Source organism: Raphanus sativus, chromosome 6 (assembly GCF_000801105.2).
Source record: "Raphanus sativus cultivar WK10039 chromosome 6, ASM80110v3, whole genome shotgun sequence".
Classification (NCBI taxonomy): domain Eukaryota; kingdom Viridiplantae; phylum Streptophyta; class Magnoliopsida; order Brassicales; family Brassicaceae; genus Raphanus; species Raphanus sativus.
In genome coordinates, this window is record NC_079516.1 from 49,145,958 (window position 1) to 49,266,043 (window position 120,086).

A 120,086-nucleotide genomic window follows, 5' to 3' on the forward strand; every position below is an offset into this window, starting at 1 on the left:
TCTTTGTGGAAGGAGAGATACGTTTGGTAGAAACCGTGAACATTGTTTTGCTTGTTTTTTTGCATCCCTAACTTTTTCATCTTTCCAAAAGAACATAAGCAGTAGTGAACTACAAGAGCGATTTGAATAAAATTGATGATCATAAACATTACCTTGATAAGAAAAAAACACTTTAGCCTTAAGGTTAGCTGTCACTAAATAGACAAAAGTGTTTATCAAGGGGAAATGATCTAAACACCTCATTTTAATACCATATTTACTTACTTAAACCACATTTATCTTTATTTTTGAATAGGAAAAAGACAATTGTGTTTCTAATTAATCAAAAATAAATTTTATAAGACTATTTTTATCAAAAATAAATACACACATATACCCTTGATTAGAGTTAACTAATCTAAACTTAGGGTTTAGATTTGAGAGTTGTGATTTAGGATATTTAAAATAAGTAAATAAAAATTTAAAATTTTAAATAGTTTCAAAAGGAATTTTAATATTTTTTAAAATTGACTTTTTTATAAAAAGTTAGAATTCAAAAACATATAATTTTAAAACTATATTAAATTAAATTTATTTATTTAGCTTTTACAATCCAACTTAGGACTGGGCGTTCGGGTACCCATTCGGGTTTCGGTTCAGTCCATTCGGGTTTTGGGTTTACGGGATCAAAGATTTCAGCCCCATTCGGATATTTCTAAATTTTGGTTTGGGTTCGGTTCAGATCTTTGCGGGTTCGGTTCGAGTTCGGATAACCCATTTAAAATGTTTTCAAATTTTCAAAATTCATTATATACTTTAAATTTCAAAATCTATAAGAAAGATAATATATTACATATAAATTTTCATAACATATATGTCAAAATACCTTAATTTAACATATAAATTGGTTTTCTTTGAATATTTGGATAGAGAATCAATAGATATTTAACTATTTTGGTGTTTTCAGTATACTTTAACTATTTTAAACATTTACTTTTGACTATTTGCGAGTATTATGGAAAACTTAAAGGTATCTTATATATTTTTAAATTTTTTAATATACATTATATATAAAAATAATGTATATATTTAAGTATATAAATTTATTTCGGATACATTCGGGTACCCAAAATATTTTGGTTCGGATCGGGTTCGGTTTTGGTTCTTTAAATACCGGAATTTTGAACCCGTTCGGATATTTAATCAATTTCAGTTCGGTTTCGGTGCTACTTTTTCGGATCGGGTTCGGTTCGGTTTTTCGGGTTCGGATTTTTTGCCCAGCCCTAATCCAACTAATGACTTGAGATATTTATGAAATATCTCTACAACGAAGGTAAACAATGGTACAAAAATGAGATAAAATCAGAATTTTCCTTAGACAAAAAATAGATCATTAAAAGAATTATTTTAATAATTATGGTGATTGTTAGAAATTTTTTATCTTGTCATCTAAACACTAATTATCTTTTACTTAATTGTGTTTTTGTTTATTGTATTTTTCCGTCGACATTACGGCCCCCAGGTTTCTCAAGAAAAATACTTTTAATAAGAAGACAAAAAAATAATCTGAAGAAGAGCCTTTCGTGTTTTTCCCTTTTTCTTTTCCCGTAAATATAAAAGGACCCATTCTCATCTATCGTCTCTTCACATCTTATTAAAGCTTTAAAAAACAATACCTCTCTCTCTCTCTAGTCTCTACAAGCTCAATGCCTCAAGTGGATCTTGAAGCTTTTGTTTCTTCAGTATGCGCCGGTGGTTCCGACCGGAAGATCGCATGCGAGTCAACCTACGTCGACGACCCGGACGCCATCGCTTACTACAAAAACTCCTCCGCTAGTCCGACTGATTTTCCACCGGAGTCTTATTACATAACCAAAGATGCTCAGCTCGAGTGGCTCACCGACAACGCCTTCTTCGACCGCAAAGAATCACAGAGAGGAAGCTCAGCACATATCAACTCCAACCCCAACTCGAACCCCAGCTCTCAGCGGTTTCTACTCAGCTCCAAAGCGTCCATCATCGGTTTGCCGAAGCCGCAGAACACTTGTCTAAAAGAAGCGAAGCAGCGGAGAAACGGCGGAAAAAAGGAAAAGAATAACAGAGTCTTCTTGAAACGGGTCGGGTCGAGAATGAAGTCGGATCCTTCGCAGCTCGAGCCTTCTTCTCCTAAAGTCTCTTGCACCGGTAGGGTGAGGTCCAGACGAGAAAGAAGCCGACGCATGCGCCGTCAGAAATCGGTTCGACCGGAGAAGGCGAACCGGGTCAAGAAACCGGGGTTTATGGCGAGTTTCAGAGCCATCTTCAGGAGCAAAGGCGGCTGCAAAGATGGGACCCACACGACGCCGGTCATGGCACCACGTGACGACATCAGGAGCCGGCTTCCGGTGGAAGAGGTTGAACCGGTGGTTCCCGGTTTGGGTGGGATGAACCGGTTTGCTTCTGGAAGAAGAGGGGATTTGTTGGGTGGATATTGACAAAAAGTGTAATGTTTTAGTGATTGGTTGTCTTTGTCCTGGTTTTGGTGGGACCTGTTTTTTAGCGTTCTGGTTGTGTGTTTTTTTTGAAAAGTCGTTGGCGCTGACGTGGCGAGTGGTTAACGGTTTTGAGGAACACGGCACCCGCGTAGGCGGTGTGAATGCTACCCACCACACTGTGTGCTAATGTTCTGTTTTGTATATTGTTTATATGGAGGCTTTGTTTTGCATTCAGTCATTAAAGTAGATTTTCTTTTGTGTGTATTTATGCAAAAGTCTAGTATTTTTTATTTCAAAAGTGAATTTATCAGCGGTGAATCCCTAACTAGCAATTTTTAGCAATCCAGTGAAATAAAAATTCGTGAAAAAGAGTCAAATTAGCAATGTAGCAAAATCCTTTTTTCTCTTATAGTAGTTTGATTCGGATTGTAAATTTCAATGTTATTCGAACGAAGAAAGTCAAATTAGCAATGTAGCAATCCATGAAAACAAAATTCAACATCTATTGGCTTTTTTGACTCTTTCACAATAGATGAAGTTGAAAATTATTAATATTGGACAAATAAAACAAAGCAAAAGACAGAAAAATGAGGTTTTTAGGGGAGTGCTGAAGAGGGTTCTTGTTGCTGGTGATGCCAAGCAACAACATGTTTGTAAGGCAGATTACCACCAAAAATGTCCAAGGCACTTCCCACTGTTACATCCACACGTCCCTTCCCTGCTTCTTTAATCCTCTCCACATCACCCATCACTGTCACGCCTCCCGCATAAGTTACTGGAATCTGTCAAAAGTCAAAACCACATCTAAGATCCAATAATCCAAAAGCTAAAATATACATCAAACTTTGAATCAATACTCTTTGACTTTCTAGCACGTCAATGTGTGTGTGTTTACTCACCGGAGAATAGTTGCCAAGGAATGCAACAAGCTCTTCATCAATCCCTAGCCTTGAGAAGAACAAAAGTATTATGATCAGTTACACACTGACTCAACTCTAAAGACACTGATCAAAGCACAACGCTTACTTCTTTCCTTCAACATCAACACCATGCACCAGAAACTCATCTGCAAAACCTCCAAGAAACTCCAACGATTTCTCATCAAGCAAGACGTCGCTGAACTTCTGCCACCGATCAGTAACAATCGCATATCTTCCATCCTGTGCAGGAAAACAAAGATCGTTTCATAATAAGAACATCCAAAACATGTCAGCGAATCAATTACCTTCTTTCTGCAGCAGCTAAGGTCCAATATCAATCTTTCTTTCCCAACAATCTTCACAAGATCTTTCAGTCTCTCAAGATCAAGCTTCCCATTGTTAAACACATACTGAAAAAAAAAAACATCAATGATTACCACTAACACAATCCCCTAATGATAAACACGTTTAAAAAGAGCTAAATACCGAAGTGACAATAACATGACTTGCTCCCTCCTCTATATAACTCAAACAATTCTCAGAACTGATCCCACCTCCAACCTGCAAACCGCCTAGAATTCATCGTCTTGTAATTCATTCATTCACACACGACACATTCATTAGATTTTCAAACCAAACAGTAAGAAACAAAACCCACACCCCCAAAAGGCATTACCGGGATAAGCATGTAAAGCTCCAAGAGCTGCAGATTGGCTTAAAGGGTCTGCTCCGAGCATGATAACATGACCACCTGTGAGTCCATCTTCTTTGTACATGTTTGCATACTCTTCCGCAGATTTGTCTGATTCGAAGTTCGTCACGAGAACCGGACCGTCTTCTTTTAAGTCGCTTAGTGTGGATCCAACTATTTGTTTCACTTTCCCCTTCAAGAACAATGATATGATCTTACATAAAGCATTGAGTTTTATAAAAAAATAAAAGGATTCAGCTTTCAATACCTTGTGGATGTCGATGCAAGGTCGGAACTGAACAGCGGATATGACTTGTACCCTCGAGGGTCCTACAATACATAAATCAAAGATTCATTACAGAGATTTGGGAAGCTGTGTAAAAGAAGTGAAACTCTGGAACAGGTCGTACGTTTTGTCTTGATGGAAAACAGTGGTCCGGAGAGTTTGAGGCTCTGGTTTTTCTGGAAAGAAGAGATACCATGATTGGAGTACAAGTGAGAGCTCCAAGTTCTCATATTTGGAACAGATGAACAATCCAGGTAGTAGGTGAAGAAGAATATCTCTATGGCTTTTCTGGTTCTATTATTTAGGTAAATCAACCGAACCAAAAAATACTAAACCTAATTAAAATAGAAGGAACCGGGCCAAACCAAACTGAATAGTTATATGTAATTGTTTTTTTTCCATGCTTATATCTAAAATTGAACCGAAACCGATATCTCGTTTTTATAATTACAATTAGTAAAAGTATCTAAAACTATACTAAAAATAAACAATTCAAATCAACTGAAATTATAATATCAAAATAATTTGAATGATTCAATATTTTATTACATGAGTTATTCCATAATCTAATACAATTTTTTTATTCAGATTATGAAAAAACTGAATAATTAAAAATCGTATGTTACTTACTTACTTTTTTTGAGTATTAACATTTTTAGTTTTGTTATCCAAATTAAAAAAACTATCTGAACCGTTTTAAATGTATTTTTTTCTTGGTTTTAAGATGAATAATAAACATTTTATATTCAAACCACCCAAAATAATAGACCTAAATTGAACCGAACACCTTTAGTACCATACCCAACTTAGAAATTCCGGTTTAAATTCAGGTTTTATGACTTTATCAATAACTAGAGATGGTTTGATCAAAACTGGAAGCGAAAGGTTTCTCCGACAAACAAACACAGAGCGTGATGCGATGGAACAAGAAGAAGGTCATCAACCTCGTCTCCAACTCCACCAACCTCCCTTCCCCTCTAATCCCGCCGCCACCTGAGATCTACAGACTACCCAACCCTCCACCAAAACCTCCCAACAACAACACTCTCACTCTCTCTCCATCTCCACATCACTCCCGCTTCCTCACCTTCCTCGAAACCAACCTCCCCCACCACCAAACCCTAACCCCCCAATCCCTAACCCGATTCCTCCGCTCCACCCTCCGCCACCACCCTCTCTTCGCCCACCACGACTTCGCCGTCTTCAACTGGGCCTCCACCCTCGACGCCTTCCGCCACGACCACCACTCCTTCCTCTGGATGTCGTCCTCCCTCTCCTCCACGCACCGTTTCTCCGATCTCCGCCGTCTCCTCTCCTTCGTCGCCGCCAACCCCTGCCCATGCTCCGATGGGATCTTCTCTTGCCCGAAGCTCGAGCCTCTCTTCCGCTCCGCCCTCGATTCCTTCTGCAGAGCCGGGAAGATGGATCACGCTCTGTCAGGGTTCGAGACCATGAAGAGGCTAATCGACGGGAAGCCTAACGTTGGAGTTTACAACACCGTGTTGAATGGGTATGTGAAGAAGGGTCGTGGTGATATGGAGAAAGCTTTAGCGTTTTATAAGAGGATGGGGAAGGAGAGAGTGAAGCTTGATGTGTTTACGTTCAACATACTTATTAACGGTTATTGTAAGAGCGGTGAGTTTGAGATGGCGTTGGGTGTGTTTAGGGAGATGAAGGAGAGAGGTTGTGAGCCTAATGTGGTTAGTTTTAATACTATTATAAGAGGTTTTTTCGGGAAAGGGAAGGTTGAGGAAGGTGTTAGAATGGCTTACGAGATGATTGAGCTAGGTTGTGGACTCTCTCAAGCTACTTGCGAGATTCTTGTTGATGGGTTGTGTAGAGAAGGTTTGGTTGATGATGCTTCGGCGTTGGTGATGGATCTGACTGCGAAGAGGGTTTTACCTAAAGGGTTTGATTACGGTGGTTTGGTTGAGAGGCTTTGTAGAGAGAAGAAGGTGGATAGAGCGGTGGAGATTGTGGAGGAGGTGTGGAAGAGTGATGATGGTGGGACGACTCCGTGTTTGATTGCTTGTACTACGCTCGTGGAAGGGTTGAGGAGATCAGGGAGAGCGGAGAAAGCGGCGGAGTTTGTGGAGAAGATGATGATGATGAATGTAGGCGTGGTTCCTGATAGTGTGACGTTTAACTTGCTTATTCGGGATCTATGTGATTCTGGTCGTTCGATGGATGCAAACAGGTTGAGAGTGTTGGCGACGAGCAAAGGGTTTGAGGCCGATGAGACGACGTACCGTGTTTTGGTTTCGGGGTTCTCGAAAGAAGGGAGAAGGAAGGAAGGAGAGGTTTTGGTGAACGAGATGTTGGATAAAGACATGTTGCCTGATATCTTTACGTATAATAGATTGATGGATGGTTTGTCCACCGCTGGAAAATTTTCATAGGGGACAACGACCTATATTTCCCCTCATAACTACTATATATAGTATTATATCTCTAGTTCTACCAAACTATAACCTAGTGCTAAATTTCTCTAAATCTAAAGTTATAAATTTATTTGTCCACAAATTGAAAATTGTAAACTTATTTATCCATGAATCTAAAAGTCGTAAGCTTTCTTTGTTAGATCAATCCCATATTCAGATAATCTCGTCAATGATCTTCTCTGCTCCTTGAGACCTGTTTCTCTTCTTCATTCTTCGTCGGCGGCAATGAGCTTCAGTAGCTGCTCCGGCTACATGTGAGCATCACCCTCCGTGTATTTCTCAAAAACTTCTCTGACGTTATCGACCGAACCAGACTGTTCCTCTGAACTTCCTTTTGTAGACCAGACTCTGTTTAATAAAGAAGCTTCAAATTATATTGTATCTTGTGCAGAGCACATACATATATATACAGAGAGTTACATGAACTATTTAGAGAAACCATAGAGTGATTTAATGGATTGCAATCGTACTTGACTTTGATATAGATTCGCTTCACATATTTGAGTGTGTTCTTTATAAGTTGTGATTTTTTTTTTTGAACCACAAGTCTTGTGAATTCTATGAAGAAGTAGAATTTTTTTTTCTTTTTAAAACGTGAGTCGGGTGAAGAAGATGAAAAAAAAATGAGTCGGATCGTTTATGGGTCTGGTTTTATTTAAAATTAGATTTTATTTTGGTTTAACCGGTTAAAAATCATTTGATTAGCAATAAACCAACTAAACCATAGTTTATGTGGAACTATAGATTCATGAATCAATAGATTTGCAATTTTCGATTTATGGAGAAATAAATTTATAACTTTTGATTTGGAGAGATTTAACACTAGATCATAGTTTGGTGGAGATACAATGTTAAATGATAGTTACGAGGGGGCAATATGTTGTTCTCCCTTTTCAAAGACACAAGTGCGGTTAATCTAACCGTCTAACCAGTGACAGTCTCGCGTTTGTTCTTCGGCTACTTGTATTGTATTTGTAAACTAGATCAAAGTGATATATCGACATATAGCTTGTCGCTGTCACAATGTGGAGTTCTGATAGAAGTAAACTGCAAGACTGATTTTGAATATGCATTGATTGAGATATAATATTCCAGAGGAGATAAAACCAGAAAGAAAAAAAGATTGAAATGCAAAGAAACGGTCATCTTTCCAGAGAACATATATGAAAAGATTGTTGAATGGAGGATCTCAGAAAAGGCTTTCGAGAATTGGAATTGCTTGAGCATATAGTGTTTCGGTCAAGGAACAGTGGCTATCTCGCTGAAAACATCAATGTCTGAAGGTTTGTGAAGTTTACTCTTGGAGAACTAGAAGACAACCGAGGAGAAGATCAATTTTCAGACAAGGAAGTTCACTTTTGTTACGTTTGTAGAGAAAATCTTCAGTGTTCGCCTTTGATTTAGAGTTTTTAATCGAAAAAACTGTAGTTTTTCTTGTTCATGGAAAGATGAGATTAATTTGTGTTGTCTAGAAACATTTAAGTTTACACACTAAACTAGTAAATGATTCACTTTACTCTTATCTCATTCCTTATCTATACTAAGCAATGTCAGTTTTGAAAAAATCTTTGTCACTGGAGTCATTTTTATTTTTGCTGTGTCGTTTGCAGATGAATTTGGGTTGCCGATTATTTCATGGTTGACTTGACTGGTCATATGAATAAACATATAAGACCTAAAACATAATAAGATTACCACATGCAATATTTGTACATTTTGTGTTAGATTTAATATAATAGAACAATCTCATTGCATAGAAAGTTTTCAAACTAAAACAACATCAATATTATTTTTTTTGATCAAATAAAAAACAACATCAATATTATTATTTTTCTTTAAAATAAAACATTTTAAGACTGACACATACATGAACCATCAAGTTGCCCGCCAAGAATAAAGATGATGTGTTTAAGTGCAAAGAGAAAGCTAGTCTCCATCTTTCTCGGGCCATGTCTCAAAGGTAAAGTCTTGTTCTAGCACGTGTTCCACAATCCAGAGATGTCAACTCAGAGTAAACGTGGGAACAAACAACAATAAAATTATTGAAATGGTAATTGAGAACACAAGCAAGCTCTAAAGATGTTTTATAATAATACCTTTGGATTGAACAAGTATATGTTGGATCCAACACTGGTCATCTTGGAATGTCCGGAAAAGAATCTGCCATGGGTAATTTCATCAGCCAGAACCCTGAAGAAACAGTGGTCTTCTCAGGTTTCTTCCCCAAACTAAACCAAGTATGCCTAGGGTTAGTTGCCTCGTTGTCGCTTAAACAGAGCAAAACAATCGGCTCTTTTAGACCTTCTTCTGATCGCCTCTGGAAGAGAATTTCCGATCCAAGAACGGAATCAATACCATTTGAAGTCAAACCGGCGATCCGGTGGTGTTGAATCGGTAGTCTCGCCAGGCAATCAACCGCCACGTCGTCTCAGTCGTTATCGGGAAAAAGCATCGTCATCCTTTCTGCGCCGCGAAGAAGAAGAAGAAAATTATCAACAAAATGCTAACCAAAAACGAAAGGAGAGAAGAAAAAAAAAGCTTACTTTTTTTCATTCTGCACAGAGAATCAAGATTCAAGATGAGAGAGAGAGCGGAGAAATAGACGACGAACAGAGCCATAGCTTTTAAACCGACCGACCGAAAAATCAAACCGAAAGTTTCTTATCTAAGAACTTTTCGATTGGGTTTTTCGTAAAGCTAAGAACCATACATTATATAGGCATATACAATATATACATACACATATATGTCAATAATGTTGCTCTTAACTTCACCCTCCACTCGGATCTCTGACGACCTCTTTAACTTGTGCATTGTTGTTATTGTTTTTTTTTTTGCTTTAAACATTGTTGTTATTGTTATTAACGTTCATAGTCATGATGACTTATTGTTATTGCCACTCAAAAGTATCACTGTGATTTTAGGATACAAATAGTTTGAGACACTGGTAAAAGAAAGTATCAATTGAAATTGTACATGTACACTATAGTTTTTTTATATAATACTTTTTGAGATTATTCTTGTAATGTATATTTTTGTTAAAAATAATAGTGAAAATTTTATTAAGTTTAAAATACTGAAAAATGAAAATTAAATACGTAAATAAAAAGCTTCTAAGCTGACAAGTTCTGCAAAGTGATATCCGGGAAACTCTCCCACTGTATTACTCCTGTGGTTCTAGTTATTGCAGTAACCACTGCTGCACTTGTTCTGTTGTATCTGAGCGTGTTTGGTTATTTGAAGTAGAGGTGAGGGTTTCGTTTTCTCTTTTATATAAGTAGAGGGTTTGAGTGCTAACTAAGGAGTAATCACTGATTTTTTTGGACTAAGAGTAGTTGTCACATTCAAGTAATAACCAACCATTTAAAATTCCAACAGAAACAGTTGGATGGTAAAGTATCTAGTGGCAGAATACAGGTGTTATAATCTTATGACGTTAAAACAGAGAATCACTTTCTTGTTGACAAAGGAACAGAACTAAAGAAGATCAGATTATGCTCTTCCTACTAAGACGTAAAAGCATCTAAAAGTAAAAGATTTTTTATTATCTCAAGAGGACAAAACAAACCAAGCTCATCAGTTTTTCCTCTTTCTGTATCATGACAACTTCCTTCTTCATCTTCTATCGTTTGTATGTTCGTTCAGAGAGGGCAACTCGGGTTCCTCATTAATGTCCGTAATCTCCCGCTCACTTTGGGAACTTTAGGTTGTGCTCTCGTCTTCAAACTCTCAAAATACTGCAATCATCAAACGAACAATGATTGTACTGCTTCTCAGACACAAAAGTACATATTGGTTCCAAGAAATCCAAAAGCTATATATTACCTGTTGCTTCCTCTTCCTCTCCAACTCTCCCTGTTGAAACAAAAACAAAAAATAAATAAAGACTAATTGTTACCAAAAAAAAAAAGAATTGAGTCTTTCAAAGATTAATAATTACCAATGCATGTTTTAGCTGTGCGTTCTCTTCTTTCAACTGGTTCAGTTCTGCTTCTAACTCCACAGTATATGCCTTCACCAATAACAAACATTAGTCTTTTTTTCATGCTGCAATGAACATTCATAGACATCAAATGTATGATTACAATTAGTAACCTGCTTTCTTGCTCTGGACCTCGCAGCAGACTCGCGGTTCTTGATCATCCTCCTCTGCCTTCTCTCCACTACTTTCTCCACCGGACCATCCACTACTCTCTTCCTTCCCCTTAACCCTCCCATATCAACTCCATACTGACCTCCTATGTTATCCACTTGTCCATGTCCTATCCCGTCTGACGACACCGGGCTTAACGGTCCCACCATCCCCATTTGCTGTCCACCCGCTCCAAACCCCCCACCACCCCCATAGCAAACACCTGTCTGAACCGGTGGTGCCTGCTGATACCCTCCTCCTCCTCCTCCTGCCCTTTTACCGTAATCACCTACACCCACCGCGAAAGTAGGATCGCCACCTCCTGGAAACACACCGTAAAGCTGCTGCTGCTGGGTAGATGCGGGTATAACACTAGACGGAGTCGGGTTCAGAATAGGTTTAGGGTTAGTTGGATGTTCTCTAACCACACCAGCCTTCACCAAGAAATCCTCGAGCGTCATCTCCCCAAACGTTGGTTGCCTAGCCGCACTCTCACCGCCTCCGCCGCCGTTATTAGCATTGTTTTGACCATTGCTACTACTACCACCACGTCCGTTGCTCTCTCCACCACCACCACCACTACCACCACCTCTATGTATCTCAGACCAAACCTCTTCAACAGTCTTCCTACAAAGCGGAGATGGAAGTGTCAACGAGCCTTGTCGTGGAAGACTCGGCTGCTTCACTATCCCTGGTCTCTTATTAGCCGCTTGGTTACCTGAAGAACCACCACCACCACCACCACCACTAAAGACGCCGCTCTCACCTCCACCATTGTTGTTGTTGAAACCGTTATGACTCGGTGGAACGGGATGTGAAGCTGCTGCGGCCGTGGCTTGGTGATTGTTGTTGTTGTTATTCTCCTCAGCGTTCCAAATAGAAACGAGGAACTCGTCCATGTTCATGGATCCGAAGTTCTTGCCGTTCTCGCAGAGAGCGTGTTGGAACTCGTCGAGTGTCAATGAGTAGATGGATGATTGTCTTCCCAATGAAGAAAAGGGATGATTCTCTCCTCCTCCTCCTCCGGCTCCTCCATTATGTCTTGTCGATGACTCTACTTCTCGTTCAGATATCATCTCTGTTTCTCTGCTCACCATTTACCAACTGCAGATAAACAACATCAAAGAATTTTTCTCATATTACATAAAACGATATTCATATTATTACATAATCACCATACACCAATCTTGTTATGTTATACTAACGCTCAAAGAATTATATTTAAAATAAAAAATGCCTGGTAATTAAAGTATTTTTAGTTTTAAACGGGTAAATCTAGCAAAGTAGTGGGGGTTTATACAGATTCGAATCACTTCAATGTTACATAAAAAGGTTTTAATATTTTTTTAAAAAAACTATGCTTTTGAAATCGGTCCACTTGAAAATAAAGAAGAACGGTCAACATCATGACAGCGAGATGCGATTACTAAATTTAGCAATAAACAAACTAATAATTTCTCATTTCAATAAAGGTTCCCTTTCCCAAAGAGGATAATATTCCCCACCCCACTCGTTAACCGAACTTATCAAGAAGACAACACATATGTTTTGTTTCCCTGTTTATTTATCTAAAAACGTTGATACTAGTTTAAGGTTAATCTAATATAATCCTAAAATTAAAACAATTATTACAGAGTGTGACTGTGTGAGTTCCACTTTCTTTCATGTTTATCTACCTTATAAATAAAAACAATTAATTATTTATTCGCAGAGAAGAACCGTAAAGCAAACAAACACCTAAACATTAACAGCTATATATAATCTATTAAATCAAAGACAGTTAGCTAAAATTAATTAAATAATTACTCTATAAAACCAATTTTTAATCCAAGATATATTCCTCAAGATCTTTGACAGAAAAAAAAAGGAAAAATCCGCAAGATCTAGAGGATAAAAATAAGTATAAAACTGGAAGATAACCTGAAAAATTAAATCTGTCTCCCAAAAGCGGTGGCTCTGTGTTCCTCCACCACTGAGAAATTGCTTCTTCTTTTTTTTTGTTTCTTGAAGGTTCTTCTTCACATAGATTCAAAGACGTCAGAGTTTTTTTTACTGAGAAACTTGTGTTTTGGTGTTGTAAAGGGAAGAGAGAGAGAGATAAAATGCTTAGGGTGGCGGTAAAAGAGGTTAGATGATTTATTTATATTCACCGTGAGTTAAGGGTGGCGCGTGGGACCTACGAAGAGTGGCGTGAAGTTAAACATCTTTTGTCTAAAGTTATCTCTTAGACCAATGAGATTTCAGAGAGATGGAAACATAGAGAAGTCCAGGTCCAGGCCCAAGATCAGAGGCAAAGAATCGGTTCGGCTACGTCGACACGTACGATACACGTGTTGTCTTACTGTTTCTTGGAGTGTCGTCCTTTGGGCTTGACACGTGTGACTCTCTGCTACAAAATGTTTATTTACGTCAAAACTCTCTGGATTCTTTTGTCAGCATAGCACGTGAGGGAAATTGGATTACTAGTTAAGAAACTGATATAAAAGTATATATCGAACAACACGTAAGAGCTTAACCCAAAAAAAAGAAGTTTTCGTTTCGAACATCCGCTTGCAGTTGCACATGAATTCACTGTTCAGAAAAAAAGATAATATATTTTGAAAAAAGAAATCCGACCTGCCGGAATCGAACCAGCGACCTAAAGATTACAGCAACTACTACAGTCTTCCGCTCTACCAACTGAGCTAAGGTCGGACGCTGATAATAACGCCTCTTATATTACTTATATTATAGAATTCGTTCATTCTGGGCCATTGTCTTGCATATTAAACGTTAGTCTACATTCTAATCCAAGCCCTTAACAGTAAAAACAAAATTCAAGAAACAAGGTCCAATTAGTTTTGGGCTCACAGTATTAACTGTTATTTTACCTTTGCTTACCAAGAAGCCAAACATTCTCTAACTATAGCTTCGGCCTTGGGGTCTAACTGATACTACACTATCAAATATATTCACCTTGTTTTCTACGGTCACATTCCACGTTATATAGCGTAGGAAGAATATTGGTGTGACAAACAGTAAGTAGTATTCATCAATAAATCACACTAAAAAAAAAGTAAGAAGACCACCAACGAAGTATATTAGTAGTAATCAAAAGACCTACTAACAAATTTGAGATATTCATGAAATCTCTCTAGCCGTTTCAAAACAATTCATAGCAAATCATGTCACATAACCAAATCAGCTATCATTCTGAGAAAGAACATGAGTCTTTTTGTTTAGTTCTTGACTTCTTTCGTTGGTTAAGAGCGTCTTAACGATGTTATCAACCATACCAGGAAAAAGCGGGAACATATGCCCTGCTCCAGGAATCTCATGGTAACGAACCCATGGCAGCTTCTTAGCAACGTAACGTTGTAAAGTCACAGGGACAAGAGCGTCGTCATCTCCCTGCCACAAGTGAACCGATCCCTCGTTGTTAGGGAACAAGTTCTCCAGCTCCATTGGATCGAACTCCCATTTTCCAAACCCAACAATCATGTCACGGATCACCGTCTCGTGCGTTCCTTGCTGTCTTATTTCTGCCTGTAGAGATAACTTTGATTAGGTCAAGTTACGTGTATAAGAAGAAAGTGATGAAGAATGTTATATATTATATATTATTACACACCTCATGTGGTCTCCCTGCAGCACCAATCTTGAAGAGGATCTCTTTGTCAGATTTAGACAACAAACCGAGGTTTCTCGTCACAACACTCGACCCAAGGAACCACTTCTGAGAGTTCCACCAATGAGTGAGCCAAGGAGCGTAGTGTGCGACACGAACCGCCCACTGGTCGTTTCTCGGTTGTTTGTCATAAGCTTCCTTTGACATCTCTGATGGAAAGCTCTTCCACCAATAGTTCACCACTGGTGTTACAAGTGCTGCTCCAGCTAACCTAAAGAATCAAACACACACACACATCTCAAAATCATTCCTTTCAATAATTAAACAAATGTGTTGTTTACCTGTGAGGAATGTATTTAAGGCATGCCCATGTAGCTTGTCCACCCATAGAGTACCCTATCACATAGAACTTAGATCCTAGACTCAACTGATCAGCAAGCTCCTCTATATCCAAAGCCAAGCTTTTGGGAGTACGGTTTGGGTCAGCATCACTCTCTCCATAACCAGGTCTATCAAACGAAACCATATACACACCTAGTCCCTCCTTAATATCCTACAAAACAATTCATATGTTTTTCTTTTAAGTCTAGACTGATTGCAAGGACACAGAAACTAGTAGAAGATGTGTAGTACCGGTGATAATAGAGCTGCGAAGGCATTGTCGTGCCTGCAACTATCTGATCCATGAACAAAAACGATTTTACGGGCAGCTTCATCTCTAGGAACACCATGCTCCTTGTAAGCCAAGTGTCTTCCGTCTCTAAGCTTAATTCTTGGGGCTGTGATAGATGGACCACCGGGAGAGCCGCATAGCTTTGGAGTAGGAGGCTGGAGTGCTTGATAAGTGGAAGTAGCTATACATACAGAGAACACGACCAGCAGCTTGTAGAGAACACCTGCAGATCCAAGATTCAGACAAACATATATTGTTTCTCCTGTTATATTAAATGTATCTTCAAGGGCAAGAAAAAGAGTGAAGTCTTTTAATTATGACCAAAGTAATTAAACTCACTCATGTGCATTTATTAGCTAAGAGTATAAGTCACATTAAACAAATATTCTTGGAATATAAAACTAATATCTTTGTGTTAATTAATTGGCAAATGATGAAGTAAGAAACTAATCAATCAAATATCACAAAAAATGGGCAGGACCCACTGTAAATAAAAAAAGGCATCAAACGATTTTTCTTTGAAAACGTTTCATCAAACAAATCTTCATCGTTAGATTTACTAAAAACAGTTTCATTCTTCTTCATTCCTTTTGTATAAAAGGAACATTCATGTTTCCAGATAAAGTAAAGCTATCATTAAATGCATCGTGTTAAATCCAACAATCTTAATCATCATTTGATATCACTTGACCCTATTCTGGAACCTTTATCTGATAGAAAAAGAAATGGAAATCTAATGGAAGAAGGAGACATGGAACCTGAGGAGCGGGAGGTAGGGGAATCTGTCGATCCAGTAGCCATTGGCCAGATAGAGAGAAGCAGAGAGAAACAGAGGGGGAGAGAGAGAGAAGTAGCTGGAAAGTGAGAGAGAAGAGAGGTTTGGGTCTTTTAATAAACGCAAGTTTACTTTCAACTTTAGCAGATTTGGTCGTTTCTTGGTTGTTTGGTTAACCCACTGTAATAGGAATGAGATGTGAATCTGTTTAATCCACGTCATCCGTTGATTACTATTGCATGATTTTGGAGAGAAAAAAAAATTGTTACCATCATCCATACAATTAAACAAATTTTGTAGACAGTAAATAAGAATATAGTTTGGTACATATTCAGTATCAAATATGTCTATTTATGTTGAATGGGTGGTAATGTTCGTTTCATGGGTTTGTCTTACATGTGTAAACTCCAGTGACAAATTCTATAATAAAAAGATTGTACAATAATTAACTAATAAAATAATCAATCATATTTGATTGGTGTACCTAAGATATAAACATACAAGTAAACAATTTTGGTAACACAAATATAGGAGGAAAAAAAATGAGTGTTGGGGTATAGCTCTTGTGTTTGTTTATAATTGGTTCAAAAAGTTTAAAATATTAAAATTTAATTAAATAACTAAATTCCAATAAAATATTAATAGTATTAAACTTAGTAACTTAATTAACATACCTTACCAATGAATATGCTTTTCTACAATGAATTGTGTTAGGTGTACCTTCTCCATCACCATGAAATCTTTTATACTAACAATAACGATAAATAATTATTTAGTTTCGATAATAATAAATCATGAATTATAACAAAGACTACATTTTCATCAAGAATTGGCGTTGAACATTTGAAATTCAATGCATTCATATTTAAATTCAAAAGATTTACCTATCATCATGTGTGACGGTTTCAACATCGTTTATGGGAGGTATGTATACACTCGTTTCTTTACTTATTTGCTCGTCCTCTGCTTGTTTCCATGGGAGGTTGTGCTCGCCAGTGCTGTATACTCTGTTTCTTAAAAACCTTTTGCCACATATTTCGGCAAGTAAGCGGTTTGTGGCCATAAGTGTCTTTGGAGATAGAGCTATGATAATGTATCCTTTGAAAGATCTAATCTGTAGAACGCATGCATGTTTGTAGATCAAGATCGAACAGAAAACAAATCAAGAAGATGTGTACGCTGTAAAATGTTTAGAGGTTTCTTCTTTCTTGGCAAGAGGAAGGATTAAGGGATTCATGTGTTATTATGCTGATCCTCATGATGAGTTGTTGATTAGATTTGGACATATCCTCCACTACTTAAAGATTGTCTGATCATCAGCTCTCATGACTTACAAAAGAGAAGCTTTAAGATTAGAGATGGGGATCAAAGAATATATCAATATAAGTGAGAGAAAACTACAACACTTAGAATCTGATGTAATTAAGAACGAGAGGAAAACAGAAAAAAATAAGTTCTCTATTTTGGTTGTATACACACACCCTACACACTTTAGCGGATACGTGTTACAACAACATAACAGATTCCGCAGGAAGTCTTGAGACTATATCCGAGGTTACATCCGGAGGTAACAATGATAAACACAGCCTTCTTCTCTCCATCTTTTTGTCTTCCCTTCTTCTCGTTTCTCCTAGCTCAAAACCTAAGTTTTTTATGAGGCTTTCTCCTCTTTAGATTCTTATATATTCTATGAAGTTTTAGACTAAACCTTCTCCCTATGTTCAGTCAGACCAACCACAAGTTAAGATAAGATCTCCTGTTTTATTCTGATCTCTGCGCGGATGTTAAGCTGACCAATATGTAGCTTAATGCAATACTCTTAGGGAAGGTAAGAATAAATGCAGTTCAGGGATTTCCTTCTACTTCCTTACAGACACCTAATGGGAGAAAAGACCAATCCAGTCCAGAGGTATCCCTCAATACTTTTCATTCAACTAAGCCTTACTACCCTAAGAGTATCAAGCAGAAATGTATAATCAAAGAAGACAATCTACGAGAAAAGGGAACACATTGATAAACTCTGTAAATATAATCCACTTAAAAGATACAAACACTGAATCAAATTAACCATGTTTTCCCAGGAAAAAAAAAAAAGAGAGAAGCCTTTACACATCGCTCCACTATTCCCACCACCACAAAACCAAACAACTTTAGATTATGATGCCATTCGTTCTTACTAATCAGCAAAAAAAGAAAACTATCAAATGTTTCGTAAAATCATCAAAAGATCACAAGAAGAGAGAAGAGAGTATAGATCAAGAAACAAGCGTACGAGATCAACCCACGATGCTCCTCCCCACCATCAGCCAAAGACACAACCAACGCCGAGCAAGCCCTCGTCGACCACAGCACAAACACCCCCGCAACCACAAACCTAACCGCCCCAGCTCCCTGCGGCACGAACAACGACACAGCAGACAAAATCACCACCGGAAGCAAACAATACCCAACCAGACTCGTACACGTGTGCAGGTTCAAGTTCCCGTTCCTCCCCGCGAGCATGTTGAACACCGCGTATAGGAAGATGGACGACACCACGATCCACCCGAGTATCACCCCGAACTGGATCTTCCCGGCGAGGAGCTGGAATAGGCAGAGCGCGAGGTAGAGGAAGATCGGCCCCGATAGATCCGAGTCGTGGTGGACGGTCTGGTTGATCCGGAACGGGTTGAGGATGGATCTCGTCTTCTTCCAGATCTGATCGGGGTGGATGCCGAGCTCGTCGAGGAGAGGCTCCTCGTCCTCGAAGGAGGACGATCCTCCTCCTCCGAAGGACGCGGAGGAGTTTAAGGTCCCGGTGAACGGTCCCGCGGGGGCGGCGGAGGAAGCCGCGGCGGATCCGATGTCGAAGGACATGAAAGGGATCGCGGAGGAGGATGGGCGTGGAGGTTGGAATGGAGCGGCGGGGAAGCGGCGTTGCTGGACGTTGGGGTTGGATGTGGATCCGCCGGAGGGGAAGACCACGGGTGGAATCGCGAAGTCCTTCGTCATCTTCTTCGAGAGATCAGGAATGGATTTCGAAAATTAGGGCTCGGGTTTTTTTTTTTCTTCGTTAGAAGCGTATAGAGAGTTAACTTCGTATACAACAAAGAAGAAGGTGTCTGAGGGTGGTTTCGTCAATCTAGGAATAATTTACTTGTATGTTACGAGATATCGTGAGTTAAGCTTCTTCGGCATTGGCATGATGTCGTGTAACACCTGCTAGGAATTACTATAATATCCTCCTTATAAGTTTAGATTGTTTTATGTGAAGGCCCGATGAGTCTCATCGGCCCAGTTGACGAAGTTTGGGCTAAAGAAATATTCGTGTACGATTTTACAAAGAAGAAGGTGTCTCAGGGTAGTTTCGCCGATCTATGTAGCAGTTTACTCGTAGGAAATTACTATAGTGTCGTCTTTATAAGTTTTAAGTAGTTTTGGTAAAGGCCCAATGGGTGTCACCCGATCCGAACTTCATTGAATTTTTATTCTGTTTTTCTTTTCTTTTCCAAATAGAGAAGTAATGATTGTAGAAATTGAACAATGTACATGATGTTGCCTTCCTTGCAATTATGAGTGTCCAGGAGAGTTATACTTCATTAGTTGGTTCACTCAACTCTGAATTTTCATGAGCATCAATTATGTTTTTAAAATTTGTTTAGTGAACTTAATAATTGAATTTAAATTAGATCACAAATATATAAACGATTTTTAATAAACATGAGTTAACTCATAAAATTGGTCGTTTTATACTATATATGGACGACTTCTATTTTTCTTAAGCAAAACTTATAATTTCTATATTAATCATTTTTATCTTCTAAAATAAAAATGTAAAACCAATTTTTAAAAAATATATAAAAAACAAAATAATATTGATATCAATCTTTTTTTTGGTCTAAATGTTAAATTGATATCAATCTTTATGTCATATATCTTTAGAAATTAAATATAAAACAAGATATTCATAAGACTCTCATGTGGAATATATATTTTTATGATTTGAATAGATGAAGATTATGAAAATTTTGAAGATGAATCATCTCAAAACTTTTATGTTGAATAGATTTTTAGATCACTGATTTACCTTTGATTTAATTTATTATTAAGTGTTGGTTCTATTCAGTATTTTACTATTAACGTTTGAATTTTAAATATTTCAATTTTAAATATTTCAATTTTAAATTATATTATAAAATAAATTTATTCTATAGTTTATTTTAAAATTATTTTTATTTTTTATATTTGATTGTGAATTACCTCATTTATTTCATGATCTAGATTATTTGAATTTGAATCTACTTATTAAATCTCATATAATAATTGAGTCGAGATGAATTAACTCATTAGAAACTCAAACTCATATGTACTAACTTGTGTTGAGATGTTGAAGATAATGATCAAACGAGAATAGTTTTTTTGAAAGTTATATTCCTCTGTATCATAATAAGTTTTATTATAATTTTTTTTGTTACACAAAAATTAATTGCAAACTGCATAGATTTTATAAATAGTTTTATTTATCTCAAATACTGTTGGTAAAAAATATGTAATTAATAATAAAAATGTCAAAAATGACATTTATTCAGAAACGGAAAGAATACTATATCTGAAAGTTGACTTTCCAAGTCTGAGTTTATGATGGATGATGATGATTTACTTTGAGGACTATTTATGTATCATCGAGATTCGTAGCTGTCTCTCTCTCCCTCTCAGATTTTCTCACAAACACTTGATTTTTGTGTTATGGTGTACAAAAATATAATTATGGAAAAAAACTTTTTTGTCAACTAATTATGGAGAATTAAAAGAAGAAAATGACAGCGTGAGTACAAGTGTACAAGTTTAAAAAGGAAACTCGAAATATAGTCACGGCCAGTGAGTTTAGCCGCCAATAGAGAAACTTTAAGATCAACTCGAGCTACCGATCACGTGATTGAAAATGGTAGCAGTAACGAGTAAGTACCTATGTTTTAACTGAACCCTTTACTTGAGTATCTTCTTATATCGTTACTGTCAATATATACTTATCCTCATGTGAATTACAATATTAATACTTTCCTTATCAGTTACATATTACTTTGAAACCAACCTGGCTGAGGTTATAAATCTCACTTAGCTAACCTTATTATCAAGCCGTGATAAACAAAGGAAAATGTAGAAGAATAATAAAAATAATAAAGATACTGGTTGTTTAAGAGGAGCAGAAGGTAGTACAATGTAGTCCCAGAATCCACCAAATCCTAAAGAACCAAACCCCACATGAAAAGGGCAACTAATTAACATATAAATGGAAACAAAAGTGAAATATCCCTCTGAGAAGATAGGCAGAGAGACACAACACTTTTGTCCTTTTTGTAGTAAACAAAATAGAGAACCCACAAATTAAAATAAAATTAAACAACAAAAGAACTAGTTTATAACCTTAATAACACCACTAACCCTTTACTAATTTCTTACACTACACTGATAAAAAGAAGAAATACGAAAAGATGGATTCTTCTAATTGAGCAGGGTCATGATGATTTTTCAGTCTTAGCAAATCCAATTCTTGTCCTAAGAGTTTTGCTGCATCAAGACTGTCCAGAAGCAGAGCTTGAGGAAGAGATGTTGTTATTGCTTCCTTGGTTTGATCCACTAGAGTTCTTGGTTTTGGAGAGCTTCTGTTTGAGCTCAAAGAGAAGCTGTTGATTCTCCTGGTTCAGAATCTGAGCTTTCTTCCTCAACCTTTCATTCTCCTTTATTATAAAACAATTTTGCAAGTACAGCTTCGAGTTTAGCCTCTCCATTTCGATAAACCTTGCTCTGTCAAAACCAAAAAAAAAGAGTCTCAAGCAATGTAAAAAGAGAAAAGAAGATTTGAGTTATTAAAGCTATATGTTATGATTATACTTGAGGTTAAATCATTACATCACCACATGGGTTGTGCAGCTTCACACGTTTAATGTGGAATTACATTAAGCAAAAATCATGACTGCATTTTTTTTTTGGTGTAAATGTTAAAAGTCATGACTGCATTTATTTCGCTTTCAACAAAAATGTCAATTTTTTCTTGTAAATAAAAATAAATGCTCAAACAGAATTAATCAATACTCTTTTTGGTTTCCAGAGTAGAAAAAAAAAATAAAGCCACCACAACAATGAAAACAAAAATGGAGTAATGATGATGCAGTAAGTATAATGATGAAGTTTGAATACAAATCACATTTACAGAAGATATAAAAAACGACGAAAACTAAGCAGGTACAAGCAAAAACAGAGCCAAAATGATCTTTATTAAAAAAAGGGGAGTTTTGAAACAGATTTTTTTTTTGAAAAAGACAAACAAATAGGGTTTATTCGGCTGCCTTTGTCTCAAAGAAAAGGATACAAAGCTTTAAGTTTTTTCCATACATTTTAAGCTTTGTTATATAAAAATAAAGAACCAAGAAAATAGTTGGGGTGGTTATGTAAATGATATTCACGTTGCTTGTACGTGAGGGAAGTTGTATAGCTAGAGAGAGAGAGAGAGAGAGAGAGAGAGAGAGAGAGAGAGAGAGAGAGAGAGAGAGAGAGAGAGAGAGAGAGAGAGAGAGAGAGAGAGACAGAGGTTACCTTTAGGTAAAGAGTGTTCGAATGGGGTGAAGAGGAAGTGAAGTGTGTTTATATATTTGTAAAAGGAGAGAGATTTGTAAGAAAGGTAGAGAGGGACAAAGAGAACAAAACGAAGATAGAGTCTCTTATATAGAGCCACAAAAGCTAGTCTCCTGACACCACAATCATGCTTTGTGTTGTGTTTATGCTTACATGGCAGCCGAATTCGCAGCTCTCTATATTTTGTTTTTGTTTCTTTTCTAAATACTTTAATAATAACTTGTGAGGCAAAAGTGAGAAAAAGATTTGGGTTGCGTCATGTGAATGATGATCAAAATAAAGAAGAAAATTAGAGGAAAAAAGTACTTGGAGGAGGGTTTTACTTTCTTTCCTTCATTTGAATTTTCTCTATAGCGTAGGGCCTTTCTCGTCTTTTACTTGCTTCTTCACATTTTGGTTTGGTATTAGATAACCGTTATAACATGTTCATTTCTCACCCGCCAAGTAATCATTCACGTTTACAGTTTGTGATGTCATCATAGGCCAACAGAAACTTATAGATGTCATCACAATGTTTCAAACAAGTACTAGTATCTAGACCGGCTTGGTTTGATATATAGATAGGGTAATAATGTAATTACAGAATGGCTGAAACGAGTTATTGAGTGAAAATGATGATTATGATGATGAAGAGGGGGCGAGATAGGCCGTCGTCTCTTAAAGATTCGCAATGATGATTGGGGATTGGTTCGAACCATCATCATTCATGATTCAATTTTAATTTTTAGTTTGGACCATTTTCATTACTCTCTTTATTTCTTTCATTACACGGTTTGGTCAATGTTGGTTTAGTCAACACTAGTCATCATCAGCCATAATAACACATGTTAGAAGGTGTTCGTGTCCTGTTTTTCTTCACGACCCTTTTCCTCTTTCATCATCTTTTATTTAGATAAAGATCGATATAATTAAAAGGAAAAGAAAAAGAGAGAAATTATGAAGAATGAGGTTAAGAGAATCAATAAATCTGTTATATGTTTATGAGTGTGTCATAGTGTGAAAGTAAACATGGTTAGATAGATTACATTACAAGGTGGATTTGTTTAATCTTTTAATGGGCTCTTTCGTCACTTCATCGTTTAGCTTCACTAACCATCGTCCCTCGTGGACCTCGTTTGGTTGCACAATAATACGGATTATCGCAGTTTCACGTTTATAATTACGTTTTTTCCTTTAGCAAATCTTGTGATTTTCTTGGATTTCGTATTTAATTCACGGAATACATTCTGAAATCGTCGAAGGCATACTTTGTGAACATTGAATGATTAGTTGGTGTGGTGTTGTTGCGTTAAGATCATGTCCAATATATTCTACTATTTTTATTTCAAAAATAGAGAAATTTTATAATAGAAATAGAATTTTGCTCTAATGTATTTCTATAAAATATAAAATTTCAAATATATAGTAAAATATAGTAGTAAAACATAGTTGAATGTTTTTCTATAAATAGAAGAAAACAATTTTTTTCCTATAAATAGAAGAAAACAAAGTAATTTCTATTTTAAAAACAAAAATAGATATGAGTTGGAGTGAGTTAGCCTCTAAATATTATTATAGAGGTAAAATTAAAAATGAGTTGTTGTTGCGCTAAGAGTTCCAAATTGGCAATGGTTTAAAAGTTTCAAACACAAAAGTTAGAACCCATTAATTATCGTGTGTCTTGAAATGGAACTATAAATAAATAAAAATGGAACTGAAAATTAAATAGTGGTTGCACTTCTTGCTTACATCAAAGGCAATGATAATTAATAAGTAGGGAGGTGTGTATGAGTGTGAGTCATACATGTTATAGTTAGGAGAATTTGAAATGATATCTCTGCCCCCAAATGGGTTTGGTTCTCTTCATCACTAATAAATATTTAATTATTTTGCTAATTGAACAGACTGCCTTTCTTTAAAGTTTAAAATGTCTAAGCAAATATATAGTCTGCATTTAGCTCAACAATTACTTATGTTTTGGTAGTAGTGATATAAACTAGGACCTTTGAATTTTAGTTAAAAAAATTGTATTGGTTGGTTGTATATGCAGGACATCAAAACGTATGGTCTATAGTATGTTAAATCGTGTGAGTATGAAACTATATATTTCCCACTTTTAATCATTATAATTTGTCATCATTTCGTCCCTTTAGAGCTTTATTTCTTTTTATGTTTTGGGTCTCCATAAGGTATAAAGTGCGTCCATATTGCATTGCATGGAAACATTATCATAACATCTCCTAACTTTTAAAACTTACAACGAATAGTTAATAAAGATTTGGTGGGGTGGGAGCACTAATGATATACATGGGTATTGTAATATCTATATTTTTTTTTTGGTTTTCAAAAAAAAATTTATCCTTTATACTTACAATTTATTCATAACTCTATGCCATTGAAATAATTAAATAAACCTATTTTTAAGTATTTTTTATTTTTTTCAAAGTTAATAAAGTAATAATTATTCCTGATTCTATTTTTCCATGTCTTTTTCAAAATTAATAAAATATTTCCTAACTAAATTCATAATAAGATTAATATAAATATTTTAATTTACATATTTCATATCAATACTATAAAAAATAATGAACATCAATAAAATAGAGAAAATATTAATATAGCAATATAAGTTATATTTGTCTCACTCTCTCCCACAATCGACGTTGTTCTTTTTTGGACAAATTATTCTTCTTCACCAGTATAAATATATTATAAAATATATGCACTACTATAATTATTTATCAATTTATCATGTATATAAAATAATTTATAATACATTATCATTAAAAATTGATCCACAAAAAAAGAAAAAAATATTTGTGCAGATGCACATATCATATTCCAAAAATATATTATAAAAATGATAGTGATACAATTGAGAAGTTATAAGACAAAATAAAATTAATCAGTATAAATTATAAAATTATTATGTTTACAAATGTCAGATTAAATAATTATTTAACATGATTAAAATTTTAAAATATATATATTACCACTTAGAAAAAATAAATATTTATTTATATAAAATAAAAACAAACATCCGCACGGACATGGTTTAAATGTACACAAATTTAAACTGATTTATAATTTATTATCATTTATATCAAATTTATATTTTCAATTTATTTTCTTAAAATTTTAAATCTTAATTTTTATATGTTCTAAATATGATAGAAGTTTGATAATCATTTTATTTTTTTACAAATGTTATAACTGATGTATCATTTATAAATAGCATGTTAATTTATAATTGTCTATTTTGTATTTTTATATTAAAAATTTGTTCGTTATATATCTTAGACATGAATCTAATTATATAAATGTTAGATTTGTTTATATGATATCCAATATCGGTGATACATTTTACGCTAAACCCAAAAATATAAAATTAAGTAAAAATATAATATTTAAATACATGTTATATTTTCTCGCGGACCAAGATCTAATATTAATTAAGAGATAAAGTGTTTTTAATTGCAGCTGATACATAACACAGAAAAATACATATTATTCACACATTGTAATCCATTTATGCACTTTCTAATTTTTTTAAGAAAAAAATGCTAAACAGTTATATTTTCATGTAATGTTTACAAAACATTCCAACTTTCATCAGAGATATCAAACTCTGTCGATGAATAGTTTCTTCATTGTTTACAATGTGGTTGATTTCGGATAAACATTTCTTTAAATTTTTAAAAAGTGAAACAATTAGACACTCTATTTCTAAGTCCTATCACATAGTGGAACATGCCTCAATTTCATAAGGAATGTTGTTGTATTAATCAAAGTTTCAAAAAAATATGTTGTCGTATTCGTATTTGGTATGATTAAGATCATATTATGATAGAGCACCATTATGATTTATCTATTTAGTTGTTTGAGTAAAAACTTTGTTGTTCCGTTTTGTTTTTTGTTTTGTTTTTGGTTCCGTTTTCTTCATCAATGATGTCATTTTGTTTGAGTTCTTTTCAAGTAAAAAATGTAACCATGGAAAGATTGTTTAGACTATTTCCAATCCATGGTAGTATATTTTTCTAATATATATGAAGTATATTAATAGATGAGTTTTATTCGAATGTATGTATTTAGTTATTTATAATAGAGAAAAACTATATAAAGACATACATTGGATCAGAACTCATCTATAGTATAATTCATTTATTTTAGAAGAAAAATATAGATATGGGGTGAAAATGCTCATCTTCTAAATATCTTTTTGTATTTTATGAAACTTAACGGAATTAGCATCTATAAAAATAGCATAATAAGTCTAAACATGATAGTGGGTATAGGCTCAGCCGGATGCGGAGCTATCTTTGCGGTCTTCACCAACTTGGTTCATGGTTATGTGGATAGAAGATTCTCAGGTCTGCCTCTGAGTTTGGCCTGGTTCTGTCCGTTTAGTTGAAGATTGTTAGTCCTTCCCTTCAAGTTGTGATCATCGGTTCCGTGTTCACAGTTCCTTAGACTCGTCGAATGGTTAAATTTTTAGTATTCTCTTACATAAACTTAACTATGTTATATTAGGTTTCAATTTTTCTTTTAATTCTTAAGTTTTGGAAGGAGTATGTTCCTTTCCGTTTTATGGCTCCGAAGGGATTCCAAATCCTTGTCAGCTCTTGACTCCGGAAAGATGGGTTGTCTTTGCCGGCTTATGTACGTTACGATCGTGTTATTTGTAATCTAATAGATGACAAAAAAGTCTAAACATGATATAAGAGCAGTAACTCTGTCTTTCTTTAGTTATTCAGCACTTCAACCAATTTCAATTATTTATGAGATTTTTTTCCTATAATGATATTCACACGTAAATTTCTGTATGTTCTTGTTCTACAAATCTACATTTCTTGTAATTCGTACCCTGGTTTTTGCGCAAATATGTTAAAATTTTTAACTTGTTTTATTTTTAAAAACTCAAAATCGTACCTGTTTTTAGTCATACGTCTCTGTGAAGTAAGAATATCTTTAAAGCAGGGTTCTAAACATAATATCTAACAATGCATTTAATTATAAATATAAGAAAAAATAGAAAGAGAATGTTGAAAAGTTCTAAAACCACACGGTTTAAGAACTGGTACATAATATTTTGGACAACTGATATATTACCCGTATATTACTAGTGGTTCATATTTTCTATTTAAATATGTGATTTAGTTTTTTTACAAAATAGTAACACTTTATTTGTTAGATAACTTTTGTAATATCCAAACTGATAGACATGCTCTTATAAACTTCTTTGGTTTCAGTAGTTTCTAAAATATGACACCATCTAATGTCTTGCACATTTTCAGACATTGTGATCACTGCAAGTTTGAAACTAGCTAGGACACTAAAGTTGGTGTTAGTTAACAAATTATGTAATGTTTTCGCATGGCGTTTTGGAATTTTCCATGCAATAATTTATAATATATATGTAATGTAAAATAATTGTTAAGTAAAAAAGTTAATAACCTCAGTATGTAGTATTTTATTTTCTTTCCGATCAGTCATGTACGACGGAAGTCATCTACCTCAGATAAAACTTGAAATCGGAATATTACTCAATTTTGTGAAAAGAAAAATGGTAAGCCAACTCATAAGCCATTAAAGTTTTTAATTAATTAATTCTTATTTTTTTTTTAATTTTCCATGCATTCGCCTGCATTTTGGGGTTCCACTTTGTTTTGTTTTGTTTTTATCTACACAAATTGTCTGTTATAATCTCATAAAAGGCAAACAAAAGTTATATAAAGAGGAAGCACCGTGTTACCTTTGCTCTCTGGGTGTTACACTATCGTTCAAAATTGTATCTTTATGCACATGCGCTACTTTATAATAATTTACAAACCAATAGGTGTAAGTTGTAACCATTTTATCTTGCTTTCCATATTTTGTGGATTCATAAATATTACAACATTTGTCCCACGATGAATATTCTTTTCGTTTTAAACTCGCTTAGCGAACGTCATATCCAACTCAAAATGTATGGAACATTAACCTGAAACAAGTATAAAATGTTGATGTAAGATAACCAAAAGCGTATGGTCAAGTAATTTGTCTAAGTGGGTAAAAGTGTTCGCCATGGACATGGGCGGAAGAGTGTATTAGGAGCTATTAAAAAAAAAATAGAAGTGAAACTCAATAATACATTAAATAATGAATACCAGTAACTCAATAATACATTAAATAATGAATACCAGTTCAATGATATTCACTATAAATAGAAGTAGTCGCATATATATTCATAAGATGATAAAATCATTTTACTGGTAATTTTATTAATATGCAAATATGTGGTAATATTTTTCTTTGATGAGGTTTTTTTTTGACATCAAATAAAACAGACTCATATTTGATGAGGTTTATGCAACAACAAAAAAGAACTTTTCCTCATGCTCCTGTAAATTTTTTTTGTCTCGCAACTTTATGTAAGTTTAAGTTTAGAATCAAGTTTGATAATCGGCACACACCGTATTTCTTAAAAGTATTATAAACATCTTAAATGGTTATAAATATTCGATTTTTAGACCTTTATTTCATGCAAATGTTCACAATCCAACAAAACAAGACTAGAAAAGGTGGAATATCAAATATGACGGCACTAGAGATGTTATCAATGTAAACATGAAAATAAACCAAACGAGAAAACTTCCCTATGCTTAAATGTTTAAACAAACTTAAGAGATTGTTAACAATCATCAAAAAATTTGAGATTGATTTGCATTTAGCAAGAGAGCTGTCAGGTGGACGGTCTAGTTCAAGTCAGAGGATTTTTAGGTTTGGTCTAGCTAACTAGCACTCGGTCTAACTGAATCTCTGAATCATACCGGGTGTTTGAAGAAATAAAAAAGGTAAAGCTTGTACACAAAAGATAAAGAAAAGCAGAAAATATGATGACTTCCAGGAAAAAAAACTTCAAAATCTCTAGGCTCTAAAACTGAAAACTTCTTAAATTTGAGAACGATTGTAGTCCAGTTCTTAATTTATAAAAGCGAGTAGAACCTTCAACCTCATATAATCTGCTCGACTAAAATTTTAAATGTTGGAATGTAATAGTACATAGAGTTACTTCAGCAGTAATAAATTAAAGCCTAAGAGATGGGAGACAAAATGGGTCTTAGGTACTCACGAATTTGAAGTAGGAGTATAGCCAGTCTCATAATAAACTCTTCTTCTGTAACATCCAATGATGACCAAGCCCCTCTAATTATATATATAAAAAAAACTTTAACTCTATCTTTTTCTGCTTTTCCTTTTTTAGCTAGTGCAATTATCCAATTTTTTCTTTTCATATTTACTTTTTCAGCGTATCTTAAATACCAGTTACTGAAAATTAGTGCAAAGGGGGAAAAGAAAAAGATAATCTGACCTAATGATTTAAGGAAGTTATTGAGTCATGGACGAGAAAGTAAAAAGAGAAGTTATTAAGTTCATTAGAAAAGCCAACAAGGACAAGCTTATTCAATTGGACATTTAATATATATCAGTATAGAACACAATCAAACTGCAATGTTTATTGTTAACACTCAATTGTCCCAACAAACTAGATTTAAAGATGCATAATTTTTCGTATATAGTTTTTTTTCTTTCCAAAATAAGTAAATTACTTCACACACTCCGGAAATAAGTAATTTGAGGAAGATTATGTATACACATGTGGTCTTTAAATCATTCTAGAATTTTTTAGAAACAGCAATCTCCTACTATGCCAATTAATCGAAAATAGATAAATCTCCAAAAATTGTTTTAAATATCTAATCAAGTTTTCTAATTTGCATATATCATTGTTACCAGTGAAAGCCTACATGTGTCGAACTATAAGGAAGAGAAATAGAAAGTTTACCCAAGTCCAGCTAAATTTATTTGCTTAAATGGTTTGGTTAAATAGTAACAGTTTGAACAACTCTATACATGTGGCAAATCATGCCCCCCCCCCCCCCCCCATGGATCATGCATTTATATACACAAAGAATATTTACTGTATATAGTTTGGATGCAATAAATGATCCAACAATTAATTTCTTACTTACAGGTTAAGAATAAAAAGTGGTAGGAAGTACTCATGAGTACTACTCCCAACTTCACCATGATGATGATCAGCATCATCCACCATTTCTGCCTGTAGATACAATTATGCAAAGTGAGCCCAACTTGTTACAACCATCTCATTGAATCCTTACTCTACCCTCTTCACATGTTCCCCCTCTACCTCTCAACTTTTCATCATAATAAAAAGTATGAAAAACATATTAGATACTAGCGTGATTACAATTTCTATAAAATAATTTTTCTGTCATATGACATTTAGTATTTAGCTAGACAATGATGTAAAATTTTACACTAACATTTTTTCAATGGAAACTTCTTTTATCCTGTTCAGTGAAGTTTATCAAAAGCAATAGCAAAAAAATTGATAGATTACATAGTATAAAAAACAAAACAAACTCTTGAAAACACATCTTAAATATTTGAAATATGATCTGAAAATTCAAAAGTTATCAATAATGAACCCACACCAATTTAAGGTTAAGTTTTAACGAAAACATTGATATTATGATGATCTTGTTCCACAATTTTTAACAATATCAAAATGCTCTCATACATCACCAGTGGACTTTAGTCACGTTAGTTGTCTACACAGCAAAAGTTCTCTAAATAAATATAGATATTTTCTTTCTTTAAATTTGTTCTGAAAGAGGTCACTAACATTTACATTCATCAAATTTATCTAGATTTGATAAATCTTTTGGTTACAAAACTTATATTGATATGTTTTTTTTCTCAGGTATAAATAGACCAGGACCAATCAATAAAACTATTTACAGTTTAGGTGTTTCATGGTTGTGTGTCTGTGTCTGTTGAAGAAGAGTGTTTTAGCAAATCACAGTAGATATTTGGTGGGGAGATGTCAAGTCTCTCCCTCGTGTGGAGATGTAATATGAACGACTTTTATCGATTTTTTTATGATCGCTCGGTTACTTGTTTGTTATGATCATTGGCTATGATTATTCTTACGTGACCCACCCACCTGTTTCCCTATCTCAACTTCCGTCTCATGGTCATTGCATTTACGCTTTCAATTTGGCTACGCTATTGGCTCACCTTTTTTTTTGTTCATATGAAAAAAAATAGTAGTTATAAGGTGTAAACTTATATAATTAAAGGCAAACAATCAAGTCCATACACAACTCTTAAATCATCTCAACTACAACATCCGGCTATCATATCTGAGCATTAGGTTTTATGATTCAGATCGGGTTATTAGTGTTTTGAGTTATTCGAATTGGGATGTTTTGGACTATTTAGAAATTGATATTTTTGGATCCTATCAGTTTGGATTCCAGTCCATTTTCATTTTATTATGAAATTAAAAACGTAACTTACATATAATTCAGATTTTGATTCGGGATAAAACCTAAAAAACTAACAACCTAACTTAAACAGAAAAAAACACAAAATACTCATTTTATGATAATTTCTAAAATATTTATTTTATAATAATTTTTATGGATTATATATGGGTTTTTAATGATTTGATTTAAACCCCAACTAATTATAGATTGGATGAAAAACTTCCAATTAAAATTTTAAACCGCTGATGACGTTAATCCTCAATTAACAAAATCGTTTTTCTAGACCGAGATTCGTTAAATTAAAATGTGATGTTTCTCATATCACAAAAACGACATGAAATACTTACAATTAATATATATATTAGTGATTTAAACCTCTAATTATTTTTAGATCGAATGAAAAATCTCCAACTTAAATTTTTTTATTAAACCCTTTAACTATTAAATATCGTTAATGACTTTAACCCTTCATAAACAAAATCGTTTTTTAAAAGAACCCTTTCATTTAATCATATATAGAACACGATATGAGAGTTTAAAAACATAAAAATTCAGTTCGATTTTGGTCTTTGGGTTTAAAAAAAAATAAAAACCGTTCGTTTTTGTAAATTTCAGTTTTCGGATTTTGAGTTTCAAATTCACTAACAATCCCAACCTAAAAACATCGGCCGAAGGAATTCATTATTTTCATGTCGTCTTACTGTGTTTTTACAAGGAATATAAACCAAAGAGAAGCGCTCAAAGCTGCATCAGTTGCAGGATTTTGGAAGATCAGGATGCTATCGGACTCTAGTATCTTTGTGGCTGCCCTGCGTTCAGGGACGGTTTTGAATGAGATAGCGGGACTAATCCACGAGATCAGTCACCTCATTTCTCTCTTCTCAACCTTATCTTTTGTTGTAATACCTAGATCAGCCAACTTGATAGCTGATCGCTTGGCCAAGAATGCTCTCTCTTCTTTATTGTCTCAAGATTCTGTTTGAACCGCTCAGTTTAATCAAATGAAAACCGTTGACCAAAAAAAAAAAAAACCAAAGAGAAAAGAAAAAGATAGATAGTTTCCATTTATCATCGTTTACTTCTTTACCAAATTTTAGCAATTGTACAGTTCAAATACAGATGTTGAATTCAGAATCAGGTTAGAACCAGAACACATGATGAATGTGATGAGTGACATTTCAAATGAAATATTTCCACATTCTTTTATGGTTTCATCAGCATGCCTTTGATGTATTCCAGTACTCCATCTACATCTACCGTCCACGCCACTGATACTGGTGAGTATCCCACCCATGGATTGCTCCCATTCCATCTGCAAATCCAATCAAGACCAACATTTAGAGGAAAGTCCTACAAATTTTAAGAGAGTAAGTTTTATAATTAGTAAAACCTCTTGAGGCCTTGATCCATGAGAGTGTGGCCAACGCATATTCCTTGAGTCTCGACCCTAACAACACCTTTCTTATATGTGAATAGATCAGGCCGTACTACAGCCACAAAGCTGACCGGGTCATGGAGGTACACTCCTGAAAACCAACAACAATAAATCTTTTTGAAAATCAAAAACTTGCAAGTTTCATAAGCATATGTTTTGATCATAGTTTCTTGCTTTTTTTTTTTACCATAAACACCATCAGATTTGACATGCCAATCTCTGTAGAACTTGCACATGTCGCTTAACAGTTTGGCGTGTTTCCCCTTGGACTCACGCAGCGCTAAGAGGTCATCATCTGAAACACATACACTTGCTTTTAGGGAATGTATTTTTTCGGCTCAACCAAAACTTTCACTAACCAATTGTGAAAACAAAGATTTTAACCTCAAACCCTACATATACAACTACTGAGATCTAGTATCACCTAGGAACACTTGGAAAAATCCTACGCTACCTAATCGAAACGACATTGTATTTTTCACCACAACGAGAACGAGTTAAAAGGAGACAAGAGGAAGAGAAAAGTTAATTCACCAGATAGTTTAAGTTGGGTTGTGATGTTAATCCCAACAACAGTGATATCAGCTCCACAAGTGAACACCACATCAGCTGCTTCTGGGTCATTATATATCTGTAAACAGAGTCACATATTTATAATTCTTTTCATTAGCAGAAGATTCAAGAAGAGGTTGAGGGGATGTTTCTTACATTAGCTTCAGCTGCAGGATTAACATTGCCTAAAGAAAAGAAAGCTCCACCAAGTATAACAATCTTCTTCACTTTTCTCGCAAATGAATTATCCCGTTTGATGGCCTAATTAAACACAAAGCGGATAAAAGAAACAGTCATGGTCAGAAACACAGAGCGGGATTATAAGATTTTTGAAAGAATAGAGAGTGTTATGAGTCTTCTTACTAATGCTAAGTTGGTTAGAGGTCCAAGAGCGAGAACGGTGACTTCACCAGGATATTGAGAGACTTTCTCAACAAGAAACTCAGCTGCACTCTTGTCACACTTCTTTCTACAAGGAGAAGGAACAGAGACGTCTCCAAGCCCGTTTTTACCGTGCACGAAGTCAGCAACACGTGGAATCCCACCCTGAGAAACAATGAACACAACAGAGCCAGAGTTAGGCTTCCATACTCAGTGAGAGAAGAAGAGAAAGATTGTATGTAACCAACCTTTAAGGGCTCTGAACTTCCTTCAGCTACGGGAACATCAGGGAAGCCAGCAATCTCACACTGTTCTTTTGCATAACCGTTTTCAAGAGATCACAGACACATTCCAAAGAAAAAAGAGAACATTTATATACAGAGCAGTAATCGTTTGTTGTTACGTACGAGGAGTAAGGCGTTGCGAGTAGCATCTTGTGTCTGAACATTACCAAACACTGTAGTCAATCCTAATATATCTAGCTCAGGTGTTTGAAACGCCATCATTATCGCCATGCTATCATCTAAACCAAACAACACATCATACAACTAATGTTACAACCACCAAGTAAGTAAACATCTTCTAGTTTTTAAAGCAAACATCAAGTTTAAAGATCATAACTTTGCAAACATGGACTTCAGATAAACGGAATTAAGACCTCTCGCGCCAAAGGGTGTTGGTTGATCAAAGTCAAACCCTTTTCATACTACAAGCATCATTCAAACTAATTATATCCATTGACTAAAAATCTCACCGATGCCAGGGTCTGTATCGATGATGAGCTTCTCTCGCTTAGAAGAGAGACCCGAAACGTCACCGTTTGAGACCCCACCGTTGCAAATCTCCATAGTAGAATCCATGATTTCTCAGCAAAGTAAAATGGATGTTAAAAAACGCAGTGAAACGATCTTTCTCGTGGTAAAGAGTTTCGTATATTATACGTAAAGGGGGTGAGAGAGCTTTCACGAGAAAGATACCTCAAAAAGGCATAAACTTTTGGGTCAGCTCTGTAATGTCAAACAGCTCAGAAGATATATGGAGAGAGAGAGAGAGAGAGACGTCCAGCTAAGCTTTTCTTATTTTATTTTTGATTCTCTCCCTATTTTAGTGGTGACAGAAAAATTACTTTTGGATTTTAAATCTTATTTTAAGGTTTAACCACGTTTTATTTTATTTTTAACCTACCACACTCTAATTTATAATTATCTTCCAAGATCAAAAACCCTTTTCAAAATCTTATGTGTATCGTTCCAGTTTTCATAGGTTGTTGTCCCTGAAATAACCAATGCTGTTCTAGTTTTTTTTAAAATTTAAATAAAAAATAACCAGTTTTCGATTTTTTTTAGTAAGGAAATTATAAAGATATATATTTTTATTAGTAACAAGGGTTCGTTTCTTGAATAAAATGTGGGGATTTAGAACTTGGTAGGTGAAAAGAAAACGTTTATTGATTAGAAGGAATCAAAATCATAAAAATAAGTTTGAATGTGAAATTATTGGTGTTTGGAACTTGGAAGGAAGTGACCTTTTTCGTCACATGCCAACTAAGCCAATTATATGTCACCAACGAAGACGCATTTGACTACAGTCCAAAACGCAGTTTGTTCAATGTTCATGCATTACCATATTTCGTTAAGTAAAAGCCCAACATATGCTGGGCCTATAACATGACTCTCAAACTTGCAATAGTTTTTGTTTTGGTTTTAAAATTAAGTTTCATGATCTTGTGAAAAATAGCGTGAGCTAATTCATGGTTTATTGAAAATCAATTCAAAATTATGCAAGTAGATTAGTGTATATGCATATCTTCCAGGGGTATTCATTTTTCTTTTACAGATTTTTTTCACTTGTCACAACTTACATTATAGACACACCACAAATATTTGTTAGATTTAATAACTTGTTTGTTAATGGAAAAAATAAGAGAATGTAGTTTACTATAAAGAAAATTCAATGGTTTCTTGCCGGCAAAAGAGATCAATAATGAGAAAAAGCATAAATCAATAAAAAATTCGAAAGTAAAGTGGGAACATGGGATAGACGAGAGAATCTTGGCGGCCGAAAATGGGGTTCTATGCCAATTGTTTAGCCCAACCAACCTTGGCCACTATCTCTATTATTATTTTACCCATTTTATTATCATTTATACATATAAATAAACAACGTTCCTATCATTTGATGCGTTGAACCAGAAATTTTCATATAATCAAACATTTTTTCACGGAAATTTTCATATAATCAAACATTTTTCTCTTAACCGGAGTTCAACACAAACCCCCCTATTCAGCTGTCAAAATAGCATTGCTTTGTATGAGACTGAAGGCTTGCCAGAAAAATGGTTCAAATTTTTTTTTTTTTTTTTTGATATCTCTGGTGTCTGGGCAGCCACTTTCCCAAATATCCCCCGAAGGGGTCCAGCGCCCCAGCAGTAAGGATGGTTCAAATTTACCTTTACATGTTTTTTCTATATTGAAACTCAGATTTACATATAATGTTTTTTTATTATCCAGAGATATTAATTTGAGTTGATGAAGTCTAACTAATTTCCCACGAGGTAATAACAACGAATAACCCGATCTTGGTTTTCAAATGAGACATAAAACTCGCCTAGCCAAATAAATGACAACTTAATTTTGAGAAAGATTCAAACCTATAACCAACGAGATTTTTGACCAGAAAAAAAAAACAACCAACGAGTTTACGTTTTACCCAAAATTTTGTTTGTACCAACAAACTAACCACCGTTTGGTTACCTTTATAATAAATAATTCGTCATTAAGTCTACATGCAGGGAATCATGAATCATCGAATCCTTGAACTCGTAACTTGCAAGATCCTTGTCCAACTATGGGTTGGACAAAACCCACGCACGTTTCTAAGCCTTCAGCCATGCATGCGAAACGATCGAAACCCAGTTACCTATATGAATTTTTAGCTTTGTATCCTCTGACTAACGCAAAACATAGGTCAACATATAATGATCAAAGTTAATTATTTGAAAGGCCGCGACAAATCATCTACTTACCAGAGAACTTGTCAGTAAAGTTGTGTATGCACTTTTAGTAAAAATGCATGCTCATCGGTTCAACATGAAAGACCTACAAAAAAATGAAGACAAGATATATCATTGGAAGCTTTTAAAATATAAGTATTCCAACAGAGTAAATCATATTCAATAAGCTTTTTCTAAGATACGCTTAGGCGTCAGGATCCATTTTGACTTGGACTTGGGCATCGCAAGATTCTCACTATGCACCATACCAATGTTTTAGGTGATACTAACCATGATGCGTCGATTGTTTTAGGTGATACTAACCAATGTTTTAGGTGATACTAACCATGATGCGTCAATTGTTTAAAAAAGGAACCCATGGATGCAAACCAAAAATCACTCACCAACAACAATTATGCTAGAGATTCTTGTAGGCTTGTAGCAGCATATATTATGTTGTTGTCTAACAATGTTGAAAGAAAAACACACATGAAGACTTAGATTATTAAAATTGATGATTGAGCTAGTGATAAAGATTCTAGTCACGATGACAAAGATATGGATAAAATGCCAGTTGCTATCACTGTTATAATAATAACTCCATGAATTGAAAATAAACAAAAACAAAGATCATACTACAGTTTTCGGAAATTTTATTGTTTGTATGCTCCCATATGGAGACGTTGGAGGGTATGTGTATATCCGAATATAATATAAAGTGTGACGAAAAGGAGAGATAGATAGAGCGGATAAGATAGAGACAAGTGTGAACTAGTGGACGGAGAGGTAGGAAGCCAATTTGGCACCTCTTCCAACCTGTATTGTCACTTATGATCACATACACATATTGATATTACACATTTCATCATATAAAAATATTTGACATATATATTTATATTTTGTCTGGATATCAACTCATTTTCATTTCTTGCTAAAATTTTCAAAAATGTTATAGTTAACCAAAAAAAAATGCCTCGAAGAATAAAATCTTCGCTCATTCATCCGATCTCCTGCAACTCTAGAAATTTGTAATAGTCTTTTCTCAAGAAATTTAGAATTTTAATTAATAGACCCAATTGAAAGAAAATGTCTCACTTTTGAGGTTGGTTGCAGACTCCTAGTTTTTTTCTTTACCAACACGATTTCAATAAATGTCGTCACCACCACCACCACTAAACAAAATGTGGAGTAATAAACATATTTAAAAATATTTCAAGGCAGTGATTTATTAAATTTGTGTGCCATCATCATCTTCATCATTTCGGCGTTGTTTTCTCTCTATAGTAATGTGTAGTATTGATCTATAAATCATTCTCTTTCTCTCTACCCGTTTCACCCCTTATAGGAAAAAAAAACCAGTGAATCATCATCATCATCTTCTTCTTCCTTCTCCAAAAACAGGTTAACAAACTAACTAACTTCTCTCTCCATTTTTTTTATAATCTCTTCTTTGTTGTTGCCGAGAAAACGCAGGAGAAAAAATAATTCTTGAATTAACAATTAATTCACAACATCTTTGATTGTCTGTTTTTTTTCCTCAGATTTTCCGACCAAACTTGATCTGTTTTGTCTAAAGCTTAATTAATAATAAATTAATGGCGGAAGAACATCGATGCCAAACACCGGAAGGCCACCGTCTCTGCGTTAACAACTGCGGTTTCCTCGGCAGCTCAGCCACCATGAATCTCTGCTCCAATTGCTACGGCGATCTCTGCCTCAACCAACAGCAAGCCTCCGCCAAACCAACCGTCGAATCCTCTCTCCCCGCCGCATCTCCTCCGTCTTCGTCGTCGGAGATCACCGAATCCTCCTCACCCTCGTCTCCGACTGCGGAGAAACAAATCAAGCTGATCCCGACGACGGAGCAGAAGCAGGAGCCGCCGCAACGGCCTAACCGGTGCACAGTGTGCAGGAAACGGGTCGGGTTGACCGGATTCATGTGCCGGTGCATGACGACTTTCTGCGGGACCCACAGGTATCCGGAGGTTCACGGGTGCACGTTCGATTTCAAATCGGCGGGGCGCGAAGAGATCGCAAAGGCTAATCCTTTGGTCATAGCCGCGAAGCTCCAGAAGATATGATCTCAGCCGTTGGTTTTGCGTTGACCTTCCTTCTTCTCTCTCCCGCGTTTACCGAGACAAGGGGTGTATCTCAGCCGTTTGTTATGTCGAAAACATAAACTTTGTTGTTGCGGAAACGTGTTACGTGATTAAAGGTTGAGATGGTTGTTACAATACTCACCTTTCATATTATTTTCCTTTTCTTCCGAAAGAATTTAAGTTTAAAAAAAAAAAATTTGTGTGGCTTCTTGCTTGTGGAAAAAAAAGATTTTCTTTTGGGGGAAAAATATAATAAAGTTGTGTCTCTTGTTTTTTTTTCAATTTTATTTTTGTTTGGGAAAGTTTTATATACTGACGGCAGAAAGATGGTTTGGTTGTCAAATTATAAAAGAAAAGAAAAAGACAGTTTCATCACCATTGGACCGGTTAGCTTTCGATAAGACATCTTAAGTCAATACATAACGTCTAATTGTTTGTCTATGATAAGATGAGAGAGTTTCGTTGTCAAATTATAAGAGAAAAGAAAAAGACAGTTTCATCACCATCGGACCGGATAGCTTTTGATCGGTCTACCTTATCGGCCGAAGCACGTGTCGATCACCAGAGGAAAACCCAAATTTTAAATTTTACCTCTAATAGCTAGTAGAATTTGAACCTGGATCCATATTGAAATCGAAGTTTCCTCAAAACCACTAGGCCGAGCCTCGCTTGGTTTTGTTGTTTGTTAATGACTCTCACATTCTCTTCAATCTTCACAGTATATATAAAACTTGGTTTTGTTGTTTGTTAATAATTCCCACATTCTTTTCAGTCTTCACAGTATAGATTTGTTCGTTTCTGGAATGCGCTGTGTCAACAACGACGATCAGAAAATGCAAAGGAATTTTAATAACAGCTCAGCAACCAATAAAATTAGAGAATTAGAAGATGAAACAATTGTACGCTAGCAACACGTAATGCGTGAGTGGGAATTTGCAGCGGCGATAGAAATATGGAAAAGACGAGCAATTGCAGTCACCGGCGATAACTATCAACAAACCGTTAAAAAGTTTTTCGCCTCTTTGTTAATTATTGGTTGCTGACGCTGATGCCGCATCAGAGAAACGAACAAACCTTATATATAAAACCATGCAAGCATAACAAACACATCAGTGGAAATAACACAATCCTCAATATTTTTATTTACGCGTTATGTTAGAACAAATACTTTCGTGACATACCTCGTCAAACTTGAAAGGAAGAGGTCGCTCGTGAATCTCTTTCCTGCGGTTGCTCGCTTTTGTACATCCTCTTAATCTTCATAATTTTCCTCTAGTTGTTTGTTCCATGGTTTTGTAATCTGAAACTCATTTTAACAATGGTTTTTGTAATTAGAGACGATTAGATAGAGGAACAAAACCAAAAGGGTATAATTTGAAAATCAAAACTAAAGGGGCAGATTACAAAAATACCAAAAAGTATCGGTGCGGGTTATTAAATAATAGAAAAAACATAACCAGGACAGTAAACTAAAAGGACAAAAGACTTCAAAGTCTTCTGCTTTCTTTTGTTCGATTCTTTGATTCTTTGCTGGCTTCTTCACTTTTGTTCTTTTCACGCTCTTTTTTCCCCCTAAATTCGATTGCGTTGCTGCTTTTGATCATCACTTCCTCACCCTCAAAACTCGTCTCTCCGATGAGATCTCCACCGAAACCGATGCCGTCGATGTCACCGTCTTCTATCTCAACGGTGAAATCTCCACCTCCGGCAGATACTTCAATGGCCATAGTGACTTACGATAACTCCACAACTCACTACTCTTCTTCCTCCCCTTCCCCTCCACATGCTCTCAGCGAATCAGATGAAGAAGAGAGACGTAGTAGCAGGAGAAGCAAGAACTCTTCTGTAAAGGAAGAGCCTTTCGCTTCTCTGTCTCGTCAAACTCCGTCTCCGATCGTCGTGGTTCACAACAACCCGTCTGCGAAAGAGTTCGTTCCTCCTCCCGTTGCGGCGACGACGAGGAAGAGTGCTCGTGTTGGTTCCGGGAGAAGAAGCGGCGGTCAACGATCTGGAGCTGTGTTGGCGATTCTGAAGAGGTCCAAGAGGGAAGAGGTTGTAAAGTATTCGGCTTTAGGGTTTAGGTTAAGCGAGGTCGTTTTGGCTTTGATCTCGTTCTCGGTTATGGCTGCTGATAAGACTAAAGGGTGGAGTGGCGATTCTTTTGATCGTTACAAGGAGTACAGGTATGCTCGTGTTTTCTTGAATTGAGTCACATGGGAAGAAGTGAGTCTTATGCTTTTTGGTTTGAACTTGATGTCACTGACAGGTTTTGTCTGTCGGTGAACGTGGTTGCTTTTGTATATTCTGCTTATCAAGCATGTGACTTGGCATACCATCTTGTCAGAGAGAAGCACTTTATCAACCACCACCTTCGACCTCTCTTTGAGTTCATCTTAGATCAGGCGAGTCTCTTCATTAACTTGCACCCTGTCTCCTATGTAGTTCAGAATCATGTTGCTATTCACATCTTAGTTATGAAATAAGACAAAAAAGATTGTGTCCTGAGGAAGTATAGTTGCTTTTTGTTTTTTTTGGCTATTTCAGGTACTTGCGTATATGCTTATATCAGCATCAACAGCCGCAGTGACTCGTGTTGATGACTGGGTTTCAAACTGGGGAAAAGACGATTTCACAGAGATGGCGAGTGCTTCCATTGCTATGTCTTTCTTGGCCTTCCTTGCCTTTGCTTGTAGTTCCCTTATATCAGGTTATAACCTCTTCAACCACGACTCTCTTTGATCCTCGGCACTTTTTTTTTTGTATAGTTAAGATCCAAGAACACACACACTCCATGTGTCAAAATATATATTTGAGAAATAAAAAGATCAATACATCTTTTTTAGCATTGTAGTACACTATTTATGAATTTTTGTAGACATAAAATTATTTGAGGTTAATAAGAGAGGCCTTTTTGATTTTGTTGTTAAAAACATTACAAAACCTGAAAACAAAATAATATTAAACTGGAGCTATAACTCAAAAACAGATTTCAATTCTTGAGCCGTATGGTTGTTAATAAGCTCGGTCAAAGGCAGAATGAGAGTGTAACAGAGTACTCACGATTTCAAATCGGATGGTAGCTTGACTTTAGATCGAACTCTAGGTATAGCGTAGTGTTTGCATCGTCTGACTTGTACTCTAAAATACATTTATTGAGCTACCAATGATTTTGTTTGTTCAAACCATCTTTTGAAAAGGGTTGTGGCTTTAGGATGTGACCGGTTTTGTGTTAACCAGTGGTGATCCTGTGTTGTATGTTTCTGAAATGAGTCTTGAGGATCATTTAGTTCTTATACCAAAATAATAAACAAGTGCAGTGTGCGTATTTGACTAAGAGAGAGAGAGAGAGAGAATATGAACATACTATGAAACCAATCAAAGAGTAGAAAGAAGTTTCTTTACAGACTTATTACAGTATAATCGTGTGATTGGGTTAGAGAAAGTGTGTCTCCCGACATAACTGTCCTATAATGAAACCAAAAGTGAAAAAGTGACCCAGAGTGTAAATCTCTCTTACAGTATAGAGTGTCTTTTCTGTTTCCTCGTCTTCAACTTTGACCAGGTTTGGGCTTTGCTGTTATAATAAGCTCATGCTTCTGGTCATGGGCCTCAGCTCAGACCACAGCCTTTATGTAAACCGAATCGATTCGTCAGAAAAAAAGGAATGCAAAGCTTCATATTTTCCTCAATTGCTCATAGATAGATAGGCTCACCACAAAGATTACAAAGATAAAAACAACAAACACCCATCAAATCAAGAAGGCACATATCAGGCACTCGTCTAATTTCTGACAGTTTTGTTCCCCAATAATTGTTAGATTTGTCATTTATAAAACTTTTTTTTTAGGAAAAAGAACAAAAATCCAATGTGTGTGGTGCGCATAAAATCTACCGTTCATGATCTTGTTATGTATGGAATATAGGGAGATGGATACAAGAAAGAAAACCGCAAACAAGTTCCTTTAAATCTAGTATCTTTTAATTAAAAAAACAAAATAATTTGTCAAATTATGTTATGTTTTTAAAATAAATAAAAAGATTAAATAAATAAAAATAACAATAGTTCTAAAAAATATTATTTTTTAAAAATATTTATTTATAAAATTTAGAGTTTAGTGTTTAAGATTTATAGTTTAGAATTTATCCAAATGTTTATTGTTTTTCCAAGGGTTAGAGTTTACCCAAAGGTTTAGGGTTTAGGATTAGAGTTTAGGATTTAGTGTTTTGTTGACAACATGTTGAGTGTTTTTCTAAGGGTTTAGGGTTTACCCAAGAGTTTAGGGTTTAGGATTAGAATTTAGGGTTTAGTATTAGAGTTTAGAGTTTAGGGGACAACATTAATTTTTTTAATTCGTTTTATATATTATTTTTATTTATTTTTAAATTTTATTTTGAAAAGATAATATAATTTGACAAGTTATTTGTTTCCTTAATTAAAAGATACTAAATCTAAAATGACAATTTTCTATTGGTTGGTTTAGATTCACTCTAGGGAATGAACCCAAGAATAACTCTTTTAACATCGAGATCCAAGTGTGGATCAGACACAATATTGACACGATGTAAAAGAGCCTATAGCAAATACTTAACAACAATAACTAATAGTGTCTAACATTCTTAAGAAATGTTACTATTATGAAGAATGATTATTCCTTTCAATTCTTTCACATTTTTTATCTTAAAGAAAAATAGAACAAATTTGTTCTTTATTGAATTTGATAAGAAACAATCATTCATCATTAATTCTATAATTTTATTTCTTTCCAATTTGTTTATATTCATTTCAAATTTCATCGGTTTGGTTGTTTAATCAATCTTTAAAATTCAAAGTAGTAAATAATTTTTTTGTCAAAAAGAGTGGTAAAGAAACTTTTATTTAAAAAAAAAAAATTTAGTGACTCAACATTTCAAAATTAATTTGATTACGGGTTATCTATGTGGTATTTGGGAGTATCTTTGATTCATTTATATAATAGCAATTTTATGTTTATAGAGAAAGAGAAATATCACTGTAAAATCATGAGTTAATTTCCATTTTTATTAGATTTTTCCTATTTTTTTTTAAAATAACAAATGGATATAACGTAAAATAGGGAAAATTAACTTCCTTTTAGGATATCTGGTCGGCAATAACAAAACAAAAATGCTAACAATAATTATGGAAAAGAGAGTTTGATGTGAAATGTAATAAAGACAAGTAAGAAAAAAAATAAAAAAAGACGTAATTTTCAGCGTAGTAACATGAGACCCGCAAACACATATGCTTTAGGGACCCACTCACGCCTTTCAACTTTATCATCACACAAACAAACATTTTCTTCACTGAACGCTAAACACCAAAAACAAATAAACAAAGACATTTTTTACACTCTCTCTGTGCTCTGTGGGAATCTCTTCAGTCTCAAGCCATTAGGGTTCTTTTAGTGGGAGTCTCCATGAGTCTCTGGAACCTACTCTGCCTCCTAATGTTCTCTTCTTGGGTACTCCTTTCTTCTCTTCAACTATCTTTTATTTCTGGACAAATGAGCTTGTGCAGTGTATATAGTATGAGCTTTGAGCTTTTTCATTTGTTGTTATAATCAGTTTGGATTTGATGTGAACAACTTTTAAGTCTCTTCCCATCCTATCTTTTGAAGTTGAATCTTCATTTCAGTAACTGTTATTAGTATTCTGTTTTAGCTTCATGAGATCTGGGATTGAAACTGCTAGATTTGGTTTAATATTATTTTATTTAGTTTTCTTGATTCTTCATCTGTCTTTGTTTTGGTTTATTGACTTTGTACTTTGATTGGTCCATCTCCATAAATAAAAATGTCTTCTTTCTGTTTATTAAAGTATGGGTCAAAGTAGCTACCTTTACTTCTGTAGGGTTCATTATTTGAGTCTATAACCATGATGATGACTTTACCTGTTGATTCCCCTTTACTTTGATCATTGCATTTCTCTGTTACATATTCTCTTTTTAAAACTCATTTAACATTGCTCTTTGTCCAATTACTTCTTATTCGACTCCAATGATTGTGATTATTGCAGGATGTTGCAGTACTCTGGTGCTAAGAATGAACCAATGAAGCTGAGTCTCTCAAGGTCTTTCAGAACAGATTCTTTACATGACCTCTATAGCACTTGGTTTGGTGTCTGAACTCTGGAATGAGAAGCTCCACTGGTTTCAAGCTGTGTTGATAAAACTAAGACATTGCTAAATGGGATCGTTTGAGGGTTCTTGTGAAATCGTTGAGGAGAAGGATGTGGTGAGGCTGCCCAAACATTCTAGCAGACACTGTAAGCCAGCATTGGGACCAAGCAAAGACATGGAGCGTCCTCCTCCACTAAAGCAAGGTACTATGGAGTATGACATTGATCAGCTTTTCCAGTCTATAACTATAAAACCATCACCGGGAAGAGGCATGGGCTCTTCTTCTTTCCATCATCTTGAGACTAGCGCTAGCGCTGGTACCAGCAGGAGCACAAGCCCTTCGAAGAAGAGTGCTATGAAAAAGCCATTTCCCATGGGAGGAACCCCTAGATCACCAAGAGTTGGTCCTTCTGATTCAGTTTCACTGAAGCAGGCTCTGAGAGATCTTTGCATCTCAAAGGCATCAGAAATGGCTGCTCAGAAACGGTTGTCAAAGTCTGCAGCTGCGTCTCCGAGGGTTTCTGAAGCAGACAGGATAAAGAGTCTTTACAGACAAGTTTTGAGTGAATCTGCTGGCAGGTCTGGGCTTCCTGTGGACAAGGGTAAGAGCTTGGTTGAAGTTTCTTTGACTCCTGTAGACGATATACCCAGCTCTTCACAGAGTGTGTCTCAGCGGTTTGGTGTCCTTGAGACAAACCCTTCTAAATCAGGGTTGCAGTCAATGAGAGAGACTGTGTTGCTGTATAAATGTAACAACTCTGGATCTTCTCTCAGTTTTGGTAGTGGAGATTTTGAGATAGAGATAGATGAATGCGCCACATCTCCTCCTCCTCATGTGGTCATTGAAGATGGTGTGGTAGAAATAGACAAACATGTTACCTCTCTGCCTTCATGTTCTGGCAGCAAAGTTGTTGCTGAAGAGGAGCTAAACAAGAGCATCGTCTCATCAGCTATAGTGCAAAGTGAGACAAAAGCTGTGGACTCAGGGATAGAAGGAAAGCTGGACAACGCACCTAGTTCAGGAACAGAGAACATCAAACTGGTAAACAAGGTAAGAAGAAACATCCCACGTCCCAAACCGCGGCCGAAAAGGAAGATTTTGGTTAAGAAGAAGCTAAGAGTCGCTGTAGCTTCTGCTATAAAAATGGTCGAGGAAGCTGATGCTTCCTTAGAGCCTAGTGCAAGCCAAACTCTGTGCCAGAAATGCCATTGTTCGTTAAAGAGCATCACCTCTGAAAACCATCTGCCAACAAACGGTATTGAAGCAAATCAGGAATCAGTTGCAAGCTCTCATCTCATTAGCATTGTGAAGAGTAGTGATAAAGAGACCAGCAAGGAATCCTCCAATTCTTGTGAGGTTGTTGATAGCAGAGAAGCTGACATTGTCATGAAACAAGACGCCACTCAAACCAGTTGCAGTGGAAAAGGTGATGGAAGTGAACACAAAAGAGAGAATCCAACTTCCAGCGATAAGATAATATTCTCTTTGAGCTCAAAGGACAGCAGCATAGGAAACTACAGCAGTAGCACAAGCATGAGCGAGGAGAGCAATCTGAGCAGGTTTAGCTGCGGCAACAAACCTCACATGTCTATGGACGTGAGATGGGAAGCGATTAAGCACGTCAAGTTGCAGTGTGGCTCTTTAGGACTCCGACATTTCAACCTTTTGAAAAAACTTGGCTGTGGAGATATAGGAACAGTTTATCTCGCTGAGCTGGTCGATACGAATTGCTTGTTTGCCATAAAGGTCATGGACAACGAGTTCTTGGCTCGGAGGAAAAAGACACCGAGGGCTCAGGCGGAACGTGCGATCCTCAAAATGTTGGACCATCCTTTTCTGCCTACATTGTATGCACAGTTCACTTCAGATAACTTATCATGTCTGGTGATGGAGTATTGTCCCGGTGGTGATCTTCATGTCCTGAGGCAGAAACAGCTCAGTAGATGCTTCTCCGAACCTGCAGCTAGGTAAGATCACTTCTCACATTGTTATGATATCTCTGATAAGCAGAACAATGATGATTTGTTTTTGTTCACAGGTTCTATGTAGCAGAAATCCTCCTTGCGCTAGAGTACTTACACATGCTTGGAGTTATATACCGTGATTTGAAACCAGAGAACATTCTAGTCCGAGAAGATGGTCACATCATGCTTACAGATTTTGACCTCTCGCTCAGATGTGAGGTGAACCCAACTCTTCTCAAAACAACTTCTCTTGCCGGGAAAGATCCTGCGAGGATGTCTGGTCCATACAACGCATCCAACTGCATACAACCTCTATGCATCGAACCATCGTGCCGTGTCCCATGTTTCAGCCCAAGGCTCTCATCAAAACCAAGAAAACAGAGGTCTGATCTTTTGACACAACAGTTCAGATCATTGCCTCAGCTTGTGGCTGAACCAACCGAAGCAAGATCAAACTCTTTTGTAGGAACGCACGAGTACTTGGCTCCTGAGATCATAAAAGGAGAAGGGCATGGTGCTGCGGTTGACTGGTGGACGTTCGGGGTCCTTCTCTATGAGCTTTTATACGGGAAGACACCGTTCAAAGGCTATGACAATGAGGAGACGTTGTCCAACGTTGTGTATCAGAACCTCAAGTTTCCTGATAGCCCTCTCGTGAGCTTCCAGGCAAAGGATTTGATCAGAAGGTTGGTGATGAAGGATCCAGAGAGCCGTCTCGGGTCAGAGAAAGGAGCTGCAGAGATCAAGAGGCATCCTTTCTTTGAAGGATTGAACTGGGCTCTCATCCGCTGCGCCATTCCCCCTGAGCTGCCTGATGTATATGAGAACGGTGCAGCGGAAGCAACTTCTCCTAAAGGGAATAGTAATGGGTATCTTGAATGTAAAGCCATGGGAGATCATCTTGAGTTCGAGTTCTTTTAGGGGATAGAGAAAAGACAATACGGGTCTATGCAGACAGAAACTCTGTGGTTTTAAGTTATCAATAGTACCGTTGTTGTTGTAGTAAAATCCATTTCTAAGTCTAAGAGGTAAATTTTGCCTCTTTGTTCCTTACTTTCCGATTGGCTTCAAGGCAAATCAATCTATTTCAAAGGCCAAACAAGATTAGAAAAAAAGAGATATGAATTAAGTAGAGATAATGGAAATCTTACACATGGGTATATTTTTTTGACCTTGACTAAAAAAAAAGTTGTACATATCTTGTTGTCTATATAAGAGGTATGATTCTCTTGAGACATTTTAGCTTTGTTGTTTGGAATGGTAATGCTGATAGCAATCATGGTGATCTTCTTGGCAGCTACTTGATGAGCTTATAAGGGGTTTTGTCTTCTCCTTGTGAGTTTCATGGTAAAGCTCCTCAAATCAGATTAGAAGGGTTTTGTATTCTTCCAGCAACTTGGGAATGTCATCCATCCGCAACTGAGAATAGCAAAATGTAAACTTCATATGTCAGAGAGCATGTGCGGAAAGCCTGATGTTTGATTGATTGGTGTCAAATGTTCAAGAGAGCTAATAGCATGAGAAAAGTATGTAGTATTACCTCGGAAGAACTTTTGATGTGATAAAACGTAAAGGTCTTCTTTCCGGGGAAGCCAAAATCTGCAGATGTTAAGCTGTTCTGTGCTCTGAGACACACCCGCCAAAACAACGAAAACAAACATATGTCAAGGAAAGGAAGCAGGTGTGAGAGTTCGTAACATGTAATAGTTTTCAGAGGGATACAAAACAATGCATTGACATGACAATTAACTTTTATGTGAGGATTTCACAACATTAAGAAATGGATCAGTTTTGGCAATTCTAGGATTAACGAGTCTCAAGGGCTTCAAGACAAAAAAATGGTAATCCATATTATTAACTCTATGTGAATCCTAAGCTTATCTAAGTTATTTCAATGTCATGTGATGATTCCAAGCGCAATAAAGGAAGAACCATTTTGATAAACAAGAGCTGAGTTTGAAAGACTTGGCATGGATGAGAACTCACGTGTATTTTCTGGTCACCAGTCGCTGATAATCTCGAAGCAAAGAATCAAGCTCTTTTAATTGCAAAGTCTCTGGAGTGGACTCTTTCCAATGTTGACGAAGTGCTTCAGCTGCCATCTATTCATTGAGAAGCATTATCAGTACAAGAATAACACATTCACACATCCTGAAATAGACAAGAGGAAAAATTCACCTGAACCATGGAGGATCGATTATCAACTACTTCTCCCTCAATCAATCTGGTTCCTAACTCAACGAACTCTTGATCTTCTGACTCCTCGAGGATTTGAAGGCGTAACCCTGATGAAACAGAGATTCCCATTTTCTTTTGCAAGTCAGCGATAGTGGATCCCTCTTTTCCCCTTTCCTGATGTGACCAGACTCTTGGTGTTAAAACAAGTTGAAAAGCTAATTTAACTGCATTGGCGAGAAGCAAAGAAGATCATAAGCAGGAACTCCAGATACCGTATCCAAATCTCTCTCTGACTCTTTAGTCTCAGGAGGATTTTTAAGTTGAGGTACAGAAGACCTCTTGGCTATCGGATCATCTGAGAAAAGAGAAAAAGAGATAGGGTGACCATGAGGTAGTGATGGAAGTGTAGAAGATTTTAGTTAGATCCCTATCAGCTTGCTAAATAGTTCACCAAATTTAATCAGATGCGGTAGAACTTCACAACTTTCAATACGAACTTGATAAAGAAAATAGAGGTAGCTAGAAATTGAAGTGTCTCTAATTGCCTACAATCTGAGTACCAACAGCAAGATTAGTTCGTCTGAAGACTTTCCAACGATAAGTAACTGATGATGCGTGTACAGAGAATGATAGCTAAGTTGGAGTAAGACAGCAGTACAAATAAGAGTAAGATACCTTCAGGAACCAGCCACCAAAGATCACCAAAGGTTGATTTTCCATCAAAACCACCAATTAAAAGATGACGAGCTCCAATACTAGTCATGGTATGGTAAGCTCGAGGAGGAGGAGGCTCATCATTGCTTATTGGTAAGCGCTTCCACTGAGCAGTTACTAGAATGTGAAAATAGAAAATTCAGTAACGACGCCCTAGAAAACAATGCTCAGACAAAAAATGATAAATTGCATCACAGTATATCATCTCACTAGATTGTTCTATTGTAAATTACTGAGGTGGATTTTTTGGATTTGGAGTGATTCTTTAGCAGAAGAGAAGAATCTACCTCTGTCCAAAATTATAGTGTCATTATAATAGACATCATAACGACTCAGCCATCCACCAGTTCCATGTCCCCCAAATAACAGAAGCTTCATACAGAAAATTAATGATGCGAGTGATGTATTTCACGCGAAGATATCCCTACACAAAAGAGCAAACAGGTGCTGAAAAAGACATACATAATGTCCTCCGGATGTGACAGTGTGACCACATCGAGAGGATGGTGCTTGGCCAGGAAGCTTGAGTTGTGTCCATCCAGGTGTTTCACGCTCTTTCTTGCACAACAAATAAAACCCCACAATAAGATCAGCAAACAGAACATAAGAAAGAAAGACATCTGAAGAGAATACTCCTCCACATAATTCAATGTAATTTCTCAAGAAATGTAAGTAAGGATGAACCTTCATCTATTAGACCCTTCAAAGCCCACAGATCACCCATGATAGGGCCACCACCACCTGTCAAAGATAACCATGTCACACACCATAGTCTCAGTTTAGTTGTTATCAGCTCAAGCAAAACAAAGATTTTGGTTCTGGTATACCTCTGCCACCAAAAACAAGTAAACGTTTCTCAACCATGGTGGCTGTATGACCACATCTAGGAGGTGGCAACGACCCCGAAACCGTCAGCTCCATCCATTCGAGGGACACTAATGGATACCAAGAAAGTTGACAATAATCAGAAACTTAGAAAAGTTCATTATAAAACTGACGTAGAGGAGAGATATAAGGTTTTACTTGTATCCATAACATATACATCTGACAGCCATTTTTTACCGTCCCAGCCGCCACACCTACCAATAATCATAGGTTAAGCCAATGCATGCAACAAGCTGGTGAACGTCTAAATTATGAAACTCACAAGACAATTTTCTGGTTGCCAATAGCAGCGGCAGCAGAAAAATCACGAGGCGTAGGCAAGTCGCCAAAGCTGGTTAGCTCAGACCACTGCCATATATCTGCAGAAAAATTGATAGCAGCGTCAATCAAAGAAGTGCCAAAGCAGAGAATAAAAAAAACTCCGAGGCACACTTACCTGTATCTAGAACCCAGAAGTCACCCAACCTGAAATAGATTTATTTATAGAAATATAAGCTATTCCGGTGAAAATAGAATGTAAAAACACTTATAACTAGAAAAATATAAGGTAGTGCGCACCTCTTGCCACCAGAACGTCCACCAAAGATGAACATATGACAATCAATAGTGATGGCAACATGAAAGGCGCGAGGTGTAGGACCAACTTTTCCTTCAGAAACGCTGCCAGTACATTCTGGCTCAAACCAGAGTTTGTTTTCTAGTCGACAGGACAAAAGAAGAAGCAATCATAAGACGGCCAATTATCACATGATTAAAAAAAGCTGGAAGAAACTAATCTCACGGATACTTAAAACAAGGGCCAAGCGAAGTAAGAAAGAGAGTAGTATCCTATATTGAATCTAATGAATCTCATGGTGAAGTTTTCAGTTTTCTCTAGTCTTTTGCAAAAAGTAACTATCTTTGATGAAGCATCAGCCTAACTGAGCTTAGCAGACAATAAACTACCAGAAACACTAGTCTTTCATTACAAGCGAAGCAAGACAGTAACTCAACAGAAGAAAAAAAAAAATCTTGTTTTAATCAATAATCCTAAGCTGAAGTAATGATTGGTGATTGATTACCAATGTCATAAACGATTATGTCGTTGAGGAACTTCTTGTCGACGAGACCGCCGAACACCACGACCATGGATTTTCCGACATTGACAGCCGTATGTCCACTGAGTGATGAAGAATAAAATCATGAAGCTGAAATTAAAATGCGAAAATTGAATCGAGAAGAAGTAATTAATTTTACCTCCTAGGCTGTGGAGGAGTTCCGGTGAAATCGGAAGAGGAAGCTCGAACCCAGTGATGCATACTTACGGTCGCGATTGATGTCTGAAAACGCACGGATCACCTGCGTTTTTGGATTCGCTTCAAGTAGTACACTTCTTCTCCTCTTAATTAGAGTCAAAACAAAATTTTGCAGAGATCGAAAGGAGGACTCTTTTGTTTGGTCTGATATTATAATCCAGACCGAGTTCATTATAAACCGGTTTGGTAGTCAAAGACTAATCTAACCGGTTTATCCCGTTATTTTAAAAATTGGAAAACTCAGGTTCGGTCCGGTATGGGCTCTATCATTAAGTTACTGTGTTTGATTGTATATTTATGTTTAGTTTCAAGTGGGTGCTGTGTGTATCAGTTTTCAATCAAAAGTGCTGATCGCTTAAGTAGTGAAAATTGGATATGTAATAGCCAACCAGGTCCGACTATACTAATCAACGGAGACATCAAATAAGTTATCGTTAAAGTTCAACATACAAAATATATTTTGGGACCTAGGCGAAGCTTAGACATTAGTAAGTTATTGATTTATTTTATATATTTTATACATTTATATAGCTTATTTTAAATTTTTAAGTTTAATTATAAACTTATTGTGATGAATTATCAAAATTAGATATACAAAGCATAAGAAACTAGACAAATTTGTAGATTTGAAATATATTATTGACTAATTTAACATATTTAGATAAATTTAGATCGATTTAAACCGTATTTAACCAATTTAGAGCAGTTTAAACCAATTTGAATAGTACAAATCAGTATAAATCGGATTTTAAAAAAATTGTTTCGGATAGGACCGAATTACAGCCTAGATGGGGGGGGGGGGGTAGGCGCCGTAGGCGCCGCCTAAACCGATTTTTAGAACCTTAATTGTAAATTTCAGAATCCTTGAGATGACTGCTTCCACAAGCTGCTGTCTGAGTCCAAAACCCAAAATGAATCTAGCTTTTTTATTATTTTTACTTATCATCATATCAAGTGCATTACCGCCATGTGCTACGAGTCTGGATCTGGTAGTAGTATGAGCATTAATAGTAAACGTGGAAGTAGTAAGGACTTTGATAAACTTAATAACATTCTCAACATTCTCTTCTTCGGCTTTTTATAAACATAATTCTCTCATAATGTCATGCATTTGACAATACTCCCATCTGCAAGTCAAATCATTTTTTTACTGCAATAACTATATTTCTCCCTACTAGCTCGTTTATGTATTCTTTTCCAATTTTCCTAGTGGTAGCTTCATCGCAACTTGACGTTATTCCTCATGCTTTCCAGAGATAATACAATCTCGTCACTTGTATCTTGTAATCTTCAAGGTAATGAGCTAGGTAGCGGAAGCAATGCTTTAACTGTATTGGCAAATCTTCATAGCTCATAGACAATACTCGGTAAACCGAATCTTGATTGTTGTCGTCTATGCGAACTATCTGATTTTGAATATTGTCATCTATTCTTTTCCATTCTTCAACCATGTTTTTATTAGTTTGAAATAATATGTGGCTAATCTAAACAAGAATTTTGATAAAAAATCCGTAAGAGATTTATGCTTTTTGGCTTAAGGATTCATGTGATTCAACATTAGCGATTTTAAATTAAAATTAAAATTGTTTTACTGGCTCTGTAAAATTCTCACTAAACTAAAATTAAAACTAAAACTACAATATGTGAATTTACAAATATATTTTATGTTATGTGTTGTAATCGGATTTAAGTACTTATGAAGTTGTGGTCTGTTTGCCCAAAAAAAAATGAAGTTGTGGTCTTTAATTGATTTAAATTTCTCAAAACTTGTATATTGTAAGTTTGAACTTTGTAGTAGGTTTACTTAGTGGTCTATAGTGAACCCTTTGATAATCCAAATTAATATGGATGTTAATAGAATTGATCTTTAACGAACTCAACACGGTCAATATTTGTGCACAAAAAGTGGTCAACTAGACATGGATAAATGGACCTAAGTCACCCTAAATAACAATTTTAATAAAAACAAATGTACTTGTTATCTCTTTTATTATATCCTATTTTTCATTTTTCCATACATCATCCATGACAGATAAATATTTAGATGTTTCTAACAAGTGAAAAATTTTAGCCTCAGGTGTACTCAAGTCTCCGGAATCTCCAGAATCTGCATGTCCTTCTATCAAATCTCCGGAATCCGCATGTCCTTCTTCCTCGGTCTCTCTGGAATCTCTTCTCTAATTCCTCATCCCAAAGATTGGTAAAAATTACTAACCAACTTACATAATCATCAAGTGTGTTTTAGATCTTACTTTTTGTTATGATCAAAAGTGTTTTAGAGCTACCTAACTTTTATGTTTTGTGTTTCTTATGTCATATGGTGGAGATGATATTACTAGGCAAGTGGCTGGACATTGTATGGAAGCATTCGATAGTGCAGAACACTGGTCTCGTAGACACGGGTTTAAAAATGTTGCTCAAAGATGGATCCAGGTTCGAATATGACTTCTTACCAGTTGTAGCTGCGGTCCACATCGCGTGGATACTGTTGTTTGTATCAAGCTCCTCAATTTCCAGAAGAAGGTGAAGAACCTGCGATTTAGATAGAGTTGAAAATCTTTATAGAATTGTGTTGAAGGTTGTTGTTGTATTCATGTAAATTTTCCAATCTATGACCGTTTTATTATTTTGTTATCATTTGGCAAGTAACAATAAATATATAACACCAACAATAAATATATAACACCAACAATAAACATCTTGGTATATGCTAATATTCTCTAGTGATTCTCATGGGATATTTGTGAAACGTTTTGGACTCATCCCCTAACAACTGAAGAGAAAACTTTTTTTCAGTTACGAGTCTGAATCTGACAAGTGACAACACAAAGTTATTTACAAAATCTTTATCTTCTCTTCTTTTATTTTTTGGATCTCTAATATTATTTATTTCCTGAATATTATTTATGGTAAAAAGATGCAATTATTGAGAAACTGAGTGAGAGCTACTTTCTTTTTGTGGATACATATGAAGAAGACGGACGAGAAACGCTTGATGGGGGACCCACTGAAATATCTGACATCACTACACGTGGCGAGCTACGCTCCGTCCCTAATGAACTCCGTGCGATATTTATTTTATTTTATTTTTAATTAATTAATTAATATATATTTCCTTATTTAGATTTTATTTCCTTTTAAGCTTTTCTCTTGGCTTCCTCTCACACTCTCTCTTCTCCCAAGAGTTCTGTGCAATGGTTTACACGATTTCAGGCGTACGTCTCCCTCACCTCGCATCCATCAAGAAGAAGTCGTCTCTCCCGAGTTTCAACGACGATCGGAGAACCAACGCCGTCACCTTCTCTCTGAGGAAAGACACTCGTTCCTCCTCTGGTACTCCATCCATTCTCTTCTTTCCTTATGGCACACCTTTGGTGATTTTCATGGAGTCAAATGTGTGGATTTTCGTGTTTTTTTTTGTTCTGTGATTTGGTGCGTGATTACATGAGATTAGCTTCCTTTTTTTTTTAAAAAAAAAATTGAATTTGATTCTGCTAATGTGTCTTTGTAGGGAAGATCTTTGGTCGGAAGCCATCCTATGATTCTGAATCTTCTTCCCTAGCTACAACTGCGTCTGACAAAGTAGAACCTCAGGAAACTGTCTCTGAACTAACTCAGGTTTGTTGCTTTTGTCTGTCTACTTGGTTTTGTAACTATGTACTTGTGTGGTTTATGTGTACTTGTGTTATCCTTCTTGTTTTTTTTTTTTTGTAATAAACCATTCATGATCGCGTGAAGATTCTGATTTTACTGTGGGTGATGACATTTTAGTAAGAGAACATTTCTCCTGGATCTGATGTTACTGTCTTTGGTCCTGGTTCTCCTGGATCATTAAATATCATCAATCAATCCTGTGTGGTTCAGACTGCTAGTTATTGTGTATGATATCACATATGAATCTATATGTATTCAACCAAAAAACGAACTTGGAGGAACTTTCCTGCTCCATTACGTATTCATCTGTTACATTATTCAAGAATCTCTCTTCAAAATGTGTGTTGACTCTTGGATGATATTCTTCTTCAGTGCTTCACTTACATAGTTTCTTGCATTTACATGCTCATGATAGATCATCTCTTCCCTTTTATTATTAGGTACATGACGATGTAGCACAGCAAGTTGAGACAAAGGGAGAAGAACGAACTTCTGCACTTTCAACGTCTGGAGGCCAGAGTAATAAAGCAGATATTGCAAGTATGTCAGAGTCTCTCGACCAAGAAGTTTTACAGAGGAAGAGGATCCCACCTCCTGGAGATGGGAAGAAAATATATGAGATTGATCCTATGTTGAAGAGTTATGATGGTCATCTTGATTATCGGTAATCATTCTATTATATACGTTTACTTGTTTTCAAAGGGTAAAAGTCTCTCTCATTGTTTTCTTCATCAAACTATTAAACTCTGGATTTGGTTTTCATGGACGGGACATGGTTTCATGTCATTTCTTGATATTGTTCCTTCTCCTAGCTTAAAATCTTGTGTGTTCTATTCTTTGGTATATATTCTAATTACACAGTGTGCCATCTCCAGATATGGACAGTACAGAAAACTGCGTGATCAAATCGACAAGAATGAAGGTGGACTAGAGGCATTTTCTCGCGGTTATGAAATATTTGGTTTCACTCGAAGGTAGTCATCGATTTAATATATTCAAGTGCCGTTTCAATAGCTTTAATAAATTATATTGTTACGGTTTCAGCCCTTCAGTCACGGTAGAAGTTTAGTAAATACTCTACAGATAGTTGGTATTGCAGTTGCTAATTATTATTCACTCCTTTGCTAGCGCCACTGGTATCACTTACCGGGAATGGGCACCAGGAGCTAAGGTCTGTTTTTTTATCTCTATTCTCAACCTAGTAGAATTGGTTTCTTTTTGTTCTGTCATTAGAGTTTAAGAATTTGTTTCTTTTTGTTCTGTCATTAGAGTTTAAGAATTTTTCCTAACAAGTTGGTTGGCTGATTTTTCCTTCCCAGGCAGCATCACTGATTGGAGATTTTAATAATTGGAATTCTAAAGCTGATGTCATGATTCGGGTATGCTGTTACTCTCTGTTACGGAATTTTTTTTTTTTGTAACTTCCATTTAAGCTGATAGTTAAGCTAGTAAATAAATTTTACTACAAAGTACAAAATTTACTTTGCTCTGTTATCATTCTGTCCCTTTATGGAATGTTGATCTAAGACAATCTTTTCACTGAAATTTTGAGCAGAACGAGTATGGTGTGTGGGAAATATTTCTGCCGAATAATGCTGATGGCTCACCAGCAATTCCCCATGGCTCCCGCGTGAAGGTAAAATGATAATAGTTTTCAAGTCAATGCTCAGATGTATAACACTTTTGACCATTACAACTTACTGCTGCTGCACATTTATTTGTGGAAATCCACATCCGTTTCCTCATTTATTTGCAGTTGTTAGAAAATATAGAAAGAAACATGTTATTTACAACAGACAACTCCAACAGCTTATAATTTAATTTAAGTTTTAGAGATGATTTGTAGTGCATTTCCAATGATCTCATGCGATATATTATTACTGGAAGAGAATTAATACTGTGCTACATGTATCCTTTTGGAATAGCAGACAAAGTTTTCACCTTTATAACTCTTTCTTATAACTTCTGTTTTATATTATGCGTTGGTAGATTCGCATGGATACCCCATCTGGAATTAAAGACTCAATTCCAGCTTGGATCAAGTACTCTGTTCAGGCACCAGGGGAGATCCCATACGATGGAGTATACTATGACCCTGCTGAGGAGGTACAAACCAGTACTCATTTTACCTGGTTTCCAGCACTAACGATGTCTTTATGTGGTTTGATATATTTCTCGTTTCTTTCTGGTCCTGTGATTTCGCTAAGCCCTAAAGAGTACTCCATTGTTTCAGGACAAATATGTATTCAAACATCCTCGTCCAAGGAAGCCCACATCACTGCGTATATATGAATCACATGTTGGAATGAGTAGTACGGTCCGTTCTTTTCCTCTTTTCTTGGAATGATAATCACTACAATAAGTAGTATAATATTTGAGAGTTCTTTTTCGTTTCAGTTCAGTTCAATTTTGACAATATGGTAATAAGCAATGTAATTCTTTTTATCTGCAGGAACCAATGATAAACACATATGCCAACTTTAGAGATGATGTACTTCCCCGTATAAAAAAGCTAGGCTATAATGCAGTTCAGATAATGGCCATTCAAGAGCATTCCTACTATGCCAGCTTTGGGTATCTTCCTTTATATTTATTTGCCTAACATCCAACGCATTCCTGTCCTGTTACCTTTTTGTTCAGCTGATGAATGAGAATGTGACTTCGCTACGTGCAATGCAGGTATCATGTGACAAACTTTTTCGCTCCTAGCAGCCGCTTTGGAACACCTGATGACCTTAAATCTTTGATAGACAAAGCTCATGAACTGGGTTTGGTTGTTCTGATGGATATTGTGCACAGGTATTGGCCTCCCTTTAACACTTTCCAGAATCACATCTTACATCAGATAGTTAGTGGAATTAATTTAAAATGAACTTTTTCATGGATAATCACCATTGTCTTAAATTAAACCAGCCATGCATCAAAAAACACACTGGATGGTCTGAACATGTTTGATGGCACTGATGGTCAGTATTTCCACTCTGGAGAGCGTGGTTACCATTGGATGTGGGATTCTCGTCTTTTCAATTACGGAAGCTGGGAGGTATATCCCTCTCTAGATTGATACTGAAATATTGATATGAATTATTTTTTTCAGTGTTACCACCATGTTGGTAGATACGTCTGTCTCTGTATTAATTTATTTTCCTTGTCAATTTAAGGTGCTTCGGTATCTTCTGTCCAACGCGAGATGGTGGCTGGAAGAATACAAGTTCGACGGGTTCAGATTTGATGGCGTGACTTCCATGATGTACACTCATCATGGACTACAGGTGATACTCTTGCATGGGACTAACTTTTTGTTAGGCCAATATGTAATAGTAAATATCCTTTACATCAGTGTGGTACTAATATACTGATGCCAAATGTATGGCTTTCTGGAAGCTAACGACATTCTTGTTTGTGATAGGTGGAATTTACTGGGAATTACAATGAGTACTTTGGATATTCTACTGATGTTGACGCTGTGGTCTATCTAATGCTGGTGAACGATATGATTCATGGGCTATACCCTGAGGCTATTGTTGTCGGAGAAGATGTAAGTCTTACGCACCTACGTTTAGTGTGAAAAGTAAATTATCACCTCTCTTGCGTTCTCTGAATTTGGTTTCGTTACAGGTTAGCGGGATGCCAGCTTTTTGCATTCCTGTCCAAGACGGTGGTGTGGGTTTTGACTACCGTCTGCACATGGCAGTGGCTGATAAATGGATTGAGCTTCTCAAGTATGTCCTCATGAAGACTTTCAATAAGAATAAATCAAACTGAACTGACTCCGTGTGTTGTGATATTCTGTAGGAAGAGAGACGAGGACTGGCAGGTTGGTGATATAGTTTTCACGCTTACCAACAGAAGGTGGGGCGAAAAGTGCGTCGTATATGCGGAAAGTCATGATCAAGCCCTTGTTGGAGACAAAACTATTGCTTTCTGGCTGATGGACAAGGTACTAATAAGACTCGGCAAACAATCATAACTAACATCTTACTGTCTCGGAACTCTTCAAGGCATGTTGTATTTAGCTAGATCTTTTTCTTTTGCATGAATCTGTAGGACATGTATGATTTCATGGCGGTGGACAAACAGGCCACTCCACGTGTAGACCGCGGGATAGCCTTACACAAAATGATACGCCTCATCACGATGGGACTAGGTGGAGAAGGATACCTCAATTTCATGGGAAACGAATTTGGACACCCTGAATGGATCGACTTCCCAAGGACTGACCAGCACCTTCCTGACGGCAGAGTCATCCCCGGGAACAACGCTAGTTATGATAAATGCCGGCGTAGGTTCGATCTTGGAGATGCAGAGTATCTTAGGTACCACGGACTACAAGAGTTTGATAGAGCAATGCAACATCTCGAGGAGAAGTATGGTTTCATGACTTCAGAGCATCAGTACATATCCCGCAAGGATGAAGGAGACAGAGTCATTGTATTTGAGAGAGGTAACTTGGTCTTTGTCTTCAACTTTCACTGGACCAACAGCTACTCTGACTACCGTATCGGTTGCTCTGTTCCGGGGAAGTACAAGATCGTTTTGGACTCGGATGATTCTTTGTTCGGTGGCTTCAGTCGCCTAGATGACTCCGCTGAGTTCTTCACCTCCGTAAGCCCATCAACTAAACAAGATTGTTTTTTTTTCAATAAAAAAGAAACTGACAGTTCGCTATGCAGGATGGAAAGTACGACGACAGGCCTTGCTCCCTCATGGTGTACGCACCGTGCAGAACTGCTGTAGTTTATGCTGCAGTAGATGGTAACGAAGATTCTTCTCTGGTACCCATAGGCCTTGTTCCAGAGGATGTTTAGGAGCAAGAGAAGAACGTCTTGAGTTGCCTACTGTAAGCTTCTTTGTACTACGAAGATTTACTTCTTATCTCCTCCTTTAGTTTCAATTGCAGCATTGTAATAACTTTTAAAAGTAGTTTATATATACTTGGTGATATGAACACTTGCTTAGTTCCGAAAAGATAAATATTTGTTGAGGAAAATCTGCAGAGAACTGTAACAGATACAGAGAACCGCTTTAAGAAAAAGGAAGATGACAACAAAAGCCTTCTCTGTTCATAAAGCGAATATTTGAATTTAAAAAAAAAACAGTAGAAAATACTGCAATGTTATGTTGGTTATTACACTGTTCTCCAGAGCTGATGGAGAACACTGGTTGGGGAAGATGATGATGAAGATCTCAAGGCTTCGGCCAATGGTCCGCCCATGTTGTGGTGGTTGGGAAGTGACCCTCCACCGCTCCACCAGCTCATGTTTTGCTGGTCCCTCCTATTGTTGTTACTCCTAGCTTCCTCCTCTTCGTTGCCTGTAGACAGCTTTAGAGAGACGTCCGAGGAAGAGTTTACGGGCATGGAGATGGAGAGACATGTGGTTGAGTTCATGGGGCTTGAACTACTGTCGGCTTCAGAACGAGGCCAGTCGTCAAAGAAGTGCCTCAAAGTGTGTCCTCCGTCTGAGCTGTTGTTGCCAAATCCATTATGGGACTCGTATGGCCTCTTATGGTTGTTGCTTCCTTGCTTCAGCTCTGAACTGTTAACAGAAATCACATCTCATAATTTGAGTCACTGTAGGTGAAAGCAATTAACCCCATATAGAAAAACATAGTACAAAACAAAATCTAGTCAAAAGTGATTCCACAACTAGCTTAACAACAACACAGTTTGTAACTTACAGGATTAGGCTTTGAAGCACCTTTTTAATGCATGTATTAACAATTGATATTAGAATATTATTATATCATGTGATGTGTGTGGATGGGGGAGGTGGGTGCAGAAGAATCTAAAAGCTTTAACTCCTCTGCAAGATATGAGACATTTATGGGTCAGCTTTCACTAAGGTCCTACCATTTCACCCATTCTGTATCTAATTCTCTCTCTCTTCTATTTTCTCTGTTTGAAAAGTCTCACACCTTAGTGAGCTTAAAGAAAAGATTCTATCAAATCCATGTTACCATTATCTCTCTCAATAGTAGATAGTTTTTCTTCACAAAGAAAATAAACAAATAACCCTGAAAATGATAAGGATGTGTCTCTCAATTTCAAACATTACCCCTCTCTGCACAACATTGCTTAGCATACAAACCACACCAAGTTGTATAACGTGCATCATCATTAGTTTCATAGTTGTCAAATATAAGAATTGCTATAAGGTGAACATTCAATTGAAGATTTTGGATAAACGTTGCCTCATTATATCGTTCAAAAACAAATGTCTCAAGTCATAACCAAAATCTTATTGGCTTAAAACTAAAGAAAGAAAAGGTCAACGTGTTTACTGCTTTGACCAACAAGACCAACAGACAAAGAAAAACACAGTGTCTTTTCATTACCTTTGACTAAGGTTGAGAAGTTGAGATGAAGAACTGGAAGAAGAGCCAGAGAAGAAGAAACAAGAAGATTCTCCTTGACCCACTTCCTCACCACCACCGCCAAAAGCAAACAAAGATGCTTTTGCAGCGGGTGCGGAAGCGGGAGCAATGGAAGTGGTGGTGGTGGTGGTGGTGGCATTGACGGTAGGAGTTTCCACAGGCTTTCTTGAACGGTTGCGGCCACGGTGCATGTGGCGCTCGCAGTACTTGTGGCCAGGAAAGACGTCCCTTGAACACCTCCACTTCTTACCATCCGTTCTCCTGCATCTCCCTGGCTCAGGATCCATCGCCCCCTTTCCCATATACCCTATGTTTTTTTCCAGTTTATATCACAGTTCAGCATCAAGAACAGAGATCCTATCAACTATCATGATGTTAAGATCTCCAATAAAGGCAGTTGAGTATTTTAAACTAGATTAGACAAAAGCATTGAACCCATAATCACATACTTCTTCAAGATTTGCAAAAAACAAGTAATACTAAATCCAAACTCTGGATCTTGGGAACACAACTTCAACAACAAGCACAGAGCACATGCATCCCCATTTATAAAATAGATTAAACTTTTTCTTCAAAACAAAGAGAAGTTATTATTTAACAATAAAAAAAAGCATATTCTCTTGATGAAATGAAACCAAGAAAGGGGAGAGAGAGAGAGAGAGAGAGAGACTCACAAGCAGGCTGGTAGTGAGGGAGGTGGTGAAGAGGGTGGTGAAGAAAGTAGGAAGGAGGTAGATGGAGAAGACTTTTCTTGATCGGTAAAAGGAGTTCTTGTGGAATAGCAGCTCCAGCCATCATGTACCTGTAGATCAGTGCCTGTAGTTCAAGCTCTTGCCACTGTGCCCAGCTAAAGAAGCTCCCTATCTCTACACCCACACACAAAAACAAAGACAAAATCAACAACACACATATATATATATATGCTGAGTGAACAGTCCATCTCTGAGTTTCAGAAAGACTCACTGGGGAACCTGGAAGAAGAATCATGAGACAGAGAGGATAGTTTAGAAGAGGTAGGCTCAGAGGAAAAGAGTGGGAGAGCAGTAGAAGTTGCAGTATGGGATTGAATCTGATCAAAGACATGTTTTGGTATCTTAGCTGCAGAAGGTTGGTCTTCTGACTCTGTCTGCTGCTGCTGCTGGCTTCTCCATTGTTTCAGTTGCAAATCCATTGGAGAGAGAGAGAACCTTTTTGTTTTGTTTTCAGGGTCTTGTTTTTATAACAATGGGTGGGAACAAGAGCATGTTCGGGTTGTGAAGAGCAAAAGAAGAAAAGAACAACTTTTTGCCCTCTTAGAAAATAGCTTTGTTTTTTTTTGCAGTCAGAGAAAGAGAGAGAGAGATAAGGCAGAGAAGGGGAAAGAGTTGAGACAAGACAGAAGGAAACTGTACAGTAAAAACTTTAGTATAAATTGGGTTCATAAATCTTTCATTAGTCTCAAGATTATTAAAAAGCATGGTTTTTGTATTAATATCAATAATATACTACTAATAAAAAGTCAGGAAACCCAGAAAGAACACTCTCTGCAAGATGAAGATGGATAGATAATAACCTGGAGTTTTTCTGTCTTAGCTGCATTGGAAATGTCACTTGCATATTATCTCCATTTAATAATTAATTAGCTCTTCCTTTTAATTAGTTTATTCAGAAAACATAAAGCCTGCTGCTGCGAGAAGATTAGTGACAAAATAATAGAGTCCTTATTATTTAGAAATCTGATACAGAGAAGTGATACGTTTAGAAGATTTATTTAATGAGTGAGCGTTACGTCCTGATATAGTTTGCATTTGGTGACAAAGCGAACACTAGTTTAAATTTGAGTTAGTAAAGTTCGTTAAATTCTTATTTAATCATACGGTAACTGAAATGTACTTTCCACTCTCTCTCCTTTCTCTGTGTTTGACCTTCGAATTGTGTACTGTCGTCCATATCTTCTATTCTATCTACGGACTACGCTCTAGACTGTAACATTATTTCAGTGGAATTGGTTGACACAGTTAGTGGAGTCTGCTGAAAATTCTAAAACACACACAATTTTATACTCCCTCCGTTTCATAATACTTGATGTTTTAGAAGGATAATTTTGTTTCAAATTAGTTGAAGTTTTGAAATTTTAAGGTTACTTTAATTTTATTGGAAACTGTTCAACCAATTAGATTTCACATTCTTTTTTATTATTAGTTAATTGATTTTAAAATTATATCTTTAAAATATTTTTTATTAAAAAATACAATTTTCTTAATCTTTGTGCACTACGGTAAAACATCAACTATTATAAAACGGAAGGAGTAAAAAATAATTGCTTGATGGGTGGAGCTAAACTATTGACCAATGGGTTATAAACAAAGTTGTCGAGAACCTATAACAATCTCTTTTATCGGAATGGAGATCACAAAAACAATCACATAATTATTGATAAAGTTAACAAAGTAGTGTCTTACATACAAACCATCATATATCAATGAGCTAAATGGCCTAAGTATGGTCCAATAAGAATTGGCTGAAAAAAAAAATTGAACTTAGTAGAAAAATGTAGCTTGTGAAATAAATTAGGAGTATTCGTGTTTGAATCTTAGGGATGATTTAAACGATCTAGTGTATGCGTCTATACAAAGATGTTGATACTACGAAATGGCTAGCAAAACTGCAAAACGTACGAATGTGACCTTCAAGTCCTACAAATACTTGGTGAAAGATTTGTTTCTTTAGGCCATCTTTCCATGTCACATAACATGGCCATTCCGTAGTCCCAACATTGCCAAAAAAATTATGTGGCCATGGTAGTTTTCAGAACCAAATTAACAATTTTGTTGCGGATCCAAGCATGATCTCCATATTGTAAAGCTATCTATTTGTACGTAACAGGCTGAAATTATATATCGGGCAACCAAATTACTTGTTAAAGTTGATATACTTTGCTTCCACTGTCTATAGATAAACTGATAAACATCAATAGGATTGTTTCACACTACGCCATGTCCCATGTGATCTTGAAGATACCACATTTCCTATAAGATAGCATTGAGTTCGGAGTGAAAAGATAAAGCAAAATAGAAACCCTCATTTGTTTTGTAACCGTTGGCTCCCATTTGAGTTTTGTCATCAGAGTTACTCTTTTATGCAGGCCAAAAAATAAAGCTGCTCTTTATGCAGTCGCCATTTTTGGAACCAAAACCAACATCCTTAGTTTAAAGGTTTTGCAGATGTTTTGGTTCGATATTTTTTATCAACGGTTTGACTTTGTTTTCTGTACATTTTGTATTCATTTTTATCAACGGTTCAACTCAACGAAGAAGATTCACAACTCAATGGCGTGAAGAGAGAAAGAGAAGTAATAATGAGTAAAGAGAGGCAGTGGGCTGTGTCAGAAGTGGTAAAAGCATAAAAGTGAGTAGTAACAAGTGGGTGGTGAGGGTTATTTTGATATGTGTGTGACTCATCTTTGATTTGACTACTCATAGTACTTCTCTTTTTTTCACTTTTACCCCTCATTTCTCTATTCTTTACATTACTAGCCTCGTAATCTCTTAATAACAATACACAGTACACTCACAGCAGATAAATAAGTATATTTTCCCACTAATTTTCATATTAAAACCGAGCGTCAAATTTTTTTTGCTTGAATTCGGGAACGTAGATGTTCGCTGGTGTTCGTTTTCTAATCTTTTATATCCTCTTCGTTGGCGTTTGTTACATGTTCTCGTTCTTACGATTTATCTGTTAAACCAGTTAATAACAATATGGCAAACCGATAATTTAATGAGTCATTGAGGTAAAAATACAGGAAATGAAAGATATTTGGGTTTCAAAGCGGGGAAGTTTATATTTGGGTACGGTATCAAACCTGTGGTGGGGAATGTACCAGTTTGTCCCCTATGACGAATATACAAAAAATCTGCTTGTGTCAGCGAAGTAATTTGAAAAGGATGTTTTGTCTTCATTTGAACCACTTGCTCATAAAGAGGAAGAACTCGACCTTAGCGCGTGCACTACAGATATTTATTCATAAATGTCTATTTTTAATATAACCGAAAAGAAATTATATTCTAGATAAAAGGTTCATGTCGACGACAAGAGCTCTGAGTTGTGATGTCATGTGGTTGTCATGTCGGGAATTTATTCCGAGGAAACGTTTCGGTGAACCTCAACAGCTTTCGGTTTGTGCGATGGATGCTCTCGACGGAGGACCACCGATGATGAAGGCGGATGTTGCGCTTGCATCCGTTCTGTGGTTGCTCGGATTCCGTCGATTCGAGCAAAGGGATGCGGTGGGTTTCAGTTGGGCCGTAGGCCCAGTTTTGTTTTGATTGTATTATGTGTATTACGGTTGTCCTGTGGCTGAGTTTGTTGGGTTTGGGCATTTCGAATATGTTGGTTATTAATATTAAATAATTGTTCTCCGAATTTGACTATGTCCTTGTTATAAAAACAGAATTGTAATGATTCGGTCACCTATTATGAAATGATTCCGGTTAAATCTCTGGTTTCTTGTTAGTGGTAATGAATTTAAAATACCAAATGACCAACATAAGATTATCATTAAGTTCACAATATGAAATACCAAATGACCAACATAAGATTATGATTAAGTTCATCAAGGTGGACGACTTCACTTGATAGTTATTTAAAAGACAAGAACTAACAACAGAAGCTTAAAGTACGATACGGAGAATCTCTATTTTTTACGAAATAAACAACCAACGCAGTAGCTAAGGCTAAGCCACCACCGGAATAAACAACTACATTACGGAATATCGTTTGTGTCTGTTTTATATGACCTGTAACACGATCTTCAATGGCCTTCAAACTTTCATTGATCGAACCCGAGGACCGAACCACCTCTAATGCAGCAATCTGGGCATTGGCTTGACGGAGAGCAGCACTTAAAGCTTTGAATCCTGTCCCTCGCCTCCAAAAGACTCTTCTTCTGCCAACGACAGGCTCTCTCCTTGTCGTGCCAAACCACAAAACCATGATCTTCGCACTTGTAATATCTCCTTCCGGGGTTGTCATCACTCCACGAAATCACTAGGTCGGTCGGCTGAGAGCAGTGACACGGAGGAGCGTCAACGATTGGAATAGAACCAATAGATGGCAACGAATTTTGACTTACAGCCATTGTTGTTTACTGATAAGAAATAAAATATGATCCAAGTGAGGAAGAAGATAGTATTAACTATTTTATAATAATATAGGAAGCTTCTCGTTCTCAACACGTTACCAAATTGTGGGCCAAATGTTTTAAATTAATACATTAAATAATTATGTGGACCGAAAACTTACAGCAAAGCTTCAAGAAGAGGAAAACGAAACTGGAATACAAGGAATTAGATTTTACATTCAAATCGAACCAGATCCTTTACCATGTTGCAGTAACCGAACGAAAAAGATAAGGTTGCAAGATCTTAATTAATATTTTACTATAATCGAAACTGTCAGAGATATTTTCCTTCTGGGGAGACAAAACTAATCATGAATAGTGACCCCTAGTAGTAGCTAGACGGCTTTGCATTAAATGAACTATCTGTCCAAAATTCGGTATACGTGTATGTATTCATCCCCCTTTGGCTATAAATGGAGACTCCCAGCATCAAAGATTTGGTCAGAAAGCAACATATCATTTCAGTTTCTTCTGTAAACATCCGGTTTGTCTTCCCTACAGCAGCTTTAAGGGTAAGTCACCGGTCCTCATCTAGGGTTTGATTTTAAATATTAATAACTGTTTGAACCATATAAACGTTTTTTGTATTGTTCATCGACTGAATCTATTTATTTTTTCCAGATGGGAACGTTAGTAATAATTGCTCAAGGCGTTTGGGAGAAATCACCAGCCGGCGTGTGGATGTTTGTGGAGAACCTTGCAACCGAACGGGAGACTGTTTTAATCAACCCCAAAGACCGTCTCGAAGGTTTGGTGGAGATGATTAGAATCAGACTCGATCTTGGAGTTCTCACTCCAGTGGTGTTGACATACCAGCTCCCTGAGTGGATGCTCGATCCAGAAGGACCAAGGACTCCACCGATGACTCTGGCGACCAATAACGACGTCGAGACGATGTTGAGCGTGACGGAGTATATGACCGACAAAGTGATGTACGTGACTAGTGGACCTGAGCTAGTTGCTAAATATCAGTTTCTCTGTCGCACTCCTTTCAAAATTGGAGGCAGAAGCTTCCTAGGAGAGGGAGTGACTGAAGAACAACATCATCAAGCTATCAAAGGTTACTCTCAAATAGTTAGATTAATTGATATTACGTTTAAAAATGGTATTCTTAGTAAATAAAACGGTTAATGATTTTTGGTTCTATATTTTTGTGGTTGCAGATCTTGTTGGAGGGCACCCGATTATCTGTAGCAAGAGCATGTTGGAGATAATGTTCAACGAGCCTCAGCTTCTCATTGTTTACCGGGTTGCTCTTGAAATAGAGTTGGTTTATGCTCCGACTCCTCAACAAAGAGATGAATTTCCCCGCTTTACCGTGGATGATGCAATAACAATCTTGGAAGGTGAAAATCCGTATAACAATGGAGAAAACATCAATGTTCAGAGCGAAGAAGGTAACTTTAGAAAAACAGAAATGTTTTATATTTGAAAAATTAGGGCATGGTGTATTAGGGCATAGTGTATTATACCAACCTTATGTTTAACATGTCCATCATCTGTGTCAACAAAAGAAAAGTAAACTTGTATATTTGGAAGAGATTATACGGTTAAAGAAGTGTGGGAATGTATAATTAAAAAAATAATATTTTCATACACTATAGTCCTATTATTATATATATATATATATATATATATATATACATATTACCCAAGTCCTCTTATGGAAGCATTTTTGAGATAAACATAACGGATTGTATTGGGTCTGACTGATAGTTCTACAAGGCGAACCAATGGATATGGAGCAGCTTCAGCGTGAGTTTCCTAACATCCGAGCTCCAACCACAGGATCACATGGAGAACCACTGGATGTCCAACCGCTTAGGACCCTCGGGCCGTATGAACCGTTACGGGAAGATGAGAGTGCTGAGGAGCAGGCATACTGGAATGGAGTATTTGAAGCTGAACGTATCCATCAAGTCAATGTCTCGCAAGCTCCCCGTCACACTAACGGTGCCTTAGGTCTTCCCATTGGACCTAACCAGAGGGTCACAGCTCCTCCAACGCCAAATACGGTTCTGGTTGGTGATGAGGAATATGCATCTTACACCGGGTCGTCCGACGGTTTAAACGACGGTCAGAATAACAATGGCATAGTGACTGGAAATGCGAACACAGAGGACCTGATCAACATCACTGATGGAGTGGCAGAAGGTTGTAGAACTCCTAAGTATCCAAGTTATTAAAAATTATTTTTCCAAAAATTCCAAATTAGTATCATCATTTGAGTAGTTGGCTTGGATGTTGTAGGAGCAGAGCCCGCGCCAGTGGAGAATGGGAGCACAGCTACTCGTCGGAGCAACAACGGACCAAACCTTGACCTCACGCTTGGCATTGGGATCAATAACAACCATGGGAGTGATGAAATAATCGATATCAAGGACTCTGATTCTGAGGCTGATGGGGAAAGCGGTGGGTTTGGGTCTGATCCTTTCTTTTAAAATGCTTTTAAAATAATGGTGCTTCTCTGGTTTATGTAAAATATCAGTACTCTTTTTAACGGCTATGTCGGGGTGTAGTTTTTGGGTTTGTTCAACCTGGAACGATGCAATAACTTATGTGTGAAATGGTTTGTAATGTAACATATATGAATGTGAAATAGGTTTCCTAAACTCTCGGTTTCGTTAAACTAATACCAAAAATAAAACCAAATTTGTAGGAGTTAAAAACAACGATGTGGATGAACTTTACGAAGGAATGGTGTTTAGAAATAGAGCACACTTCAAACATCACATCGCACTTTATGCTTTGCACAAGAAATTCAGGTTGAGAAACACCCGTTCTTCACCACAAGGAATCGTCATGAGATGCATAAGTGGAACGTGTTTGTGGAGGGTCTACGCAACGAAAATTAAAAACGTTGACAAATATGAAATACGAAAAATGTTTCTAGACCATACATGTTCCGTTGACGACCGTATTGGTAATAAACAATCATCTAACAATTTTATATCACGAATTTTTATTTCATAACAACAAGTTTTAAAATCATTATATATTTATATGCATTGGCAAGAACCGATAATTCCATAAACAAATCTCAGAGATTGAAACTGTTTTTCCAAATTTAGGATATGAACGACAAGCTACACATGGTCTAATTGGAGAGGTTATGAGGTGCAGATATGGTGGAAACGGAGGGGCTCCAAAGCCTAATGAAATCATGCAGGTTATGCTTGGTGAGCATGATGTCAAAATATCTTACTGGAAAGCATGGCGATCACGTGAAATTGCACTCGACAACAGTCAAGGATCTTCTTCTGGATCGTATAATTTGATCCCAAATTACCTAAACCAACTGGTTGTAGCGAACCCGGGTACCATTTCGCATTTGGAAACCAATTTCCAAACAGGAATTGGTCATAGGTTCAAGTACCTTTTTTTGGCTCTGGGGCTTCTGTGAGGGGGTTCGAGCAAATGCGGAATGTTATTATAGTGGATGGAACACATTTGCGTGGTAAATATGGTGGTTGTTTGTTGACGGCGTCGGCTCAAGATGGTAATTATCAAGTTTACCCTCTTGCAATAGGTGTGGTTGATAGTGAAAATGACAAAGCATATGAGTGGTTCTTCAAGATGCTGCTGCAATTCATCCCAAACGAAGAAGGTGTTGTATTTGTTTCAGATAGACACTCGTCTATTTACTATGCCATCTCCCAGGTAATATATTTATACTATATTATTATGCAACTTTGTTTTCTTTTTTATTTGGAATGTTAATACAGAAATATAATCATATATCGGTGTTGTCTTTGTTATTATTAAGTTAATCTGTATTTTCACGAACTTTAACCATATACTTTCGATACCAATCTTAATGAAATTTTTTGTTTGTGAAGGTGTATCCTGAATCGAGGCATTGTGCCTGCATATTACACTTGAAGCGAAACATACGTACTTTTTTCAAAAACAAGCATCTCTCTTACCTTGTAGGTAAAGCAGCTCGGGCGTATCGTCTTCCTGAATTCTATGGGGTGTTCAACGAAATAAAAATGATGAACGCGTCTTGTGCCGAATACCTTATAGGTATAGGGTTTGAACACTGGGCGCGAGTGCATTTTAAGGGGAATCGTTACAACATCATGACAAGCAACATTGCTGAAAGTTGGAACGCTGTTCTTCGCGAAGCAAGAGATTATCCTATATTGCCTTTGCTTGAATTTATTAGATCAAAACTAATGAATTGGTTTTCAGAGAGGAGGAGTGGAAACGAGGACGAAAATAACCTTTTCAGCCGCCGGGTGCGTGAGATATTAGACTTTAATTTTCAACAAAGCGGAGGTATGATAGCAAGCAAGATCAATAGGGTGGAATACGAAGTCAAAGACAAAGATGGAGGATCATTCCACGTCAACCTAAGGAACAAAAGTTGCAGTTGTAATGTATTCCAATCCCTCATGATACCGTGTTCACATGCTATTTGTGCATGTACAAAAGGAAAAGTAAGGGTCGAAACACTTGTGTCCCAAGTTTACAGTGTACAATGTCTAGCAGCTGCTTACAAAGAAGAAATATTCCCGGTTAGCAAAATGAGTAGCGAACCATTTGAAGAAAGCGAAAGTGTTGCCTTCGAAGTCCTCCCACCGGTAACTAGGCGTCCACCTGGCAGACCCCGTAAGAGCCGAATATTATCAGCTGGAGAAATAAGGGTATGTAAAAATTTGAAAACTATAATCCTGATTATGAATAGACCGCTAACAATTGTTTTTTAGATGAAAGCTCCAAGGAAAAAGCATTTTGCAGCCGTTGTAAGGGAAGTGGACATAACCGAGCAACATGCAAGGTTCCTATATAAAAACCTAATAATGTGAATGCAACTTGGCATAACTCGGATGATGAAGGTGTTTGGAAAGCAAGGATGACTGGTCGAAGACATATATTAAAAAAAAAAAAAATGTAAAATATAATGTAAAACCGGATTGAGGCGGGATTGTAATATGCCCGAGATATAGTATAAATAAGAATGTCAAGTTGGAAATAAAATTATTGTTAACCGTCATTTGTTTTGGTTGTGGTTGTATAGTATAGAAGCATTAGTATATTTAACAAATCTTGAGCTAAGTTGGTACAATGTCGGGTTTTACTGGATATTAAAAATCAGATGTTTAGATATACTATAGGAGCGTGTAGCAAGAATTGTAAATTATTAAAAGGTTAATATTAATAATGTTATTGATTAACATAACCAACCCCTTCTAATATATGCAAAGTGTTTTATTCGGTTCTTTAATACCGGTTCGAGCTGACATATTTGGAGGAAGATTGAATGTAACATTTAATAGATGATTATTCATAACCAGCTGACAAAAAGTTCAACGGTGTATATTAACGATGTTCGCATTAAACCAAAGCTGAAGGAGAATAAAAAATAAATAAAAGAGGTATATTATTATAAATATTTCTTTGTGGAGCGACTCTTGCAAAAAGGTAACATCTTTCTCCCGTAAAGCCATCTCGACGAAGAGGACGAAGAGAAGATCGGGCGGATCGTCGGAATAATCAGGTAAATCCACGGCGTATCTGCTTTATTGTTATCTATACGGTAGATGTGATTACTTTATCTTCTCAATTTTGGGTTCGGTCGATTAGAAACCCTAAATTCAATCGAATTGAAACCCAAAATTAAATCGATTTCTATATAAGCGAGTTAGGGTGTGAAATTGAATTTTGATAATGTCTGTGGTTCTCGTTTCAATTGATTCTCGTTCCTGTTGTTCTCTCTTTCAGGCTAAACAATGGCCGACCAAACTCTTCACTCTCCTACGAACCCACATTTTTTTCAACCTCTCCTTCCAGGATTCGAGACTCACCTCGTACTCTTTTCACTATTTAGCTGTTCCTTTTAAAATATTGTCTTTACTGTTGCTGCATCTCACTTGCAGAACCTTCCTCTAGCTTTCTTCGTGAAACATGTCCAAGGAAGTTACGACCACATCAAGACTGCAAAACTGAGAACAGATGCGTCGGATAATACCGTGTTAGTGAAGATAGACGGCATGAAACTGACAGAAGGTTGGAAAGACTTTGCAGTGGCGCAGGACCTGCGGATCGGTGACATCTTGATTTTCAGACATGAAGGAGATATGGTGTTTCATGTCACACCTTTCGGACCAAGTTGCTGTGACATTCAATATACTGCACCATCATCTGGAGACATCAATAATGATGGTCATGATCACACAACGTACAACACGGGTACAGCTTGTTGTATTTCGTTACCATCTAATGAAACATAACCTTAATATTCTATTTTTCACCTCAAAAATTGTTTCTTACTTTTCAGGAGGAACAGGATCAATTTCTTCTTTGACATTCGACTATTGTTTTCTTGCGGAAGTCACTGCTTCTAACAAAAAAGAAGACAAACTTGTGAGTCAATTTATATGGTGAAATTAATTGTTTGCTTTCTACAATTAATCTCTTCTGTTATCGACTATTGTTTTATTTGCAGTCTCTGCCGGTGCAAGCAACGAATTGTACTGCTTTGAACCAACAATGCCAAGAGACGATACTAGTGAACAAAGATGGTAAATCATGGAAGGTCAGTTTGCGATTTAGCCAATCTGGCGGTAACTATTACATCACAAGAGGGTGGAGAAAGTTCACTGTCGATAACAGATGCGAGATAGGGGAAGTTATTATCTTTAATGTCGTTGGAGATGGGAAAACTACTCCATTGCTGTGTGTATGTCCGGAAAGAAAAGCGGACTCAGAATTTCTGGGCAAAGACAAACACTTGAGGAGAAAGAGTGGTGAGTATTATCCATTGACAAGCTTGAGTTGGTTCTTCTATCTTTAACTAGATTGGTTCAGGTTTAACTTCGTTGCTTGGTCTTCTTAAGCAGGTGACATTGCTTCTACCTCACGGATAAATTAGCAGAATGATCATGGATGTGGTTACGTAGATATCTACATGCTGCCTCATTTTCACTACTTTTGTTCTCTTTATCCTTTCACTCTCCTCCTGTGTTTAATAATGGTCTACTCTCAAGGTTGTTTATCTTTCTCTGCTTTTGTTCTCTATCTCCTTTCACTCTCCTTGTGTGTTTAATAACGGTCTACTCTCAAACTTGTTTACTTGTTTCTCTGTCTGGTGGATTATGTGTTTATGTTAAATTGAATCTTTGGTTTTAAGTTGTTACAACAAGATTTTAAACAGGCACAACTTTGACATGCACATTAACTTGACAAAGCAATGTAAAATTAGACGTATAACCGGTTTAAGGGGAGAAAGTATTACGCCCCATATATAGTAGAAAGTATAATAACGGTTATACTTTAATTTTTAGGATTTTAATACCGGTTAAACCGGTATCCGGAACTATTTGAAATTTTGGCAATTTAATACCGGTTATCGTTGAAAATGTCGGACTAAGATTCACGGTTACCCTTATGAGATGGTTACCCTTATGAGAGGTTTATTTGTTGTTGATGTTTTAAAATATCCCAATAGTGATGACGGTTAAAGTAACTGAGGTTGGACCAAGAGTTAGATTACAAGAGTCTTATTTCTGTTAAACATATTACAAGCATGCAACATAGAAGGAATTGATATCATACATCAACTTGTAATTATCTTACACCTCAAAGATTCTCATTAAGCTCGAAAGCCATGATAGCAGCAGCTTTGCCTTCTTCCGCAAGAATGTTGGAATTGATGTTCTTGCAAGCTTCGATACCGTGGACAGCATGAGTACCCATTAATAGCACAGACATCAATCCGCTTGCAAAAGGATGATCTGTCTGACTGAGGCCTTTTGGTCGCTCAAATTGTAAACGTTGTGATTCATCCCCATGAAGGGCATGTCCAGCCAGTCTAAGAAGATACGGTAGCATTAGGAAGTGAGAGTGTAGATTTTTTTCCATCATCGAATCAGAGAAAAGGGAGGTGTTGGAGTCAAGAACAGTAATTTTCCGATTGAGGGGATCGACGCATAAACCCACCCAGTGTTTCCTGGAAACATTTATTGGGAAGTAATACCTTCTACTCTGGACATTAGATACATTCTCCTCTTCGAATTCTTCAACCAATCCCCTGGGAAAAACAAAGGATATTTTTTTCCGGCTCTTACAGAAACTTGGATAACTCCTACCAACTCCAGCAGTATATCTACTGTCAAGATATACAGCCCTCTCAGAGAAATCAGGATGAAAATTTTGTTGAATACTAAATTCGAGCAAACGAATAAGTATGTCAACAACCTGAAAACAATATGTACAAATTTATCAAATTTATTGTTATACAAGTTTACATTGACATACAATGTTAGGTGTAAAGTCGGTGTAAGGATGTTTACCTTTGAGGTTAGATGCCTCTTTCTCTCCGCAATTAACAGGATGTCTTTAGCTGAAACCGATACTCCGCCTACCTTTATCAGACTGGCATAACTAGGAGTAAGACTATAAGGAAAACTGGAAAACATTTTCCACACACTGTATATAAAGTAACCACCAACATATATAACACAAAACTCACACGTCTCGTTTTACTTGTTTGACAAGCCTCCCATAGTGCCTATCAATCTCTGTTCTGTCATCAAATGCAAAAATAAACTTCTGTGATTTTCTCACACGTGACACGATCTCACGACCACACTCATAATCGTCAACCAGGGCTTGGGGGACACACTTTTGTCTCTTGCTTTTCCGAGACTGTTGTGGATCCTCAGTGTTGTCAACGACATTAACTGTATTACCAGCAGCCACTTCCAACGGTTCTTCCTGAGTTAGGCCTAGAGAGAACGAAGGTACTTCCATGTTGGTTATAGGAAATCTATTTTCAACCTCCTGACATGATTGAAAATAATATCGACAATGTTCAAATACATAACACTGTAAAAAGTTGTGTTCCTAATTTTTAAAAACAAAAAGAGTATTCATACCAATGGCTGATTAAGATCTAAAGACCTACGATGATTCTCGCTGTGAGCTGAGAGTGCAAAACTGTTATGAACATTATCCACAGCAGCAGGATGATCTATACGTTCATGGTTCTTTGTGGGACTAGGATTCTCCCCCTACAACCAAATTCAAAGCATAATAATCAAACCCCTCTCACATTAATCCACAACAACTCCTTAAAACAATCTAATTATTACTTACCAGACTTAAACGTGGGGATGCTGGAGGAGTAGAATAGGCACTAAGATTATCAAGAATGTTACGAATAATTTCCCCATTTACATCTATCAGAGGACTTACATTAGATCCCCGCATATTTCCTTTATCCATAGCAGCAGTATTTCTCCCCTTCTCAGGTATCGTAGAGGGCCCACCTTCATTGTCTTTTGTCAACTGACCAACCAAACATCTTACTGAATGCAGAATTTCGTCTTTAAATTTCGCAAGAACCCCCTCAACTAATCCAACTATAGACCCCTCAACTGAATCAACCCGCTTACAAGCTCTTAAGATAGTCCCCTCCATTGCTACAAACTCTGGTCTAACATTTTCGATCACTAGCGAGGCAATGTAACTTGGATCGTTTGACATATTAAGAGGAGGTTGTATCTTCGGTTTCTTTAACTTAGAGGACAAATTTTCAGACTCTCTCATCCGATCGACATCTACCTTAGTTACCCCACCAACAAACATAGATTTGGTGAACACAAAGTTGTTATTGATGAGAACTACCATCTCGTCAACCTTCTCATCATCTTCTTCATCTGACCAAACCAACTGCGACTCGTCTATTGGTCTCAGGGGGTCCTCATCATTGATGCTTCTGACAAGAACCTGCATCCCATAAGTTTTCCATCATTATTTTTGGGCTGACGGTCACAATACTATGAAACATACGCTATATGTCAACACACACAACAATCCGATTTACACATCGTAGTAATTACAAGTAAGATTTGTAGAGATTAACTTACATCACTTCGTTTATCAATGTTTCTGGCATGAGCCGGACTCAGAGTCTTTCTCCTTGGTTTAGCACTTTTGTCGTCGACATCATCTTCGCTATCGCCTTCAGATGACGAACATGATTCCTGAATAACTTCATTGAGACATGGGACCGCCTCAACCATTACCAGCTGTAAGGCCAGAGCAAAACCTTTCACAGCAATGGTGTTCTGAGACAAAGCTATCTCATCGCGCTCTTTAATACTTGTCATCAGCATGTCGAAGGCTAATCTTCCCCACGGATAAGAAAAAAAATCTTCTAGATCTTCAATAGCTTCAACGTGTTCTCTACATATTTTCATCTTCACATTTGTTGGGAGAAGCACAGAGGACAAAATCGCCAGGCAAGCGTATTTGATTCGTACAATCCTATCTTCAACTGTATGCTTCCTCAACATCCTTATGACGGATGCAACCGTCGCTACATCCATTTTTCCGAACAACGACGGCCAGTAAGGTTTTTCCGCAATAGTTGCTTTGAGCTTCATCTTCGATTTCAGAGGATATTTCCCACATGGAAGTCCTGTAACGATTGCAAATTCTCGGAGTGAGAAACGAATTGGTTTGCCGGCAAATCGGAACCAAGCCTCGTGTTTTTTTTTGGTCTTCAGCTGTCTAGATAGTATGTATCTAGCAAATCTCCCAGAGAAAACCGGTTTATTAACAATTTCTAGAATTTTTCCAAAGGCGGAGCCACGTATGATTTCAACTTCGTCTTCATCCAACGCCTTATAGATGCGGTTGATGGCTCCGGATGAAAGATACGTCAGCACACGCACACCAACTGGTTCTTCCCCCACTGCAAACATCATCTCTGGTATAGATCCGACAGGTCGTTCTTCAGGTGAATCAGGCCGGTCGACTAGACGGACAGAAACCATCTTCCCTTTTCTTACAATCGTACAATGATTGATGTTTGATATGTTTTTTTTTGTTTGGTGTGATGTATCCTCTTCTTCCTTTACCATATATAACCAGAAGAGAGAGAAACTAGCTAGCCGATAATGACAAAGGCCAATTTATGTTGAATTAAATTCCCCTTTTTACCGACACTTACAGATCAGATGCGTGAAGTACATTTCCTTGAAGCTGAGACTGACAATGTTATGCTTTTACAATTGCTTCAATACTTACAGCATAGTAGACTACGTCATCCATAAAAGTGTGTACACGGTAGCTATAGGGTTATTTTCGGTTATACAGCAAGGGTAAACAGTTTCAATATTGAACTTTACGAAATACCTAAATATACTTTACATCATGTACAATGGATGCAATTACTCTAATTTAATTGTATAATACAAATCGTGGCATAGCAAGTGGGTGGAAGAGTAGCTTTTCTCTTTTTCACGTTCGGCAAGAGACGTTTGTTTATGTCATGCTTTTTTGTTTGTGAATCTTCTTCTATTAATTTCAGAATATTTTTTTATCAAAATTGATTTCAGAAATTGATGCTCGCTTTTTAAATTAAAATTGACGAAACGAGTAGTATAGTACAATTAACAAAAAAAAAAGTAGTATAGTACAATCAAATCTGAAACGAAATCGTAATATATAAATTTGGGAGGAACAAGGACAGAGAGAATTAGAAGCGAGAGGCAAAGGAGGATTGGAGGAAGGCGAGAGTGTTCACATGTCCAAGTGAAGACAAATTCGTTTTTCTGACAGAATCGGTCCTGACTCCAGACACTAGTTTTTTTATATAACCTCATAGTGTCCGAATAGAACAGCGGGACAAGTGCGGTTCTCTCGCCACATGTAGTTCTCCCGCACTGCATTCACCATTCAGCATTTTCTGTTTGTAAAAGCAGTTCAAACGGAAGATCTGCATGCAATTCAATATTTTTGTCTTTTTATGGAAAAAGTAGGAGATCTACATGCAGATCTCATCCGCTAACATTTGGTGATGTTGAACTGCTTTTTTTTTGTTTGGTCAATAAATAATTTTGTTATAACACATAACTTTAAAATATATTTATCTAGTCTTATGAATATAATATTTTTACTTTGTTTTATTTACAACTTTAACAATACAAAATTATTATTCTCTACTTATTATTTTTTGTCATATAATTTTTATTTTTTAAAATAATCATTTTAATATAATACATATTTCAATATATTATGTATATCTATAGTAATATAGTTTAAATATGTATATTAATGTAAGAGATGTGTATTTTGTATTACGCAAATATATAGTAATATAATTTAAATATGTATATTTATGAAGAGAGATGTATATTTTATTTATATATTTAGTTATGATATGTATTATGAAAATATATAGTAATATAATTGAAATATGAATAATAATAGAAGAGATATATCATTAAATTTTTGTTTTAAAATTGTGACATTATGGATTTAGTGCAATAATTTTTGTTATTTATGTACTATATATATATTATATACTTTGATATATTTTATTATAATTTTTTAAACATTTAATCTACTTTATTTGGATTTTTTCATTTAAAACTATAATAACTGTTTGTTCTGATTGTTCCATATTTTTTTCATTTAAAACTATAATAACTGTTTGTTCTGATTGTTCCGTATTTCTCATGTATATTCTGTAACTCTTCTGTTTGATCCGCTTAATTTGCACTTCTTCTACTTGATCTGCTTGATCTGCACTTCTCCTACTTGATCTGTTTGATCTGCACTGCTTGAACTGCTTTTACTATTCGAAGCCATAGTTTTTAATCTGTTTTTTTATTGTTGTATGAGAAAGAAACGTGTATTATGGCTATATTACAAAACAGAAGGGTTCAGATTCAGTCCACATAGGTCCTACTTTTTTTTCTTTGGACCTAAATCTTAATTTTGTTGTAGTAAAGGCAAGTCACGCCGGTACGCGAGGGCCTCACGTGATTCCACGTGTTTTATTATGCACTCTTTTTTTTTTTTTTTTGTTATCATCGCTCTTATCGTTCTCCATTTCTTTGCTTTTATTGTAGTTTGGTAAATCATTGAATTTTCCTTTTAGTCCAAAAATTACCTAATATTTATTTTTATTTTGTAAAATTTTGATTCTTTCTCACGTGTATTTTGAAAGATGATAGCGAAAGACGAATCTAGACGCCTACGAAACATATTTCTACGGGTCCAGTTATGCTTTGATACCATACACATTCACGTGATTGCAAATATTTATTTAGGCGTAACACAGACGCTTACTAAAACTCTACATAAGCACATGCCTAGATATGTAAATCTAACTATCTACATAAATTTTTTAACTACGCAAAAAAGGCTACTACTAAACTCGGGAGCAACATGCGTATTTATCAGGAAAGAGAGAAAATAATACAAAAGAAACATAGAGGAAAAAGGAAAGAACAAATCTTTCTGGTGAGAAAACACACACATGACACGGGAAAATGAGCATTTAAATCATCAACTATTTAAAATCAGCAAGTTTAATCCCGAAACTATCACTTGCATGATTTTATTCCTCAACTAATAGTTGACTTGGCAAATTAGTGACCGAAAAAGTCAACCGTAAAGTCATAAACGATTCTCGTTAGTTTTATATCAATTATTTCCGCCAATGAATTTGAAAACCTCGAACTATCCAAATTCAAATCTTTAACTTTGAGTGAAGACGATTTCTCGTGACGGAAAGACGGTTTCCGATGATGTTTGTTTCCGTGATTGCACCGGATTTTTTTCTTTTATTCACCGGAAACCGCTTTCCGTCACCAGAAATCGTTTTCGCTCAATGTTAAAGATTTGAATTTGGAGATTTCTAATTTTTTAAATTTAATGCTGGAGATAATTAATATAAAATTAACGAGAATCGTTTATAATTACACAGTTGACTTTTTCGGTCACTAATTTGCCAAGTCAACTATTAGTTGGGGAATAAAATCATGCAAGTGATAGTTCGGGATTAAACTTGTCAATTTCAAATAGTCGAGGATTTAAATGCCCATTTTCTCCACATGACACAGCACATTAACACACAGCCTCTATAATTGAGAAGCGAGAGAAGAGAGAGAAGAGAGAGAAAGTAGATCGGGTTTCTTTTTTGGCCGACGACGGTGGCTCCGTCAGTCATGTTGTCGGCCGGGATCTCTTGAGTTTCGTTTCTCGGTTGTGACCTCAGTTCAGGTATCTTTTGTCTCTGGCGGTGCATCTTCTTCTCGGTGGCCGTTCGGCTCAAGTTTCCGCCGTGGCTCCTGTTACGATAAAGGAGGACGGTCGGCTAAAACTTTTGCGTCGCTTTTTCCTTCGGCTGACGGCGGCTCTGTCTTTTTATTTTCGGTTTTTTGTGCGGTTTCTCGATCTGCACTCTAGACTCGTACGGTTTGTTTCCGACGGGGATAGAGGCGCATATGGAAAGAGTTTAAGGGGCGAGTGGTGATCTGTAGTCGGTAGAATAGTGAAGCTCTCCGACGGTGAGTGAAGTTGGTTTCACGCGAAGTTTTATTCTCGGTGTCGGCGTTGTTTAGTGGTGGAGGAGATCTCGCAGGAGCGATTGAATCTCTCCGATCTAGAAAACACCTGAGTCAAGACGTTTGCAGGGAAGAAGAGATGGAGTGGTTGGCCTCCGGAGATCTCTGGCGGTTCGGTCAGGGGATCGGAGGTGAGTTTCTTGCGGCAGCAGCACTTTTGCTTCTAAGGTTTTATCTGCTTGGGCCTTTGGGCCGTGCTATGTGTTGACCCGTTTGGTTTGTGGGCATCAACCTTTTTGTAACTCTGTTGGGTTAGACCCATTCTTTTAATAATATTTAGACGGAAAAAAAAAAAAAGACACAGCACATTAACACAAGGTATCTAAGGGTATGACTGCACGTGTCAACATGCAAAGATAAAAACATGCGATCTTTTAGTAGTTTCATATTTTATGTTTTATAGAAAAACTAGGGGTGTTCAATCCGGATATCGGTTCGGTTTCGGTTCGGTTTTTTCGGTTTTTCGGTATTTCGGTTAGTAAAATACAACTACCATTCTAAATCCATATTTACTTCGGTTCGGTTCGGTTTATATACTGTCGGTTTTCGGTTTATTCGGTTTTATACCAAAAAACATAATTCTTTATTTTGTGATCATATTATATGAATTTTAAAGTCATGTTGTCAACACATTCATTTATTAAAAAATATTATATGTTTAAATAAAAGAACAAAAAAATAAAAAACGCTTATACCATCTAATAAAATAATCAAATTTAGAATTAAAATCAAAGCTTAGAATTTTGAATAAAAGTAAAAAGCTAAAAACAAACAGAAGCAAGAACCACTAAAGAATTGTTTTCTATTCTTCCATATTTAGCGTTCATCAAATTCATGTTTCTTCGATTGAACACGAATCTCTGTTCATTTATAGATTAAAAAAAATTGTGAAAAATTTCTACTAATTGTTGTCCATCAAATTTATAATCTTTATTTCAATTTATTTAATGCTAAAATAAAGCAAAAAGATCAAAAAGAAAACTAAAAAAATAAGAAGCATCGGTTGCAATGAATTGTATTTAATTATACTTCAAATGTTTTACAAATCATGACTTCTTTATTAGTATAAAAATATGGTAATAGTTATTAGCAAACAAATTAACTTATGATTTTCATACGTTGTTATAAAATATATACATATTTACATGTTTCTATTTTTGATCGGTTTTATTCGGTTTATTCGGTTTTATCGGTTATATACCAAACCATATCCAAATCCTACGGTTTTTAGAAAATTACATCCATTCGATTTGTATGGTATATACCAAATCCAAACCACATTGTCTATTTCGGTTCGGTTCGGTTCGGTACGGTTCGGTTTTACCATATTGAACAGCCCTGAAAAACTCAAAAAAATACAATACAAAGACTACTTTGCCTTCATCACATGTCAATCTCTGTTTTAAAACCGTCTAGTAAATTTCCTCAAAACGACCACGAAGATATTAATGAGAGTATAATTTATGCATGGTTGATTGATTCTAAAAATCAATAGATTTGTTTTTTTTTTTTTTTTGGGCAACGGAATCAATAGATTTGTTAAGTTGTTTAAAAAGTTGTAAAGATTTTTTTTTATATTTAAAAAGTTTATCAAAATTTATTAGTATAGTGATAGCGATCTCGAGATTATATATTTGAAGTTTTTTTATGAGTAAAATTGTCTAGAATTCAAAATCTAATAACTCTAGATTTAATAGAATTATATAATCATTAAAATCAAACTTTTTGAATAACAATAGAATTTGTAAGTTATTAAATAATCATAAAACTAATAATACTAGATTTTAGTAAAAATGTTAGAATCTAGTAACTAATAACATTAACTTAACAATTTTAACAATCACTAGAAATTCACATCCCACTGACACTTTCCAAATTTTACTAAAAAAAAAAAAGTTTTCTTGAAGGTTAAAAATTGAAATGACCATGTGTATTTTGTTACATTAGTTTTTTCTTCTTTTGTTTTACTAAAGAAATTAACATGTTATTTGTAAGACCACACAAAATTCTGGTCGAGATTTTTTTCTGTGCACAAAGTTCTGATTGAGATTGAAATCAGTTTAAATAGATAATACAGAGAACTAAAACATAATAGTTTTTTCTTTTGAAAACTCTTTTAGGTAAGAATAAAAAAAATTATTGACTGAATTAACAACCAAACTGTAACTAACCGTAAAACGATAAATAAGTTTCTAAGACCATCATTATCGACGTCCTAAATGCCGTATCTTAGTAATAATAACTCAAAATTTAAATCAAAATTAGGTAAAAACGAAGGACGTATCTTAATTAAGAAGTTTTCAAGCAAGTCCTTAAGGGCACGTGTCATCATGGAGGGAAGCATCTCGCCGCTTTGCGTACGCTCTTCGTCGACTCTGTGTTACTTCTCAAATAACGTTTCGCTAAATTCTCACCGTTCACTAGGATTTATATTTGTGATTCTCTCCGGCGACGAACTGTGTATCCCTGCGAACGGGAAACAGACGGTTGTTTCTTTCTCCGACGAGAGGCGCTCTCCGTACGCCGACGCTTACCGCGGAAGAAGTGAAAGATGTCCCGATGCCAAAGATTGATAAGAGCTGCCGATTGAGCAGTCCCCGCGCCGCCCGCGAACTCGCTCTGTATGTTTCTCTTATTTCTATTTGGTTCTGATAACGTACTCCTTTCGTTGATTTGAATAGAATCGGAACTGTTTGATTCATTTTTGCTTTACTAGAATTGGAACTGTTTGATTTATTTTTGCTGCAATAAAGTCAATAGGAATTTTATTGTAATTTTATGTTGGTTTTTTGTCAATACTAAATCTTGAGAGCGTCATTATTTGGATCTTGTGACATGACTCCAGGACCAGCCTGTGATGATTGGTTTGTACAGAGCCTGGATATGAGTTTGACAAGGCTTCTTTGTTGGAATACAACCACATGAGCTTTGGGGGACCTCCGGTTAAAACAGAGACTAGTGATGAGGAAGATGAGCTTGTGCGCCATGATGAAAACGAATCAAAGATTGGTAGGTTTTGTTCTACTTTACTTATATAGCAAACAAGACTCTTGTTTGGGTTGGCTCATGGGAATTTCCATCTTTTTAACATGTAATTCTGTCACTGTTTCTGCAGAAGCAGAAGTGCTTTCAGCTCCCCCTAAGCTGGTGTACAGCAAACTTGTTTTAAGGTAAATATATTATATGTATCAATAAATTCTGGATATCTTATTCCCATTATGTGTTTTTCCAAAAGGTTTGCAAAGAAACTCTTGGCTGCAGTGGGTGATAAATGGGATAGTCATGTCGTCACATCGAGAAAATTTCCCCTCCGGATTGGGAGGTATAAATTGAACACTTGGAACTGTTACTCTGGTCAAGTATTGGATAGTTGAAAACTATCATTTTCTTCCATTGTCCTTTTGTTGTGATAGCTTTCGTTATTGCTAGCTGTTTGCTTGTGCTTTTGAATTAGCTTGAGCATCTAAAAGCTGGTTCTCATTTCGTTTGTGTGATTGTAGAGTACACCAGCCGGAAGAGTACTAGAGTTTTCGATTCTTCATTTAGCAATGTCTGAATGGAACAGAAGCTTGAGGCCAGTTAAGCCATTCGAAATAAGGATCATCAAGACATTAAGGTAGGCAAAGACCATGGTCTATAGGCACAAGCTCAGCAGCTTCAACTCCATTGTAACAACAACTCTCATCTTGGTCATGTATCTTCTTCACTAAAAGTTATTTCAAAAAAAATAATAATAATCACCAAAACTCTCATCTTGGTCATGTTACTAGTTATCTTCTTCACTAAAACTCTCATCTTGGTCATGTTACTAGTTATTTCAGAATAAAAAAAAATTAACCTAAGGACCAACAATAAGTCCCACCAATAATCATCATTTTCATTAAAAGTCCTTAACAATGTCCTAATCTAAAAATAACAATAAAAAACTCTAAGGACCACCAAATATGTCCCATTGATAATGATGCTCTAAGGTTCAAGCAAAATATAAAACATCTCCCACAATGTTTCTCATTTCCCAAAGCACTACACAATATTTGGGTCTATCAACTCTGACATATCCTCATCAACATGCACACCAAAAAGTGATCTAGAAAATAAATTATTTTTAATGTGTGGAGTTTTATATAATTTTGAACTGTAAAATAAAACTTTGGAAACTGTTTTAATATCTACAGGAAAAATTAAGCAAGAAAAAAGTACATATCTGAAAAACATTTATTTTGGATTTAAACGTTTATGAATGTTGCTTGAAAAAGAAAATTACATTGCATATGAGATCCTAGGTTGGTGATGGCAGCATATTTGGGTATATATTGTTAATCAATAAGTCACTTAGTCTTTTTTTTTTCATAACGAGTTCTATGATATATATTGCATAATGAGTTGTGGGAAAGCTATCATATTATCAGGCGATCAGCTATGGCTTTTAAGATTTTGATATCCTGTCATTATAATGTTTGGATTTTGTCAAATATCAAATTCATGGAGTTAGTAGAAGATAAATTTAGGTAGAGTTGATTAATTTTAAAAATCAATAAATTTATAACATTTATTTTGGATTTAAACTTTTATGAATGTTGCTTGAAAAAGAAAATTACATTGCATATGAGATCCTAGGTTGGTGATGGCAGCATATTTGGGTATATATTGTTAATCAATAAGTCACTTGGTCTTTTTTTTTTCATAACGAGTTCTATGATATATATTGCATAATGAGTTGTGGGAAAGCTATCATATTATCAGGCGATCAGCTATGGCTTTTAAGATTTTGATATCCTGTCATTATAATGTTTGGATTTTGTCAAATATCAAATTCATGGAGTTAGTAGAATATAAATTTAGGTAGAGTTGATTAATTTTAAAAATCAATAAATTTATTAAATTTATAAAAGAATTAATGAGTTTTTCATATTTAAAAAATTTATCAGAATATTATACTGCAGTGATTTTGAGAATCATGAATATAAATGCAGTATTTTGACAGTTTTGTTTGATGAGTTATTAATGTTAATAAATGTGAGTTCTAATAACAATAGATTTTGATAGAATTATAAAAACACTAAAACTCAAATTTTTTAATAATAATGGATTATATATGTCATCAGAGTATATCAAAACAATAACACTTTTATAAGAATATTAGAATTAATTAGCTATTTAGCTAATAACTTTAAAATGTATCTTCCACTAACACCTCCACATTGTCAAACATTTGATGGACTTTTATTTATCCCGTTTAGGAGTTTTCTACCTGACACTAACGCAACAAAAAAATTATTACGAAGCCCAACCCAATCCACTCGTCCATTATGTTTAGATCATAAGTCCAACCAATACTTTTCTCTCTGGCCCAAAATAAAACCTTTGTTAGGGCCCAATAAAAGTTTATAGAACTATCAAATATCAATGTATTTTCTTTTTGTGCACAATCAGATATCAATGTATAATAGCAATACACTGGAGTAAACAACCACTAAAGTTAGTGCACGTGATTTCGGCGAAATTACTTTTACTTGTACTCTTCATTTCGTTTTCGGTCGCATTTTGATTTCTAGAAATATTTTAGGTGTCTTTAATCAGGGTTATTATGATAAGGCCACTTACACTCAAGTCGAAAGGCACTTATTATCTCTTAGGATTTTGAACGAGTCTCATGAGCTTTATGCTTTGCCTATCTCTATATCAGGGACAATTTGGCTCTCTTCCATACTAACTTTCACACTGATCTTTTCCGACGTCACGTGGACCATCTCCGCTATTATTTAAAGAACAAAATATAAAGTCATATCATGAGACTGTAGGAACTTGAAATAAAATCAGTGTCGCTATTTATGCATTTTCTTGGTAAGAACAAAAAGCTTACAAGTCTCTATACTTTTGTTCATATGATTTTGTTCAATAAGCTTGTACAAGTCATGATTGAAATGTAGACCAAAGCTAAAGTTTAAATATGGATATGTCATATGTGTAGTCTCTTCGAGTTCGAAAGCATTGATCGGAATCTATTAGTAAAATGTTATATCTGATTTTAGTAGTTGATGAAAAGGTCCTTGTCTACCTCTCGTATGCTTTTATTTTAATAATAACAAGTAATTTTATTCCCCTCAGTTGATGTTATTGTCAAGATAAAGATCTCAGTTGATAGTACATAGTGTAAAAAAATACAAGTTTCCGTAACAAGTGATTTTATTTTAATAATAACAAGTAATTATATTCCCCTCAGTTGATGTTATCGTCAAGATAAAGATTTCAGTTTATTTTACGAACTGTAAAAAATACAAGTTTCCGCAACAGGTGATTTTATTCTAGTCGGTTGATGGCGTTGCGTTTTGTGTGCTAAAATTCTGGAGACTGGAGAGTGGCAATATACACATGTGATGTTTGTTTAGCAAAACCAATATTTTTTTACTGAACTGAATTGATTTTACTATCCTAACATGTAACTCGATGTTCATTTGTGAAACATGTACGTATCTCGCTGTTCAGTATAGAATACTATAAAGATGAGTTTACACATAACACATGTATTTTAAATATACGGTCTCCTTACCTAATTTCTTTGTGTTTAATCATTTACCAATTTGGAGTATCACCTAAAACTTTTAGTTTGCTGAAAACTTGGTTAACTCTACTTATGTTTATTTTTCCGTCACAAGAAGTAAAAGAAGCGTGAATCCAATGTCATGAGACAATAATGCTAAAACAATGAAATAAGACAAGTGAATTATTCGTTGTAACGACCGTTTCTTCTGCATTACTTGGTGGGCATGCATATTGAATTAAATATTTAGAATACTTCGTACTTTTGCTTTTTTCTTTTTCATATTTTCATTTTTGTCTTGTGGTATTCGTTATGCTATGTATATATGTAAACAAGACAATAAAAATCAAAACAAGATCGGCGTGCAATGCAGGTTTGTGCTTTTGTTTGATTTAGGACATATAAGTGAGCGCAACAGTATATAAACTCATATTTGTCATGTTTGTGGACACAAACTCCGTTCCTGTTTTTTTTTTCTTAACAATTTATACAAATCATAAATCACAATTTTTTTCTTTGAAAGACTTGAGACGTTTTACATATACAACCAAATACATATGTGTTCTATGTAGACCATGGACCCAAACGACAGTAGAAAGCTGAAAAGTTAGTTCATTATTGTACTGATATGGTACAAAACTCATTTATTTTATGAGTTAATTAGTTATATATATACACAGAAGAGCAAAATTAGGTGAGCGTTCAAAAGAAACCGAAATTAGGCTTTAAGCTTTATGATTCTCGCAATCTTTGGTATAATTCGAAACTTTAACGGCTTTAAATTTATTAAAAATGGAAGAATAATTTTGTTTATATCGAACTGTTAATAGGCCACGTACAAGTCATGTCAACCGGCGACTTAGTCCTAGGATTCTAAACGAACCCCCTGATCTATGTTTTTGGCTGCCTCAAATCCATTTTAAAATTACTCCAGAAATGGAGTAATCTATTTTTTATTTGTTCATAATTTTTTTTGTTAATACAATAGCATATTTAGAAAATAATATGGAATGTCTTTTCTCTAATTACCAATATCATCTCCAAAAAACATTTTATTTTGAAGTTTTCAAAACTTTATATTTAAAGTTTAATTGTCTTTTTCTCCAAAAGCAAAACTTTAAACATAATTTTAAAACTATTTGTATTTAATAATATTGTCCTTATATATTTCATAATTAATTTAAATTCATAAAATTAAATAACTATCATATATATATATATATATAAAATATTACAACAATATTAATTAATAAAATTTTACATTAAAATATAAATAGAAATAAAATAACATAATTAATAGTAAACTTCAAGTAAAATACCATATTATTCCATAAGATTATTTGTGTAATGCATATATGTCAATTAATGCATTTCAAAATAAAAAATAACTTTTTATTAATTTGTAGATTACAAGCTAAAAGTTGTTGAAAGTGAGTGATCTTAATAGTAATACTTATAAATACATTAGATCTGAACAATAAAGTAAAAAGGAAAATAAAATATTACTTTCTTTTTTGCAACTGAAAATAAAATATTGCTAAAAGACTGAATTTAAATCTTATTTTGAACTTGTATCTAATTTTATGTGTAAATATTTCAAATCTTATTTTGAAGTTGTATCTAATTTTATGCGTAAAACTTAAATTTATAAAAAGTTAATTTTTTATGAAATATAAAATTTTAAGGATTAAATGATAAACAAGAAAGAATTTAAGAATTATAAATGAGATGTGTAATTGAGAGATCAAAATGCCAAAAAATGAAACTTCAAATTTTATTTTTAATTCGTAGATTACAAGCTAAAAATTGTTGAAATTGGATGATCTTAATACTTGTAAATACATTAGATCTGAACAAGAAAGTAAAAGAGAAAAAAAAACATTGATAAAATACTTAATTTCTATTGATGATATTATTACTCGTAAATACTTTCAATTTGAAAAAGAAATAATTGTACGAAAAACATCAAAAATAACAACAAAAGCCATTTTCGGTTACACCAAAAAAATCTGGACAATATTTTAGATATATTGGAGGTTCCGGCCTGATTATTAGTGTTGTTGTTGTATTTAATTTCTTGTAATAGTTATGTCTTCATATAATTTTTAAATCTAGTTTTAAAATATTTGAGTTATGTTTTAAAGTTGTATTTAATTTTATGTGTAAAACTTAAATTTATAAAAAAACCATTTTATGAAATATAAAATTTTAAGGATTAAAACGATAAACAAAAAATAATTTAAGAACTATAAATGCGATGTGTAATTGTAATGACCAAAATGTAAACAAAAATATAAAATACAAAATTTGAAACTTTGAGTAGTGAAACTTCAAATATAGAGTTTCACTGTTAAAGCTTTAAATTTGGAGTTTTGAAGTTCCGTTTCGTAGAGTAAGAATTTCGTATTTGAATTTTTATAGTGTTTTTTGAGATGCTCTAATGGAATTTTGATTATATATTACTCATTTTATTCCACAAAGAGTGTCATTTGAAAGTTTTTCATGTATGTTAAAAATAACTTTAAAATTATATTTTACTCTTTATTCATACACTAATTTTTTTTCTTTCTCTAATTGATACACTAATACAATATGATTAAAACTGAAACTTTATTTAAAATTATATATTAAAAATACGAAACAACATTTTTGAAACATACGTAAAATTCTAAAATGACATTTTTATGAAATAAAGATAATATTTTTACTACATCGAGCATATAAACTTCGGTTTTATTTTTGTATAACAAAATAAATCAAATTGTTTAACAGCATTTAGTTTGAACCGCTCAATTGAGTGGAACATGCTAATGCAACGAAGAAGAGAGCATGGGGATCAGGGATGCATGCTAAGAAATACAATTTGCAATGGTCCTAGCCTCTTGGTAAAACAAATGCTGAGGAACACTGGATAAGGTTCAGTTAATTTGAATTGAGTGACAGTGTTCACTTATTTTAAAACTCATCAAAAATTGTAGTCACGGTATTGATGGGTATTTCTCGTTTTATATACATTAAAGACAAGCGTTGTTGAAAATAATATTAAGTACCACATTCCATTATTTCCCTACATCTTTCAATTGTTCGTAAAGAGCATAAACTGTACTAGTGTTTGGAGTTCTATGATAGTTTATACATAAGTAATGCTTTGGGAATTCATTTAAATTTTTCTAAGCATTACAAATACTCCATTTGTTTCGTAATAATTGTCGTTCTATCTTTCTTTGTTACACATAAAATATCATTTTACAATTACAATACAAATTATATTTATTTTCATCTGAAAATTAGTTGAAAACTGCATAAATTTTCTAAATAATTTTATTTATCTCAAATATTATTGGTTAGAGAGGTATAACTAATAACAAATTACATATATTTTCGTAACTTTCTTAAGCTGTGTGAAAAAATATCAAAATGACACTTATTTAGAAACAAAGAGAATATGTAATAACCAATTTGAATAATTATTAAGAAAATAAATATAGATTTTATTATATTTCCTTTAAAATACAACAATTAGAAAAGTATACCAGAAGTACTTGTACAGTGGTTATCAACAGTTGCCAACAAAAGCTGGTTTCCAAATAATTTCAAAATAAAGTTAATTTATCCGAATATGCCATATATTATAAAGTCAGTGTGCATTTATTTTTTCCACTTACACGTATTGATAACGACCGTCATATTATTTTATTTTGTGTATATAAAAGGAATGGTACTCTCGAATTGCGCTAATGCAAACATATAATAAAAGTATCATGCCCTTTGTAATGTTCTTTGTTTTGGGTCTAGTTTGTAATGTTATTTTGTTGCCCACAATGTCACTTGGTTCTTTCGAAGTTTCGATGAAACCAACCAGCGTAGGTTGGGCTACTTGAGAGATAAAATAATCCAGTAAGGTCTCGGTTTGGACTCCCGTTGACCACTTTATCGCCTAAATCTTGCGTGCCCGAGTGTAAGGTCACCGAGAGGTTAGGTCTGGTTCATGAACTGACCTGGGTTTAATCTTTTATTTCTCAAAAAAAAAAAGTTTTGATGAAACCCACACCCCCAAATAATTTTCGTGTTTGCGTGTAACGTTGATGATACTTTCTTTTTTTTTTTAAACGGTGATGATACTTCGATCACGATTATGAAATTCTCCGTGTATAATGTTTTCTAAAAACCAAAAAAAAAACTTTAATCGACGTTCCATTTCTTTTCTTATCAGCAGGCGCCCTGCATTACTCCATGTATATAAATAAACAGTTGTTTGGTGCATTAATAATACATACTTGAGCATGTAAGAAGAATGTCTTCGTGTTATTATTCTAAGTGTTTAAGCTTTTTTTCAGTGTTTAAGTTCATAAGTAAAATAAAATGTAAACGTTTTGACGCACTTTTCCTTCAATAACTCGTTAATTGTGACCCCCGTATTCATGAATGAATAATATCTCGAAGATGCGAGGAGAAATAATTCGTTTAGTATCCAAAGACACTAACATAGCTAGAGTACTTAAGGATGTCAATTAGCCTAACCATTTTCAAATGGTTTGTTCAAACGAGCAATTCCTTTTTCTGCACTGTAAGATTAAATATTATCGTGTAGCGGATAATCCTTTACTTTTTTTTTTGAATAATAATCTTTTCTACCTTTTCATGCCGTCTGCTTATAAAAGTCTATTTACAACGTTATACAATAGAATGAGCAAATACCAATAAAATAATCATTAGCTGACGCCTTTTTTTTTATCAACGCTGAGGCCTTTATTAAGACATACATAGTGATTTACGTTGGGTTTTGTTTGCAATTTTTGCTGCATAGTATGAATAAATAATGTAGTCTATAGTAAACCTGCAATGAAATACGTATATACGGTTTTCAAATTTCAATTATTATGTACAGATCTTTTGTTACAATATTTAAACAGGTACATACATAAATAAAATCCGTCGGTATATTCATAAATTGACATTTCATGGTACGACTGAGGAAATATATTAATTTATTGGTCGATACCAAAGTTTTGTCATAATAACAAAATTAGTTAAAAGACAAAATCGACATACGGTGTCGTTTTACGTTCCACGCGTTCAGCAAAACCTTTCTGTCTGCTGCATGCTCAGGTGATAAAAGCGTCGTAGATTTGGCTTATTAACAAATAATTAAACAGAATAATCCGCTGTAACTTTAACTAATACCACAGCTTTGTATTTCCTCTTCGTGTTTTATATTTCAAGTCGATTAGGTTAGTATTTAAATCTCTAGGCATGGTGCCATCCGAGAACAAACAGTGTCGTCCCTACAAGGTGCTCTCGCCTTAGTTATTACAGTATATTAGTACCAAATTGCAATTAATTGTTTTTATATACGCTGTGATAATTAGTGGACTTCGCTTTTTATGAAAGAAATCATTCATATTGAGACAACAAAAAGAATAAAATAAGCCATTAAACACACAGATTTGACAATTATTAGAAATAGGTATGAGTGGATGAACAGTAAACCAATTATAAAACATATGATCCCCAACTTCTCTTCAAATCAATTTTCAATATTCAAGCCAAAACTAAACTGTAGTGCCACATGAAATTACAGGTCGAACCATAGTGAAAATATCACCTGTATACTATATAAATATACAGACCTAAAGTCCACAGATGCTGAGAATTTAATTAAAGGGAGTACCCAGCTGTAAAGCCTACAACTTTTCTATCTCATTTATGGTGCGAACCTTTATTTGTCAATATGAGTACTTCTTTTTTTTTAGCAAAAAAAAGAAGTACTCATATTTTTTTTTTTCATTTGTATTTCAATTTTCAAGATACAATAATACGATGTGTATGTGCATATTATTTTGTGTTTATGTATTGGCAAATTTTCACGTGTGGACAATATATGAGTAGTGAGTACGTAGGACAAATTAGTCGTTGGATTAGTAGTTACTTTTGTTTCGTGTTTGTTAGGGTGAAGATAATATAAACATTTATGATCTTAATCATAGATATACTACGACAAAGATATGAACATGTTCATTACTCGAAAATTATATAAAGACGAAATAGAATATGTTTTTTTTGTGACCAATATCCGATCTATAAATTAGTTAATAATTTTTATCTTTGCTAAAATATTTATTATTTAATAGTTGTGATAAAATTGATTTGTCTTAGTCTATACTTTGTATGATTAATTTTCTTGATTTCAGCATAGTCAGATACTACTTTCCGGATGAGTGTAAGTTAATATTCTGACCACTGATATACGAGATTTCTTGAGATAAATAATCAACGATAGATTTCGTGATATGCCCGGTAACGTTAAATGTGGAACATGGGGTGTCTTTCCTTTTGAATTATCTATCACTAAATCAGATATATTCAGATCTACTTTATTAAAACAGAAGTACACATATAAAAATACTCTTAGTTTTCAGTGTATTTACACTTTCATGCTATTGACATTAATTAATACTTCATATTTTAATGTTGTTTTTTCCACTTTGATTAATGTGTTTCCAAAATTAAATTTGAATTAAATACACAATTAAATAATATTTTCTATTTTAATGATTTGTCTTTTCCACTTACATTAATCTGTTTTCTAAAATTAAATTTGAATTAAATACACTTCATTAACTTCTCAATTAAATCAATGTCAAGTTAAAAAAATACATTTTTATTGGACAAACAATTCATGGAAATTATAATATCAACTATTCATTTAACAAATCTGAACGAAAAAATATTACCAAATTTGAAACGAAATTAGATAATATCAAAAAGGATTTACCATTTGGTATCTAGAAAACCATAACCAAACCTTATTTGAACAAAATATTTCAGATATTCGAATGTATTTAAATCATATTTATCTACTTCAATATTTTAGTTATTTTTCGAGTTAATATCCAAGATATAAGCTATTTTAAGTTGTTTAAAATATTTGAAATATAAAAAAATAATCAAAAGTAAACATCTAAATTAGATAAACAATAATCAAAACACAAAAAATACTTAAAATATATATTTATTCTTCATCCAAATATTCAAGTTAAACCTATTTTAATTTTTAATTTAGGTACTTTAGCTTACATTACTCAAATTTACATGTTATATTTTTTTAGATTTAAGGATATTTAAAGATATATAAATTTTGAAAATTTAAAAATAATTTAAACGGGTTATCAAGCCCGCAAAGTTCCAAATCCAACCGGAACCAACGTTTATAAATACCCGAAAAGAGCTAGAATCTTTAAACTCGAAAATCTCAAACCCGAATAGATTTTAACCGAATTCGAATGGATATCCAGATACTCATCCCTAGCTTAGTCAATATAAAACGATCAAATATTATAAATATACTATTTAGTATAAATAAACAAAAACTAAAACTGAAAATTAATACCCGTGCGGTCGCACGGGCCGGGTCGAGATCTAGTTAGGAATTAAGTCAAGTGCATATGAGATTGTTATCACTAAAACCATATCTTATTGCTTTCAAATCCAGTTAACATCAGTCCAGTTATATAATTAAACACAGTTTATCTTTAATAATACGAAAATTAAACACTCAACTTGTATTTTTTTTGTTTCAAGCTAAAGGTGGGTAGTTCGATAGCATAGAAAATGTAAATAGATACTGTACTATCAACATCTGGTTCATGTTTAGTGTTTTCTTACGATATGTCACATATTTTTTAAAAATTAGTCATAAATCTCATGAAATACATATAAACAAACTTTTTATAGTGAAGAAAAATTAATCATTATTAGTTTCAGTCTTCAAATCATCAGAAAATTAGCATCTGCGAGAAGTGGTTGTGTGTTTTAAAGATAAGATTACCCATTACAAATTGTGATTTTTCTTTCTTGGAGTATTTACTAGCACGTATACAAAGTTAGCTTCTAAATGAGCAATAAACTGGCAAATATAAACTAACTACGGTATAGAATGACTCGCATACCGATATAAGAACTTCAAGTCTTCAAGCAAGCTAGACACAATGGAAAAAACAAGTGCAAACCAGCATCCCAGTTTTCATCTTCCTACAACAGGTGGACCGAACGTACATGAATCATGACAATGAAATCTGACCCTTACATGATGAGAAATTGATTGTGCTTGCATTACTCGAGTGCATTTACAATCCAGGTGATTGAAATTACTTACTGCTCAGTCAAATTTCTCTGGCTGATAAAAAAAAATTGATTAATATCAGGATCCTACATCATTAATCCACAAATAGACTATTTGAATTTTTACACGTAAACTCTATTTTTTTTTCAGGAGCATTTAAAGGCCCACACCTGAAAATAATATGTCAACTAAATTTTCTTTAAACCAACAAAATCACCTTTGAACAAAAACACATGTACAATATATTACATTTCAATATGAAAAAAAGAAAGAATATAAAGACACCAAAACTTTAATTTTATTTTTCTTTTTCAAGATGCTAGGAAATAGCCAAATCCAAGCATTGACTCTTTATCCAATGTCTTACCCTTTGTCTATAACTGTTCCTCATCTTTCACTCTCTTCACCAAACCTCTCTCTCTTCTTATAAGAAAGAGCACACAAAGTTTAGAGTGGTAGTTTTGTCTCCATGGCTGGTGGTGAGAAGAAGAAACACTTACTACATGAGCTTCTTGAAGATGACCAAGAACCTTTTCATCTCAACCACTACATCTCCGACCTTAGGTCTCAGATGGGCTGCTCCACTTTGCGTGTCAAGAAACGAAAGTCTGAAAACGCCACCGTTCTACCTCCTGGTTTGTTCTCGTGCGAGCGTTCTTGTTTCTTCGCGACTCATAACAACTCTCCTCCCGATCCTAGAAAGTCTCCTCTCTTTGAACTCCGTTCTCCGGCGAACAAGAAGAGTCGTGACCGTGGAGTTTTCCTTCATATACCTGCAAGAACCGCCGCAATCCTGCTGGAAGCGGCTGCGAGGATTCAGAAGCAGCAGTCCGAGAAGGCTGACAAGACTAACAACAGAGCTCGGAACAGAGGATACGCGTTTGGTATGTTGGGGTCTGTTTTGAAGCGGTTAACTAACCGTAAAGCGAAACCGTGTCTGGACAACGCTGATGGAAACGCGGTTTTGTCTGAACGCGGGTCGGAACAGACGAGCAGTAGTAGCCGGCGAGAGCGGTTGGTGGAGATTGATGATAAGTGCTTTTGTGAGAGCCCTTTTCATTTCGTCCTCCATACAACTCCTTCTACTTCCGGTCACCAGACTCCCCACTTCACGTCGACGGCTACTTCTCCGGCGCGACGCAGTTCAGAGGTTTGTCTTAATATCTCAGTTAATTATTTTTCAAGGAAATGCTTAAAATTTAATATAAATTTTGGAAAGTATTACTCTTCAGAAAGATAATAATTTAAGTTTGTTCACACATATTAAAAACACACATTAAATTTCTATAATAAATATACTATTTTCTGTGATAATAAATTTCCAATATTTTCTTAATTTTGTTGAAAATTGTTAGCCATATAAAATCTAAGAACCTAATAAAAGTAACTAATTAGTAAAATACAATTAAATTAAAATAAAAAATCTAACTAAATTATAAATCAAAAATCCTAAACCATAACACTTTAAAGGTGAATTATAAGCAAAACGGCTTATTTCCTTAGTTTTAAATATTATCAACTTTTGTTTTTGATTCTTTTCGAAATTATTCCTAAATAAATTCACTGCCAATTATACAAGTCATAAATTATCATACAGTAAAAAAGATAGTAAAAAACATTCCATGGGAAAACATCTGATTAGAGCAGTGACACATGACCTGCTGAAAATTGCCTGTCTGAAATTGACTGAGTCATGCAAGTTCTTCAGGAGTGCGGTTAAATATGTTTTTAGTTTAGAATGACGAATATGCCCCTATCCTCGACTGAACACATGTCATAGAGCCTCGGTTTGGTGAGGGTGATTATGTCATATTTTATTTCCCCACTATGACGATTATTGCATCTCACTAGATATTCAACTTCAAAGATTTCAAACCAAAAAGACATTTTCTTCCTTTTAATTCAGTAGGTCAAGTCTTAAATTTAATGTAAACCAAATCTTGTGCTAGACTTAGAAAATGTCAGTATCAAGGTTTGTCAAAAAGGTGAGATCTTTTTAGGGAAAGAAAAATCAAATGTAAAATCTACCCACCTTGTGAGTGTACTCTAAAGAAAATGCACAGTAAAAAGTTATATAAGTGATAGAAGAATAATGAATGTAGATATTGATAGAAGAATGATGAATGTAGATATAGATAGTTTAAAAAACCCACCTTCATAGATATAAATTTGAATATCTAAAATTAGTTGTGATTCAAGGCCAAAAATAGTAAAAGACAAAAAATGGTGAAACCAAAAGTTTATTAAATGAGGTGTAACAGGACGAAGATAGCGATGAGACAGAGAGCTTAGAGAAAGTGAGAGAACAAGAAGAAGAAGATAAAGCAGAGGAAGACAAGGAACAATGTAGCCCTGTTTCTGTACTTGACCCTCTTGAGGAAGAGGAGGACGACGAGGACCACCACCAACGTGAGCCTGACCATCCGAATCACCACTCGTGCAGCTTTGAAGTTGTACAACGTGAGTTATCAATCTCATGGACCAAAGTAGTTGGAAACATAGCTTAGGATTGGTCCCCAAAAGGGTTTTAAATTAATGGCTGCATGTGTGTTGGACTAAACAGGGGCGAAAAGGCGACTACTCAAGAAGCTACGTAGATTCGAGAAGTTAGCAGGGCTGGATCCGGTAGACCTGGAAGGGAAGATGTCAGGAGAAGAAGAAGAGGATGAGGAGAGCGAGGAAGATGATAACGTAAGGGTTTATGATTCAGATGAAGAATATGAGGATGTGAATGGAAGCGTGGAAGAGGAGAGGAGCAAGAAGAATGAGGAGAGGCAGAAGACATGGGGGATGATGAATGCATGTAGAGTAGGAATGGGTGCGGAGGAAGATGTGGACGTGGTGGTGCAGAAAGATATGAGAGGAGAGGCCGGAGAATGGACAAAACACAGTGGAGAAATGGAGGAGGCCGTGTCTGATCTTGAGCTTTCTATCTTCTTCTTCTTGATTGATGAACTTTCCCATGAACTTGTCTCTTCTCCTGTATGAACAACTAATGAATTTTAATAGAGTAGGTTTCTAGATATATTTGACTTGATAAGCCAAACTAACCTCCATAACATTAATAGTAAAATTACATAATTTCTTATTACTTAGAAAATGTCACAAACGTTAATATTCAATCGGAAAAGCCCTCGGACCGACCATCCTTTTTAGGGCCATATGCATGTTTTTTTATCTGATGTTTAAATGTTGTGTAATTCATATCTTGTAAATACAGAAAAAGTTGGACTGACTTGAAATTCACGTGTCACTGAACACCAATTTGTAGTGTATGTCTCTATTAATATTGTCAACATGTTGGTATATGGATTCAAACGCATGATCCGATTTCTTTGTGTGCATGAGTTGTTGAAAAAACACTCTAAGTTTGAACGTAAATACTGTTTAATTGTCCCAAACAAACCGGATCATGCTTATTCAACTTTCATGCCTTAATAAAATACTCACATTGAAGGATCAAGAAATGGATCCACGTCTAAATAGCGTGTTCCTCACGAATGAATCAAGTTTAAACTTGATACAAGTATACACATCTTATTTCCATAAGCCACATGAATATGAACGCAACATAGTACATCAATATATATTACAGCATAAATACTTTTCTAATAACCAATGTTTCCTGTACTAAAATGACCATTTTCTTAACTCAAAACCAATTAAAAATAAATTAGTAAAGTTGACTGATCGACGCTTTATATACACACTGTTGAACTTATTTATTTTCAGATGTGAGATTCATAATCGGATAGAACCATACTGGACGAAATATTTTGAAGCTTTTTCGGACTTGGACATGGATGACTTGATTGAAACCTGTGACACCAACCAATACTTTCTAGCATTTTTGTATACCTTCTAGATTGATCACCTGAGTATAATATATGGAAAACCTTATTTTCTTTGGAGCTATAGAACTAATAACTCAAAGTAAAATAAGTAGAATCGCTGCTAGTTTCTTCAAAGAAACTTCCGAGCAGCGAAAGATCATATGATTGGACCAAGTCATGAAACATAACTGCTAATTAATCCTTCATTGAAAAATACACATCAAATTTTAAAATACTTGAAATAATGATGGACCAGCCTCAATTATGTGACAACCAACTGGACCACAAAAATAAAAATACCAATCACACAAAGACTCTTCTAGTTCCAAAACTGTCCCTTCAACACCTTTTTAATACATCATTTTCACTAATTCCACACCAACAAAAATGGTGGACACGGCGGAGCAACCGCCTAATGTCTCCGCACACGACGGAGGAGAAAGCCTCCTGAAGATCCGCATTGAAAGTATGCATAAGAAGCTAAAGGAGCCACCGAGGTTACTCAGCTCGGCCGCTGGAAAGCCAACTTGCTCCATCTTCCGAGTACCTCAAAGCATGATTGATTGCAACGGCAAATGCTATGAGCCACGAGTGGTCTCGGTGGGACCGTACCACCGAGGCAAAACACACCTCCAAATGATGGAAGAACACAAATGGCATTACCTAGATGCTCTTCTCACTCGAACCCACCAAACAAAATCCTTAACCCTAGAGGATTACATGAAGAGCGTCAAGAGCGTTGAGGAAGAGGCAAGAGAGTGTTACTCCGAGAGAATACACATGGAGTCAGATGAGTTCAACGAGATGATGGTTCTTGATGGTTGTTTCATTCTTGAGCTGTTTCGTAAAGTTAGTCAACTTGTTCCTTTCCAAGAAGACGATCCACTCGTGGCCATGGCTTGGGTTCTTCCTTTTTTCTACAGAGACTTTCTACGTATTGAGAATCAAATACCTTTCTTCGTTCTTGAAACTTTGTTCCATCTCACAAGAGGAGATGATGAGAAAGAGACCAACGCTTCTTTACCGTCTCTAGCGTTTGCGTTTTTCAACAACACCATGCATAGAACACACCAAGATCTCGCGAGGTTCAAAGACCTAAGAGCTAAACACCTCCTTGACCTAGTCCGATCAAGCCTCCTCCCGGAGAGTGAGATTCACGCGAGATCAATAACCAATCCAGGGAAGAAGAAGATACCGTCAAACATCATCCACAGCATCTCTAAGCTCCGGAGAGCTGGCATCAAGATCAAAGAGCTTAAAGGCGCAGAGAGCTTCATCGTTGTGAGATTCAGACACGGAGCGATCGAGATGCCTAGCATCACCGTCGACGACTTCATGAGCAGTTTCTTACAGAACTGCGTGGCGTACGAGCAATGCCACGTGGCGTGCTCAAAGCATTTCACGACGTACGCTACGTTACTAGACTGTTTGATGAACACTTACAAAGACGTTGAGTATCTATGCGACCAAAACATAATAGAGAATTATTTCGGGACAGAAGCAGAGGTCGCTGGATTCGTGAATAGTCTAGGCAGAGACGTTGCGTTCGACATGGCGGAGTGTTATCTCAACGACTTGTTTAAAGATGTGAATGAGTATTACAAGAGTAGTTGGCACGTGGAATGGGCTAGTTTCAAGTACACTTACTTTAGTTCTCCTTGGTCTTTTGTCTCTGCTCTTGCTGCTGTTGTTCTTTTGATATTGTCTGTTATTCAGACGATCTACACTATTTTCCAAGCTTATCAAAGATAAATATAAGTTCATTTATTGCAATTCAACTATTCTGTTGGTGTATGATTGAATGGCACATGATACAGTTTTTTATGATTGAATGGCACATGATACAGTTTATGATAATGTTTTTGTAGTGTTATATTAGTGGAACTAGTTACTAGTGTATTATTAAGTACAATAATTTGTTTGTTGGAAAGCATATCATGCATCATGGTGTTCGAGTAATTGTCTGGAGATGGATGAAATAATATTTTTCCTGGAACATCGAATTAAGTTAATGTTGCTAATGTTAAGAGTGAGTTACTGGCAAGTGGCAACTATTCTGAAATTAATTAAACAGAAGGGTTTTATTTTAAAACAATACGAGATTGTTTGACAGCATGACCGTCGGAAATGGTCAATTCAATAGAAAATGTCAAGAGTTCTCTTGGCTCTGTGGATCAACTCATTCCACGTGACAGCTCATGATCAAAGTCTTATAGTAAAACCGATGGACCTTTGGTATATTACCTAATTAACATAACACCTATATCTTTAATTTAGTGAAAATGAAAACTCTGTGGTCCATATACTAGAGGACTTTTAACCACATGAAATACGATTTCAGACAATATATCGTGATCATGTGTTACAGATAACTATATTTAGTGTGAAGATGAATTTACTAATGTAGATATATAATGTATTAAAGTAAAAAATCTTTCATTAGATGATTAATAGATTTGTCAGCTATATATTAAGTTTATAAGCCCTTATCTTTTTTTTAAAAAGAAAAAGAATGTATAATCCATAATTAAGATTTTCTAAGAAAATATATATGGCATATGATATTATTTTTGTTTCTTTCAAAAAATATATAAACACTAGGGTAACCCCGCCCTACGGGCGGGCGAATAAATAAATTAATAATGTAAATTTACTTTAACATGTTTTATTTAATTAAGTAAAATTGTATTAACTTTCATAATATTTCAAAACAATTTTAAATTTATTTTACTATTAAATTTAGAGATTATATACTTATCTAATTATTATATAATTTCAAAATATTTCAATGTTTACTTTGGTCTATGTATTAAAATTACAGTCAATTGGGTTTAGTGGAGTTATATGTTTACTTAATGAAATAAACTGTTTTTATTTTAAAAGAGATTTTTCATTAAAAAAACTAATGCTTTTACCATTTGTGTAATTTTATTCTGAACTTTTAAACAGTTTTTTATGGAAACGCTAAATAATTCTATTTGAACTGGGTTTAGTGGAGATTTTTATAGGGGTCGGTCTGTCCTACGAACGGAAAACTATAGAAAAAACTATTTTATATGAATTTATTTTAGTTTTGTGAAGCATTTTTAAAAAAAAATTGTAAATTGAAAATGAAATTATAAAACAAACAAAAATGATTAGAATTTGGAGATCATGTTATTATTTTTAATATTTTTTGTGGATTGAATTAAAATGACAGTAACCTTCGTTATTATATCAAGGAACAATCTAATATAATAGGATTAGTTATGCCCTTCATGTGAATAAAATTTTGCAATGATCATGCAAGAGAAATATGTTACGAAAACCTTATACATATTATCTAAACAAAACAACGTGTTGCTAGTGTGAGTAGCTTGGTCTATGTTTGTTTTAATTAAAATGTGACAGTTTTCTCTTAATGAAAATTGTACTTCAACCTTCCTGCCACTCTTTAAACTGAAAACAGTCTGTAGTCCTTAACAGGTTTTGTTCAAACTACATGAAGAAAGAAAAATACAGTAGAGTAGTGGACGTTGCTATATTTGCACAGAACTTGGAATCAAAATGTCGTAGGTAACAACATTCCCCTAATTCCAATTTTTCTTCTAGTGTCCATCCTCTCATGTATGTGGTTTCTCATTTCTATCTTTATAAAGTCAAAGCATCATTAACATATGGTTTGCATATTAAAAGTGAAAACATCGTTGACATATGGATCTTCTGCCACTTTTCATTATTTATAGAAGTTTGTTATTGCTCTTGTTTCTCCTCTTCGTTTTCCACTTGTCCCAATTGTAGAGCTCATAATCATCTATACCTATTTTTAACTCTGCTTTTGCACTATCAAATCCATAATGCCATATTGTTTTCTACTCTCTCAACTACTATCAGACCGCCTGCAACCTCCATCGTTTTCTTTCTATCTCGTCGTCGGCATCTGAAGAGTTTCTGATTTAGCTTTACTTAGCTTAGGACTTCTCGACATGTTTCTCAAGTTTGTTACCCTTCATTTCAAATAATCATTTATATCTTCACCATTTTCACACCAACCTTTCAGACTATCCTTTTTTATCTGTGTATTAACTTCTATCGTCTTGATTTTTGGAACTCTTCCCCGGAAGCTTGCTTACTCATTATCCATCCTATTTCTGAATATCCAACCCCAGAATACCTTCGATATAATTTCTAAGCATGTATGATACATAAGAAGGAAACACACAATACTACTGATGTTATAAGTAAGAAGCAACAGAGAGAAGACTTAATATTCAAACTTTTATCAGTTAAGATCTCATGAGATTACAGAACTGAAGATCATTTTTATAACTTAGTATACAAAGGCTGATACAGCTTCTGATATTTAGCTTCTGAGCTGTCTTTTCCAGCTCTCCTTGAACAACTTTGCTTCAACTTCATCAGGTTGGTTCTGCAATGCAAAATGAAAAAGGAATAAGATCATATATTCACCACTAAATATCTTTAAATACTATATCCAGAACCCGCAAGGCATAAAACGATTAGTGAAGGACAATATTAAAAATAACAGTCTCTAACAGCTATGGATAGGCAACATGAAACATAAAGTAAAGAACAGTCCCTGACAGCTATGGATAGGCAACATGAAACATAAAGTTAATATTGATCCAAGGTTTTAGAACCCTATTACTTGGCCGGCATCTCCTTAGAATCATGGCACCAATCCAAATTCGTTTTTGAATCAAAATATATAGATATATAATAGCTTTTATTATCAAAGAAGCTTAATATAAAGATCAATGGGAAGGAAAGACCACAACGCTAAAATTATGTTGCAAACAGAAGAAGGGATATCAAATAGGAGTCTGATTCAAATTAGGGATGTGTAAATAAATCAAAGATGCTACCTTCGGTCCATTTAATTTCCTAAGAATAAATAGTTAGCTGTAGGAGGGAAGCCTCCGTATCTAAACAGCCTCAACAAACCCGAGTACTGTCCATGAATATCACCTGAGAAAAAACATTACAGATCCGTGTGAATTTAAGAGACCAATGAAACACATCACCATATCTGTTCTTTGTAAAAAAAGGACCAAAGAAAAGCAATCCTATGTTACATCACGATACTCAGCTAATCCTTGCAAAACAATAGTCTAAGATCCTTAATTCAAGTGATCTTTATGACTCCTTTAACTTCTCTCTGTTTTGAGATGAATCTGATGCAATCAGATGATTGATTAAACATATCTTACTCCACATATCCACCCAAAAAAACCTTTTTTGTTCTTTCTTGTCTATAACTTCACCAAACATACAATCACATTCTGCTAGAACCAATTCACGTTTCACAAAACCTACTCAAAACCGATAAAAATAAAAACTCTTTCTTTGGAGGAGCTGATCTAAGAAAAAATACTTACAAACTTAGAGCCATGAAAGCAATCATGTCGAACTAAGATTCCGAAACAAAACACAGATAAAAGATCAAAAGAAAAAGAGATTGATTACCGTAGATCTTGATGGGAGCTTCGAGCTCAAGGAGTTTCAAGATCAATTTTGTTGTATGAATCAATGCGCCGTTACGGAGAGGAGAACGTAAAGCCGATCAACAATAACAAAATCACAACGGAGAGGAGAGCGCTGAAACTCCATATGCGAAGTGTCGGAGAAACCTAGGATAACTCTGGGCCTGGAATGATAAAAAAGCCCAAACGAAATCGGAAATAACTAAAGAAACGCACCGTTTAAATAAAAGTAAGACACGTGTCGACCACTCTTTACCTTATTTTCTTACGTGGCAAGAGGAGAAGGGAGTCCCCTTTTCTTTATAGTAATAGATTTTAAATGGTATGAATTTGAGCAAAAAAGGAACGTGCGAAGAAAGAGGAAAAACAAAATGAATACGAGTAGAGAGGACTTTTACAATTTCAACGTCTCTAGTACCTATGTTTGATATCTCTTGTTGGCCAAGTCTCTCGAAGAAGACTCGGTCGTCACTTTATTCTTCTATAAATCATGCCTTAAGCCCCAACTGCTTATATTATTACATAAACACACAATCCAACATACATTTCAAACATCAATTACCAAACAAAACACCGATAATTTTTCCATCTATTGCTTTCAAGATCGTTATTTTGTGAATTTTCGATTTACACGAACGCAATAATGAACGACAAAACATTCTCTAAACCTAGCAGACCAGACAACATACCTAAGCTACTAGATCGCAAAGAGAATCAAGGCATGATTCAAGATGATCAGGGTTCTAAGCTTGATAGCCGCAATAATATTCACACGACACGCTCTCGAGGGGGCAGTCTAGTGGAGGAGGCCATCGACAAGCTTGAGAGATTCAAAGTACGTACGGTTAACATCTTGGTGGGAGGAGAAGCTGATGAACAGAAGAAATAAAAGTTCCAAATTTTGAATTCATTCATTCGTTCAATTCTAACATCAAGACTCTTCTTACCTGTCAATTTGTCGTTATGTGTAAGGATTCTTTTTATTAATCTTCAAGCCTATATATATGGGTCTGTAAGGGCCGGGTCACCAAAATTGTGGGCTACAAGGGTTGTTATAGTTTTAAAGCTCATAGAGGCAAATATTTTCCGACCTTTCGTATATGTGTGTATGTATCAATATCTTTTTTTTTTTTTTTTTGATATCTCTGGTGTCTGGGCAGCCACTTTCCCAAATATCCCCCGAAGGGGTCCAGCGCCCCAGCAGTAAGGATGTTAAATCGCTGTGGCCGGGTTTCGAAGCTGGGTGGCGGACACCTCAGCCGAGGTTCCATTACCACCAGGCTACGAAGCCCGGTTATGTATCAATATCTTGCACTTGCATACATTATCAAAGGGTTCTAATTTGTCAATTGTTTTTTTTTAATTTTCAATTGTAAATGTTAAATAAGCTGTTTCTTTGGAAACATATGTTGTTTTAAACTATTTTATGTATAAACTCGAATGCATTGTGTAGTTGACAAGCGTCTCTAATACGCGAAAACAAATTCAAAACTTTACCAGTGTGAGAAAATCAATCTTATTATTAAATATCAAAGTTGGTGGGATTTACTCAGTTTCTTAATATTAAAATAAATAAAAACCGGTTGTCAAAAAAAAAAAAAAAAAAAAACCGAAAAATAGAAGAAGAAAAGATACTTTTAATCTCTCTAAACATTTGTGAAATACTAAATTTAAAACATTTTTATTTAATATATGTTTAGATTTTAATTAGTTAACAAAATTACACATATTAAAAGGATGTGATACTCACAAGAAAATAATATATCAATAATAATGCTTTACTTTCTAGTATTTACAAATTATCATTGTAAGTTTAAACAAAAAAATCCGTTTGCGTTCTCTCTTTTTTTTTTTTAAATATTTACAACTTCCAAACTGTATTTGGTCAAATTCAAAAATGTAACGTTGTCTTTTAATTATAAACATAAAACTCTATCACTACAAGAAAACACGCAGATACTGAGAGAATTTTTCCTCAGTATGTCGTCGGAATAACCGTATTCCGACGACATACCGAAAAAAGGTTCTCGAAAAAAACTCTTCGAAATTTTATTTTTCCTCGAAATTTCTTCGAAATTTTTTGACGGAATTTCGAGGAACAGTAATTCTGAGGAAACTGTGAGGACGAGGGTTCATCACAAAGTCCTCAAAATCTTCTTAGGGACGTAGTCGTCGAAATATTCTGAGGGAACCCTTTCCTCGGAATTTTCAAAAAAATAAATAAAAAAAAATATTAATTTTTTAATGAAATTCGAAAATATAAAATATAAAATAAAAATTGAAATTGAAATATATTAGATAATATTATTCAAAATTGTACAAATTAAAATATATTAAAAATTAGTTTTAATAAATAAAAATTTTAAAAATCCAAAAATAGTTTTTAATCACAAAAATATAAATATATAAAAAATAGTTTAATAATTACTATATATAGTTTTTAGTATACATGATTTATACATATATATATATATATTTATAAAAAAATACAAATCGTTTATAAATATAGAAAAAGGTTTTTAAATATTTTTAAAATTTATAGAAAACGTTTTATTATTACTGTAAACTTTAAAAAACGTTTTAATATATATAAAAATAGTTTAATAATTACAAAAATAATTTAGATACATAAAAAAGAGTTTAAATATATAAAAAATAGTTTAGTAATTACAAAAAACGTTTTAAAAAATCATATACACATTTTTAAAAATCAAAAAACGTTTTAAAAATCAAAAAAACGTTTTAAAACATGAAAAACATTTTGAATTTTAACCAAAACACAAAATAAATCGAAAAAAAATAAAACAACAATTTCATAATTACAAAAAAAGTTTTAATATATATAAAATAGTTTAATAATTAAAAAAATAGTTTTAATATATAAAAATAGTTTAATAAGTACAAAAAAAAAGTTTTAATATATAAAAAATAGTTTAAAAAAATCAAAAACGTTTTAAAAATTCAAAAAAACGTTTTAAAAAACCATATACACATTTTTAAAAACCAAAAAACGTTTTAAAACATGAAAAACGTTTTGAATTTTACCCAAAACACAAAAGAACTAAAAAATATATATAACAACAATCCAAACTTGAAAATCCTAAGCTATCCATTCAATCCTAGAATTTCCTTCCTAACAACCTAAATTTCGAAATCTAACATCCAAAGAATCGATCTATGAAGAGAGGAAGAGAAGAGAAATGAACTTACATGATAGGAAGAGAGGAGAGGAAGAGAGGAGAGGAAAAGAGGGGATTTGCCGCGCAGAGGAAGAGAGGAGAGGAAGGAGGCCGCGCAAGAGAGGAGAGGAAAAGAGGAGAGGCAGAGAGAAATGAGGAAGAGAAGAACGTAAAACCTAATTTATGAGACGTCCATCGGAATTTCCTCACAAAATTTAATAAGGTTCCTCGAAATTTCCTCGAAATCTTCTAATCTAATTTTCGCGAAACGTTTGGCGGCTAGGGTTGCCGGGTTAATGAAAAATATTCCGAGGAAAGCAGGTTCCTCGAAATTTCCTCACAATATTGTGAGGAAATTTCGAGGAAAAAGGATTTGAAAGCAGGTTCCTCGAAATTTCTTCACAATATTGTGAGGAAATTTCGAGGAAACATGGTTCGGGGTTTTGAAAACATCGATTTTTTTCCTCTATGTCGTTTCTTATACAAATTAATTCATACTAATGAGGTTTCTTTGTATAGATGATCATAAACAATGAAATAACACAATTACAAAAATAATTGTAAGTATTCCCTTTAACGTTTATTAAAATGTATAAGTGTTTCTCTTATGTTGTGTGGTTTCCGTTCAATCCGCAAAACATTTTTTTTCGGTTTAAAACCCTAAAGTTTGACTTCATAATCTGCCTAAGACACTTAATGAAGGTTATATACGTATTATTCAATCCGCAAAACGTTGTTTTCGGTTTCAAACCCCTTATTCCTCGGAATATTGTGAGGAAATTTCGAGGAAACAGGGTTTGAAAGCAGGTTCCTCAAAATTTCCTCACAATATTGTGAGGAAATTTCGAGGAAACAGGGTTTGGGGTTTTGAAAACATCGATTTTTTTTCTCTATGTCATTTCTTATACAAATGTAATTCATACTAATGAGGTTTCTTTGTATAGATGATCATAAACAATGAAATAACACAATTACAAAAATAATTGTAAGTATTCCCTTTAACGTTTATTAAAATGTATAAGTGTTTTTCTTATGTTGTATGGTTTCCGTTCAATCCGCAAAACATTATTTTCGGTTTAAAACCCTAAAGTTTGACTTCATAATCTGCTTAAGACACTTAATGAATATTATATACGTGTTATTCAATCCGCAAAACGTTGTTTTCGGTTTAAAACCCCTTATTCCTCGAAATTCCCTCGGAATATTGTGAGGGAATTTCGAGGAAATACCGAAATCATTTGTTTCGTCGAAATTTCCTCGAAATATTTCGAGGGTATTTCGACGAACAAGGGGTTTTAAATCAAACCCCTCAACCGTGAAGGGACATTCCGAGGAAATTTCGAGGAAACCCTATTGTTTTTCGGTATTCCTTCGAAAAATACCGAGGAAATGTGTCTTTTTCGCAATTTCCTCGAAATGTTTCGAGGAAATGTGTCTTCCTCACAATTTCTTCGAAATTTTTCGAGGAAATACCGAGGAAACTATATTTCTTGGTTTCCTCGGTATTTCTTCGATTTTTCGTCAGAAAATCCGAGGAACTCATTTCCCTCGGTATGTTCCTCAGAATACCGATGTTTTCTTGTAGTGTATGTTGATTGTTGAATGGACCATTTAGTGGATCAAAAAAAAGTCTCTTTCTCAAAAGACCTTTACAGAATATACAAGTAATCGAATAAAAGTTTAAAATACTTATAAGAAAATCAGCAAGGTTATGATTCGATTAAGACTAATAATCACTTGTATTATCCTCACCAAACCCATTTAGTACTTTTTTTGTCTTATAGCTTCAAATATTTATACTAAAAAGGGTATTGCTAGCAAATATTGCTTTACCCGGTTGTTAGGGTTGTGAAAATGTTCAAACATGCTGTAAGTTACCTATTTGATAAATGCTTAAGTCAAAATAAATTGTTTTTTTCATCAATTTTTTTTTCAATTTTGTTTTGATATCACACGATTATTCAATTGTTAAAATTTGATGTGGTCCGAGATTTTTAAAAGAAATAGAATAACCAATAAAAACAATTTGAAAATTCAAAAAAAATTAGAATTCTTAATTAATAAATCGGCCGTTTAAAATTTTTGGCACGTAAATCATATGAGAAATTGAAAGTGTGAAAGCGTTCTTTTAATGTCTTGAATTCCTTTGGTTTCGGTACAACGACTGAAGTTCGTTCCTATAAGTCGTTGTACTGTCATTCACCTCCGGTGGCTTGATTGGGTTGGTTTTCATGAATCATGATCTGATCGGCAACTTCAACATCAAGGATCGTCTTTTTCTCATGGTGTTTGTTAGCCTTATCTTCTTCATGACGTTGTTGTTTAAACCTCTGCTCTACTGTAAGGATTAATAAATATCATGATGTGGTTTATAAATTAGATTATGGTTTAGTTAGAACCAGCTTGTACCAGATGGTTTACTCTTGTATATAAACACTGTGTACATCAACATTTAAGATTAACAGAAACAGTTTTATTATTTTCCAAATCCTTTCATCATCTTCTTCCTCCCGAGAGCTGAGTTTTTGTTCAATCTCAAGTTTACTAAAAAGGGTCATCATCCTTCTTAGAGTTCGTTGTATCCACTCGAGTGTCTCTTCGATCTATGTTCCTTTCGTCATGGTTCCAAAAGTCGAAATGGCTCTAGTACCAAGTTGTTACAGATAATGAATATAAGCCTTTATGAACAATTGAAAAAAAAACTTTTGATAATCCCGGTTCGGTCGTTCGGAACTGGTCCTTAACTTTTAATGACTAGAAACAAATTTTTAAAAATGACCATTTTTTAGATAAAAGCAGGAAAAGATAATAAAACCGATTTAGTACTGCATTGCTTTGATAATTGAGGCCGAAACATATTCAAAAATAAAAAGGCTGGAAGCCTGAGCTTCATGAGCTTGGTCCAAGTGCCGGACCGTTACACAGAAAGAGCCACATTTTCATACTCTTTACATGAACATGAACATGATGATCAATAATCTTGATGACTCTCACTGTACAATACCCACGCTTCATATAAGAGACTAACCCTACGTCACATGCCTTTCCCCTCATCCAACATCCCATGTGCCAAGGTTCCCTCTCCTATCTTATTTAATCTTCTAAAACCCTTTGCCCTCTAAGTATCAACCTCTTTGGGCCAGACACTTATCTTTCCTTTTGGTCTTTCACAGCTTGAGGCCCCTAGGCTTGTACTGGTAAAACACATGAAGGTGGTTCTCTTCACATGTAACAAATTCAAACAACATAAATATTTTAACTAAGATATCATGTTCTAGAAAGCTTGTAGGGACCACCCAGCCGACTCCTAGACTTTAGGCCTTATAAAACCATAGTGATCATCTTCTAAATCGCATAAATAATTATAATATTATAATAATAAATAATATATATATATATATATATATATATATATATATATATATATATATTCATAAATTATGATAATAAATATATTTTAATATATAATCTTATTAAAATAAAATAAAATAATATATATTATTTGTAAATAGTGATATTTAATGGGAATTCGGCCAAAAAATCCCGAACGTTTTAGGAATCGCCAAAAAAACATGTATACTAGCATGACAAAAAAAACTCTTTATTTTTGTTGATTTTTTAGTTTGTTAAGTAACTTATGATTGACTGACTATATGGACATGCGGTTAACCGACAGTGTTAAATCGACGTTAAATGAAACGACGTCGTTTTCAAATGAGACGAAACGACGTTGTTTTGAATCCAGATTGTTGGATCAAATGACAAGGTATTTTACCACTGGGTTAGTGGAACATTCAATGAAGGTACTAACACATTTAATTTTATTTGGTATTGATTTTGAATATAAAAATTCAAATCTGAAAACATATAATCAGAATCTATAAAATATCAAAAATCTTCCAAAATTTTTCATTAAAAAAATCCAAAAAAGAAATTTTCATTTTTTGGATTATAAAAAGAAATCTTTCATTTTCGGATTATAAAAAGAAAATTTGAAAAAAATATAAAAAAAAAATTCGAAAAAAATTTTCAAAAAAAGTTATAAAAATTTTGAATATGAAAACATGTAATCAGATTTTTTATAAAAAAATTCCAAAAACAAAGAAAATTTTCTTTTTTCGGATTATAAAAAGAAAATTAGAAAAATTAGAAAAAAAAATTTCCAAAAAAGTTACAAAAAATTCAAATCTGAAAACATATAATAAGAAACTATAAACTATAAAAATAATTTTATTTTATTTTATTTTATAGTTTCTGATTATATGTTTTCAAATTCAAAATTTTTATAACTTTTTTTGGAAATTTGTTTTTTTCAATTTTTTCAAATTTTCTTTTTATAATCCGAAAATGAAATTATTTTTTTTGGTATTATTTTTTCAAATTTGGAATTTTAAAGATTTTTTTAAGTTTTTAGATAATTTTTTTTAATATTCAATCAGTACCAAATAAAACTAAATGTGTTAGCAACTCCATTGAATGAGTCACTAGACGAGTGGTAAAGTACCTTATCATTTGTTTCAAACAACGTGGGTTTGAAACCCGGTGTCTACTTGTTTTTATTTTCAAATCAACGAAAACATTGTTAATTAATTTTAAAGTCAATGAAAGTTTTGTGTTTTTTTTATATCAATCCTAAAGTTCATGTTTCTTTTGGCAATTCCTGAAAACTTCAGAATTTTTTTGGCCGAATTCCCGATATTTAATATAAAATGTTATACATATTTAATACATTGTTATAATCTATAAAGACTTAAACTATTTAACTATATACATATAAAGTGGAGTGTTCTAAGTTTCAGCAGTCAGAAAAAAAACAATTTTTTCTTTTGGTAATCACGTCAGAAAGACAATTTGCTGACTCAGGGTTCATATTAGGGAAAGGAGTGTGAGGGACTCCACTCGACTAAAAAGGGAAGTAGTCCCGATCATCCAATTCCCTTAACGAGAGAGGGACGGTTTCTGTAATCAACGTAACTGCGTAACTTTTGTGTATTCATTGGACGAAAGCTGGTCAATATATGTTACCACGATATTAGTCCATGGGATTGACGGACATTGTGTGATGTTTTTGTTCATAAACATAAAGCCACAGAAATGTGTGGTTTCACGGTTCAAAATGGTTTTCATTCTTCTGTGAAATTAGCTTTAATTAGAGTATAGGAATTATAGCGGTATATTCTATAACAAACACTCTTATATGAACCATTATTTTAAGCCAACTCCTGTGAGAACGTTGTCCATCTGTAAAACTAAACAAAGTATATGCATGTACATCAGACTAGATAATATTGTAATGAAATAACTTTAATACAGCGCGACCTTATCTTATGGTCATAACGAGGCCTAACCATGCATTACAATGCATAGCTGGAGACCGTTTCTTAAGTTCATACATACAATATATGTGCATATAAACACACAAAATCTCATACTTACATTTATATATAAACTATATTTATATATTATATGGCTAATTAGTTGTTTAGCTATCAAGGAAAATTCCACAAATAATCGTCTGCTCCGGTGTAGTAATCAGCTTCGGAAGCATCAACGGTGGGTTGACGAGGCGGACTGAGAAGCATTCCTTCAGCCATATCCATTAGCACATTAGGCATGTCGAATATCAAATCCTCGTCAATGAATCCATTTGTATTCTCATAACTACCATTCATCATCACGTTACTCCGTTCCACACTCGCATCCCTAGCAGCACCAAAAGCAGCGGCGGCTGAAGCGGCTGCGGCTTGGATGTCTCCTGGAGACATGGAGGCTGGGGCAGGCAAAGCGGAAGCTGAGTTTGGAAAGTTGAGCCCACTTTGAGTTCCCTTGAGTGCTAGAGCTGCCACGTCATAGGCTATTGCCGCCATCTCCGGGTCGTGAATGTTCCTAACCAGATACGGTTAGGTTTTCTCGGCGCACGGATCTCCGAAACCCATTTGTCTGAGTTCTTTCGTTGTCTCACTCCCTTGTACAAATGGTGGCGACCGCTATTTTCCTTGGCGGTTCCTGACATATTGGTAATGAGAATTAATTAGGGTTTTGAGGAGAGATGCGTGATGAGTTTGATGAAGGAGAAGAAGATTTCGAAGGCATTTTATGGGAAGAGGAGTTTGTTTTAGGTTAGTTGAAGAGTGAAGATGAGTGAAGAAAGGGTAAACCAATTACGGATGAAGAGATTAGGGTTTGGGTGGTGGCCAATTCGCAGATGTCAATATATTTCATAAACAAACAAATAATGAAATATTATTAAAAACAAATAAAACATTAACTTATTATACATATTTTATTTTAATATGTGGAAAACAGAAATTGATGTATTATTTTTAATAAATTATAATTACTAGTAATATTATTTATTCCAATATCAGTAATAAAAATAGATAAACTAAAATAATAATTGCATAAATTTTAAACTAATAAATCTTATAGTAATATAACATAAGGTCGAATATATATATATATATATATATATATATATATATATATATATATCGTGACTGTATTTTCTGAATTATCAGAAAAGATCTTCAATTAAAATTATGTATAATAATTTAAAATCTTGAATAATTCAAAAAATAGGAACAAAAAATTTATAAAAAATATCTTTGAATAGCACAAAATCAGGTAGATGTGTGCATAATATTTGTCCGTCAAATCAATTAGGGTAAGAAATCTATTTCAACTTGTCTAATCAATTATATATATATATATATATATATATATATATATATATAATTTAAGTTTTCACCGTTCTTAATAAAATTTACTATATCATATACTACTGTCAATTTTCTCCGTAAAATATCTTTGATTATGACTAGAGTTACCAACGAGCATAGAACACAATTCCTAACCGGAAATGACCGGAATAATTCATCAAACTTAACACAACGGAAATGGAAGAAGGCAGATGGATCTTCAACATACAGCAGTTATATATCCAATGGACGATTCAGAAGACTCGAAAACCGCTTTAAGACACCATTATATATCTGTTGAAGAGACTGAAGAAAAAGAGGAACTAAAACAATATAATATGAGGTGTTTTAATGAGTGATTAAAAGTTAAAACTAATAATATCATATGTATGTTTTATGTGAATTATTTGGTGTCTTGATATGTTCTCAAACGTAACTTTGATATTTTGTGATTAGTAATGCTGAATTTTTTAACTGCAATGTTAATTATGGTATACATTTTACATGGAAAAATGTTCCTTTTTATAGACATCAATTTTTCTTGTAAAAATATTATTTTAATCGTAAGTAGCATGCTATGTACGCACTCTTACGCGGTAGTGCATCAAAACAGTGGTAATGTCACCCAAGTTTGCAAGTAGCTCAATATCTATTCAACTGATACAGTATATATAATAAACATACGTTAAGATGATAACACAACTGGTTTTTGTTCGGATATTTTTCTTTCTTAAATTAGTATATACAATTTTAATGTATTGAATTAAAAAGTGATCAATAACACAAGTGCAATATATAGTATACATATGTTGAAAAAATGTGTAAAGCATGGCTACCACTACCAGTTGTAGCAAGCCTTATTGCTCTTTTGCTTCAAAGTTGTAAACCTACGGTACTGATACAAATTTTATGTAGTGACTCATTTGATAAAAGATTTCACAAGAACAAGACACTTCAGAAATGGTTTAAAATGGGTCTTTCACTTTTTTGCCACTCTTGTAAGCAAAACACAAACCAAAAAAAAACTGAAAAGATGAATTGAATTCATATTGTTTTTAAGGGAATACACACAGAAAATGATGATATTGAAAACTACGGATCCTCAAGCCTCATCCGTCAGAACTTGTAATCCTTAACGTGAAGGCTCTCTGAACCTTCACCGAGCTGAGCAAAGCAGCAAGTGTAGCCTTCCGAGAAAAAAAATAATTTGTGAAGAACCATATTATATCACTCATTAAAGCCGAGGAGAAGAGGATGAGGAAGAAGAAGACGACGATGAAGTGGAAGATGACGACGTCGTTTCACTGAAGAACCAATCGTGTAAGTCCCACATCATGTCAATGAGCATTCCATCGAAGAACAATCGTTTGGTTCCCTCTGAAGTTCCATTTCAGCTTCTTCACCTGAAACACTTTCTTCTTATCCACCCAAACCGACATCGTTTCAGGACTTTTCGTTTTCCATAAATACCCTTCTTCTCCACCACCACTACCAGTACCACCTCCTCCTCCAAAGCATTGGATCTGAAGCTCGTGTTTAGCGCCAGCCTCTGAAAACCAGGGACGGATCCAGAAAATAATTTAATGTGGGTCACAATATATAAATCAATTTTTTTTATCAAAACTAAACTAAATTACTTTTTATTTAATCTAATAAATTAAATTATTTTTTAAAAATACACCACTTACTAATTTTTCTCAAAATGAATAAAATATAAAAGAGATAAATTTTAAATATTTATTTCAATAATATCATAAAATTATATATACACATGGTAAATTCATTATAATTCTTTTTATTTTTTTTCTAACAATTTAAAATAAACCTAATAAAATTATTTTCAAAGTTAAATATTAATAAATTATGAGTTTTGTTTTTGAAAAAAGTAATACTAAAAAAAGTGATTGAAATACTCTAAATTGGATATAAACTTTCTTTAAAAAATCAATAAAAATACCTTAACATTTGGGTCTATAGATTATTGTTTAGGGTTTAATATTTAAGAGACAAAGTTAGATTTATAATTTTTTATAAGTAATTTTAAGAGAATTAGTTTAGTCATTTTTACCACAAATTTTAAATATTTTTCTTTAAATGATCATTTCTAAATATGAATTTGAAAAGTGATATAAAATTTGTGATACAATTAAAAAAATTTCTATTAAAAACAGAAAATAAAACAGTTATAAAAATAGTTATGGTCATGAAATCAAAAGAAAATATTTGATGAAATAATAATTATAGTTTGTAGAATAATTGAAAGTACAAAAATGTAGTTAGTGGGTTCGAACTTGACTAGGTGGAGCACATATATCGATCATGACCAAATTAGCTACATAGCTCTTTTGGTATGTTAGTTACATAAGAATTATTATCAAGCAGTATGGGGCACGTGCCACAGATAGTCCCTACGTGGGTCCGCCCCTGCTGAGAACTGAGCCTTCGTAGGAAGCCAGCAAGTTCCAGAGATTATCCGACCAGGTGAGCGAAACTGAGACGAACCTAGTAAGCCCAACATGGGTGCAGCTGCTCACTATATGCCCCCGCTTAACCAAGGATCTATTCTTCTTCTTTCCCTTTGACACTGTTATTTATATGATTTTTTCTTTCTCTCTTTTTTTTCTCTATTTAGGCATCTCTAATCCCACTCTATATTTTACTCCAAAATTGTGAATGGAGTTAGAAATGGAGAGAAAAATGGAGTGATGACAGAGTAATGCTTTTATTTTTTGGTCAATCATTCCATTTTCTACTCCATTTCCAACTCTATTCTTAATTTTGGAGTAAATTATGGAGTGTGGTTGGAGATGCTTTTAAAATATTTTATAGTTTCGCCACTGATGGTAATGTCGGAGACACTTAAGAATGATTAGAAGGACCTGAACAGTAAGCATCTGATACGTTAATGGCGTGTTCGCTGTAACAAGCCACGAGGCCTCTCATGATTCACGAACGTGAGAAAGATAGAGAGGAGGGAGTTTTGAGAGAGGTTCTGTCTTGGGAGATTAGAAAGGACGTTGAAGAACATATACTTGACCTAGAAGAAATAATTTTAGGGCTTTAACAGATTTTTTGGTATGAAAGTTGCAGAGAAGCTACGAAGAAGAAAAATATGACTTCTTCTTCTTTGTCTTGATGTTATGTTTCTCCTCTGACTTTTTTTTTGGTTTCGTCCGCTCTGTAAAATATTTATTTTTATTTTATATTTCAATTGAAAAAAAAAAGCTTACAGAAATTCAACCATAAGTTAGATATGTAAAAAGAAGCCGATGACAAGAGATTGAGAGACATTTTTAGTTTTAGATATTTTGTAACCATGTTCCTTTTTCTTTTTGAAACTGGCCATGTTCCTTGCATTATCAACATGTAATAATTTAATATATACTCCTCTCTTCGCTCGATATTAGGTTTGAATAGTATATTGTTGTTAGATATTTGTTTACTTTGTATTTATTTTCCAACAAAGCATATATCTATACATTTAAATTGTTTGAATATAAGTAATCACGGCTCAAACAAGCAGCAATGATGATATACTATACTATTCAGTTTTCGTTTATTTAATCCATATTGTAAATACAACAAGTTCTCTTGGGTCGTAATGGAAACGTCGTTATGGAAACTCAAGGAACGGGAGCACGAAGGATTACTGATAAAAATGCATGTTAATTCATAGTAGCCGTAAAAAAAATTGATATATAGCTTGTTGCAAGAACAGAAAGTAATTCAATAATTGTTTGACAGGTTAGGTTCTTGTAATAATAAGATGTGTTTGTTTGGAGTTTTATATTCGTCAGTTTATAAGAAAAATACAAAATAGTATGCCAGTGACGTCTTGGAAAGTATATGACAATTATGCGATCGTCAGGCAGGGAACGACTTGAGTCACACTGGACCCCAATTGACAAAAGTTCTAAAACTAAATCGAATTTGTCAAGACATCTCTTTGATAGCAACGTAAAACTATGGTCTAAAGTAAGCATAAATTAAAACTAGATTGGTTGGACAAAAAGTCTACCTAAAGATGATGGATTGGACTTACTCAAAGTCTAATTGATAATAAATGGTTAAAATGGCATCATGAGTCATCAAAGACGTTACGAAAACGAATCGAGTCTTAAATAAAAAGCAAAAA

At 34.8% G+C, this 120,086-nt stretch overlaps 16 protein-coding genes, 2 long non-coding RNA genes, 2 other non-coding genes and 1 pseudogene across 23 annotated transcripts; 8 read left to right on the forward strand and 13 right to left on the reverse strand.

Annotated features, from left to right (window-relative positions):
- The first annotated feature begins 1,620 nt into the window (after window positions 1-1,620).
- Window positions 1,621-2,717, forward strand: LOC108813463 (uncharacterized). Its single transcript, XM_018586027.2, has one exon. It carries the CDS (start codon window positions 1,686-1,688, stop codon window positions 2,451-2,453), a length of 768 nt encoding a protein of 255 aa, XP_018441529.1. The 5' UTR covers window positions 1,621-1,685; the 3' UTR covers window positions 2,454-2,717.
- A 160-nt stretch (window positions 2,718-2,877) lies between these two features.
- Window positions 2,878-4,630, reverse strand: LOC108813462 (1-(5-phosphoribosyl)-5-[(5-phosphoribosylamino)methylideneamino] imidazole-4-carboxamide isomerase, chloroplastic). The gene is made up of 8 exons (XM_018586026.2): window positions 4,475-4,630; window positions 4,333-4,394; window positions 4,050-4,257; window positions 3,860-3,945; window positions 3,679-3,783; window positions 3,480-3,613; window positions 3,353-3,401; window positions 2,878-3,235 (listed from the first exon to the last, which is right to left on the reverse strand). The coding sequence occupies exons 1-8, from the start codon at window positions 4,578-4,580 to the stop codon at window positions 3,050-3,052; spliced, it is 936 nt and encodes a 311-aa protein (XP_018441528.1). The 5' UTR covers window positions 4,581-4,630; the 3' UTR covers window positions 2,878-3,049.
- Window positions 4,631-5,197: 567 nt separating this feature from the next.
- Window positions 5,198-7,327, forward strand: LOC108806458 (pentatricopeptide repeat-containing protein At2g36240). The gene has a single exon (XM_018578582.2). It carries the CDS (start codon window positions 5,265-5,267, stop codon window positions 6,747-6,749), a length of 1,485 nt encoding a protein of 494 aa, XP_018434084.2. The 5' UTR covers window positions 5,198-5,264; the 3' UTR covers window positions 6,750-7,327.
- Window positions 7,328-10,134: 2,807 nt separating this feature from the next.
- On the reverse strand, window positions 10,135-13,052 carry LOC108806406 (protein ABSCISIC ACID-INSENSITIVE 5). 2 transcript variants are annotated; one of them, XM_018578512.2, is made up of 5 exons: window positions 12,844-13,052; window positions 10,887-12,027; window positions 10,732-10,803; window positions 10,617-10,646; window positions 10,135-10,528 (listed from the first exon to the last, which is right to left on the reverse strand). In XM_018578512.2, the coding sequence occupies exons 2-5, from the start codon at window positions 12,018-12,020 to the stop codon at window positions 10,433-10,435; spliced, it is 1,332 nt and encodes a 443-aa protein (XP_018434014.2). In that variant the 5' UTR covers window positions 12,021-12,027; window positions 12,844-13,052; the 3' UTR covers window positions 10,135-10,432. The 2 variants fall into 2 exon arrangements, with proteins under 2 accessions (XP_018434014.2, XP_018434015.2); XM_018578513.2 differs by lacking the exon at window positions 12,844-13,052 and having other exon boundaries at window positions 10,887-12,779.
- Window positions 13,053-13,533: 481 nt separating this feature from the next.
- On the reverse strand, window positions 13,534-13,617 carry TRNAY-GUA (transfer RNA tyrosine (anticodon GUA)). The gene is given in 2 exon segments: window positions 13,534-13,569; window positions 13,581-13,617. It is a non-coding gene; the product is annotated as a tRNA-Tyr (tRNA).
- A 314-nt stretch (window positions 13,618-13,931) lies between these two features.
- LOC108806397 (uncharacterized) lies at window positions 13,932-16,125 on the reverse strand. The gene is made up of 5 exons (XM_018578500.2): window positions 15,962-16,125; window positions 15,164-15,426; window positions 14,872-15,083; window positions 14,534-14,801; window positions 13,932-14,448 (listed from the first exon to the last, which is right to left on the reverse strand). The coding sequence occupies exons 1-5, from the start codon at window positions 16,002-16,004 to the stop codon at window positions 14,104-14,106; spliced, it is 1,131 nt and encodes a 376-aa protein (XP_018434002.2). The 5' UTR covers window positions 16,005-16,125; the 3' UTR covers window positions 13,932-14,103.
- Window positions 16,126-17,969: 1,844 nt separating this feature from the next.
- LOC108806051 (uncharacterized) lies at window positions 17,970-19,082 on the reverse strand. Its single transcript, XM_018578074.2, has one exon. It carries the CDS (start codon window positions 18,967-18,969, stop codon window positions 18,199-18,201), a length of 771 nt encoding a protein of 256 aa, XP_018433576.1. The 5' UTR covers window positions 18,970-19,082; the 3' UTR covers window positions 17,970-18,198.
- A 2,044-nt stretch (window positions 19,083-21,126) lies between these two features.
- On the reverse strand, window positions 21,127-23,078 carry LOC108809492 (uncharacterized). The gene is made up of 2 exons (XR_008936123.1): window positions 22,552-23,078; window positions 21,127-21,762 (listed from the first exon to the last, which is right to left on the reverse strand). It is a non-coding gene; the product is annotated as an uncharacterized LOC108809492 (transcript).
- A 9,865-nt stretch (window positions 23,079-32,943) lies between these two features.
- LOC108806770 (uridine nucleosidase 1) lies at window positions 32,944-35,320 on the reverse strand. Of its 2 annotated transcripts, none has more exons than XM_018578961.2 (9): window positions 35,027-35,320; window positions 34,680-34,795; window positions 34,521-34,580; window positions 34,255-34,437; window positions 34,048-34,152; window positions 33,874-33,970; window positions 33,527-33,634; window positions 33,295-33,430; window positions 32,944-33,216 (listed from the first exon to the last, which is right to left on the reverse strand). In XM_018578961.2, the coding sequence occupies exons 1-9, from the start codon at window positions 35,130-35,132 to the stop codon at window positions 33,108-33,110; spliced, it is 1,020 nt and encodes a 339-aa protein (XP_018434463.2). In that variant the 5' UTR covers window positions 35,133-35,320; the 3' UTR covers window positions 32,944-33,107. The 2 variants fall into 2 exon arrangements, with proteins under 2 accessions (XP_018434463.2, XP_056844762.1); XM_056988782.1 differs by having other exon boundaries at window positions 34,894-35,035.
- Window positions 35,321-38,237: 2,917 nt separating this feature from the next.
- LOC108806390 (zinc finger A20 and AN1 domain-containing stress-associated protein 4) lies at window positions 38,238-39,645 on the forward strand. Its single transcript, XM_018578491.2, has 2 exons — window positions 38,238-38,665; window positions 38,806-39,645. The coding sequence occupies exon 2, from the start codon at window positions 38,860-38,862 to the stop codon at window positions 39,343-39,345; it is 486 nt and encodes a 161-aa protein (XP_018433993.2). The 5' UTR covers window positions 38,238-38,665; window positions 38,806-38,859; the 3' UTR covers window positions 39,346-39,645.
- On the reverse strand, window positions 39,551-40,680 carry LOC130496586 (uncharacterized). The gene is made up of 2 exons (XR_008935744.1): window positions 40,545-40,680; window positions 39,551-40,437 (listed from the first exon to the last, which is right to left on the reverse strand). It is a non-coding gene; the product is annotated as an uncharacterized LOC130496586 (long non-coding RNA).
- Window positions 40,681-40,853: 173 nt separating this feature from the next.
- On the forward strand, window positions 40,854-42,278 carry LOC108807182 (CASP-like protein 4A3). Its single transcript, XM_018579440.2, has 3 exons — window positions 40,854-41,546; window positions 41,630-41,765; window positions 41,908-42,278. The coding sequence occupies exons 1-3, from the start codon at window positions 40,999-41,001 to the stop codon at window positions 42,100-42,102; spliced, it is 879 nt and encodes a 292-aa protein (XP_018434942.2). The 5' UTR covers window positions 40,854-40,998; the 3' UTR covers window positions 42,103-42,278.
- A 2,402-nt stretch (window positions 42,279-44,680) lies between these two features.
- Window positions 44,681-48,519, forward strand: LOC108812431 (serine/threonine-protein kinase KIPK2). 2 transcript variants are annotated; one of them, XM_056988781.1, is made up of 4 exons: window positions 44,681-44,843; window positions 45,397-47,467; window positions 47,539-47,847; window positions 47,931-48,107. In XM_056988781.1, exons 2-4 carry the CDS (start codon window positions 45,567-45,569, stop codon window positions 47,953-47,955), a joined length of 2,235 nt encoding a protein of 744 aa, XP_056844761.1. In that variant the 5' UTR covers window positions 44,681-44,843; window positions 45,397-45,566; the 3' UTR covers window positions 47,956-48,107. The 2 variants fall into 2 exon arrangements, with proteins under 2 accessions (XP_056844761.1, XP_056844760.1); XM_056988780.1 differs by having other exon boundaries at window positions 44,683-44,843; window positions 47,539-48,519.
- A 49-nt stretch (window positions 48,520-48,568) lies between these two features.
- On the reverse strand, window positions 48,569-52,668 carry LOC108812432 (protein GLUTELIN PRECURSOR ACCUMULATION 3). Its single transcript, XM_018584689.2, has 16 exons — window positions 52,478-52,668; window positions 52,303-52,400; window positions 51,800-51,938; window positions 51,678-51,706; window positions 51,504-51,600; window positions 51,380-51,435; window positions 51,184-51,291; window positions 51,041-51,097; window positions 50,819-50,910; window positions 50,644-50,728; window positions 50,318-50,473; window positions 49,915-49,997; window positions 49,643-49,816; window positions 49,451-49,566; window positions 49,005-49,089; window positions 48,569-48,883 (listed from the first exon to the last, which is right to left on the reverse strand). Exons 1-16 carry the CDS (start codon window positions 52,537-52,539, stop codon window positions 48,827-48,829), a joined length of 1,494 nt encoding a protein of 497 aa, XP_018440191.2. The 5' UTR covers window positions 52,540-52,668; the 3' UTR covers window positions 48,569-48,826.
- A 3,003-nt stretch (window positions 52,669-55,671) lies between these two features.
- On the forward strand, window positions 55,672-61,180 carry LOC108812979 (1,4-alpha-glucan-branching enzyme 2-1, chloroplastic/amyloplastic). The gene is made up of 18 exons (XM_018585389.2): window positions 55,672-55,869; window positions 56,048-56,154; window positions 56,631-56,854; window positions 57,066-57,164; window positions 57,319-57,361; window positions 57,510-57,569; window positions 57,746-57,826; window positions 58,180-58,296; window positions 58,424-58,507; window positions 58,643-58,764; window positions 58,870-58,989; window positions 59,104-59,233; window positions 59,352-59,462; window positions 59,600-59,728; window positions 59,809-59,912; window positions 59,986-60,130; window positions 60,238-60,795; window positions 60,864-61,180. The coding sequence occupies exons 1-18, from the start codon at window positions 55,731-55,733 to the stop codon at window positions 60,996-60,998; spliced, it is 2,508 nt and encodes an 835-aa protein (XP_018440891.2). The 5' UTR covers window positions 55,672-55,730; the 3' UTR covers window positions 60,999-61,180.
- On the reverse strand, window positions 61,155-63,929 carry LOC108812980 (growth-regulating factor 3). Its single transcript, XM_018585390.2, has 4 exons — window positions 63,529-63,929; window positions 63,240-63,431; window positions 62,527-62,872; window positions 61,155-61,727 (listed from the first exon to the last, which is right to left on the reverse strand). Exons 1-4 carry the CDS (start codon window positions 63,734-63,736, stop codon window positions 61,319-61,321), a joined length of 1,155 nt encoding a protein of 384 aa, XP_018440892.2. The 5' UTR covers window positions 63,737-63,929; the 3' UTR covers window positions 61,155-61,318.
- A 10,306-nt stretch (window positions 63,930-74,235) lies between these two features.
- Window positions 74,236-78,643, reverse strand: LOC108808979 (uncharacterized). The gene is made up of 6 exons (XM_018581086.2): window positions 77,602-78,643; window positions 76,829-77,461; window positions 76,609-76,743; window positions 76,203-76,513; window positions 76,024-76,105; window positions 74,236-75,928 (listed from the first exon to the last, which is right to left on the reverse strand). The coding sequence occupies exons 1-6, from the start codon at window positions 78,598-78,600 to the stop codon at window positions 75,311-75,313; spliced, it is 2,778 nt and encodes a 925-aa protein (XP_018436588.1). The 5' UTR covers window positions 78,601-78,643; the 3' UTR covers window positions 74,236-75,310.
- Window positions 78,644-97,092: 18,449 nt separating this feature from the next.
- Window positions 97,093-99,783, forward strand: LOC108806892 (uncharacterized). Its single transcript, XM_018579100.2, has 3 exons — window positions 97,093-97,908; window positions 99,020-99,218; window positions 99,322-99,783. Exons 1-3 carry the CDS (start codon window positions 97,228-97,230, stop codon window positions 99,744-99,746), a joined length of 1,305 nt encoding a protein of 434 aa, XP_018434602.2. The 5' UTR covers window positions 97,093-97,227; the 3' UTR covers window positions 99,747-99,783.
- A 1,039-nt stretch (window positions 99,784-100,822) lies between these two features.
- On the forward strand, window positions 100,823-102,369 carry LOC108810065 (UPF0481 protein At3g47200). The gene has a single exon (XM_018582196.2). The coding sequence runs from the start codon at window positions 100,979-100,981 to the stop codon at window positions 102,341-102,343; it is 1,365 nt and encodes a 454-aa protein (XP_018437698.2). The 5' UTR covers window positions 100,823-100,978; the 3' UTR covers window positions 102,344-102,369.
- Window positions 102,370-104,752: 2,383 nt separating this feature from the next.
- On the reverse strand, window positions 104,753-106,244 carry LOC108820856 (uncharacterized). The gene is made up of 3 exons (XR_008936107.1): window positions 106,058-106,244; window positions 105,457-105,559; window positions 104,753-104,999 (listed from the first exon to the last, which is right to left on the reverse strand). It is a non-coding gene; the product is annotated as an uncharacterized LOC108820856 (long non-coding RNA).
- Window positions 106,245-114,575: 8,331 nt separating this feature from the next.
- Window positions 114,576-115,441, reverse strand: LOC108810574 (ethylene-responsive transcription factor ERF024-like; annotated as a pseudogene).
- Window positions 115,442-120,086: the final 4,645 nt, after the last annotated feature.

Coding starts and splice junctions, on each gene's coding strand:
- LOC108813463 (XM_018586027.2), top strand. CDS start 1,686: ATGCCTCAAGTGGATCTTGAAGCTTTTGTTTCTTCAGTATGCGCCGGT.
- LOC108812431 (XM_056988780.1), top strand. CDS start 45,567: ATGGGATCGTTTGAGGGTTCTTGTGAAATCGTTGAGGAGAAGGATGTG. Junction 47,468..47,538: donor TTCTCCGAACCTGCAGCTAG/GTAAGATCACTT, acceptor TTTTGTTCACAG/GTTCTATGTAGCAGAAATCC.
- LOC108806770 (XM_018578961.2), bottom strand. CDS start 35,132: ATGGATTCTACTATGGAGATTTGCAACGGTGGGGTCTCAAACGGTGAC. Junction 34,153..34,254: donor CTCTAACCAACTTAGCATTA/GTAAGAAGACTC, acceptor GTGTTTAATTAG/GCCATCAAACGGGATAATTC. Junction 33,971..34,047: donor ATCCTGCAGCTGAAGCTAAT/GTAAGAAACATC, acceptor CTCTGTTTACAG/ATATATAATGACCCAGAAGC.
- LOC108806390 (XM_018578491.2), top strand. CDS start 38,860: ATGGCGGAAGAACATCGATGCCAAACACCGGAAGGCCACCGTCTCTGC.
- LOC108806397 (XM_018578500.2), bottom strand. CDS start 16,004: ATGGCTACTGGATCGACAGATTCCCCTACCTCCCGCTCCTCAG. Junction 15,427..15,961: donor CCCTACCTCCCGCTCCTCAG/GTTCCATGTCTC, acceptor TTGGATCTGCAG/GTGTTCTCTACAAGCTGCTG. Junction 14,802..14,871: donor CTTAAATACATTCCTCACAG/GTAAACAACACA, acceptor TTGATTCTTTAG/GTTAGCTGGAGCAGCACTTG.
- LOC108806892 (XM_018579100.2), top strand. CDS start 97,228: ATGGCTGGTGGTGAGAAGAAGAAACACTTACTACATGAGCTTCTTGAA. Junction 97,909..99,019: donor CGGCGCGACGCAGTTCAGAG/GTTTGTCTTAAT, acceptor GAGGTGTAACAG/GACGAAGATAGCGATGAGAC. Junction 99,219..99,321: donor CAGCTTTGAAGTTGTACAAC/GTGAGTTATCAA, acceptor TGGACTAAACAG/GGGCGAAAAGGCGACTACTC.
- LOC108812979 (XM_018585389.2), top strand. CDS start 55,731: ATGGTTTACACGATTTCAGGCGTACGTCTCCCTCACCTCGCATCCATC. Junction 57,570..57,745: donor AAGCTGATGTCATGATTCGG/GTATGCTGTTAC, acceptor AATTTTGAGCAG/AACGAGTATGGTGTGTGGGA. Junction 60,796..60,863: donor CCGCTGAGTTCTTCACCTCC/GTAAGCCCATCA, acceptor TTCGCTATGCAG/GATGGAAAGTACGACGACAG.
- LOC108808979 (XM_018581086.2), bottom strand. CDS start 78,600: ATGGTAAAGGAAGAAGAGGATACATCACACCAAACAAAAAAAAACATA. Junction 77,462..77,601: donor ACATTGATAAACGAAGTGAT/GTAAGTTAATCT, acceptor TATGGGATGCAG/GTTCTTGTCAGAAGCATCAA. Junction 75,929..76,023: donor AGAGGCATCTAACCTCAAAG/GTAAACATCCTT, acceptor TATTGTTTTCAG/GTTGTTGACATACTTATTCG.
- LOC108810065 (XM_018582196.2), top strand. CDS start 100,979: ATGGTGGACACGGCGGAGCAACCGCCTAATGTCTCCGCACACGACGGA.
- LOC108806051 (XM_018578074.2), bottom strand. CDS start 18,969: ATGACGAAGGACTTCGCGATTCCACCCGTGGTCTTCCCCTCCGGCGGA.
- LOC108806406 (XM_018578512.2), bottom strand. CDS start 12,020: ATGGTGAGCAGAGAAACAGAGATGATATCTGAACGAGAAGTAGAGTCA. Junction 10,804..10,886: donor GGTCCAGAGCAAGAAAGCAG/GTTACTAATTGT, acceptor TTATTGGTGAAG/GCATATACTGTGGAGTTAGA. Junction 10,647..10,731: donor CACAGCTAAAACATGCATTG/GTAATTATTAAT, acceptor TTGTTTCAACAG/GGAGAGTTGGAGAGGAAGAG.
- LOC108806458 (XM_018578582.2), top strand. CDS start 5,265: ATGCGATGGAACAAGAAGAAGGTCATCAACCTCGTCTCCAACTCCACC.
- LOC108813462 (XM_018586026.2), bottom strand. CDS start 4,580: ATGAGAACTTGGAGCTCTCACTTGTACTCCAATCATGGTATCTCTTCT. Junction 4,395..4,474: donor GTTTTCCATCAAGACAAAAC/GTACGACCTGTT, acceptor TATGTATTGTAG/GACCCTCGAGGGTACAAGTC. Junction 4,258..4,332: donor CTTGCATCGACATCCACAAG/GTATTGAAAGCT, acceptor TTGTTCTTGAAG/GGGAAAGTGAAACAAATAGT.
- LOC108807182 (XM_018579440.2), top strand. CDS start 40,999: ATGAGATCTCCACCGAAACCGATGCCGTCGATGTCACCGTCTTCTATC. Junction 41,547..41,629: donor GATCGTTACAAGGAGTACAG/GTATGCTCGTGT, acceptor TGTCACTGACAG/GTTTTGTCTGTCGGTGAACG. Junction 41,766..41,907: donor TTGAGTTCATCTTAGATCAG/GCGAGTCTCTTC, acceptor TGGCTATTTCAG/GTACTTGCGTATATGCTTAT.
- LOC108812980 (XM_018585390.2), bottom strand. CDS start 63,736: ATGGATTTGCAACTGAAACAATGGAGAAGCCAGCAGCAGCAGCAGACA. Junction 62,873..63,239: donor CCCTCACTACCAGCCTGCTT/GTGAGTCTCTCT, acceptor AAAAAAACATAG/GGTATATGGGAAAGGGGGCG. Junction 61,728..62,526: donor CTTCTCAACCTTAGTCAAAG/GTAATGAAAAGA, acceptor TTCTGTTAACAG/TTCAGAGCTGAAGCAAGGAA.
- LOC108812432 (XM_018584689.2), bottom strand. CDS start 52,539: ATGCATCACTGGGTTCGAGCTTCCTCTTCCGATTTCACCGGAACTCCT. Junction 51,098..51,183: donor ACTTGTTTTTGGTGGCAGAG/GTATACCAGAAC, acceptor TATCTTTGACAG/GTGGTGGTGGCCCTATCATG. Junction 50,911..51,040: donor GAAGGGTCTAATAGATGAAG/GTTCATCCTTAC, acceptor TGTGCAAGAAAG/AGCGTGAAACACCTGGATGG.